Source organism: Capricornis sumatraensis, unplaced genomic scaffold (assembly GCF_032405125.1).
Source record: "Capricornis sumatraensis isolate serow.1 unplaced genomic scaffold, serow.2 scaffold10, whole genome shotgun sequence".
NCBI classification, from domain to species: Eukaryota; Metazoa; Chordata; class Mammalia; order Artiodactyla; family Bovidae; genus Capricornis; species Capricornis sumatraensis.
In genome coordinates, this window is record NW_027184621.1 from 4,927,267 (window position 1) to 5,064,462 (window position 137,196).

Here is a 137,196-nt window from a genome sequence, read left to right on the forward strand (position 1 = left end):
AGCATCTCCAAGTCTCGCGCAGCCTGCTCCTTCCTGGACTGGAAGCCTAGCCGCGAGGCAAGTCTGGGCAAGGCTCGCCCAGGGCAGAGCAGCCTCACGCCAGCAGCTCTGCCAGATCGGGTCTCTGAGCAGAGCTGGAGCTCTGCCGTACTGGAGGCGCACTCGGCTCCGCCAAAGCAGTGAATGCAGCCCCACACAGCAGGGCTCCCTTCTCTTCTCCCGAGGAGGCTCACTTCCCGCATGCTGTAAACTAGGCTTCCAGGCGGGGCCCCCTGCGCCTCCCACAGGTCTTGGCTCAGGAGCTGCTTCCCTGAGCTGGGGCTGTGGACGGGAGCCCAGACACGCAGGGGCAGGCCCCAAGCACCGGCACACGTCTCTGCTGGGGAGGAGAGCACTAGGGAAATGACGTCTCTCAGGCACCTTCTGGGCTCTCCCGGAGTTCACCTCCGGAGTGTTGGGCTGCAGACCCCAGCCAGGGGCCCTGTGAGCGTTTTGCTCTCCGTGTTGTGCTGAGTCTGGGCGGTCAAGCAACCGCTGGAGGAGCCCTGCAGTTGCCCTCCCATTGCCTCTAATAGAGCCCTCACTTCTGGAGCGCTTGGCAGTGTGCAACCCACCGGCAACTAAGCCCTCCACAAGAACGCCTGGGGACTAGGTGCAAAGGCAAGGCAGGAGTGGAGCTGAGGCCAGGAAGGCGCCAGTAGCATCTCCAGGTCTCACGCAGCCCGCTCCTTTCTGGACTGGAAGCCTAACGTGCGGCAAGTCTGGGCAAGGCTCGCCAAGGGCAGAGCAGACTCACGCCAGCAACTCTGCCAGATCGGGCCTCTGAGGAGAGCTGGAGCTCTGCCGTACTGGAGGGGCACTCGGCTCCGCCAAAGCAGTGATTGCAGCCGCACGCAGCTGTGCTGCCTCCCCTTCTCCCAAGGACGCTCGCTTCCCGCATGCTGTAACCTGGGCTTCCAGGCGGGGCCCCTGCGCCTCCCACAGGTCTTGGCTTAGGAGATGCTTCCCTGAGCTGGGGCTGTGGACGGGAGCCCAGACACGCAGGGCCAGGCCCCAACCACCTGCACATGTCTCTGCTGGGGAGGAGAGCACTAGGGAAATGACGTCTGTCAGGCACCTTCTGGGCGCTCACCGTGTCAGCCTCCCCGTGTGTTGTACTGCAGACTACAGCCAGGGGCCCTGTGAGCCTTCTGCTCTCCGGGCTGTGCTGAGTATGGGCGGTCAAGCAGCCGCTGGAGGAGCCCTGCAGTTGCCCTCCCATTGCCTCTAATAGAGCCCTCACTGCTGGAGCGCTTGGCAGTGTGCAACCCACTGGAAACTAACCCCTCCAAAAGAACGCCTGGGGAATAGGTGCAAATGCAAGGCAGGAGTGGAGCTGAGGCCAGGAAGACGCCAGTAGCATCTCCCAGTCTCGCGGAGCCTGCTCCTTTCTGGACTGGAAGCCTAACGCGAGGCAAGTCTGGTCAAGGCTCGCCCAGGGCACAGCAGCCTCACGCAAGCAACTCTGAGAGATCGGGCCTTTGAGCAGAGCTGGATCCCTGCCATACTGGAGGGGCACTCGGCTCTGCCAAAGTACTTATTGCAGCCGCACGCAGCTGGTCTGCCTTCTCTTGTACTGAGGAGGCTCGCTTCCGGTATGCTGTAAACTAGGCTTCCCGGTGGGGGCGCCCCGCGCCTCCTACAGGTCTTAGCTGAGGAGCTGCTTCCCTGAGCTGGGGCTGTGGAAGGGAGTCCAGACACTCAAGTGCAGGCCCCAACCGCCTGCACACGTCTCTGCTGGGGAGGAGAGCAGTAGGGAAATGACGTATGTCAGGCACCTTCTGGGCGCTCCCGGAGATCCCCTCCGGTGTGTGGGGCTGCAGACCCCAGCCAGGGGCCCTGTGAGCGTTGTACTTTCCGTGCTGTGCTGAGTCTGGGCCGTCAAGCAAACGCAAGAGGCGACTTGCAGTAGCCCTCCCTTTGCCTCTAATAGAGCTCTCACGGCTGGAGCGCTTGGCAGTGTGCAACCCACCGGCAACTAAGCCTTTCACAAGAACGCCTGGGGACTAGGTGCAAATGCAAGGCAGGAGTGGAGCTGAGGCCAGGAAGGCGCCAGTAGCATCTCCCAGTCTCGCGCAGCCTGCTCCTTCCTGGACTGGAAGCCTAGCCGCGAGGCAAGTCTGGGCAAAGCTCGCCCTGGGCAGAGCAGCCTCACGCCAGCAACTCTGCCAGATCGGGCCTCTGAGCAGAGCTGGAGCTCTGCCGTACTGGAGGGGCACTCGGCTCCGCCAAAGCAGTGATTGCAGCCGCACGCAGCTGGGCTGGCTCCTCTTCTCCCGAGGAGACTCGCTTCCCGCATGCTGTAAACTAGGCTTCCAGGCGGGGCCCCCTGCGCCTCCCACAGGTCTTGGCTCAGGAGCTGCTTCCCTGAGCTGGGGCTGTGGACGGGAGCTCAGACACGCAGGGGCAGGCCCCAACCACCTGCACAAGTCTCTGCCTGGGAGGAGAGCACTAGGGAAATGACAGCACTCAGGCACCTGCTGGGCGCTCCCGGAGTTCACCTCCGGTGTGTGGGGCTGCAGACCCCAGCCAGGGGCCCTGTGAGCCTTGTGCTTTCCGTGCTGTGCTGAGTCTGGGCGGTCAAGCAACCGCTGGAGGAGCGCTGCAGTTGCCCTCCAATTGCCTCTAATAGAGCCCTCACGGCTGGAGGGCTTGGCAGTGTGCAACCCACCGGCAACTAAGCCCTTCAAAAGAACGCCTGGGGACTAGGTGCAAAGGCAAGGCAGGAGTGGAGCTGAGGCCAGGAAGGCGCCAGCAGCAGCTCCCAGTCTCGCGCAGCCTGCTCCTTCCTGGACTGGAAGCCTAGCCGCGAGGCAAGTCTGGGCAAAGTTCGCCCAGGCCAGAGCAGCCTCACGCCAGCAGCTCTGCCAGATCTGGCCTTGAGCATAGCTGGAGCTCTGCCGTACTGGAGGGGCACTCGGCTCCGCCGAAGCAGTGATTGCAGCCGCTCACAGCTGGGCTGCCTCCCCTTCACCCAAGGACGCTCGCTTCCCGCATGCTGTAAACTGGGCTTCCAGGCGGGGCCCCTGCGCCTCCCACAGGTCTTGGCTGAGGAGCTGCTTCCCTGAGGTGGGGCTGTGGACCGGAGCCCAGACACGCAGGGCCAGGCCCCAACCACCTGCATATGTCTCTGCTGGGGAGGAGAGCACTAGGGAAATGACGTCTGTCAGGCACCTTCTGGGCGCTCACCGAGTCAGCCTCCGCGTGTGTTGGACTGCAGACCACAGCCAGGGGACCTGTGAGCCTTGTGCTCTCCGTGCTGTGCTGAGTCTGGGCGGTCAAGCCACCGCTGGAGGAGCCCTGAAGTTGCCCTCGCATTGCCTCTACTAGAGCCCTCACTGCTGGAGCGCTTGTCAGTGTGCAACCCACTGGCAACTAACCCCTCCACAAGAACGCCTGGGGACTAGGTGCAAAGGCAAGGCAGGAGTGGAGCTGAGGCCAGGAAGGCGCCAGTAGCATCTCCAAGTCTCGCGCAGCCTGCTCCTTCCTGGACTGGAAGCCTAGCCGCGAGGCAAGTCTGGGCAAGGTTCGCCCAGGGCAGAGTAGCCTCACGCCAGCAGCTCTGCCAGATCTGGCCTTGAGCAGAGCTGGAGCTCTGCCGTACTGGAGGGGCACTCGGCTCTGCCAAAGTAGTGATTGCAGCCGCACGCAGCTGGGCTGCCTTCTCTTGTACTGAGGAGGCTCGCTTCCGGCATGCTGTAAACTAGGCTTCCAGGCGGGGGCGCCCCACGCGTCCTACAGGTCTTAGCTGAGGAGCTGCTTCCCTGAGGTGGGGCTGTGGAAGGGAGTCCAGACACTCAAGGGCAGGCCCCAACCACCTGCACACGTCTCTGCTTGGGAGGAGAGCACTAGGGAAATGACGTCTGTCAGGCACCTTCTGGGCGCTCCCGGAGTTCCCCTCCGGTGTGTGGGGCTGCAGACCCCAAGCAGGGGCCCTGTGAGCCTTGTGCTTTCCGTGCTGTGCAGATTCTGGGCGGTCAAGCAAACGCAAGAGGCGACTTGCAGTAGCCCTCCCTTTGCCTCTAATAGAGCCCTCACGGCTGGAGGGCTTGGCAGTGTGCAACCCACCGGCAACTAAGCCTTTCACAAGAACGCCTGGGGACTAGGTGCAAAGGCAATGCAGGAGTGAAGCTGAGGCCAGGAAGGCGCCAGTAGCATCTCCCAGTCTCACGCAGCCCGCTCCTATCTGGACTGGAAGCCTAACGTGCGGCAGGTCTGGGAAAGGCTCGCCCAGGGCAGAGCAGCCTCACGCCAGCAACTCTGTCAGAGCGGGCCTCTGAGCAGAGCTGGAGCTCTGCCGTAATGGAGGGGCACTCGGATCCGCCAAAGCAGTGATTGCAGTCGCACGCAGCTGGGCTGCCTCACCTTCTCCCAAGGAGGCTCGCTTCCCGCATGCTGTAAACTAGGCTTCCAGGCGGGGCCCCCTGCGCCTCCCACAGGTCTTGGCTGAGGAGCTGCTTCCCTGAGCTGGGGCTGTGGACGGGAGCCCAGAAACGCAGGGGCAGGCCCTAACCACCTGCACACGTCTCTGCTGGGGAGGAGAGCTCTAGGGAAATGACGTCTGTCAGGCAACTTCTGGGCGCTCACCGAGTCAGCCTCCGCGTGTGTGGGGCTGCAGACCCCAGCCAGGGGTCCTGTGAGCCTTGTGCTCTCCGTGCTGTGCTGAGTCTGGGCGGTCAAGCAATCGCTTGAGGAACCCAGCAGTTGTCCTCCCTTTTCCTCTAATAGAGCCCTCACTGCTGGAGTGCTTGGCAGTGTGAAACCCACCGGCAACTAAGCACTCCACAAGAACGCCTGGGGACTAGGTGCAAAGGCAAGGCAGGAGTGGAGCTGAGGCCAGAAAGGCGCCAGTAGCATCTCCCAGTCTTGCGCAGCCCGCTCCATCCTGGACTGGAAGCCTATGTGCGAGGCAAGTCTGGGCCAGGCTCGCCCAGGACAGAGCAGCCTAACGCCAGCAACTCTGCCAGATCGGGCCTCTGAGCAGAGCTGGAGCTCTGCCGAACTGGAGGCGCACTCGGCTCCACCAAAGCAGTGAATGCAGCCGCACGCAGCCAGGCTGCCTTCTCTTCTCCCGAGGAGGCTCGCTTCCCACATGCTGTAAACTAGGATTCCAGGTGGGCCCCTCCGCGCCTCCCATAGGTCTTGACTCAGGAGCTGCTTCCCTGAGCTGAGGCTGTGGACGGGAGCCCAGACACGCAGGGGCAGGCCCCAACCACCTTCCCACGTCTCTGCAGGGAAGGAGAGCACTAGGGAAATGACGTCTGTCAGGCACCTTCTGGGCGCATCCGGAGTTCACCTCCGGTGTGTGGGGCTGCAGACCCCAGCCAGGGGCCCTGTGAGCCTTGTACTTTCCGTGCTGTGCTGAGTGTGGTCGGTCAAGAAAACGCAAGAGGCTACTTGCAGTAGCCCTCCCTTTGCCTCTACTAGAGCCCTCACTGCTGGAGCGCTTGTCAGTGTGCAACCCACTGGCAACTAACCCCTCCACAGGAACGCCTGGGGACTAGGTGCAGAGGCAAGGCAGGAGTGGAGCTGAGGCCAGGAAGGCGCCAGTAGCATCTCCCAGTCTCGCGCAGCCCGCTCCTTTCTGGACTGGAAGCCTAACGCGAGGCAAGTCAGGGCAAGGCTCGCCCAGGTCACAGCAGCCTCACGCCAGCAACTCTGAGAGATCGGGCCTTTGAGCAGAGCTGGAGCTCTGCCATACTGGAGGGGCACTCGGCTCCGTCAAAGTATTTATTGCAGCCGCACGCACCTGGGCTGCCTTCTATTGTACTGAGGAGGCTCGCTTCCGGCATGCTGTAAACTAGGCTTCCCGGCGGGGGCTCCCCGCGCCTCCTACAGGTCTTAGCTGAGGAGCTGCTTCCCTGAGCTGGGGCTGTGGAAGGGAGTCCAAACACTCAAGGGCAGGCCCCAACCACCTGCACACGTCTCTGCTGGGGAGGAGAGCACTAGGGAAATGACGTCTGTCAGGCACCTTCTGGGCGCTCCCGGAGTTCCCCTCCGGTGTGTGGGGCTGCAGACCCCAGCCAGGGGCCCTGTGAGCCTTGTACTTTCCGTGCTGTGCTGAGTCTGGGCGGTCAAGCAAACGCAAGAGGCGACTTGCAGTAGCCCTCCCTTTGCCTCTAATAGAGCCCTCACGGCTGGAGCGCTTGGCAGTGTGCAACCCACCGGCAACTAAGCCCTCCACAAGAACGCCTGGGGACTAGGTGCAAAGGAAATGCAGGAGTGGAGCTGAGGCCAGGAAGGCGCCAGTAGCATCTCCCAGTCTCGCGCAGCCTGCTCCTTCCTGGACTGGAAGCCTAGCCGCGAGGCAAGTCTGGGCAAAGCTCGCCCTGGGCAGAGCAGCCTCACGCGAGCAACTCTGCCAGATCGGGCCTCTGAGCAGAGCTGGAGCTCTGCCCTACTGGAGGGGCACTCGGCTCCGCCAAAGCAGTGATTGCAGCCGCACGCAGCTGGGCTGCTCCTCTTCTCCCGAGGAGACTCGCGTCCCTCATGCTGTAAACTAGGCTTCCAGGCGGGGCCCCCTGCACCTCCCACAGGTCTTGGCTCAGGAGCTGCTTCCCTGAGCTTGGGCTGTGGACGGGAGCCAGACACACAGGGGCAGGCCCCAACCACCTGCACACGTCTCTGCTGGGGAGGAGAGCACTAGGGAAATGACGTCTGTCAGGCACTTTCTTGGCACTCACTGAGTCAGCCTCCGCGTGTGTGGGGCTGTAGACCCCAGCCAGGGGCCCTGAGAGCCTTGGGCTCTCCGTGCTGTGCTGAGTCTGGACGTTCAAGCAACCGTAAGAATAGACTTCCAGTTGCCCTCACTTTGCCTCTAATAGAGCCCTCAAGCTGGAGCCCTTGGCAGTGTGCAACCCACCGGCAACTAAGCCCTCCACAAGAACGCCTGGGGACTAGGTGCCAAGGAAAGGCAGGAGTGGAGCTGAGGCCAGGAAGGCGCCAGTAGCATCTCCCAGTCTCGCGCAGCCTGCTCCTTCCTGGACTGGAAGCCTAGCCGCGAGGCAAATCTGGGCAAGGCTCGGGCAGGGCAGAGCAGCCTCACGCCAGCAGCTCTGCCAGATCTGGCCTTGAGCAGAGCTGGAGCTCTGCCGTACTGGAGGCGCACTCGGCTCCGCCAAAGCAGTGAATGCAGCCGCACACAGCAGGGCTGCTTTCTCTTCTCCCGAGGAGGCTCGCTTCCCGCATGCTGTAAACTAGGCTTCCTGGCGGGGCCCCCTGCGCCTCCCACAGTTCTTGGCTCAGGAGCTGCTTCCCTGAGCTGGGGCTGTGGACGGGAGCCCAGACACGCAGGGGCAGGCCCCAACCACCTGCACACGTCTCTGCTGGGGAGGAGAGCACTAGGGAAATGACGTCTGTCAGGCACCTTCTGGGCGCTCCCGGAGTTCAACTCCGGTGTGTGGGACTGCAGAACCCAGCCAGGGTCCCTGTGAGCCTTGTGCTCTCCGAGCTGTGCTGAGTCTGGGCGGTCAAGTAACCGTAAGAATAGACTTCCAGTTGCCCTCATTTTGCCTCTAATAGAGCCCTCAAGCTGGAGCGCTTGGCAGTGTGCAACCCACTTGCAACTAAGCCCTCCACAAGAACTCCTGGGGACTAGGTGCAAAGGCAAGGCAGGAGTGGAGCTGAGGCCAGGAAGGCTCCAGTAGCATCTCCCAGTCTCGCACAGCCCGCTCCTTTCTGGACTAGAAGCCTAGCCGCGAGGCAAGTCTGGGCAAGGCTCGCCCAGGGCAGAGCAGCCTCACGCCAGCACTCTGCCAGATCGGGCCTCTGAGCAGAACTGGAGCTCTGCCGTACTGGAGGTGCACTCGGCTCCACCAAAGCAGTGATTGCAGCCGCACGCATTTGGGCTGCCTCCTCTTATCCCAAGGAGGCTCTCTTCCCACATGCTGTGCACTAGGCTTCCAGGCGGGGGCGCCCCGCGCCTCCTACAGGTCTTGTCTGAGGAGCTGCTTCCCTGAGCTGGGGCTGTGGACGGGAGCCCAGACACGCAGGGTCAGGAAGAAACCACCTGCACACGTATCTGCTGGGGAGGAGAGCACGAGGGAAATGACGTCTGTCAGGCACCTTCCTGGCGCTCACCGAGTCAGTCTCCACGTGTGTGGGGCTGCAGACCCCAGCCAGTGGCCCTGTGAGCCTTGTGCTTTCCGTGCTGTGCTGAGTCTGGGCGGTCAAGCAACCGCTGGAGGAGCCCTGCAGATGCCCTCCCATTACCACTAATAGAGCCCTCACTGCTGGAGCGCTTGGCAGTTTGCAACCCAAAGGCAACTAAGCCCTCCACAAGAACGCCTGGGGACTAGGTGCAAAGGCAAGGCAGGAGTGGAGCTGAGGCCAGGAAGGCGCCAGTAGCATCTCCCAGTCTCGCGCAACCCGCTCCTTCCTGTACTGGAAACGGAGCCTCGAGGCAAGTCTGGGCAAGGCTCACCAAGGGCAGAGCAGCCTCACGCCAGCACTCTGCCAGATCGGGCCTCTTAGCAAAGCTGGAGCTCTGCCGTACTGGAGGCACAATCGGCTCCGCCAAAGCAGTGAATGCAGCCGCACACAGGAGGGCTGCCTTCTCTTCTCCCGAGGAGGCTCGCTTCCCGCATGCTGTAAACTAGGCTTCCAGGCGGGGCCCACTGCGCCTACCACAGGTCTTGGCTCAGGGGCTGTTTCCCTGAGCTGGGGCTGTGGACGGGAGCCCAGACACGCAGGGGCAGGCCCAAACCACCTGCACACGTCTCTGCTGGGGAGGAGAGCACTAGGGAAATGACGTCTCTCAGGCACCTTCTGCGCGCTCACCGAGTCAGTTTCCGTGTGTGTGGGACTTCAGACCCCAGCCAGGGGCCCTGTGAGCCTTGTGCTCTCCGTGCTGTGCTGAGTCTGGGCGGTCAAGCAACCGTAAGAATAGACTTCCAGTTACCCTCACTTTGCCTCTAATAGAGCCCTCAAGCTGGAGCGCTTGGCAGTGTGCAACCCACCGGGAACTAAGCCCTCCACAAGAACGCCTGGGGACTAGGTGCAAAGGCAAGGCAGGAGTGGAGCTGAGGCCAGGAAGGCGCCAGTAGCATCTCCCAGTCTCGCTCAGCCCACTCCTTTCTGAACTGGAAGCCTAGCCGCGAGGCAAGTCTGGGCAAGCCTCGCCCAGGGCAGAGCATCCTCACGCCAGCACTCTGCCAGATCGGGCCTCTGAGCAGAGCTGGAGCTCTGCCGTACTGGAGGCGCACTCGGCTCCGCCAAAGCAGTGAATGCAGCCGCACGCATCTGGGCTGCCTCCTCTTCTCCCAAGGAGGCTCTCTTCCCGCATGCTGTGCACCAGGCTTCCAGGCGGGGGCGCCCCACGCCTCCTACAGGTCTTGGCTGAGGAGCTGCTTCCCTGAGCTGGGGCTGTGGACGGGAGCCCAGACACGCAGGGGCAGGTCCAAACCACCTGCACACGTCTCTGCTGGGGAGGAGAGCATTAGAGAAATGACGTCTGTAAGGCACCTTCTGGGCGCTAACTGACTTAGCATCCGCGTGTGTGGGGCTGCAGACCCCAGCCAGGGGCCCTGTGAGCCTTGTGCTCTCCGTGTTGTGCTGAGTCTGGGCGGTCAAGCAACCGCTGGAGGAGCCCTGCAGTTGCCCTCCCATTGGCTCTAAGAGAGCCCTCACTGCTGGAGCGCTTGGCAGTGTGCAACCCACCGGCAACTAAGCCCTCCACAAGAACGCCTGGGGACTAGGTGCAAAGGCAAGGCAGGAGTGGAGCTGAGGCCAGGAAGGCGCCAGTAGCATCTCCCAGTCTCGCGCAGCCTGCTCCTTCCTGGACTGGAAGCCTAGCCGCGAGGCAAGTCTGGGCAAGGTTCGCCCAGGGCAGAGCAGCCTCACGCCAGCAGCTCTGCCAGATCTGGCCTTGAGCATAGCTGGAGCTCTGCCGTACTGGAGGGGCACTCGGCTCCGCCAAAGCAGTGATTGCACCGCACACAGCTGGGCTGCCTCCGCTTCTCCCAAGGACGCTCGCTTCCCGCATGCTGTAAACTGGGCTTCCAGGTGGGGCTCCCTGTGCCTCCCACAGGTCTTGGCTGAGGAGCTGCTTCAATGAGGTGGGGCTGTGGACGGGAGCCCAGACACGCAGGGTAGGCCCCAACCACCTGCACATGTCTCTGCTGGGGAGGAGAGCACTAGGGAAATGACGTCTGTCAGGCACCTTCTGGGCGCTCACCGAGTCAGCCTCTGCGTGTGTTGGACTGCAGACCCCAGCCAGGGGCCCTGTGAGCCTTGTGCTCTCCGTGCTGTGCTGAGTCTGGGCGGTCAAGCAACCGCTGGAGGAGCCCTGCAGTTGCCCTCCCATTGCCTCTATAGAGCCCTCACTGCTGGAGCGCTTGTCAGTGTGCAACCCACCGGCAACTAAGCCCTCCACAAGAACGCCTGGGGACTAGGTGCAAAGGCAAGGCAGGAGTGGAGCTGAGGCCAAGAAGGCGCCAGTAGCATCACCCAGTCTCGCGCAGCCTGCTCCTTCCTGGACTGGAAGCCTAGCCGCGAGGCAAGTCTGGGCAAGGTTCGCCCAGGGCAGAGCAGCTTCACGCCAGCAGCTCTGCCAGATCTGGCCTTGAGCAGAGCTGGAGCTCTGCCGTACTGGAGGCGCAATCGGCTCCGCCAAAGCAGTGAATGCAGCCGCACACAGCAGGGCTGTTTTCTCTTCTCCCTAGGAGGCTCGCTTCCCGCATGCTGTAAACTAGGCTTCCAGGCGGGGCCCCCTGCGCCTCACTCAGGTCTTGGCTTAGGAGCTGCTTCCCTGAGCTGGGGCTGTGGACGGAAGCCCAGACACGCAGGGGCAGGCCCCAACCACCTGCGCACGTCTCAGCTGGGGAGGAGAGCACTAGGGAAATGACGACTATCAGGCACCTTCTGGGCGCTCCCGGAGTTCGCCTCCGGTGTGTGGGGCTGCAGACCCCAGCCAGGGGCCCTGTGAGCCTTGTGCTCTCCGTGCTGTGCTGAGTCTGGGCTGTCAAGCAGCCGCTGGAGGAGCCCTGCAGTTTCCCTCCCATTGCTCTAATAGAGCCCTCACTGCTGGAGCTCTTGGCAGTGTGCAACCCACCGGCAACTAAGCCCTCCACAGGAACGCCTGGGAACTAGGTGCGAAGGCAAGGCAGGAGAGGAGCTGAGGCGAGGAAGGCGCCAGCAGCATCTCCCAGTCTCGCGCAGCCCGCTCATTCCTGGACTGGAAGCATATGTGCGAGGCAAGTCTGGGCAAGGCTCGCCCAGGAAAGAGCAGCCTAACTCAAGCAACTCTGCCAGATCCGGACTCTGAGCAGAGCTAGAGCTCTGCCGTATTTGAGGCGCACTCGGCTCCGCCAAAGCAGTGAATGCAGCCGCACACAGCAGGGCTGCCTTCTCTTCTCCCGAGGAGGCTGGCTTCCCGCATTCTGTAAACTAGGCTGCCAGGAGAGGCCCCCTGCGCCTCCCACAGGTCTTGGCTCAGGAGCTGCTTCCCTGAGCTGGGGCTGTGGACTGGAGCCCCGACATGCAGGGGCAGGCCCCAACCACCTACACACGTCTCTGCTGGGGAGGAGAGCTCTAGGGAAATGACGTCTGTCAGGCACCTTCTGGGCGCTAACTGAGTTAACCTCCGCATGTGTGGGGCTGCAGACCCCACCCAGGGGCCCTGTGAGCCTTGTGCTCTCCGTGCTGTGCTGAGTCTGGGCGGTCAAGCAACCGCTGGAGGAGCCCTGCAGTTGCCCTCCCATTGCCTCTAATAGAGCCCTCACTGCTGGAGCGCTTGGCAGTGTGCAACCCACCGGCAACTAAGCCCTCCACAAGAACGCCTGGGGACTAGGTGCAAAGGCAAGGCAGGAGTGGAGTTGAGGCCAGGATGGCGCCAGTAGAATCCCCCAGTCTCGCACAGCCTGCTCCTTCCTGGACTGGAAGCCTAGCCGCGAGGCACGTCTGGGCAAGGCTCGCCCAGGGCAGAGCAGCCTCACGCCAGCAGCTCTGCCAGATCGGGCCTCTGAGCAGAGCTGGAGCTCTGCCGTACTGGAGACGCACTCGGCTCCGCCAAAGCAGTGAATGCAGCCACACGCATCAGGGCTGCCTTCTCTTCTCCCGAGGAGGCTCGCTTCCCGTATGCTGTAAACTAGGCTTCCAGGCAGGGCCCCCTGCGCCTCTCACAGGTCTTCGCTCAGGAGCTGCTTCCCTGAGCTGGGGCTGTGGACGGGAGCCCAGACACGCACGGGCAGGCCCCAAGCACCTGCACACGTCTCTGCTGGGGAGGAGAGCACTAGCGAAATGACGTTTGTCAGGCACCTTCTGGGCGCTCACCGAGTCAGTTTCCGCGTGTGTGGGGCTGCAGACCCCAGCCAGGGGCCCTGTGAGCCTTGGGCTCTCCGTGCTGTGCTGAGTCTGGGCGGTCAAGCAACCGCAAGAGGAAACTTGCAGTTGCCCTCCCTTTGCCTCTAATAGAGCTCTCACTGCTGAAGCGCTTGGCAGTGTGCAACACACTGGCAACTAAGCCGTCCACAAGAACGCCTGGGGACTAGGTGCAAAGGCAAGGCAGGTGTGGAGCTGAGGCCAGGAAGGCGCCAGTAGCATCTCCCAGTCTCGCGCAGCCCGTTCCTTTCTGGACAGGAAGCCTACGCGAGGCAAGTCTGGGCAAGGCTCGCCCAGGGCAGAACAGCCTCACGCCAGCAACTCTGCCAGATCGGGCCTCTGAGCAGTGCTGGAGCTCTGCCATACTGGAAGCGCACTCGGCTCCGCCCAAGCAGTGAATGCAGCCGCACGCAGCTGGGCTGCCTTCTCTTCTCCCGAGGAGGCTCGCTTCCCGCATGCTGTAAACTAGGCTTCCAGGCGAGGACCCCGCGCCTCCCACAGGTCTTGGTTCAGGATCTGCTTCCCTGAGCTGGGGCTGTGGACTGGAGCCCAGACACGCAGGGGCAGGCCCCAACCACCTACACACGTCTCTGCTGGGGAGGAGAGCACTAGGGAAATGACGTCTGTCAGTCACCTTCTGGGCGTTAACTGAGTTAGCCTCCGCGTGTGTGGGGCTGCAGACCCCAGCCAGGGGCCCTGTGAGCCTTGTGCTCTCCGTGCTGTGCTGAGTCTGGGCGGTCAAGCAACCGCTGGAGGAGCCCTGCAGTTGCCCTCCCATTGCCTCTAATAGAGCCCTCACTGCTGGAGCGCTTGGCAGTGTGCAACCCACCGGCAAATAAGCCCTCCACAAGAACGCCTGGGGACTAGGTGCAAAGGAAAGGCAGGAGTGAAGCTGAGGCCAGGAAGGCGCCAGTAGCATCTCCCAGTCTCGCGCAGCCAGCTCCTTTCTGGAATGGAAGCCTATGTGCGAGGCAAGTCTGGGCAAGGCTCGCCCAGGGCAGAGCAGCCTCACGACAGCAACTCTGCCAGATCGGGCCTCTGAGCAGTGCTGGAGCTCTGCCGTACTGGAAGCGCATTCGGCTCCGCCCAAGCAGTGAATGCAGCCGCACGCAGCCGGCCTGCCTTCACTTCTCCCGAGGAGGCTCACTTCCCGCATGCCGTAAACTAGGCTTGCAGGCGGGGCCCCCTGCGCCTCCCACAGGTCTTGGCTCAGGAACTCCTTCCCTGAGCTGGGGATGTGGACGGGAGCCCAGACACGCAGGGGCAGGCCCCAACCACTTGCACACGTCTCTGCTGGGGAGGAGAGCACTAGGGAAATGACGTCTTTCAGGCACCTTCTGGGCGCTCCCGGAGTTCGCTTCCGGTGAGTGGGGCTGCAGACCCCAGCCAGGGGCCCTGTGAGCCTTGTGCTTTCCGTGCTGTGCTGATTCTGGGCGGTCAAGCAAACGAAAGAGGCGACTTGCAGTAACCCTCCCTTTGCCTCTGATAGAGCCCTCACTGCTGGAGCGCTTGGCAGTGTGCAACCCACCGGCAACTAAGCCCTCCATAAGAACGCCTGGGGACTAGGTGCAAAGGCAAGGCAGGAGTGGAGCTGAGGCCAGGAAGGCGCCAGTAGCATCTCCCAGTCTCGCGCAGCCCGCTCCTTTCTGGACTGGAAGCCTAACGCGAGGCAAGTCTGGGCAAGGCTCGCCCAGGGCACAGGAGGCTCACGCCAGCAACTATGAGAGATCGGGCCTTTGAGCAGAGCTGGAGCTCTGCCGTACTGGAGGGGCACTCGGCTCCGCCAAAGTACTGATTGCATCCGCACGCAGCTGGGCTGCCTTCTCTTGTACTGAGGAGGCTCGCTTCCGGCATGCTGTAAACTAGAGTTCCCGGCGGAGGCGCCCCGCGCCTCCTACAGGTCTTAGCTGAGGAGCTGCTTCCCTGAGCTGGGGCTGTGGAAGGGAGTTCAGACACTCAAGGGCAGGCCCCAACCACCTGCATACGTCTCTGCTGGGGAGGAGAGGACTAGGAAAATGACGTCTGTCTGGCACCTTCTGGGCGCTCCCGGAATTCCCCTCCGGTGTGTGGGGCTGCAGACCCCAGCCAGGGGCCCTGTGAGCCTTGGGCTCTCCGTTCTGTGCTGTCTGGGCGGTCAAGCAACCGCTGGAGGAGCCCTGCAGTTGCCCTCCCATTGCCTCTAATAGAGCCCTCACTGCTGGAGCGCTTGGCAGTGTGCAACCCACCGGCAACTAAGCCCTCCACAAGAAAGCCTGGGGACTAGGTGCAAAGGCAAGGCAGGAGTGGAGCTGAGGCCAGGAAGGCGCCAGTAGCATCTCCCAGTCTCACGCAGCCTGCTCCTTCCTGGACTGGAAGCCTAGCCGCGAGGCAGGTCTGGGCAAGGCTCGCCCAGGGCAGAGCAGCCTCACGCCAGCAACTCTGCCAGATCGGGCCTCTGAGCAGAGCTGGAGCACTGCCGTACTGGAGGGGCACTCGGCTCCGCGAAAGTATTGATTGCAGCCGCACGCAGCTGGGCTGGCTCCTCTTCTCCCGAGGATTCTCGCTTCCCGCCTGCTGTAAACTAGGCTTCCAGGCGGGGCCCCCTGCGCCTCCCACAGGTCTTGGCTCAGGAGCTGCTTCCCTGAGCTGGGGCTGTGGACAGGAGCCCAGACACGCAGGGGCAGGACCCAACCACCTGCACACGTCTCTGCGGGCGAGGAAAGCACTAGGGAAATGACGTCTGTCAGGCACCTTCTGCACGCTCACCGACTCGGCCTCCGCGTGTGTGGGGCTGCAGACCCCAGCCAAAGGGCCCTGTGAGCCTTGTGCTCTCCGTGCTGTGCTAAGTCTGGGCGTTCAAGCAACCGCTGGAGGAGCCCTGCAGTTGCCCTCCCATTGCCTCTAATAGAGCCCTCACTGCTGGAGCGCTTGGCAGTGTGCAACCCACCGGCAACTAAGCCCTTCACAAGAACGCCTGGGCACTAGGTGCAAAGGCAAGGCAGGGTGGAGCTTAGGCCTGGAAGGCGCCAGTAGCATCTCCCAGTCTCGCCCAGCCTGCTCCTTTCTGGACTGGAAGCCTATGTGCGAGGCAAGTCTGGGCAAGGCTCGCCCAGGGCAGAGCAGCCTCACGCCAGCAACTCTGCCAGATCGGGCCTCTGAGCAGTGCTGGAGCTCTGCCGTACTGGAAGCGCACTCGGCTCCGCCCAAGCAGTGAATGCAGCCGCATGCAGCCGGCCTGCCTTCACTTCTCCCGAGGAGGCTCGCTTCCCGCATGCTGTAAACTAGGCTTTCAGGCTGAGCCCCCTGCGCCTCCCACTGGTCTTGGCTCAGGAACTCCTTCCCTGAGCTGGGGCTTTGGACGGGAGCCCAGACACGCAGGGGCAGGCCCCAACCACCTGCACACGTCTCTGCAGGGGAGGAGAGCACTAGGGAAATGACGTCTTTCAGGCACCTTCTGGGCGCTCCCGGAGTTCGCCTCCGGTGTGTGGGGCTGCAGACCCCAGCCAGGGGCCCTGTGAGCCTTGTGCTTTCCGTGCTGTGCTGATTCTGGGCGGTAAAGCAAACGCTGGAAGAGCCCTGCAGTTGCCCTCCCATTGCCTCTAATAGAGCCCTCACTGCTGGAGCGCTTGGCAGTGTGCAACCCACCAGCAACTAAGCCCTCCACAAGAACGCCTGGGGACTAGGTGCAAAGGCAAGGCAGGAGTGGAGCTGAGGTCAGGAAGGCGCCAGTAGCATCTCCCAGTCTCACGCAGCCTGCTCCTTCTTGGACTGGAAGCCTAGCCCCGAGGCAAGTCTTGGCAAGGCTCGCCCAGGGCAAAGCAGCCTCATGCCAGCAACTCTGCCAGATCGGGCCTCTGACCGGAGCTGGAGCTCTGCCATACCGGAGGCGCTCTCGGCTCCGCCCAAGCAGTGATTGCAGCCGCACGCATCTGGGCTGCCTCCTCTTCTCCCAGGAGGGTCGCTTCCCGCATGCTGTGCACTAGGCTTCCAGGCGGGGGCGCCGCGCGCCTCCTTCAGGTCTTGGCTTAGGAGCTGCTTCCCTGAGCTGGGGCTGTGGACGGGAGCGCAGACACGCAGGGGCAGGCCCAAACCACCTGTACATTTCTCTGCTGGGGTGGGGAGCCCTAGGGAAATGACATCTGTGAGGCACCTTCTGGGGGCTCACCGAGTAAGACTTCGCGTGTGTGGGGCTGCAGACCCCAGCCAGCGGCCCTGTGAGCCTTGTGCTCTCCATGCTGTGCTGAGTCTGGGCGGTCAAGCAACCGCTGGAGGAGCCCTGCAGTTGCTCTCCCATTGCCTCTAATAGAGCCCTCACTGCTGGAGCGCTTGGCAGTGTGCAACCCACCGGCAACTAAGCCCTCCACAAGAACGCATGGGGACTAGGTGCAAAGGCAAGGCAGGAGTGGAGCTGAGGCCAGCAAGTTGCCAGTAGCATCTCCCAGTCTCGCGCAGCCTGCTCCTTCCTGGACTGGAAGACTAGCCGAGAGGCAAGTCTGGGAAATGCTCGCCCAGGGCAGAGCAGCCTCGCGCCAGCAACTCTGCCAGATCAGGCCTCTGAGCAGAGCTGGAGCTCTGCCGTACTGGAGGCGCACTCGGCTCCGCCAAAGCAGTGAATGCAGCCGCACACAGCAGGGCTGCCTTCTCTTCTCCCGAGGAGGCTCGCTTCCCGCATGCTGTAAACTAGGCTTCCAGGCGGGGCCCCCTGCGCCTCCCACATGTCTTGGCTCATGAGCTGCTTCCCTGAGCTGGGGCTGTGGACGTGAGTCCAGACCCGCAGGGGCAGGCCCAAACAACCTGCGCACGTCTCTGCTGGGGAGGAGAGCACTAGGGAAATGACGTCTGTCAGGCACCTTCTGGGCGCTCACCGAGTCAGCCTCCGCGTGTGTGGGGCTGCAGACCCCAGCCAGGGGCCCTGTGAGCCTTGTGCTCTCCGTGCTGTGCTGATTCTGGGCAGTCAAGCAACCGCTGGAGGAGCCCTGCAGTTGCCCTCCCATTGCCTCTAATAGAGCCCTCACTGCTGGAGCGCTTGTCAGTGTGCAACCCACTGGCAACTACGCCTTTCACAAGAACGGCTGGGGACGAGGTGCAAAGGCAAGGCAGGAGTGGAGGTGAGGCCAGGAAGGCTCCAGTAGCATCTCCCAGTCTCACGCAGCCCGCTCCTATCTGGACTGGAAGCCTAACGTGCGGCAAGTCTGGGCAAGGCTCGCCCAGGGCAGAGCAGCCTCACGCCAGCAACTCTGCCAGATCGGGCCTCTGAGCAGAGCTGGAGCTCTGCCGTAATGGAGGGGCACTCGGATCCGCCAAAGCAGTGATTGCAGCCGCACGCAGCTGGGCTGCCTCACCTTCTCCCAAGGAGGCTCGCTTCCCGCATGCTGTAAACTAAGCTTCCAGGCGGGGCCCCCTGCGCCTCCCACAGGTCTTGGCTCAGGAGCTGCTTCCCTGAGCTGGGGCTGTGGACGGGAGCCCAGACACGCAGGGGCAGGCCCCAACCACCTGCACACGTCTCTGCCTGGGAGGAGAGCACTAGGGAAATGACGGCACTCAGGCACCTTCTGGGCGCTCACCGAATCAGCCTCCGCGTGTGTCGGGCTGCAGACCCCAGCCAGGGGCCATGTGAGCCTTGCGCTCTTCGTGCTGTGCTGAGTCTGGGCGGTCAAGCAACCGCTGGAGGAGCCCTGCAGTTGCCCTCCCATTGCCTCTAATAGAGCCCTCACTGCTGGAGCGCTTGGCAGTGTGCAACACACCAGCAACTAAGCCCTCCACAAGAACGCCTCGGGACTAGGTGCAAAGGCAAGGCAGGAGTGGAGCTGAGGTCAGGAAGGCGCCAGTAGCATCTCCCAGTCTCACGCAGCCTGCTCCTTCTTGGACTGGAAGCCTAGCCCCGAGGCAAGTCTGGGCAAGGCTCGCCCAGGGCAAAGCAGCCTCATGCCAGCAACTCTGCCAGATCGGGCCTCTGACCGGAGCTGGAGCTCTGCCATACCGGAGGCGCTCTCGGCTCCGCCCAAGCAGTGATTGCAGCCGCACGCATCTGGGCTGCCTCCTCTTCTCCCAGGAGGGTCGCTTCCCGCATGCTGTGCACTAGGCTTCCAGGCGGGGGCGCCGCGCGCCTCCTTCAGGTCTTGGCTTAGGAGCTGCTTCCCTGAGCTGGGGCTGTGGACGGGAGCGCAGACACGCAGGGGCAGGCCCAAACCACCTGTACATTTCTCTGCTGGGGTGGGGAGCCCTAGGGAAATGACATCTGTGAGGCACCTTCTGGGGGCTCACCGAGTAAGACTTCGCGTGTGTGGGGCTGCAGACCCCAGCCAGCGGCCCTGTGAGCCTTGTGCTCTCCATGCTGTGCTGAGTCTGGGCGGTCAAGCAACCGCTGGAGGAGCCCTGCAGTTGCTCTCCCATTGCCTCTAATAGAGCCCTCACTGCTGGAGCGCTTGGCAGTGTGCAACCCACCGGCAACTAAGCCCTCCACAAGAACGCATGGGGACTAGGTGCAAAGGCAAGGCAGGAGTGGAGCTGAGGCCAGCAAGTTGCCAGTAGCATCTCCCAGTCTCGCGCAGCCTGCTCCTTCCTGGACTGGAAGACTAGCCGAGAGGCAAGTCTGGGAAATGCTCGCCCAGGGCAGAGCAGCCTCGCGCCAGCAACTCTGCCAGATCAGGCCTCTGAGCAGAGCTGGAGCTCTGCCGTACTGGAGGCGCACTCGGCTCCGCCAAAGCAGTGAATGCAGCCGCACACAGCAGGGCTGCCTTCTCTTCTCCCGAGGAGGCTCGCTTCCCGCATGCTGTAAACTAGGCTTCCAGGCGGGGCCCCCTGCGCCTCCCACATGTCTTGGCTCAGGAGCTGCTTCCCTGAGCTGGGGCTGTGGACGTGAGTCCAGACCCGCAGGGGCAGGCCCAAACAACCTGCGCACGTCTCTGCTGGGGAGGAGAGCACTAGGGAAATGACGTCTGTCAGGCACCTTCTGGGCGCTCACCGAGTCAGCCTCCGCGTGTGTGGGGCTGCAGACCCCAGCCAGGGGCCCTGTGAGCCTTGTGCTCTCCGTGCTGTGCTGATTCTGGGCAGTCAAGCAACCGCTGGAGGAGCCCTGCAGTTGCCCTCCCATTGCCTCTAATAGAGCCCTCACTGCTGGAGCGCTTGTCAGTGTGCAACCCACTGGCAACTACGCCTTTCACAAGAACGGCTGGGGACTAGGTGCAAAGGCAAGGCAGGAGTGGAGGTGAGGCCAGGAAGGCTCCAGTAGCATCTCCCAGTCTCACGCAGCCCGCTCCTATCTGGACTGGAAGCCTAACGTGCGGCAAGTCTGGGCAAGGCTCGCCCAGGGCAGAGCAGCCTCACGCCAGCAACTCTGCCAGATCGGGCCTCTGAGCAGAGCTGGAGCTCTGCTGTAATGGAGGGGCACTCGGATCCGCCAAAGCAGTGATTGCAGCCGCACGCAGCTGGGCTGCCTCACCTTCTCCCAAGGAGGCTCGCTTCCCGCATGCTGTAAACTAGGCTTCCAGGCGGGGCCCCCTGCGCCTCCAACAGGTCTTTGCTCATGAGTTGTTTTCCTGAGCTGGGGCTGTGGACGGGAGCCCAGACACGCAGGGGCAGGCCCAACCACCTGCACACGTCTCTGCTGGGGAGGAGAGCACTAGGGAAATGACGTCTGTCAGGCACCTTCTGGGCGCTCCCGGAGTTCGCCTCCGGTGTGTGGGGCTGCAGACCCCAGCCAGGGGCCCTGTGAGCCTTGTGCTCTCCGTGCTGTGCTGAGTTTGGGCGGTCAAGCAACCGCACAAGGAAACTTGAAGTTGCCCTCCCTTTGCCTCTTATAGAGCCTTCACTGCTGGAGCGCTTGGCAGTGTGCAACCCACCGGCAACTAAGCCCTTCACAAGAACGCCTGGGCACTAGGTGCAAAGGCAAGGCAGGAGTGGAGCTTAGGCCTGGAAGGCGCCAGTAGCATCTCCCAGTCTCGCCCAGCCTGCTCCTTTCTGGACTGGAAGCCTATGTGCGAGGCAAGTCTGGGCAAGGCTCGCCCAGGGCAGAGCAGCCTCACGCCAGCAACTCTGCCAGATCGGGCCTCTGAGCAGTGCTGGAGCTCTGCCGTACTGGAAGCGCACTCGGCTCTGCCCAAGCAGTGAATGCAGCCGCATGCAGCCGGCCTGCCTTCACTTCTCCCGAGGAGGCTCGCTTCCCGCATGCTGTAAACTAGGCTTTCAGGCTGAGCCCCCTGCGCCTCCCACTGGTCTTGGCTCAGGAACTCCTTCCCTGAGCTGGGGCTTTGGACGGGAGCCCAGACACGCAGGGGCATGCCCCAACCACCTGCACACGTCTCTGCAGGGGAGGAGAGCACTAGGGAAATGACGTCTTTCAGGCACCTTCTGGGCGCTCCCGGAGTTCGCCTCCGGTGTGTGGGGCTGCAGACCCCAGCCAGGGGCCCTGTGAGCCTTGTGCTTTCCGTGCTGTGCTGATTCTGGGCGGTAAAGCAAACGCTGGAAGAGCCCTGCAGTTGCCCTCCCATTGCCTCTAATAGAGCCCTCACTGCTGGAGCGCTTGGCAGTGTGCAACCCACTGGCAACTAAGCCCTCCACAAGAACGCCTGGGGACTAGGTGCAAAGGCAAGGCAGGAGTGGAGCTGAGGTCAGGAAGGCGCCAGTAGCATCTCCCAGTCTCACGCAGCCTGCTCCTTCTTGGACTGGAAGCCTAGCCCCGAGGCAAGTCTGGGCAAGGCTCGCCCAGGGCAAAGCAGCCTCATGCCAGCAACTCTGCCAGATCGGGCCTCTGACCGGAGCTGGAGCTCTGCCATACTGGAGGCGCTCTCGGCTCCGCCCAAGCAGTGATTGCAGCCGCACGCATCTGGGCTGCCTCCTCTTCTCCCAGGAGGGTCGCTTCCCGCATGCTGTGCACTAGGCTTCCAGGCGGGGGCGCCGCGCGCCTCCTTCAGGTCTTGGCTTAGGAGCTGCTTCCCTGAGCTGGGGCTGTGGACGGGAGCGCAGACACGCAGGGGCAGGCCCGAACCACCTGTACATTTCTCTGCTGGGGTGGGGAGCCCTAGGGAAATGACATCTGTGAGGCACCTTCTGGGGGCTCACCGAGTCAGACTTCGCGTGTGTGGGGCTGCAGACCCCAGCCAGCGGCCCTGTGAGCCTTGTGCTCTCCATGCTGTGCTGAGTCTGGGCGGTCAAGCAACCGCTGGAGGAGCCCTGCAGTTGCACTCCCATTGCCTCTAATAGAGCCCTCACTGCTGGAGCGCTTGGCAGTGTGCAACCCACCGGCAACTAAGCCCTCCACAAGAACGCCTGGGGACTAGGTGCAAAGGCAAGGCAGGAGTGGAGCTGAGGCCAGCAAGTTGCCAGTAGCATCTCCCAGTCTCGCGCAGCCTGCTCCTTCCTGGACTGGAAGACTAGCCGAGAGGCAAGTCTGGGAAATGCTCGCCCAGGGCAGAGCAGCCTCACGCCAGCAACTCTGCCAGATCAGGCCTCTGAGCAGAGCTGGAGCTCTGCCGTACTGGAGGCGCACTCGGCTCCGCCAAAGCAGTGAATGCAGCCGCACACAGCAGGGCTGCCTTCTCTTCTCCCGAGGAGGCTCGCTTCCCGCATGCTGTAAACTAGGCTTCCAGGCGGGGCCCCCTGCGCCTCCCACATGTCTTGGCTCATGAGCTGCTTCCCTGAGCTGGGGCTGTGGACGTGAGTCCAGACCCGCAGGGGCAGGCCCAAACAACCTGCGCACGTCTCTGCTGGGGAGGAGAGCACTAGGGAAATGACGTCTGTCAGGCACCTTCTGGGCGCTCACCGAGTCAGCCTCCGCGTGTGTGGGGCTGCAGACCCCAGCCAGGGGCCCTGTGAGCCTTGTGCTCTCCGTGCTGTGCTGATTCTGGGCAGTCAAGCAACCGCTGGAGGAGCCCTGCAGTTGCCCTCCCATTGCCTCTAATAGAGCCCTCACTGCTGGAGCGCTTGTCAGTGTGCAACCCACTGGCAACTACGCCTTTCACAAGAACGGCTGGGGACTAGGTGCAAAGGCAAGGCAGGAGTGGAGGTGAGGCCAGGAAGGCTCCAGTAGCATCTCCCAGTCTCACGCAGCCCGCTCCTATCTGGACTGGAAGCCTAACGTGCGGCAAGTCTGGGCAAGGCTCGCCCAGGGCAGAGCAGCCTCACGCCAGCAACTCTGCCAGATCGGGCCTCTGAGCAGAGCTGGAGCTCTGCCGTAATGGAGGGGCACTCGGATCCGCCAAAGCAGTGATTGCAGCCGCACGCAGCTGGGCTGCCTCACCTTCTCCCAAGGAGGCTCGCTTCCCGCATGCTGTAAACTAAGCTTCCAGGCGGGGCCCCCTGCGCCTCCCACAGGTCTTGGCTCAGGAGCTGCTTCCCTGAGCTGGGGCTGTGGACGGGAGCCCAGACACGCAGGGGCAGGCCCCAACCACCTGCACACGTCTCTGCCTGGGAGGAGAGCACTAGGGAAATGACGGCACTCAGGCACCTTCTGGGCGCTCACCGAATCAGCCTCCGCGTGTGTCGGGCTGCAGACCCCAGCCAGGGGCCATGTGAGCCTTGCGCTCTTCGTGCTGTGCTGAGTCTGGGCGGTCAAGCAACCGCTGGAGGAGCCCTGCAGTTGCCCTCCCATTGCCTCTAATAGAGCCCTCACTGCTGGAGCGCTTGGCAGTGTGCAACACACCAGCAACTAAGCCCTCCACAAGAACGCCTCGGGACTAGGTGCAAAGGCAAGGCAGGAGTGGAGCTGAGGTCAGGAAGGCGCCAGTAGCATCTCCCAGTCTCACGCAGCCTGCTCCTTCTTGGACTGGAAGCCTAGCCCCGAGGCAAGTCTGGGCAAGGCTCGCCCAGGGCAAAGCAGCCTCATGCCAGCAACTCTGCCAGATCGGGCCTCTGACCGGAGCTGGAGCTCTGCCATACCGGAGGCGCTCTCGGCTCCGCCCAAGCAGTGATTGCAGCCGCACGCATCTGGGCTGCCTCCTCTTCTCCCAGGAGGGTCGCTTCCCGCATGCTGTGCACTAGGCTTCCAGGCGGGGGCGCCGCGCGCCTCCTTCAGGTCTTGGCTTAGGAGCTGCTTCCCTGAGCTGGGGCTGTGGACGGGAGCGCAGACACGCAGGGGCAGGCCCAAACCACCTGTACATTTCTCTGCTGGGGTGGGGAGCCCTAGGGAAATGACATCTGTGAGGCACCTTCTGGGGGCTCACCGAGTAAGACTTCGCGTGTGTGGGGCTGCAGACCCCAGCCAGCGGCCCTGTGAGCCTTGTGCTCTCCATGCTGTGCTGAGTCTGGGCGGTCAAGCAACCGCTGGAGGAGCCCTGCAGTTGCTCTCCCATTGCCTCTAATAGAGCCCTCACTGCTGGAGCGCTTGGCAGTGTGCAACCCACCGGCAACTAAGCCCTCCACAAGAACGCATGGGGACTAGGTGCAAAGGCAAGGCAGGAGTGGAGCTGAGGCCAGCAAGTTGCCAGTAGCATCTCCCAGTCTCGCGCAGCCTGCTCCTTCCTGGACTGGAAGACTAGCCGAGAGGCAAGTCTGGGAAATGCTCGCCCAGGGCAGAGCAGCCTCGCGCCAGCAACTCTGCCAGATCAGGCCTCTGAGCAGAGCTGGAGCTCTGCCGTACTGGAGGCGCACTCGGCTCCGCCAAAGCAGTGAATGCAGCCGCACACAGCAGGGCTGCCTTCTCTTCTCCCGAGGAGGCTCGCTTCCCGCATGCTGTAAACTAGGCTTCCAGGCGGGGCCCCCTGCGCCTCCCACATGTCTTGGCTCAGGAGCTGCTTCCCTGAGCTGGGGCTGTGGACGTGAGTCCAGACCCGCAGGGGCAGGCCCAAACAACCTGCGCACGTCTCTGCTGGGGAGGAGAGCACTAGGGAAATGACGTCTGTCAGGCACCTTCTGGGCGCTCACCGAGTCAGCCTCCGCGTGTGTGGGGCTGCAGACCCCAGCCAGGGGCCCTGTGAGCCTTGTGCTCTCCGTGCTGTGCTGATTCTGGGCAGTCAAGCAACCGCTGGAGGAGCCCTGCAGTTGCCCTCCCATTGCCTCTAATAGAGCCCTCACTGCTGGAGCGCTTGTCAGTGTGCAACCCACTGGCAACTACGCCTTTCACAAGAACGGCTGGGGACTAGGTGCAAAGGCAAGGCAGGAGTGGAGGTGAGGCCAGGAAGGCTCCAGTAGCATCTCCCAGTCTCACGCAGCCCGCTCCTATCTGGACTGGAAGCCTAACGTGCGGCAAGTCTGGGCAAGGCTCGCCCAGGGCAGAGCAGCCTCACGCCAGCAACTCTGCCAGATCAGGCCTCTGAGCAGAGCTGGAGCTCTGCTGTAATGGAGGGGCACTCGGATCCGCCAAAGCAGTGATTGCAGCCGCACGCAGCTGGGCTGCCTCACCTTCTCCCAAGGAGGCTCGCTTCCCGCATGCTGTAAACTAGGCTTCCAGGCGGGGCCCCCTGCGCCTCCCACAGGTCTTTGCTCATGAGTTATTTTCCTGAGCTGGGGCTGTGGACGGGAGCCCAGACACGCAGGGGCAGGCCCAACCACCTGCACACGTCTCTGCTGGGGAGGAGAGCACTAGGGAAATGACGTCTGTCAGGCACCTTCTGGGCGCTCCCGGAGTTAACCTCCGGTGTGTGGGGCTGCAGACCCCAGCCAGGGGCCCTGTGAGCCTTGTGCTCTCCGTGCTGTGCTGAGTCTGGGCGGTCAAGCAACCGCACAAGGAAACTTGAAGTTGCCCTCCCTTTGCCTCTTATAGAGCCTTCACTGCTGGAGCGCTTGGCAGTGTGCAACCCACCGGCAACTAAGCCCTTCACAAGAACGCCTGGGCACTAGGTGCAAAGGCAAGGCAGGAGTGGAGCTTAGGCCTGGAAGGCGCCAGTAGCATCTCCCAGTCTCGCCCAGCCTGCTCCTTTCTGGACTGGAAGCCTATGTGCGAGGCAAGTCTGGGCAAGGCTCGCCCAGGGCAGAGCAGCCTCACTCCAGCAACTCTGCCAGATCGGGCCTCTGAGCAGTGCTGGAGCTCTGCCGTACTGGAAGCGCACTCGGCTCCGCCCAAGCAGTGAATGCAGCCGCATGCAGCCGGCCTGCCTTCACTTCTCCCGAGGAGGCTCGCTTCCCGCATGCTGTAAACTAGGCTTTCAGGCTGAGCCCCCTGCGCCTCCCACTGGTCTTGGCTCAGGAACTCCTTCCCTGAGCTGGGGCTTTGGACGGGAGCCCAGACACGCAGGGGCATGCCCCAACCACCTGCACACGTCTCTGCAGGGGAGGAGAGCACTAGGGAAATGACGTCTTTCAGGCACCTTCTGGGCGCTCCCGGAGTTCGCCTCCGGTGTGTGGGGCTGCAGACCCCAGCCAGGGGCCCTGTGAGCCTTGTGCTTTCCGTGCTGTGCTGATTCTGGGCGGTAAAGCAAACGCTGGAAGAGCCCTGCAGTTGCCCTCCCATTGCCTCTAATAGAGCCCTCACTGCTGGAGCGCTTGGCAGTGTGCAACCCACTGGCAACTAAGCCCTCCACAAGAACGCCTGGGGACTAGGTGCAAAGGCAAGGCAGGAGTGGAGCTGAGGTCAGGAAGGCGCCAGTAGCATCTCCCAGTCTCACGCAGCTTGCTCCTTCTTGGACTGGAAGCCTAGCCCCGAGGCAAGTCTGGGCAAGGCTCGCCCAGGGCAAAGCAGCCTCATGCCAGCAACTCTGCCAGATCGGGCCTCTGACCGGAGCTGGAGCTCTGCCATACTGGAGGCGCTCTCGGCTCCGCCCAAGCAGTGATTGCAGCCGCACGCATCTGGGCTGCCTCCTCTTCTCCCAGGAGGGTCGCTTCCCGCATGCTGTGCACTAGGCTTCCAGGCGGGGGCGCCGCGCGCCTCCTTCAGGTCTTGGCTTAGGAGCTGCTTCCCTGAGCTGGGGCTGTGGACGGGAGCGCAGACACGCAGGGGCAGGCCCGAACCACCTGTACATTTCTCTGCTGGGGTGGGGAGCCCTAGGGAAATGACATCTGTGAGGCACCTTCTGGGGGCTCACCGAGTCAGACTTCGCGTGTGTGGGGCTGCAGACCCCAGCCAGCGGCCCTGTGAGCCTTGTGCTCTCCATGCTGTGCTGAGTCTGGGCGGTCAAGCAACCGCTGGAGGAGCCCTGCAGTTGCACTCCCATTGCCTCTAATAGAGCCCTCACTGCTGGAGCGCTTGGCAGTGTGCAACCCACCGGCAACTAAGCCCTCCACAAGAACGCCTGGGGACTAGGTGCAAAGGCAAGGCAGGAGTGGAGCTGAGGCCAGCAAGTTGCCAGTAGCATCTCCCAGTCTCGCGCAGCCTGCTCCTTCCTGGACTGGAAGACTAGCCGAGAGGCAAGTCTGGGAAATGCTCGCCCAGGGCAGAGCAGCCTCACGCCAGCAACTCTGCCAGATCAGGCCTCTGAGCAGAGCTGGAGCTCTGCCGTACTGGAGGCGCACTCGGCTCCGCCAAAGCAGTGAATGCAGCCGCACACAGCAGGGCTGCCTTCTCTTCTCCCGAGGAGGCTCGCTTCCCGCATGCTGTAAACTAGGCTTCCAGGCGGGGCCCCCTGCGCCTCCCACATGTCTTGGCTCATGAGCTGCTTCCCTGAGCTGGGGCTGTGGACGTGAGTCCAGACCCGCAGGGGCAGGCCCAAACAACCTGCGCACGTCTCTGCTGGGGAGGAGAGCACTAGGGAAATGACGTCTGTCAGGCACCTTCTGGGCGCTCACCGAGTCAGCCTCCGCGTGTGTGGGGCTGCAGACCCCAGCCAGGGGCCCTGTGAGCCTTGTGCTCTCCGTGCTGTGCTGATTCTGGGCAGTCAAGCAACCGCTGGAGGAGCCCTGCAGTTGCCCTCCCATTGCCTCTAATAGAGCCCTCACTGCTGGAGCGCTTGTCAGTGTGCAACCCACTGGCAACTACGCCTTTCACAAGAACGGCTGGGGACTAGGTGCAAAGGCAAGGCAGGAGTGGAGGTGAGGCCAGGAAGGCTCCAGTAGCATCTCCCAGTCTCACGCAGCCCGCTCCTATCTGGACTGGAAGCCTAACGTGCGGCAAGTCTGGGCAAGGCTCGCCCAGGGCAGAGCAGCCTCACGCCAGCAACTCTGCCAGATCGGGCCTCTGAGCAGAGCTGGAGCTCTGCCGTAATGGAGGGGCACTCGGATCCGCCAAAGCAGTGATTGCAGCCGCACGCAGCTGGGCTGCCTCACCTTCTCCCAAGGAGGCTCGCTTCCCGCATGCTGTAAACTAAGCTTCCAGGCGGGGCCCCCTGCGCCTCCCACAAGTCTTGGCTCAGGAGCTGCTTCCCTGAGCTGGGGCTGTGGACGGGAGCCCAGACACGCAGGGGCAGGCCCCAACCACCTGCACACGTCTCTGCCTGGGAGGAGAGCACTAGGGAAATGACGGCACTCAGGCACCTTCTGGGCGCTCACCGAATCAGCCTCCGCGTGTGTCGGGCTGCAGACCCCAGCCAGGGGCCATGTGAGCCTTGCGCTCTTCGTGCTGTGCTGAGTCTGGGCGGTCAAGCAACCGCTGGAGGAGCCCTGCAGTTGCCCTCCCATTGCCTCTAATAGAGCCCTCACTGCTGGAGCGCTTGGCAGTGTGCAACCCACCGGCAACTAAGCCCTCCACAAGAACGCCTGGGGACTAGGTGCAAAGGCAAGGCATGAGTGGAGCTGAGGCCAGGAAGGCACCAGTAGCATCTCCCAGTCTCGCGCAGCCTGCTCCATCCTGGACTGGAAGACTAGCCGCGAGGCAAGTCTGGGCAAGGCTCGCCCAGGACACAGCAGCCTCACGCCAGCAACTCTGCCAGATCGGGCCTCTGAGCAGTGCTGGAGCTCTGCCGTACTAGAAGCGCACTCTACTCCGCCCAAGCAGGGAATGCAGCCGCACGCAGCCGGGCTGCCTTCTCTTTCCCGATGAGGCTCGCTTCCCGCATGCTGTAAACTAGGCTTCCAGGCGAGGCCCCCCACGCTTCCCAAAGGTCTTGACTCAGGAGCTGCTTCCCGGAGCTGGGGCTGTGGACGGGAGCCAAGACACGCAGGGGCAGGCCCCAACCACCTGCACACGTCTCTGCTGGGAAGGAGAGTACTAGGGAAATGACGTCTCTCAGGCACCTTCTGGGCTCTCCCGGAGTTCACCTCCGGAGTGTGGGGCTGCAGACCCCAGCCAGGGGCCCTGTGAGCCTTGTGCTCTCCGTGCTGTGCTGAGTCTGGTCGGTCAAGCAACCGCTGGAGGAGCCCTGCAGTTGCCCTCCCATTGCCTCTAATAGAGCCCTCACTGCTGGAGCGCTTGACAGTGTGCAACCCACCGGCAACTAAGCCCTCCACAAGAACGCCTGGGGACTAGCTGCAAATGCAAGGCAGGAGTGGAACTGAGGCCAGGAAGGCGCCAGTAGCATCTCCCAGTCTCGCGCAGCCCGCTCCTTTCTGGACAGGAAGCCTACGCGAGGCAAGTCTGGGCAAGGCTCGCCCAGGGCACAGGAGGCTCACGCCAGCAACTATGAGAGATCGGACCTTTGAGCAGAGCTGGAGCTCTGCCGTACTGGAGGGGCACTCGGCTCCGCCAAAGTACTGATTGCCTTCGCACGCATCTGGGCTGCCTTCTCTTGTACTGAGGAGGCTCGCTTCCGGCATGCTGTAAATTAAAGTTCCCGGCGGGGGCGCCCCGCGCCTACTACAGGTCTTAGCTGAGGAGCTGCTTCCCTGAGCTGGGGCTGTGGAAGGGAGTCCAGACACTCAAGGGCAGGCCCCAACCACCTGCACACGTCTCTGCTGGGGAGGAGAGCACTAGGAAAATGACGTCTGTCTGGCACCTTCTGGGCGCTCCCGGAATTCCCCTCCGGTGTATGGGGCGGCAGACCCCAGCCAGGGGCCCTGTGAGCCTTGGGCTCTCCGTGCTGTGCTGTCTGGGCGGTCAAGAAACCGCTGGAGGAGCCCTGCAGTTGCCCTCCCATTGCCTCTAATAGAGCCCTCACTGCTGGAGCGCTTGGCAGTGTGCAACCCACCGGCAACTAAGCCCTCCACAAGAACGCCTGGGGACTAGGTGCAAAGGCAAGGCAGGAGTGGAGCTGAAGCCAGGAAGGCGCCAGTAGCATCTCCCAGTCTCACGCAGCCTGCTCTTTCCTGGACTGGAAGCCTAGCCGCGAGGCAAGTCTGGGCAAGGCTCGCCCAGGGCAGAGCAGCCTCACGCAAGCAACTCTGCCAGATCGGGCCTCTGAGCAGAGCTGGAGCACTGCCGTACTGGAGGGGCACTCGGCTCCGCCAAAGTATTGATTGCAGCCGTACGCAGCTGGGCTGGCTCCTCTTCTCCCGAGGAGTCTCGCTTCCCTCATGCTGTAAACTAGGCTTCCAGGCGGGGCCCCCTGCGCCTCCCACAGGTCTTTGCTCAGGAGCTGCTTCCCTGAGCTGGGGCTGTGGACAGGAGCCCAGACACGCAGGGGCAGGCCCCAGCCACCTGCACACGTCTCTGCTGGGGAGGAGAGCACTAGGGAAATGACGTCTGTCAGGCACCTTCTGCGCGCTCACCGACTCGGCCTCCGCGTGTGTGGGGCTGCAGACCCCAGCCAGGGGCCCTGTGAGCCTTGTGCTCTCCGTGCTGTGCTGAGTCTGGGCGGTCAAGCAGCCGCTGGAGGAGCCCTGCAGTTGCCCTCCCATTGCCTCTATTAGAGCCCTCACTGCTGGAGCGCTTGGCAGTGTGCAACCCACCGGCAACTAAGCCCTCCACAGGAACGCCTGGGAACTAGGTGCAAAGGCAAGGCAGGAGTGGAGCTGAGGCCAGGAAGGCGCCAGCAGTATCTCCCAGCCTCGAGCAGCCCGGTCCTTCCTGGACTGGAAGCCGATGTGCGAGGCAAGTCTGGGCAAGGCTCGCCCAGGAAAGAGCAGCCTAACTCAAGCAACTCTGCCAGATCCGGACTCTGAGCAGAGCTGGAGCTCTGCCGTATTGGAGGCGCACTCGGCTCCGCCAAAGCAGTGAATGCAGCCGCACACAGCAGGGCTGCCTTCTCTTCTCCCGAGGAGGCTGGCTTCCCGCATGCTGTAAACTAGGCTGCCAGGAGGGGTCCCCTGCGCCTCCCACATGTCTTGGCTCAGGAGCTGCTTCCCTGAGCTGAGGCTGTGGACGGGAGCCCAGACACGCAGGGGCAGGCCCCAACCACCTTCCAACGTCTCTGCAGGGAAGGAGAGCACTAGGGAAATGACGTCTGTCAGGCACCTTCTGGGCGCATCCGGAGTTCACCTCCGGTGTGTGGGGCTGCAGACCCCAGCCAGGGGCCCTGTGAGCCTTGTACTTTCCGTGCTGTGCTGAGTCTGGTCGGTCAAGAAAACGCAAGAGGCTACTTGCAGTAGCCCTCCCTTTGCCTCTAATAGAACCCTCACTGTTGGAGCGCTTGGCAGTGTGCAACCCACCGGCAACTAAGCCCTCCACAAGAACGCCTGGGGACTAGGTGCAAAGGCAAGGCAGGAGTGGAGCTGAGGCCAGGAAGGCGCCAGCAGCATCTCCAAGTCTCGCACAGCCTGCTCCTTCCTGGACTGGAAGCCTAGCCGCGAGGCAAGTCTGGGCAAGGCTCGCCCAGGGCAGAGCAGCCTCACGCCAGCAGCTCTGCCAGATCGGGTCTCTGAGCAGAGCTGGAGCTCTTCCGTACTGGAGGCGCACTCGGCTCCGCCAAAGCAGTGAATGCAGCCCCACACAGCAGGGCTGCCTTCTCTTCTCCCGAGGAGGCTCACTTCCCGCATGCTGTAAACCAGGCTTCCAGGCGGGGCCCCCTGCGCCTCCCACAGGTCTTGGCTCAGGAGCTGCTTCCCTGAGCTGGGGCTGTGGACTGGAGCCCAGACACGCAGGGGCAGGCCCCAACCACCTACACACGTCTCTGCTGGGGAGGAGAGCACTAGGGAAATGACATCTGTCAGGCACCTTCTGGGCGCTAACTGAGTTAGCCTCTGCGTGTGTGGGGCTGCAGACCCCAGCCAGGGGCCCTGTGAGCCTTGTGCTCTCCGTGCTGTGCTGAGTCTGGGCGGTCAAGCAACCGCTGGAGGAGCCCTGCAGTTGCCCTCCCATTGCCTCTAATAGAGCCCTCCCTGCTGGAGGGCTTGGCAGTGTGCAACCCACCGGCAACTAAGCCCTCCAAAAGAACGCCTGGGTACTAGGTGCAAAGGCAAGGCAGGAGTGGAGCTGAGGCCAGGATGGCGCCAGTAGAATCTCCCAGTCTCGCGCAGCCTGCTCCTTCCTGGACTGGAAGCCTAGCCGCGAGGCAAGTCTGGGCAAGGCTCGTCCAGGGCAGAGCAGCCTCACGCCAGCAGCTCTGCCAGATCGGGCCTCTGAGCAGAGCTGGAGCTCTGCCGTACTGGAGGCACTCTCGTCTCCGCCAAAGCAGTGAATGCAGCCACACGCAGCAGGGCTGTCTTCTCTTCTCCCGAGGAGGCTCGCTTCCCGCATGCTGTAAACTAAGCTTCCAGGCAGGGCCCCCTGCGCCTCCCACAGGTCTTGGCTCAGGAGCTGCATCCCTGAGCTGGGGCTGTGGACGTGAGCCCAGACACGCAGGGGCAGGCCCGAAGCACCTGCACACGTCTCTGCTGGGGAGGAGAGCACTAGCGAAATGACGTCTGTCAGGCACCTTCTGGGCGCTCACCGAGTCAGTTTCCACGTGGGTGGGGCTGCAGACCCCAGCCAGGGGCCTTGTGAGCCTTGGGCTCTCCGTGCTGTGCTGAGTCTGGGCGGTCAAGCAACCGCAAGAGGAAACTTGCAGTTGCCCACACTTTGCCTGTAATAGAGCCCTCACTGCTGGAGCGCTTGGCAGTGTGCAACACACCGGCAACTAAGCCGTCCACAAGAATGCCTGGGGACTAGGTGCTAAGGCAAGGCAGGAGTGGAGCTGAGGCCAGGAAGGCGCCAGTAGCATCTCCCAGTCTCGCGCAGCCCGCTCCTTTCTGGACAGGAAGCCTACGCGAGGCAAGTCTGGGCAAGGCTCGCCCAGGGCAGAGCAGCGTCACGCCAGCAATTCTGCCAGATCGGGCCTCTGAGCAGTGCTGGAGCTCTGCCGTACTAGAAGCGCACTCGGCTCCGCCCAAGCAGTGAATGCAGCCGCACGCAGCCGGGCTGCCTTCTCTTCTCCCGAGGAGGCTCGCTTCCCGCATGCTGTAAACTAGGCTTCCAGGCGAGGCCCCCCGCGCCTCCCAAAGTCTTGACTCAGGTGCTGCTTCCCTGAGCTGGGGCTGTGGACGGGAGGCCAGACACGCAGGGGCAGGCCCCAACCACCTGCACACGTCTCTGCTGGGAAGGAGAGTACTAGGGAAATGACGTCTCTCAGGCACCTTCTGGGCTCTCCCGGAGTTCACCTCCGGAGTGTGGGGCTGCAGACCCCAGCCAGGGGCCCTGTGAGCCTTGTGCTCTCCGTGCTGTGCTGAGTCTGGGCGGTCAAGCAACCGCTGGAGGAGCCCTGCAGTTGCCCTCCCATTGCCTCTAATAGAGCCCTCACTGCTGGAGCGCTTGGCAGTGTGCAACCCACCGGCAACTAAGCCCTCCACAAGAACGCCTGGGGACTAGCTGCAAATGCAAGGCAGGAGTGGAACTGAGGCCAGGAAGGCGCCAGTAGCATCTCCCAGTCTCGCGCAGCCCGCTCCTTTCTGGACAGGAAGCCTACGCGAGGCAAGTCTGGGCAAGGCTCGCCCAGGGCACAGGAGGCTCACGCCAGCAACTATGAGAGATCGGAACTTTGAGCAGAGCTGGCGCTCTGCCGTACTGGAGGGGCACTCGGCTCCGCCAAAGTACTGATTGCCTTCGCACGCAGCTGGGCTGCCTTCTCTTGTACTGAGGAGTGCCGGGAGCCAGTGTGAGGAATCCTGCCCGTGACAAGGTCATGAGGAAGGAAGCTGACATACGCAAGGCGTGCTCAGACTTCAGGGACCCCTCTGGAAATTCCTAAGCATGTACCCCAACAAAAATCTGCCGGCTTTTGTGCTCTGCTTTTCTGCTTTTCTGGTATTCTCTGGGAAAAAGTCAATTCAGGGTTTTAGTCTTCTGCATTTGAAAGGGATGTTTCAGTTAAACCCCTCTGATAGCTCTCTAGCCTGCCTAACAGGTTCCCCAGACCTCTTACAGCTTGTGAATTGCTTACAGCCCCCCAACCACGGGAGGCACAAAGCTTAAAAGCATCTTAAAGATACAGAGCCTTTTCTAAAGAGTTAAAAATTATATTGGTAGAGGGTTTTCACTGTTGATTCAAGGATTGCTGCCAGACCTCCTTATTCTTTATCTTTTAGGCACCTGGAAGGATGTTAATGTAAGCAGGATGTAGAAAAAGATACATAGTAGTTTTGATGTTAGCAACACTAGACTTTTGAGTTAATTGCTTCTCTTTTGCTGTAAATCACTGCACTCCCTCTATTTGTTATAAGTTGCTGTATCCTTGCTGTGTAAGAATGTAACTTTATTTAGTGCTTTCCGAGAGTGGCACCAGACCTTGGGAAGATCAACACAAATAAGTCTTGTGGTTGACAAACCCTTATCAGAAAAAAGGCTGTAAAATGTTAATTGGCCCTTTTGGTTGGAAGATGATGTAAATTACCTAAGACTTGTGTATACAATTAGGTATGCAAAAAAAAAAGCCTGGTTTTGATAAGAGTCTGGACTGCTAACGCTGCATAACTTTGTGTTACCCATTGATCTCCATGTTTTATCAAAAGTATAAAAGGCCTTCTGAACAATAAAGGACGGGACCAGATTCTCGGACCAGATTCTCAGACCAGTTTCTCGGACTAGTCTCGGCCTGGTTTCTCGGGAATCTGGCTCCCGTCTCTCTCTCTCTCTCTTTTTCTCTCCCTTTTCTTCCCTCTGCTCTTTACTTTAATTTCAGGCTGAATTTCCATCTGGGGCGCGGAGGCTCGCCAGGTCTACTTATTTGCCCTGGTTATTAAGATCCGCGAGAAAGGGAGCTTAAGGCGAGGCACCCTTAGATATTCAAGCGGGCACCGGTGGCCCAACGTAGATGGTGCAAATTCCTTGTCTGGAATTTTATTGGTCTTCCGCGTAAACCAAGCTATTCAGCCCTCTTTCTCCACTTAATCTTCCTACTGCACTACAGTTTCTTAATCTAATCTTATATTAATAAATAAACAACTCTTTCCACGCCAACGCCGTCCACCCTTCGAATTCCCTGGATCCACCGGGGCTGGACCCCGGCAGAGGAGGCTCGCTTCCGGCATGCTGTAAACTAGGCTTCCCGGCGGGGGCGCCCCGCGCCTCCTACAGGTCTTAGCTGAGGAGCTGCTTCCCTGAGCTGGGGCTGTGGAAGGCAGTCCAGACACTCAAGGGCAGGCCCCAACCCCCTGCACACGTCTCTGCTGGGGAGGAGAGCACTAGGAAAATGACGTCTGTCTGGCACCTTCTGGGCGCTCCCGGAATTCCCCTCCAGTGTGTGGGGCTGCAGACCCCAGCCAGGGGCCCTGTGAGCCTTTGGCTCTCCGTGCTGTGCTGTCTGGGCGGTCAAGCAACCGCTGGAGGAGCCCTGCAGTTGCCCTCCCATTGCCTCTAATAGAGCCCTCACTGCTGGAGCGCTTGGCAGTGTGCAACCCACCGGCAACTAAGCCCTCCACAAGAACGCCTGGGGACTAGGTGCAAAGGCAAGGCAGGAGTGGTTCTGAGGCCAGAAAGGCGCCAGTAGCATCTCCCAGTCTCACGCAGCCTGCTCCTTCCTGGACTGGAAGCCTAGCCGCGAGGCAAGTCTGGGCAAGGCTCGCCCAGGGCAGAGCAGCCTCACGCCAGCAACTCTGCCAGATCGGGCCTCTGAGCAGTGCTGGAGCTCTGCCGTACTAGAAGCGCACTCTACTCCGCCCAAGCAGAGAATGCAGCCGCACGCAGCCGGGCTGCCTTCTCTTCTCCCGAGGAGGCTCGCTTCCCGCATGCTGTAAACTAGGCTTCCAGGCGAGGCCCCCCACGCTTCCCAAAGGTCTTGACTCAGGAGCTGCTTCCCGGAGCTGGGGCTGTGGACGGGAGCCAAGACACGCAGGGGCAGGCCCCAACCACCTGCACACGTCTCTGCTGGGAAGGAGAGTACTAGGGAAATGACGTCTCTCAGGCACCTTCTGGGCTCTCCCGGAGTTCACCTCCGGAGTGTGGGGCTGCAGACCCCAGCCAGGGGCCCTGTGAGCCTTGTGCTCTCCGTGCTGTGCTGAGTCTGGTCGGTCAAGCAACCGCTGGAGGAGCCCTGCAGTTGCCTTCCCATTGCCTCTAATAGAGCCCTCACTGCTGGAGCGCTTGGCAGTGTGCAACCCACCGGCAACTAAGCCCTCCACAAGAACGCCTGGGGACTAGCTGCAAATGCAAGGCAGGAGTGGAACTGAGGCCAGGAAGGCGCCAGTAGCATCTCCCAGTCTCGCGCAGCCCGCTCCTTTCTGGACAGGAAGCCTACGCGAGGCAAGTCTGGGCAAGGCTCGCCCAGGGCACAGGAGGCTCACGCCAGCAACTATGAGAGATCGGACCTTTGAGCAGAGCTGGAGCTCTGCCGTACTGGAGGGGCACTCGGCTCCGCCAAAGTACTGATTGCCTTCGCACGCATCTGGGCTGCCTTCTCTTGTACTGAGGAGGCTCGCTTCCGGCATGCTGTAAATTAAAGTTCCCGGCGGGGGCGCCCCGCGCCTCCTACAGGTCTTAGCTGAGGAGCTGCTTCCCTGAGCTGGGGCTGTGGAAGGGAGTCCAGACACTCAAGGGCAGGCCCCAACCACCTGCACACGTCTCTGCTGGGGAGGAGAGCACTAGGAAAATGACGTCTGTCTGGCACATTCTGGGCGCTCCCGGAATTCCCCTCCGGTGTATGGGGCGGCAGACCCCAGCCAGGGGCCCTGTGAGCCTTGGGCTCTCCGTGCTGTGCTGTCTGGGCGGTCAAGAAACCGCTGGAGGAGCCCTGCAGTTGCCCTCCCATTGCCTCTAATAGAGCCCTCACTGCTGGAGCGCTTGGCAGTGTGCAACCCACCGGCAACTAAGCCCTCCACAAGAACGCCTGGGGACTAGGTGCAAAGGCAAGGCAGGAGTGGAGCTGAGGCCAGGAAGGCGCCAGTAGCATCTCCCAGTCTCACGCAGCCTGCTCTTTCCTGGACTGGAAGCCTAGCCGCGAGGCAAGTCTGGGCAAGGCTCGCCCAGGGCAGAGCAGCCTCACGCAAGCAACTCTGGAAGATCGGGCCTCTGAGCAGAGCTGGAGCACTGCCGTACTGGAGGGGCACTCGGCTCTGCCAAAGTATTGATTGCAGCCGCACGCAGCTGGGCTGGCTCCTCTTCTCCCGAGGAGTCTCGCTTCCCGCCTGCTGTAAACTAGGCTTCCAGGCGGGGCCCCCTGCGCCTCCCACAGGTCTTGGCTCAGGAGCTGCTTCCCTGAGCTGGGGCTGTGGACAGGAGCCCAGACACGCAGGGGCAGGCCCCAGCCACCTGCACACTTCTCTGCTGGGGAGGAGAGCACTAGGGAAATGACGTCTGTCAGGCACCTTCTGCGCGCTCACCGACTCGGCCTCCGCGTGTGTGGGGCTGCAGACCCCAGCCAGGGGCCCTGTGAGCCTTGTGCTCTCCGTGCTGTGCTGAGTCTGGGCGGTCAAGCAGCCGCTGGAGGAGCCCTGCAGTTGCCCTCCCATTGCCTCTAATAGAGCCCTCACTGCTGGAGCGCTTGGCAGTGTGCAACCCACCGGCAACTAAGCCCTCCACAGGAACGCCTGGGAACTAGGTGCAAAGGCAAGGCAGGAGTGAAGCTGAGGCCAGGAAGGCGCCAGCAGTATCTCCCAGCCTCGAGCAGCCCGCTCCTTCCTGGACTGGAAGCCTATGTGCGAGGCAAGTCTGGGCAAGGCTCGCCCAGGAAAGAGCAGCCTAACTCAAGCAACTCTGCCAGATCCGGACTCTGAGCAGAGCTGGAGCTCTGCCGTATTGGAGGCGCACTCGGCTCTGCCAAAGCAGTGAATGCAGCCGCACACAGCAGGGCTGCCTTCTCTTCTCCCGAGGAGGCTCGCTTCCCGCATGCTGTAAACTAGGCTGCCAGGAGGGGTCCCCTGCGCCTCCCACATGTCTTGGCTCAGGAGCTGCTTCCCTGAGCTGGGGCTGTGGACTGGAGCCCAGACACGCAGGGGCAGGCCTCAACCACCTACACACGTCTCTGCTGGGGAGGAGAGCACTAGGGAAATGACATCTGTCAGGCACCTTCTGGGCGCTAACTGAGTTAGCCTCTGCGTGTGTGGGGCTGCAGACCCCAGCCAGGGGCCCTGTGAGCCTTGTGCTCTCCGTGCTGTGCTGAGTCTGGGCGGTCAAGCAACCGCTGGAGGAGCCCTGCAGTTGCCCTCCCATTGCCTCTAATAGAGCCCTCCCTGCTGGAGGGCTTGGCAGTGTGCAACCCACCGGCAACTAAGCCCTCCAAAAGAACGCCTGGGTACTAGGTGCAAAGGCAAGGCAGGAGTGGAGCTGAGGCCAGGATGGCGCCAGTAGAATCTCCCAGTCTCGCGCAGCCTGCTCCTTCCTGGACTGGAAGCCTAGCCGCGAGGCAAGTCTGGGCAAGGCTCGTCCAGGGCAGAGCAGCCTCACGCCAGCAGCTCTGCCAGATCGGGCCTCTGAGCAGAGCTGGAGCTCTGCCGTACTGGAGGCACTCTCGTCTCCGCCAAAGCAGTGAATGCAGCCACACGCAGCAGGGCTGTCTTCTCTTCTCCCGAGGAGGCTCGCTTCCCACATGCTGTAAACTAGGCTTCCAGGCAGGGCCCCCTGCGCCTCCCACAGGTCTTGGCTCAGGAGCTGCATCCCTGAGCTGGGGCTGTGGACGTGAGCCCAGACACGCAGGGGCAGGCCCGAAGCACCTGCACACGTCTCTGCTGGGGAGGAGAGCACTAGCGAAATGACGTCTGTCAGGTACCTTCTGGGCGCTCACCGAGTCAGTTTCCACGTGGGTGGGGCTGCAGACCCCAGCCAGGGGCCTTGTGAGCCTTGGGCTCTCCGTGCTGTGCTGAGTCTGGGCGGTCAAGCAACCGCAAGAGGAAACTTGCAGTTGCCCACACTTTGCCTGTAATAGAGCCCTCACTGCTGGAGCGCTTGGCAGTGTGCAACACACCGGCAACTAAGCCGTCCACAAGAATGCCTGGGGACTAGGTGCTAAGGCAAGGCAGGAGTGGAGCTGAGGCCAGGAAGGCGCCAGTAGCATCTCCCAGTCTCGCGCAGCCCGCTCCTTTCTGGACAGGAAGCCTACGCGAGGCAAGTCTGGGCAAGGCTCGCCCAGGGCAGAGCAGCCTCACGCCAGCAATTCTGCCAGATCGGGCCTCTGAGCAGTGCTGGAGCTCTGCCGTACTAGAAGCGCACTCGGCTCCGCCCAAGCAGTGAATGCAGCCGCACGCAGCCGGGCTGCCTTCTCTTCTCCCGAGGAGGCTCGCTTCCCGCATGCTGTAAACTAGGCTTCCAGGCGAGGCCCCCCGCGCCTCCCAAAGTCTTGACTCAGGTGCTGCTTCCCTGAGCTGGGGCTGTGGACGGGAGGCCAGACACGCAGGGGCAGGCCCCAACCACCTGCACACGTCTCTGCTGGGAAGGAGAGTACTAGGGAAATGACGTCTCTCAGGCACCTTCTGGGCTCTCCCGGAGTTCACCTCCGGAGTGTGGGGCTGCAGACCCCAGCCAGGGGCCCTGTGAGCCTTGTGCTCTCCGTGCTGTGCTGAGTCTGGGCGGTCAAGCAACCGCTGGAGGAGCCCTGCAGTTGCCCTCCCATTGCCTCTAATAGAGCCCTCACTGCTGGAGCGCTTGGCAGTGTGCAACCCACCAGCAACTAAGCCCTCCACAAGAACGCCTGGGGACTAGCTGCAAATGCAAGGCAGGAGTGGAACTGAGGCCAGGAAGGCGCCAGTAGCATCTCCCAGTCTCGCGCAGCCCGCTCCTTTCTGGACAGGAAGCCTACGCGAGGCAAGTCTGGGCAAGGCTCGCCCAGGGCACAGGAGGCTCACGCCAGCAACTATGAGAGATCGGAACTTTGAGCAGAGCTGGCGCTCTGCCGTACTGGAGGGGCACTCGGCTCCGCCAAAGTACTGATTGCCTTCGCACGCAGCTGGGCTGCCTTCTCTTGTACTGAGGAGTGCCGGGAGCCAGTGTGAGGAATCCTGCCCGTGACAAGGTCATGAGGAAGGAAGCTGACATACGCAAGGCGTGCTCAGACTTCAGGGACCCCTCTGGAAATTCCTAAGCATGTACCCCAACAAAAATCTGCCGGCTTTTGTGCTCTGCTTTTCTGCTTTTCTGGTATTCTCTGGGAAAAAGTCAATTCAGGGTTTTAGTCTTCTGCATTTGAAAGGGATGTTTCAGTTAAACCCCTCTGATAGCTCTCTAGCCTGCCTAACAGGTTCCCCAGACCTCTTACAGCTTGTGAATTGCTTACAGCCCCCCAACCACGGGAGGCACAAAGCTTAAAAGCATCTTAAAGATACAGAGCCTTTTCTAAAGAGTTAAAAATTATATTGGTAGAGGGTTTTCACTGTTGATTCAAGGATTGCTGCCAGACCTCCTTATTCTTTATCTTTTAGGCACCTGGAAGGATGTTAATGTAAGCAGGATGTAGAAAAAGATACATAGTAGTTTTGATGTTAGCAACACTAGACTTTTGAGTTAATTGCTTCTCTTTTGCTGTAAATCACTGCACTCCCTCTATTTGTTATAAGTTGCTGTATCCTTGCTGTGTAAGAATGTAACTTTATTTAGTGCTTTCCGAGAGTGGCACCAGACCTTGGGAAGATCAACACAAATAAGTCTTGTGGTTGACAAACCCTTATCAGAAAAAAGGCTGTAAAATGTTAATTGGCCCTTTTGGTTGGAAGATGATGTAAATTACCTAAGACTTGTGTATACAATTAGGTATGCAAAAAAAAAAGCCTGGTTTTGATAAGAGTCTGGACTGCTAACGCTGCATAACTTTGTGTTACCCATTGATCTCCATGTTTTATCAAAAGTATAAAAGGCCTTCTGAACAATAAAGGACGGGACCAGATTCTCGGACCAGATTCTCAGACCAGTTTCTCGGACTAGTCTCGGCCTGGTTTCTCGGGAATCTGGCTCCCGTCTCTCTCTCTCTCTCTTTTTCTCTCCCTTTTCTTCCCTCTGCTCTTTACTTTAATTTCAGGCTGAATTTCCATCTGGGGCGCGGAGGCTCGCCAGGTCTACTTATTTGCCCTGGTTATTAAGATCCGCGAGAAAGGGAGCTTAAGGCGAGACACCCTTAGATATTCAAGCGGGCACCGGTGGCCCAACGTAGATGGTGCAAATTCCTTGTCTGGAATTTTATTGGTCTTCCGCGTAAACCAAGCTATTCAGCCCTCTTTCTCCACTTAATCTTCCTACTGCACTACAGTTTCTTAATCTAATCTTATATTAATAAATAAACAACTCTTTCCACGCCAATGCCGTCCACCCTTCGAATTACCTGGATCCACCGGGGCTGGACCCCGGCAGAGGAGGCTCGCTTCCGGCATGCTGTAAACTAGGCTTCCCGGCGGGGGCGCCCCGCGCCTCCTACAGGTCTTAGCTGAGGAGCTGCTTCCCTGAGCTGGGGCTGTGGAAGGCAGTCCAGACACTCAAGGGCAGGCCCCAACCCCCTGCACACGTCTCTGCTGGGGAGGAGAGCACTAGGAAAATGACGTCTGTCTGGCACCTTCTGGGCGCTCCCGGAATTCCCCTCCAGTGTGTGGGGCTGCAGACCCCAGCCAGGGGCCCTGTGAGCCTTTGGCTCTCCGTGCTGTGCTGTCTGGGCGGTCAAGCAACCGCTGGAGGAGCCCTGCAGTTGCCCTCCCATTGCCTCTAATAGAGCCCTCACTGCTGGAGCGCTTGGCAGTGTGCAACCCACCGGCAACTAAGCCCTCCACAAGAACGCCTGGGGACTAGGTGCAAAGGCAAGGCAGGAGTGGTTCTGAGGCCAGAAAGGCGCCAGTAGCATCTCCCAGTCTCACGCAGCCTGCTCCTTCCTGGACTGGAAGCCTAGCCGCGAGGCAAGTCTGGGCAAGGCTCGCCCAGGGCAGAGCAGCCTCACGCCAGCAACTCTGCCAGATCGGGCCTCTGAGCAGTGCTGGAGCTCTGCCGTACTAGAAGCGCACTCTACTCCGCCCAAGCAGAGAATGCAGCCGCACGCAGCCGGGCTGCCTTCTCTTCTCCCGAGGAGGCTCGCTTCCCGCATGCTGTAAACTAGGCTTCCAGGCGAGGCCCCCCACGCTTCCCAAAGGTCTTGACTCAGGAGCTGCTTCCCGGAGCTGGGGCTGTGGACGGGAGCCAAGACACGCAGGGGCAGGCCCCAACCACCTGCACACGTCTCTGCTGGGAAGGAGAGTACTAGGGAAATGACGTCTCTCAGGCACCTTCTGGGCTCTCCCGGAGTTCACCTCCGGAGTGTGGGGCTGCAGACCCCAGCCAGGGGCCCTGTGAGCCTTGTGCTCTCCGTGCTGTGCTGAGTCTGGTCGGTCAAGCAACCGCTGGAGGAGCCCTGCAGTTGCCTTCCCATTGCCTCTAATAGAGCCCTCACTGCTGGAGCGCTTGGCAGTGTGCAACCCACCGGCAACTAAGCCCTCCACAAGAACGCCTGGGGACTAGCTGCAAATGCAAGGCAGGAGTGGAACTGAGGCCAGGAAGGCGCCAGTAGCATCTCCCAGTCTCGCGCAGCCCGCTCCTTTCTGGACAGGAAGCCTACGCGAGGCAAGTCTGGGCAAGGCTCGCCCAGGGCACAGGAGGCTCACGCCAGCAACTATGAGAGATCGGACCTTTGAGCAGAGCTGGAGCTCTGCCGTACTGGAGGGGCACTCGGCTCCGCCAAAGTACTGATTGCCTTCGCACGCATCTGGGCTGCCTTCTCTTGTACTGAGGAGGCTCGCTTCCGGCATGCTGTAAATTAAAGTTCCCGGCGGGGGCGCCCCGCGCCTCCTACAGGTCTTAGCTGAGGAGCTGCTTCCCTGAGCTGGGGCTGTGGAAGGGAGTCCAGACACTCAAGGGCAGGCCCCAACCACCTGCACACGTCTCTGCTGGGGAGGAGAGCACTAGGAAAATGACGTCTGTCTGGCACATTCTGGGCGCTCCCGGAATTCCCCTCCGGTGTATGGGGCGGCAGACCCCAGCCAGGGGCCCTGTGAGCCTTGGGCTCTCCGTGCTGTGCTGTCTGGGCGGTCAAGAAACCGCTGGAGGAGCCCTGCAGTTGCCCTCCCATTGCCTCTAATAGAGCCCTCACTGCTGGAGCGCTTGGCAGTGTGCAACCCACCGGCAACTAAGCCCTCCACAAGAACGCCTGGGGACTAGGTGCAAAGGCAAGGCAGGAGTGGAGCTGAGGCCAGGAAGGCGCCAGTAGCATCTCCCAGTCTCACGCAGCCTGCTCTTTCCTGGACTGGAAGCCTAGCCGCGAGGCAAGTCTGGGCAAGGCTCGCCCAGGGCAGAGCAGCCTCACGCAAGCAACTCTGGAAGATCGGGCCTCTGAGCAGAGCTGGAGCACTGCCGTACTGGAGGGGCACTCGGCTCTGCCAAAGTATTGATTGCAGCCGCACGCAGCTGGGCTGGCTCCTCTTCTCCCGAGGAGTCTCGCTTCCCGCCTGCTGTAAACTAGGCTTCCAGGCGGGGCCCCCTGCGCCTCCCACAGGTCTTGGCTCAGGAGCTGCTTCCCTGAGCTGGGGCTGTGGACAGGAGCCCAGACACGCAGGGGCAGGCCCCAGCCACCTGCACACTTCTCTGCTGGGGAGGAGAGCACTAGGGAAATGACGTCTGTCAGGCACCTTCTGCGCGCTCACCGACTCGGCCTCCGCGTGTGTGGGGCTGCAGACCCCAGCCAGGGGCCCTGTGAGCCTTGTGCTCTCCGTGCTGTGCTGAGTCTGGGCGGTCAAGCAGCCGCTGGAGGAGCCCTGCAGTTGCCCTCCCATTGCCTCTAATAGAGCCCTCACTGCTGGAGCGCTTGGCAGTGTGCAACCCACCGGCAACTAAGCCCTCCACAGGAACGCCTGGGAACTAGGTGCAAAGGCAAGGCAGGAGTGAAGCTGAGGCCAGGAAGGCGCCAGCAGTATCTCCCAGCCTCGAGCAGCCCGCTCCTTCCTGGACTGGAAGCCTATGTGCGAGGCAAGTCTGGGCAAGGCTCGCCCAGGAAAGAGCAGCCTAACTCAAGCAACTCTGCCAGATCCGGACTCTGAGCAGAGCTGGAGCTCTGCCGTATTGGAGGCGCACTCGGCTCTGCCAAAGCAGTGAATGCAGCCGCACACAGCAGGGCTGCCTTCTCTTCTCCCGAGGAGGCTCGCTTCCCGCATGCTGTAAACTAGGCTGCCAGGAGGGGTCCCCTGCGCCTCCCACATGTCTTGGCTCAGGAGCTGCTTCCCTGAGCTGGGGCTGTGGACTGGAGCCCAGACACGCAGGGGCAGGCCTCAACCACCTACACACGTCTCTGCTGGGGAGGAGAGCACTAGGGAAATGACATCTGTCAGGCACCTTCTGGGCGCTAACTGAGTTAGCCTCTGCGTGTGTGGGGCTGCAGACCCCAGCCAGGGGCCCTGTGAGCCTTGTGCTCTCCGTGCTGTGCTGAGTCTGGGCGGTCAAGCAACCGCTGGAGGAGCCCTGCAGTTGCCCTCCCATTGCCTCTAATAGAGCCCTCCCTGCTGGAGGGCTTGGCAGTGTGCAACCCACCGGCAACTAAGCCCTCCAAAAGAACGCCTGGGTACTAGGTGCAAAGGCAAGGCAGGAGTGGAGCTGAGGCCAGGATGGCGCCAGTAGAATCTCCCAGTCTCGCGCAGCCTGCTCCTTCCTGGACTGGAAGCCTAGCCGCGAGGCAAGTCTGGGCAAGGCTCGTCCAGGGCAGAGCAGCCTCACGCCAGCAGCTCTGCCAGATCGGGCCTCTGAGCAGAGCTGGAGCTCTGCCGTACTGGAGGCACTCTCGTCTCCGCCAAAGCAGTGAATGCAGCCACACGCAGCAGGGCTGTCTTCTCTTCTCCCGAGGAGGCTCGCTTCCCACATGCTGTAAACTAGGCTTCCAGGCAGGGCCCCCTGCGCCTCCCACAGGTCTTGGCTCAGGAGCTGCATCCCTGAGCTGGGGCTGTGGACGTGAGCCCAGACACGCAGGGGCAGGCCCGAAGCACCTGCACACGTCTCTGCTGGGGAGGAGAGCACTAGCGAAATGACGTCTGTCAGGTACCTTCTGGGCGCTCACCGAGTCAGTTTCCACGTGGGTGGGGCTGCAGACCCCAGCCAGGGGCCTTGTGAGCCTTGGGCTCTCCGTGCTGTGCTGAGTCTGGGCGGTCAAGCAACCGCAAGAGGAAACTTGCAGTTGCCCACACTTTGCCTGTAATAGAGCCCTCACTGCTGGAGCGCTTGGCAGTGTGCAACACACCGGCAACTAAGCCGTCCACAAGAATGCCTGGGGACTAGGTGCTAAGGCAAGGCAGGAGTGGAGCTGAGGCCAGGAAGGCGCCAGTAGCATCTCCCAGTCTCGCGCAGCCCGCTCCTTTCTGGACAGGAAGCCTACGCGAGGCAAGTCTGGGCAAGGCTCGCCCAGGGCAGAGCAGCCTCACGCCAGCAATTCTGCCAGATCGGGCCTCTGAGCAGTGCTGGAGCTCTGCCGTACTAGAAGCGCACTCGGCTCCGCCCAAGCAGTGAATGCAGCCGCACGCAGCCGGGCTGCCTTCTCTTCTCCCGAGGAGGCTCGCTTCCCGCATGCTGTAAACTAGGCTTCCAGGCGAGGCCCCCCGCGCCTCCCAAAGTCTTGACTCAGGTGCTGCTTCCCTGAGCTGGGGCTGTGGACGGGAGGCCAGACACGCAGGGGCAGGCCCCAACCACCTGCACACGTCTCTGCTGGGAAGGAGAGTACTAGGGAAATGACGTCTCTCAGGCACCTTCTGGGCTCTCCCGGAGTTCACCTCCGGAGTGTGGGGCTGCAGACCCCAGCCAGGGGCCCTGTGAGCCTTGTGCTCTCCGTGCTGTGCTGAGTCTGGGCGGTCAAGCAACCGCTGGAGGAGCCCTGCAGTTGCCCTCCCATTGCCTCTAATAGAGCCCTCACTGCTGGAGCGCTTGGCAGTGTGCAACCCACCGGCAACTAAGCCCTCCACAAGAACGCCTGGGGACTAGCTGCAAATGCAAGGCAGGAGTGGAACTGAGGCCAGGAAGGCGCCAGTAGCATCTCCCAGTCTCGCGCAGCCCGCTCCTTTCTGGACAGGAAGCCTACGCGAGGCAAGTCTGGGCAAGGCTCGCCCAGGGCACAGGAGGCTCACGCCAGCAACTATGAGAGATCGGAACTTTGAGCAGAGCTGGCGCTCTGCCGTACTGGAGGGGCACTCGGCTCCGCCAAAGTACTGATTGCCTTCGCACGCAGCTGGGCTGCCTTCTCTTGTACTGAGGAGTGCCGGGAGCCAGTGTGAGGAATCCTGCCCGTGACAAGGTCATGAGGAAGGAAGCTGACATACGCAAGGCGTGCTCAGACTTCAGGGACCCCTCTGGAAATTCCTAAGCATGTACCCCAACAAAAATCTGCCGGCTTTTGTGCTCTGCTTTTCTGCTTTTCTGGTATTCTCTGGGAAAAAGTCAATTCAGGGTTTTAGTCTTCTGCATTTGAAAGGGATGTTTCAGTTAAACCCCTCTGATAGCTCTCTAGCCTGCCTAACAGGTTCCCCAGACCTCTTACAGCTTGTGAATTGCTTACAGCCCCCCAACCACGGGAGGCACAAAGCTTAAAAGCATCTTAAAGATACAGAGCCTTTTCTAAAGAGTTAAAAATTATATTGGTAGAGGGTTTTCACTGTTGATTCAAGGATTGCTGCCAGACCTCCTTATTCTTTATCTTTTAGGCACCTGGAAGGATGTTAATGTAAGCAGGATGTAGAAAAAGATACATAGTAGTTTTGATGTTAGCAACACTAGACTTTTGAGTTAATTGCTTCTCTTTTGCTGTAAATCACTGCACTCCCTCTATTTGTTATAAGTTGCTGTATCCTTGCTGTGTAAGAATGTAACTTTATTTAGTGCTTTCCGAGAGTGGCACCAGACCTTGGGAAGATCAACACAAATAAGTCTTGTGGTTGACAAACCCTTATCAGAAAAAAGGCTGTAAAATGTTAATTGGCCCTTTTGGTTGGAAGATGATGTAAATTACCTAAGACTTGTGTATACAATTAGGTATGCAAAAAAAAAAGCCTGGTTTTGATAAGAGTCTGGACTGCTAACGCTGCATAACTTTGTGTTACCCATTGATCTCCATGTTTTATCAAAAGTATAAAAGGCCTTCTGAACAATAAAGGACGGGACCAGATTCTCGGACCAGATTCTCAGACCAGTTTCTCGGACTAGTCTCGGCCTGGTTTCTCGGGAATCTGGCTCCCGTCTCTCTCTCTCTCTCTTTTTCTCTCCCTTTTCTTCCCTCTGCTCTTTACTTTAATTTCAGGCTGAATTTCCATCTGGGGCGCGGAGGCTCGCCAGGTCTACTTATTTGCCCTGGTTATTAAGATCCGCGAGAAAGGGAGCTTAAGGCGAGACACCCTTAGATATTCAAGCGGGCACCGGTGGCCCAACGTAGATGGTGCAAATTCCTTGTCTGGAATTTTATTGGTCTTCCGCGTAAACCAAGCTATTCAGCCCTCTTTCTCCACTTAATCTTCCTACTGCACTACAGTTTCTTAATCTAATCTTATATTAATAAATAAACAACTCTTTCCACGCCAATGCCGTCCACCCTTCGAATTACCTGGATCCACCGGGGCTGGACCCCGGCAGAGGAGGCTCGCTTCCGGCATGCTGTAAACTAGGCTTCCCGGCGGGGGCGCCCCGCGCCTCCTACAGGTCTTAGCTGAGGAGCTGCTTCCCTGAGCTGGGGCTGTGGAAGGCAGTCCAGACACTCAAGGGCAGGCCCCAACCCCCTGCACACGTCTCTGCTGGGGAGGAGAGCACTAGGAAAATGACGTCTGTCTGGCACCTTCTGGGCGCTCCCGGAATTCCCCTCCAGTGTGTGGGGCTGCAGACCCCAGCCAGGGGCCCTGTGAGCCTTTGGCTCTCCGTGCTGTGCTGTCTGGGCGGTCAAGCAACCGCTGGAGGAGCCCTGCAGTTGCCCTCCCATTGCCTCTAATAGAGCCCTCACTGCTGGAGCGCTTGGCAGTGTGCAACCCACCGGCAACTAAGCCCTCCACAAGAACGCCTGGGGACTAGGTGCAAAGGCAAGGCAGGAGTGGTTCTGAGGCCAGAAAGGCGCCAGTAGCATCTCCCAGTCTCACGCAGCCTGCTCCTTCCTGGACTGGAAGCCTAGCCGCGAGGCAAGTCTGGGCAAGGCTCGCCCAGGGCAGAGCAGCCTCACGCCAGCAACTCTGCCAGATCGGGCCTCTGAGCAGTGCTGGAGCTCTGCCGTACTAGAAGCGCACTCTACTCCGCCCAAGCAGAGAATGCAGCCGCACGCAGCCGGGCTGCCTTCTCTTCTCCCGAGGAGGCTCGCTTCCCGCATGCTGTAAACTAGGCTTCCAGGCGAGGCCCCCCACGCTTCCCAAAGGTCTTGACTCAGGAGCTGCTTCCCGGAGCTGGGGCTGTGGACGGGAGCCAAGACACGCAGGGGCAGGCCCCAACCACCTGCACACGTCTCTGCTGGGAAGGAGAGTACTAGGGAAATGACGTCTCTCAGGCACCTTCTGGGCTCTCCCGGAGTTCACCTCCGGAGTGTGGGGCTACAGACCCCAGCCAGGGGCCCTGTGAGCCTTGTGCTCTCCGTGCTGTGCTGAGTCTGGTCGGTCAAGCAACCGCTGGAGGAGCCCTGCAGTTGCCCTCCCATTGCCTCTAATAGAGCCCTCACTGCTGGAGCTCTTGGCAGTGTGCAACCCACCGGCAACTAAGCCCTCCACAAGAACGCCTGGGGACTAGCTGCAAATGCAAGGCAGGAGTGGAACTGAGGCCAGGAAGGCGCCAGTAGCATCTCCCAGTCTCGCGCAGCCCGCTCCTTTCTGGACAGGAAGCCTACGCGAGGCAAGTCTGGGCAAGGCTCGCCCAGGGCACAGGAGGCTCACGCCAGCAACTATGAGAGATCGGACCTTTGAGCAGAGCTGGAGCTCTGCCGTACTGGAGGGGCACTCGGCTCCGCCAAAGTACTGATTGCCTTCGCACGCATCTGGGCTGCCTTCTCTTGTACTGAGGAGGCTCGCTTCCGGCATGCTGTAAATTAAAGTTCCCGGCGGGGGCGCCCCGCGCCTCCTACAGGTCTTAGCTGAGGAGCTGCTTCCCTGAGCTGGGGCTGTGGAAGGGAGTCCAGACACTCAAGGGCAGGCCCCAACCACCTGCACACGTCTCTGCTGGGGAGGAGAGCACTAGGAAAATGACGTCTGTCTGGCACCTTCTGGGCGCTCCCGGAATTCCCCTCCGGTGTATGGGGCGGCAGACCCCAGCCAGGGTCCCTGTGAGCCTTGGGCTCTCCGTGCTGTGCTGTCTGGGCGGTCAAGAAACCGCTGGAGGAGCCCTGCAGTTGCCCTCCCATTGCCTCTAATAGAGCCCTCACTGCTGGAGCGCTTGGCAGTGTGCAACCCACCGGCAACTAAGCCCTCCACAAGAACGCCTGGGGACTAGGTGCAAAGGCAAGGCAGGAGTGGAGCTGAGGCCAGGAAGGCGCCAGTAGCATCTCCCAGTCTCACGCAGCCTGCTCTTTCCTGGACTGGAAGCCTAGCCGCGAGGCAAGTCTGGGCAAGGCTCGCCCAGGGCAGAGCAGCCTCACGCAAGCAACTCTGGAAGATCGGGCCTCTGAGCAGAGCTGGAGCACTGCCGTACTGGAGGGGCACTCGGCTCCGCCAAAGTATTGATTGCAGCCGCACGCAGCTGGGCTGGCTCCTCTTCTCCCGAGGAGTCTCGCTTCCCTCATGCTGTAAACTAGGCTTCCAGGCGGGGCCCCCTGCGCCTCCCACAGGTCTTTGCTCAGGAGCTGCTTCCCTGAGCTGGGGCTGTGGACAGGAGCCCAGACACGCAGGGGCAGGCCCCAGCCACCTGCAGACGTCTCTGCTGGGGAGGAGAGCACTAGGGAAATGACGTCTGTCAGGCACCTTCTGCGCGCTCACCGACTCTGCCTCCGCGTGTGTGGGGCTGCAGACCCCAGCCAGGGGCCCTGTGAGCCTTGTGCTCTCCGTGCTGTGCTGAGTCTGGGCGGTCAAGCAGCCGCTGGAGGAGCCCTGCAGTTGCCCTCCCATTGCCTCTATTAGAGCCCTCACTGCTGGAGCGCTTGGCAGTGTGCAACCCACCGGCAACTAAGCCCTCCACAGGAACGCCTGGGAACTAGGTGCAAAGGCAAGGCAGGAGTGGAGCTGAGGCCAGGAAGGCGCCAGCAGTATCTCCCAGCCTCGAGCAGCCCGGTCCTTCCTGGACTGGAAGTCGATGTGCGAGGCAAGTCTGGGCAAGGCTCGCCCAGGAAAGAGCAGCCTAACTCAAGCAACTCTGCCAGATCCGGACTCTGAGCAGAGCTGGAGCTCTGCCGTATTGGAGGCGCACTCGGCTCCGCCAAAGCAGTGAATGCAGCCGCACACAGCAGGGCTGCCTTCTCTTCTCCCGAGGAGGCTGGCTTCCCGCATGCTGTAAACTAGGCTGCCAGGAGGGGTCCCCTGCGCCTCCCACATGTCTTGGCTCAGGAGCTGCTTCCCTGAGCTGAGGCTGTGGACGGGAGCCCAGACACGCAGGGGCAGGCCCCAACCACCTTCCAACGTCTCTGCAGGGAAGGAGAGCACTAGGGAAATGACGTCTGTCAGGCACCTTCTGGGCGCATCCGGAGTTCACCTCCGGTGTGTGGGGCTGCAGACCCCAGCCAGGGGCCCTGTGAGCCTTGTACTTTCCGTGCTGTGCTGAGTCTGGTCGGTCAAGAAAACGCAAGAGGCTACTTGCAGTAGCCCTCCCTTTGCCTCTAATAGAACCCTCACTGTTGGAGCGCTTGGCAGTGTGCAACCCACCGGCAACTAAGCCCTCCACAAGAACGCCTGGGGAATAGGTGCAAAGGCAAGGCAGGAGTGGAGCTGAGGCCAGGAAGGCGCCAGCAGCATCTCCAAGTCTCGCACAGCCTGCTCCTTCCTGGACTGGAAGCCTAGCCGAGAGGCAAGTCTGGGCAAGGCTCGCCCAGGGCAGAGCAGCCTCACGCCAGCAGCTCTGCCAGATCGGGTCTCTGAGCAGAGCTGGAGCTCTTCCGTACTGGAGGCGCACTCGGCTCCGCCAAAGCAGTGAATGCAGCCCCACACAGCAGGGCTGCCTTCTCTTCTCCCGAGGAGGCTCACTTCCCGCATGCTGTAAACTAGGCTTCCAGGCGGGGCCCCCTGCGCCTCCCACAGGTCTTGGCTCAGGAGCTGCTTCCCTGAGCTGGGGCTGTGGTCGGGAGCCCAGACACGCAGGGGCAGGCCCCAAGCACCGGCACACGTCTCTGCTGGGGAGGAGAGCACTAGGGAAATGACGTCTGTCAGGCACCTTCTGGGCTCTCCCGGAGTTCACCTCCGGAGTGTGGGGCTGCAGACCCCAGCCAGGGGCCCTGTGAGCGTTTTGCTCTCCGTGTTGTGCTGAGTCTGGGCGGTCAAGCAACCGCTGGAGGAGCCCTGCAGTTGCCCTCCCATTGCCTCTAATAGAGCCCTCACTTCTGGAGCGCTTGGCAGTGTGCAACCCACCGGCAACTAAGCCCTCCACAAGAACGCCTGGGGACTAGGTGCAAAGGAAAGGCAGGAGTGGAGCTGAGGCCAGGAAGGCGCCAGTAGCATCTCCAGGTCTCACGCAGCCCGCTCCTTTCTGGACTGGAAGCCCAACGTGCGGCAAGTCTGGGCAAGGCTCGCCAAGGGCAGAGCAGCCTCACGCCAGCAACTCTGCCAGATCGGGCCTCTGAGCAGAGCTGGAGCTCTGCCGTACTGGAGGGGCACTCGGCTCCGCCAAAGCAGTGATTGCAGCCGCACGCAGCTGTGCTGCCTCCCCTTCTCCCAAGGACGCTCGCTTCCCGCATGCTGTAAACTGGGCTTCCAGGCGGGGCCCCAGCGCCTCCCACAGGTCTTGGCTGAGGAGCTGCTTTCCTGAGGTGGGGCTGTGGACGGGAGCCCAGACACGCAGGGCCAGGCCCCAACCACCTGCACATGTCTCTGCTGGGGAGGAGAGCACTAGGGAAATGACGTCTCTCAGGCACCTTCTGGGCGCTCACCGTGTCAGCCTCCGCGTGTGTTGGACTGCAGACCACAGCCAGGGGCCCTGTGAGCCTTCTGCTCTCCGTGCTGTGCTGAGTCTGGGCGGTCAAGCAGCCGCTGGAGGAGCCCTGCAGTTGCCCTCCCATTGCCTCTAATAGAGCCCTCACTGCTGGAGCACTTGGCAGTGTGCAACCCACCGGGAACTAAGCCCTCCACAGGAACGCCTGGGAACTAGGTGCAAAGGCAAGGCAGGAGTGGAGCTGAGGCCAGGAAGGCGCCAGCAGCATCTCCCAGTCTCGCGCAGCCCGCTCCTTCCTGGACTGGAAGCCTATGTGCGAGGCAAGTCTGGGCAAGGCTCGCCCAGGACAGAGCAGCCTAACGCAAGCAACTCTGCCAGATCCGGACTCTGAGCAGAGCTGGAGCTCTGCCGTACTGGAGGCACACTCGGCTCCGCCAAAGCAGTGAATGCAGCCGCACACAGCAGGGCTGCCTTCTCTTCTCCCGAGGAGGCTGGCTTCCCGCATGCTGTAAACTAGGTTTCCAGGAGGGGCCCCCTGCGCCTCCCACAGGTCTTGGCTCAGGAGCTGCTTCCCTGAGCTGGGGCTGTGGACTGGAGCCCAGACACGCAGGGGCAGGCCCCAACCACCTACACACGTCTCTGCTGGGGAGGAAAGCACTAGTGAAATGACGACTCTCAGGCACCTTCTGGGCTCTCCCGGAGTTCACCTCCGGAGTGTGGGGCTGCAGACCCCAGCCAGGGGCCCTGTGAGCCTTGTGCTCTCCGTGCTGTGCTGAGTCTGGGCTGTCAAGCAACCGCTGGAGGAGCCCTGCAGTTGCCCTCCCATTGCCTCTAATAGAGCCCTCACTGCTGGAGCGCTTGGCAGTGTGCAACCCACCGGCAACTAAGCCCTCCACAAGAACGCCTGGGGACTAGGTGCAAAGGCAAGGCAGGAGTGGAGCTGAGGCCAGGAAGGCGCCAGTAGCATCTCCAAGTCTCGCGCAGCCTGCTCCTTCCTGGACTGGAAGCCTAGCCGCGAGGCAAGTCTGGGCAAGGTTCGCCCAGGGCAGAGTAGCCTCACGCCAGCAGCTCTGCCAGATCTGGCCTTGAGCAGAGCTGGAGCTCTGCCGTACTGGAGGGGCACTCGGCTCTGCCAAAGTAGTGATTGCAGCCGCACGCAGCTGGGCTGCCTTCTCTTGTACTGAGGAGGCTCGCTTCCGGCATGCTGTAAACTAGGCTACGAGGCGGGGGCGCCCCACGCGTCCTACAGGTCTTAGCTGAGGAGCTGCTTCCCTGAGCTGGGGCTGTGGAAGGGAGTCCAGACACTCAAGGGCAGGCCCCAACCACCTGCACACGTCTCTGCTTGGGAGGAGAGCACTAGGGAAATGACGTCTGTCAGGCACCTTCTTTGCGCTCCCGGAGTTCCCCTCCGGTGTGTGGGGCTGCAGACCCCAGGCAGGGGCCCTGTGAGCCTTGTGCTTTCCGTGCTGTGCAGATTCTGGGCGGTCAAGCAAACGCAAGAGGCGACTTGCAGTAGCCCTCCCTTTGCCTCTAATAGAGCCCTCACGGCTGGAGCGCTTGGCAGTGTGCAACCCACCGGCAACTAAGCCTTTCACAAGAACGCCTGGGGACTAGGTGCAAAGGCAATGCAGGAGTGAAGCTGAGGCCAGGAAGGCGCCAGTAGCATCTCCCAGTCTCACGCAGCCCGCTCCTATCTGGACTGGAAGCCTAACGTGCGGCAGGTCTGGGAAAGGCTCGCCCAGGGCAGAGCAGCCTCACGCCAGCAACTCTGCCAGAGCGGGCCTCTGAGCAGAGCTGGAGCTCTGCCGTAATGGAGGGGCACTCGGATCCGCCAAAGCAGTGATTGCAATCGCACGCAGCTGGGTTGCCTCACCTTCTCCCAAGGAGGCTCGCTTCCCGCATGCTGTAAACTAGGCTTCCAGGCGGGGCCCCCTGCGCCTCCCACAGGTCTTGGCTGAGGAGCTGCTTCCCTGAGCTGGGGCTGTGGACGGGAGCCCGAAACGCAGGGGCAGGCCCTAACCACCTGACCACGTCTCTGCTGGGGAGGAGAGCTCTAGGGAAATGACGTCTGTCAGGCACCTTCTGGGGGCTCACCGAGTCAGCCTCCGCGTGTGTGGGGCTGCAGACCCCAGCCAGGGGTCCTGTGAGCCTTGTGCTCTCCGTGCTGTGCTGAGTCTGGGCGGTCAAGCAATCGCTTGAGGAGCCCTGCAGTTGCCCTCCCATTGCCTCTAATAGAGCCCTCACTGCTGGAGTGCTTGGCAGTGTGCAACCCACCGGCAACTGAGCACTCCACAAGAACGCCTGGGGACTAGGTGCAAAGGCAAGGCAGGAGTGGAGCTGAGGCCAGAAAGGCGCCAGTAGCATCTCCCAGTCTCGCGCAGCCCGCTCCTTCCTGGACTGGAAGCCTATGTGCGAGGCAAGTCTGGGCCAGGCTCGCCCAGGACAGAGCAGCCTAACGCCAGCAACTCTGCCAGATCGGGCCGCTGAGCAGAGCTGGAGCTCTGCCGAACTGGAGGCGCACTCGGCTCCACCAAAGCAGTGAATGCAGCCGCACGCAGCCAGGCTGCCTTCTCTTCTCCCGAGGAGGCTCGCTTCCCACATGCTGTAAACTAGGCTTCCAGGTGGGCCCCTCCGCGCCTCCCACAGGTCTTGACTCAGGAGCTGCTTCCCTGAGCTGAGGCTGTGGACGGGAGCCCAGACACGCAGGGGCAGGCCCCAACCACCTTCCAACGTCTCTGCAGGGAAGGAGAGCACTAGGGAAATGACGTCTGTCAGGAACATTCTGGGCGCATCCGGAGTTCACCTCCGGTGTGTGGGGCTGCAGACCCCAGCCAGGGGCCCTGTGAGCCTTGTACTTTCCGTGCTGTGCTGAGTCTGGTCGGTCAAGAAAACGCAAGAGGCTACTTGCAGTAGCCCTCCCTTTGCCTCTAATAGAACCCTCACTGTTGGAGCGCTTCGCAGTGTGCAACCCACCGGCAACTAAGCCCTCCACAAGAACGCCTGGGGACTAGGTGCAAAGGCAAGGCAGGAGTGGAGCTGAGGCCAGGAAGGCGCCAGCAGCATCTCCAAGTCTCGCACAGCCTGCTCCTTCCTGGACTGGAAGCCTAGCCGCGAGGCAAGTCTGGGCAAGGCTCGCCCAGGGCAGAGCAGCCTCACGCCAGCAGCTCTGCCAGATCGGGTCTCTGAGCAGAGCTGGAGCTCTTCCGTACTGGAGGCGCACTCGGCTCCGCCAAAGCAGTGAATGCAGCCCCACACAGCAGGGCTGCCTTCTCTTCTCCCGAGGAGGCTCGCTTCCGGCATGCTGTAAACTAGGCTTCCCGGCGGGGGCTCCCCGCGCCTCCTACAGGTCTTAGCTGAGGAGCTGCTTCCCTGATCTGGGGCTGTGGAAGGGAGTCCAGACACTCAAGGGCAGGCCCCAACCACCAGCACACGTCTCTGCTGGGGAGGAGAGCACTAGGGAAATGACGTCTGTCAGGCACCTTCTGGGCGCTCCCGGAGTTCCCCTCCGGTGTGTGGGGCTGCAGACCCCAGCCAGGGGCCCTGTGAGCCTTGTACTTTCCGTGCTGTGCTGAGTCTGGGCGGTCAAGCAAACGCAAGAGGCGACTTGCAGTAGCCCTCCCTTTGCCTCTAATAGAGCCCTCACGGCTGGAGCGCTTGGCAGTGTGCAACCCACCGGCAACTAAGCCCTCCACAAGAACGCCTGGGGACTAGGTGCAAAGGAAAGGCAGGAGTGGAGCTGAGGCCAGGAAGGCGCCAGTAGCATCTCCCAGTCTCGCGCAGCCTGCTCCTTCCTGGACTGGAAGCCTAGCCGCGAGGCAAGTCTGGGCAAATCTCGCCCTGGGCAGAGCAGCCTCACGCGAGCAACTCTGCCAGATCGGGCCTCTGAGCAGAGCTGGAGCTCTGCCGTACTGGAGGGGCACTCGGCTCCGCCAAAGCATTGATTGCAGCCGCACGCAGCTGGGCTGCTCCTCTTCTCCCGAGGAGACTCGCGTCCCTCATGCTGTAAACTAGGCTTCCAGGCGGGGCCCCCTGCACCTCCCACAGGTCTTGGCTCAGGAGCTGCTTCCCTGAGCTTGGGCTGTGGACGGGAGCCAGACACACAGTGGCAGGCCCCAACCACCTGCACACGTCTCTGCTGGGGAGGAGAGCACTAGGGAAATGACGTCTGTCAGGCACTTTCTTGGCACTCACTGAGTCAGCCTCCGCGTGTGTGGGGCTGTAGACCCCAGCCAGGGGCCCTGAGAGCCTTGTGCTCTCCGTGCTGTGCTGAGTCTGGACGTTCAAGCAACCGTAAGAATAGACTTCCAGTTGCCCTCACTTTGCCTCTAATAGAGCCCTCAAGCTGGAGCCCTTGGCAGTGTGCAACCCACCGGCAACTAAGCCCTCCACAAGAACGCCTGGGGACTAGGTGCAAAGGAAAGGCAGGAGTGGAGCTGAGGCCAGGAAGGCGCCAGTAGCATCTCCCAGTCTCGCGCAGCCTGCTCCTTCCTGGACTGGAAGCCTAGCCGCGAGGCAAATCTGGGCAAGGCTCGGGCAGGGCAGAGCAGCCTCACGCCAGCAGCTCTGCCAGATCTGGCCTTGAGCAGAGCTGGAGCTCTGCCGTACTGGAGGCGCACTCGGCTCCGCCAAAGCAGTGAATGCAGCCGCACACAGCAGGGCTGCTTTCTCTTCTCCCGAGGAGGCTCGCTTCCCGCATGCTGTAAACTAGGCTTCCTGGCGGGGCCCCCTGCGCCTCCCACAGTTCTTGGCTCAGGAGCTGCTTCCCTGAGCTGGGGCTGTGGACGGGAGCCCAGACACGCAGGGGCAGGCCCCAACCACCTGCACACGTCTCTGCTGGGGAGGAGAGCACTAGGGAAATGACGTCTGTCAGGCACCTTCTGGGCGCTCCCGGAGTTCAACTCCGGTGTGTGGGGCTGCAGACCCCAGCCAGGGTCCCTGTGAGCCTTGTGCTCTCCGAGCTGTGCTGAGTCTGGGCGGTCAAGTAACCGTAAGAATAGACTTCCAGTTGCCCTCATTTTGCCTCTAATAGAGCCCTCAAGCTGGAGCGCTTGGCAGTGTGCAACCCACTTGCAACTAAGCCCTCCACAAGAACTCCTGGGGACTAGGTGCAAAGGCAAGGCAGGAGTGGAGCTGAGGCCAGGAAGGCTCCAGTAGCATCTCCCAGTCTCGCACAGCCCGCTCCTTTCTGGACTATAAGCCTAGCCGCGAGGCAAGTCTGGGCAAGGCTCGCCCAGGGCAGAGCAGCCTCACGCCAGCACTCTGCCAGATCGGGCTTCTGAGCAGAACTGGAGCTCTGCCGTACTGGAGGTGCACTCGGCTCCACCAAAGCAGTGATTGCAGCCGCACGCATTTGGGATGCCTCCTCTTATCCCAAGGAGGCTCTCTTTCCACATGCTGTGCACTAGGCTTCCAGGCGGGGGCGCCCCGCGCCTCCTACAGGTCTTGTCTGAGGAGCTGCTTCCCTGAGCTGGGGCTGTGGACGGGAGCCCAGACACGCAGGGTCAGGAAGAAACCACCTGCACACGTATCTGCTGGGGAGGAGAGCACGAGGGAAATGACGTCTGTCAGGCACCTTCCGGGCGCTCACCGAGTCAGCCTCCACGTGTGTGGGGCTGCAGACCCCAGCCAGTGGCCCTGTGAGCCTTGTGCTTTCCGTGCTGTGCTGAGTCTGGGAGGTCAAGCAACTGCTGGAGGAGCCCTGCAGTTGCCCTCCCATTACCACTAATAGAGCCCTCACTGCTGGAGCGCTTGGCAGTTTGCAACCCAAAGGCAACTAAGCCCTCCACAAGAACGCCTGGGGACTAGGTGCAAAGGCAAGGCAGGAGTGGAGCTGAGGCCAGGAAGGCGCCAGTAGCATCTCCCAGTCTCGCGCAACCCGCTCCTTCCTGGACTGGAAGCCTAACGCGAGGCAAGTCTGGGCAAGGCTCGCCCAGGTCACAGCAGCCTCACGAAAGCAACTCTGAGAGATCGGGCCTTTGAGCAGAGCTGGAGCTCTGCCGTACTGGAGGGGCACTCGGCTCCGCCAAAGTACTGATTGCAGCCGCACGCAGCTGGGCTGCCTTCTCTTGTACTGAGGAGGCTCGCTTCTGTCATGCTGTAAACTAGGCTTCCGGGCGGGGGCGCCCCGCGCCTCCTACAGGTCTTAGCTGAGGAACTGCTTCCCTGAGCTGCGGCTGTGGAAGGGAGTCCAGACACTCAAGGGCAGGCCCCAACCACCTGCACACGTCTCTGCTGGGGAGGAGAGCACTAGGGAAATGACGTCTGTCTGGCACCTTCTGGGCGCTCCTGGAATTCCCCTCCGGTGTGTGGGGCTGCAGACCCCAGAAAGGTGCCCTGTGAGCCTTGGGCTCTCCGTGCTGTGCTGTCGGGCGGTCAAGCAACCGCTGGAGGAGCCCTGCAGTTGCCCTCCCATTGCCTCTAATAGAGCCCTCACTGCTGGAGCGCTTGGCAGTGTGCAACCCACCGGCAACTAAGCCCTCCACAAGAACGCCTGGGGACTAGGTGCAAAGGCAAGGCAGGAGTGGAGCTGAGGCCAGGAAGGCGCCAGTAGCATCTCCCAGTCTCACGCAGCCTGCTCCTTCCTGGACTGGAAGCCTAGCCGGGAGGCAAGTCTGGGCAGGCTCGCCCTGGGCAGAGCAGCCTCACGCAAGCACTCTGCCAGATCGGGCCTCTCAGCAGAGCTGGAGCACTGCCGTACTGGAGGGGCACTCGGCTCCGCCAAAGTATTGATTGCAGCCGCACGCAGCTGGGCTGGCTTCTCTTCTCCCGAGGAGTCTCGCTTCCCGCATGCTGTAAACTAGGTTTCCAGGCGAGGTCCCCTGCGCCTCCCACAGGTCTTGGCTCAGGAGCTGCTTCCCTGAGCTGGGGCTAAGGACAGGAGCCCAGACACCCAGGGGCAGGCCCCAACCACCTGCACACGTCTCTGCTGGGGAGGAGAGCACTAGGGAAATGACGTCTGTCAGGCACCTTCTGGGCGCTCACCGAGTCAGCCTCCGCGTGTGTTGGACTGCAGACCACAGCCAGGGGCCCTGTGAGCCTTGTGCTCTCCGTGCTGTGCTGAGTCTGGGCGGTCAAGCCACCGCTGGAGGAGCCCTCAAGTTGCCCTCCCATTGCCTCTACTAGAGCCCTCACTGCTGGAGCGCTTGTCAGTGTGCAACCCACTGGCAACTAACCCCTCCACAAGAACGCCTGGGGACTAGGTGCAGAGGCAAGGCAGGAGTGGAGCTGAGGCCAGGAAGGCGCCAGTAGCATCTCCCAGTCTCGCGCAGCCCGCTCCTTTCTGGACTGGAAGCCTAACGCGAGGCAAGTCAAGGCAAGGCTCGCCCAGGGCACAGCAGCCTCACGCCAGCAACTCTGAGAGATTGGGCCTTTGAGCAGAGCTGGAGCTCTGCCATACTGGAGGGGCACTCGGCTCCGTCAAAGTACTTATTGCAGCCGCACGCACCTGGGCTGCCTTCTCTTGTACTGAGGAGGCTCGCTTCCGGCATGCTGTAAACTAGGCTTCCCGGCGGGGGCTCCCCGCGCCTCCTACAGGTCTTACCTGAGGAGCTGCTTCCCTGAGCTGGGGCTGTGGAAGGGAGTCCAGACACTCAAGGGCAGGCCCCAACCACCTGCACACGTCTCTGCTGGGGAGGAGAGCACTAGGGAAATGACGTCTGTCAGGCACCTTCTGGGCGCTCCCGGAGTTCCCCTCCGGTGTGTGGGGCTGCAGACCCCAGCCAGGGGCCCTGTGAGCCTTGTACTTTCCGTGCTGTGCTGAGTCTGGGCGGTCAAGCAAACGCAAGAGGCGACTTGCAGTAGCCCTCCCTTTGCCTCTAATAGAGCCCTCACGGCTGGAGCGCTTGGCAGTGTGCAACCCACCGGCAACTAAGCCCTCCACAAGAACGCCTGGGGACTAGGTGCAAAGGAAAGGCAGGAGTGGAGCTGAGGCCAGGAAGGCGCCAGTAGCATCTCCCAGTCTCGCGCAGCCTGCTCCTTCCTGGACGGGAAGCCTAGCCGCGAGGCAAGTCTGGGCAAAGCTCGCCCTGGGCAGAGCAGCCTCACGCGAGCAACTCTGCCAGATCGGGCCTCTGAGCAGAGCTGGAGCTCTGCCGTACTGGAGGGGCACTCGGCTCCGCCAAAGCAGTGATTGCAGCCGCACGCAGCTGGGCTGCTCCTCTTCTCCCGAGGAGACTCGCGTCCCTCATGCTGTAAACTAGGCTTCCAGGCGGGGCCCCCTGCACCTCCCACAGGTCTTGGCTCAGGAGCTGCTTCCCTGAGCTTGGGCTGTGGACGGGAGCCAGACACACAGGGGCAGGCCCCAACCACCTGCACACGTCTCTGCTGTGGAGGAGAGCACTAGGGCAATGACGTCTGTCAGGCACCTTCTGGGCGCTCACCGAGTCAGCCTCCGCGTGTGTGGGGCTGCAGACCCCAGCCAGGGACCCTGTGAGCCTTGTGCTCTAAGTGCTGTGCTGAGTCTGGACGGTCAAGCAACCGTAAGAATAGACTTCCAGTTGCCCTCACTTTGCCTCTAATAGAGCCCTCAAGCTGGAGCGCTTGGAAGTGTGCAACCCACCGGCAACTAAGCCCTCCACAAGAACGCCTGGGGACTAGGTGCAAAGGCAAGGCAGCAGTAGAGCTGAGGCCAGGAAGGCGCCAGTAGCATCTCCCAGTCTCGCGCAGCCCGCTCCTTTCTGGACTGGAAACGGAGCCTCGAGGCAAGTCTGGGCAAGGCTCGCCAAGGGCAGAGCAGCCTCACGCCAGCACTCTGCCAGATCGGGCCTCTTAGCAAAGCTGGAGCTCTGCCGTACTGGAGGCACACTCGGCTCCGCCAAAGCAGTGAATGCAGCCGCACACAGGAGGGCTGCCTTCTCTTCTCCCGAGGAGGCTCGCTTCCCGCATGCTGTAAACTAGGCTTCCAGGCGGGGCCCACTGCGCCTACCACAGGTCTTGGCTCAGGGGCTGTTTCCCTGAGCTGGGGCTGTGGACGGGAGCCCAGACACGCAGGGGCAGGCCCAAACCACCTGCACACGTCTCTGCTGGGGAGGAGAGCACTAGGGAAATGACGTCTCTCAGGCACCTTCTGCGCGCTCACCGAGTCAGTTTCCGTGTGTGTGGGACTTCAGACCCCAGCCAGGGGCCCTGTGAGCCTTGTGCTCTCCGTGCTGTGCTGAGTCTGGGCGGTCAAGCAACCGTAAGAATAGACTTCCAGTTACCCTCACTTTGCCTCTAATAGAGCCCTCAAGCTGGAGCGCTTGGCAGTGTGCAACCCACCGGGAACTAAGCCCTCCACAAGAACGCCTGGGGACTAGGTGCAAAGGCAAGGCAGGAGTGGAGCTGAGGCCAGGAAGGCGCCAGTAGCATCTCCCAGTCTCGCGCAGCCCACTCCTTTCTGAACTGGAAGCCTAGCCGCGAGGCAAGTCTGGGCAAGGCTCGCCCAGGGCAGAGCATCCTCACGCCAGCACTCTGCCAGATCGGGCCTCTGAGCAGAGCTGGAGCTCTGCCGTACTGGAGGGGCACTCGGCTCCGCCAAAGCAGTGATTGCACCGCACACAGCTGGGCTGCCTCCGCTTCTCCCAAGGACGCTCGCTTCCCGCATGCTGTAAACTGGGCTTCCAGGTGGGGCTCCCTGTGCCTCCCACAGGTCTTGGCTGAGGAGCTGCTTCAATGAGGTGGGGCTGTGGACTGGAGCCCAGACACGCAGGGTAGGCCCCAACCACCTGCACATGTCTCTGCTGGGGAGGAGAGCACTAGGGAAATGACGTCTGTCAGGCACCTTCTGGGCGCTCACCGAGTCAGCCTCTGCGTGTGTTGGACTGCAGACCCCAGCCAGGGGCCCTGTGAGCCTTGTGCTCTCCGTGCTGTGCTGAGTCTGGGCGGTCAAGCAACCGCTGGAGGAGCCCTGCAGTTGCCCTCCCATTGCCTCTATAGAGCCCTCACTGCTGGAGCGCTTGGCAGTGTGCAACCCACCGGCAACTAAGCCCTCCACAAGAACGCCTGGGGACTAGGTGCAAAGGCAAGGCAGGAGTGGAGCTGAGGCCAAGAAGGCGCCAGTAGCATCTCCCAGTCTCGCGCAGCCTGCTCCTTCCTGGACTGGAAGCCTAGCCGCGAGGCAAGTCTGGGCAAGGTTCGCCCAGGGCAGAGCAGCCTCACGCCAGCAGCTCTGCCAGATCTGGCCTTGAGCAGAGCTGGAGCTCTGCCGTACTGGAGGCGCAATCGGCTCCGCCAAAGCAGTGAATGCAGCCGCACACAGCAGGGCTGTTTTCTCTTCTCCCTAGGAGGCTCGCTTCCCGCATGCTGTAAACTAGGCTTCCAGGCGGGGCCCCCTGCGCCTCACTCAGGTCTTGGCTTAGGAGCTGCTTCCCTGAGCTGGGGCTGTGGACGGAAGCCCAGACACGCAGGGGCAGGCCCCAACCACCTGCGCACGTCTCAGCTGGGGAGGAGAGCACTAGGGAAATGACGTCTATCAGGCACCTTCTGGGCGCTCCCGGAGTTCGCCTCCGGTGTGTGGGGCTGCAGACCCCAGCCAGGGGCCCTGTGAGCCTTGTGCTCTCCGTGCTGTGCTGAGTCTGGGCTGTCAAGCAGCCGCTGGAGGAGCCCTGCAGTTTCCCTCCCATTGCTCTAATAGAGCCCTCACTGCTGGAGTGCTTGGCAGTGTGCAACCCACCGGCAACTAAGCCCTCCACAGGAACGCCTGGGAACTAGGTGCGAAGGCAAGGCAGGAGAGGAGCTGAGGCGAGGAAGGCGCCAGCAGCATCTCCCAGTCTCGCGCAGCCCGCTCATTCCTGGACTGGAAGCATATGTGCGAGGCAAGTCTGGGCAAGGCTCGCCCAGGAAAGAGCAGCCTAACTCAAGCAACTCTGCCAGATCCGGACTCTGAGCAGAGCTGGAGCTCTGCCGTATTTGAGGCGCACTCGGCTCCGCCAAAGCAGTGAATGCAGCCGCACACAGCAGGGCTGCCTTCTCTTCTCCCGAGGAGGCTGGCTTCCCGCATTCTGTAAACTAGGCTGCCAGGAGGGGCCCCCTGCGCCTCCCACATGGCTTGGCTCAGGAGCTGCTTCCCTGAGCTGGGGCTGTGGACTGGAGCCCCGACACGCAGGGGCAGGCCCCAACCACCTACACACGTCTCTGCTGGGGAGGAGAGCACTAGGGAAATGACGTCTGTCAGGCACCTTCTGGGCGCTAACTGAGTTAACCTCCGCATGTGTGGGGCTGCAGACCCCACCCAGGGGCCCTGTGAGCCTTGTGCTCTCCGTGCTGTGCTGAGTCTGGGCGGTCAAGCAACCGCTGGAGGAGCCCTGCAGTTGCCCTCCCATTGCCTCTAATAGAGCCCTCACTGCTGGAGCGCTTGGCAGTGTGCAACACACTGGCAACTAAGCCGTCCACAAGAACGCCTGGGGACTAGGTGCAAAGGCAAGGCAGGAGTGGAGCTGAGGCCAGGAAGGCGCCAGTAGCATCTCCCAGTCTCGCGCAGCCCGCTCCTTTCTGGACAGGAAGCCTACGCGAGGCAAGTCTGGGCAAGGCTCGCCCAGGGCAGAACAGCCTCACGCCAGCAACTCTGCCAGATCGGGCCTCTGAGCAGTGCTGGAGCTCTGCCGTACTGGAAGCGCACTCGGCTCCGCCCAAGCAGTGAATGCAGCCGCACGCAGCTGGGCTGCCTTCTCTTCTCCCGAGGAGGCTCGCTTCCCGCATGCTGTAAACTAGGCTTCCAGGCGAGGACCCCGCGCCTCCCACAGGTCTTGGTTCAGGATCTGCTTCCCTGAGCTGGGGCTGTGGACTGGAGCCCAGACACGCAGGGGCAGGCCCCAACCACCTACACACGTCTCTGCTGGGGAGGAGAGCACTAGGGAAATGACGTCTGTCAGTCACCTTCTGGGCGTTAACTGAGTTAGCCTCCGCGTGTGTGGGGCTGCAGACCCCAGCCAGGGGCCCTGTGAGCCTTGTGCTCTCCGTGCTGTGCTGAGTCTGGGCGGTCAAGCAACCGCTGGAGGAGCCCTGCAGTTGCCCTCCCATTGCCTCTAATAGAGCCCTCACTGCTGGAGCGCTTGGCAGTGTGCAACCCACCGGCAAATAAGCCCTCCACAAGAACGCCTGGGGACTAGGTGCAAAGGAAAGGCAGGAGTGAAGCTGAGGCCAGGAAGGCACCAGTAGCATCTCCCAGTCTCGCGCAGCCTGCTCCTTTCTGGACTGGAAGCCTATGAGCGAGGCAAGTCTGGGCAAGGCTCGCCCAGGGCAGAACAACCTCACGACAGCAACTCTGCCAGATCGGGCCTCTGAGCAGTGCTGGAGCTCTGCCGTACTGGAAGCGCATTCGGCTCCGCCCAAGCAGTGAATGCAGCCGCACGCAGCCGGCCTGCCTTCACTTCTCCCGAGGAGGCTCGCTTCCCGCATGCCGTAAACTAGGCTTGCAGGCGGGGCCCCCTGCGCCTCCCACAGGTCTTGGCTCAGGAACTCCTTCCCTGAGCTGGGGATGTGGACGGGAGCCCAGACACGCAGGGGCAGGCCCCAACCACCTGCACACGTCTCTGCTGGGGAGGAGAGCACTAGGGAAATGACGTCTTTCAGGCACCTTCTGGGCGCTCCCGGAGTTCACTTCCGGTGAGTGGGGCTGCAGACCCCAGCCAGGGGCCCTGTGAGCCTTGTGCTTTCCGTGCTGTGCTGATTCTGGGCGGTCAAGCAAACGAAAGAGGCGACTTGCAGTAACCCACCCTTTGCCTCTGATAGAGCCCTCACTGCTGGAGCGCTTGGCAGTGTGCAACCCACCGGCAACTAAGCCCTCCACAAGAACGCCTGGGGACTAGGTGCAAAGGCAAGGCAGGAGTGGAGCTGAGGCCAGGAAGGCGCCAGTAGCATCTCCCAGTCTCGCGCAGCCCGCTCCTTTCTGGACTGGAAGCCTAACGTGAGGCAAGTCTGGGCAAGGCTCGCCCAGGGCACAGGAGGCTCACGCCAGCAACTATGAGAGATCGGGCCTTTGAGCAGAGCTGGAGCTCTGCCGTACTGGAGGGGCACTCGGCTCCGCCAAAGTACTGATTGCATCCGCACGCAGCTGGGCTGCCTTCTCTTGTACTGAGGAGGCTCGCTTCCGGCATGCTGTAAACTAGAGTTCCCGGCGGAGGCGCCCCGCGCCTCCTACAGGTCTTAGCTGAGGAGCTGCTTCCCTGAGCTGGGGCTGTGGAAGGGAGTTCAGACACTCAAGGGCAGGCCCCAACCACCTGCATACGTCTCTGCTGGGGAGGAGAGGACTAGGAAAATGACGTCTGTCTGGCACCTTCTGGGCGCTCCCGGAATTCCCCTCCGGTGTGTGGGGCTGCAGACCCCAGCCAGGGGCCCTGTGAGCCTTGGGCTCTCCGTTCTGTGCTGTCTGGGCGGTCAAGCAACCGCTGGAGGAGCCCTGCAGTTGCCCTCCCATTGCCTCTAATAGAGCCCTCACTGCTGGAGCGCTTGGCAGTGTGCAACCCACCGGCAACTAAGCCCTCCACAAGAAAGCATGGGGACTAGGTGCAAAGGCAAGGCAGGAGTGGAGCTGAGGCCAGGAAGGCGCCAGTAGCATCTCCCAGTCTCACGCAGCCTGCTCCTTCCTGGACTGGAAGCCTAGCCGCGAGGCAGGTCTGGGCAAGGCTCGCCCAGGGCAGAGCAGCCTCACGCCAGCAACTCTGCCAGATCGGGCCTCTGAGCAGAGCTGGAGCACTGCCGTACTGGAGGGGCACTCGGCTCCGCGAAAGTATTGATTGCAGCCGCACGCAGCTGGGCTGGCTCCTCTTCTCCCGAGGATTCTCGCTTCCCGCCTGCTGTAAACTAGGCTTCCAGGCGGGGCCCCCTGCGCCTCCCACAGGTCTTGGCTCAGGAGCTGCTTCCCTGAGCTGGGGCTGTGGACAGGAGCCCAGACACGCAGGGGCAGGACCCAACCACCTGCACACGTCTCTGCGGGCGAGGAAAGCACTAGGGAAATGACGTCTGTCAGGCACCTTCTGCACGCTCACCGACTCGGCCTCCGCGTGTGTGGGGCTGCAGACCCCAGCCAAAGGGCCCTGTGAGCCTTGTGCTCTCCGTGCTGTGCTAAGTCTGGGCGTTCAAGCAACCGCTGGAGGAGCCCTGCAGTTGCCCTCCCATTGCCTCTAATAGAGCCCTCACTGCTGGAGCGCCTGGCAGTGTGCAACCCACCGGCAACTAAGCCCTTCACAAGAACGCCTGGGCACTAGGTGCAAAGGCAAGGCAGGAATGGAGCTTAGGCCTGGAAGGCGCCAGTAGCATCTCCCAGTCTCGCCCAGCCTGCTCCTTTCTGGACTGGAAGCCTATGTGCGAGGCAAGTCTGGGCAAGGCTCGCCCAGGGCAGAGCAGCCTCACGCCAGCAACTCTGCCAGATCGGGCCTCTGAGCAGTGCTGGAGCTCTGCCGTACTGGAAGCGCACTCGGCTCCGCCCAAGCAGTGAATGCAGCCGCATGCAGCCGGCCTGCCTTCACTTCTCCCGAGGAGGCTCGCTTCCCGCATGCTGTAAACTAGGCTTTCAGGTTGAGCCCCCTGCGCCTCCCACTGGTCTTGGCTCAGGAACTCCTTCCCTGAGCTGGGGCTTTGGACGGGAGCCCAGACACGCAGGGGCAGGCCCCAACCATCTGCACACGTCTCTGCTGGGGAGGAGAGCACTAGGGAAATGACGTCTTTCAGGCACCTTCTGGGCGCTCCCGGAGTTCGCCTCCGGTGTGTGGGGCTGCAGACCCCAGCCAGGGGCCCTGTGAGCCTTGTGCTTTCTGTGCTGTGCTGATTCTGGGCGGTAAAGCAAACGCTGGAAGAGCCATGCAGTTGCCCTCCCATTGCCTCTAATAGAGCCCTCACTGCTGGAGCGCTTGGCAGTGTGCAACCCACCGGCAACTAAGCCCTCCACAAGAACGCCTGGGGACTAGGTGCAAAGGAAAGGCAGGAGTGGAGCTGAGGTCAGGAAGGCGCCAGTAGCATCTCCCAGTCTCACGCAGCCTGCTCCTTCTTGGACTGGAAGCCTAGCCCCGAGGCAAGTCTGGGCAAGGCTCGCCCAGGGCAAAGCAGCCTCATGCCAGCAACTCTGCCAGATCGGGCCTCTGACCGGAGCTGGAGCTCTGCCATACTGGAGGCGCTCTCGGCTCCGCCCAAGCAGTGATTGCAGCCGCACGCATCTGGGCTGCCTCCTCTTCTCCCAGGAGGGTCGCTTCCCGCATGCTGTGCACTAGGCTTCCAGGCGGGGGCGCCGCGCGCCTCCTTCAGGTCTTGGCTTAGGAGCTGCTTCCCTGAGCTGGGGCTGTGGACGGGAGCGCAGACACGCAGGGGCAGGCCCAAACCACCTGTACATTTCTCTGCTGGTGTGGGGAGCCCTAGGGAAATGACATCTGTGAGGCACCTTCTGGGGGCTCACCGAGTCAGACTTCGCGTGTGTGGGGCTGCAGACCCCAGCCAGCGGCCCTGTGAGCCTTGTGCTCTCCATGCTGTGCTGAGTCTGGGCGGTCAAGCAACCGCTGGAGGAGCCCTGCAGTTGCCCTCCCATTGCCTCTAATAGAGCCCTCACTGCTGGAGCGCTTGGCAGTGTGCAACCCACCGGCAACTAAGCCCTCCACAAGAACGCCTGGGGACTAGGTGCAAAGGCAAGGCAGGAGTGGAGCTGAGGCCAGCAAGTTGCCAGTAGCATCTCCCAGTCTCGCGCAGCCTGCTCCTTCCTGGACTGGAAGACTAGCCGAGAGGCAAGTCTGGGAAATGCTCGCCCAGGGCAGAGCAGCCTCACGCCAGCAACTCTGCCAGATCAGGCCTCTGAGCAGAGCTGGAGCTCTGCCGTACTGGAGGCGCACTCGGCTCCGCCAAAGCAGTGAATGCAGCCGCACACAGCAGGGCTGCCTTCTCTTCTCCCGAGGAGGCTCGCTTCCCGCATGCTGTAAACTAGGCTTCCAGGCGGGGCCCCCTGCGCCTCCCACATGTCTTGGCTCAGGAGCTGCTTCCCTGAGCTGGGGCTGTGGACGTGAGTCCAGACCCGCAGGGGCAGGCCCAAACAACCTGCGCACGTCTCTGCTGGGGAGGAGAGCACTAGGGAAATGACGTCTGTCAGGCACCTTCTGGGCGCTCACCGAGTCATCCTCCGCGTGTGTTGGACTGCAGACCACAGCCAGGGGCCCTGTGAGCCTTGTGCTCTCCGTGCTGTGCTGAGTCTGGGCGGTCAAGCCACCGCTGGAGGAGCCCTCAAGTTGCCCTCCCATTGCCTCTACTAGAGCCCTCACTGCTGGAGCGCTTGTCAGTGTGCAACCCACTGGCAACTAACCCCTCCACAAGAACGCCTGGGGACTAGGTGCAGAGGCAAGGCAGGAGTGGAGCTGAGGCCAGGAAGGCGCCAGTAGCATCTCCCAGTCTCGCGCAGCCCGCTCCTTTCTGGACTGGAAGCCTAACGCGAGGCAAGTCAGGGCAAGGCTCGCCCAGGGCACAGCAGCCTCACGCCAGCAACTCTGAGAGATCGGGCCTTTGAGCAGAGCTGGAACTCTGCCATACTGGAGGGGCACTCGGCTCCGTCAAAGTACTTATTGCAGCCGCACGCACCTGGGCTGCCTTCTCTTGTACTGAGGAGGCTCGCTTCCGGCATGCTGTAAACTAGGCTTCCCGGCGGGGGCTCCCCGCGCCTCCTGCAGGTCTTAGCTGAGGAGCTGCTTCCCTGATCTGGGGCTGTGGAAGGGAGTCCAGACACTCAAGGGCAGGCCCCAACCACCTGCACACGTCTCTGCTGGGGAGGAGAGCACTAGGGAAATGACGTCTGTCAGGCACCTTCTGGGCGCTCCCGGAGTTCCCCTCCGGTGTGTGGGGCTGCAGACCCCAGCCAGGGGCCCTGTGAGCCTTGTACTTTCCGTGCTGTGCTGAGTCTGGGCGGTCAAGCAAACGCAAGAGGCGACTTGCAGTAGCCCTCCCTTTGCCTCTAATAGAGCCCTCACGGCTGGAGCGCTTGGCAGTGTGCAACCCACCGGCAACTAAGCCCTCCACAAGAACGCCTGGGGACTAGGTGCAAAGGAAAGGCAGGAGTGGAGCTGAGGCCAGGAAGGCGCCAGTAGCATCTCCCAGTCTCGCGCAGCCTGCTCCTTCCTGGACTGGAAGCCTAGCCGCGAGGCAAGTCTGGGCAAAGCTCGCCCTGGGCAGAGCAGCCTCACGCGAGCAACTCTGCCAGATCGGGCCTCTGAGCAGAGCTGGAGCTCTGCCGTACTGGAGGGGCACTCGGCTCCGCCAAAGCAGTGATTGCAGCCGCACGCAGCTGGGCTGCTCCTCTTCTCCCGAGGAGACTCGCGTCCCTCATGCTGTAAACTAGGCTTCCAGGCGGGGCCCCCTGCACCTCCCACAGGTCTTGGCTCAGGAGCTGCTTCCCTGAGCTTGGGCTGTGGACGGGAGCCAGACACACAGGGGCAGGCCCCAACCACCTGCACACGTCTCTGCTGTGGAGGAGAGCACTAGGGCAATGACGTCTGTCAGGCACCTTCTGGGCGCTCACCGAGTCAGCCTCCGCGTGTGTGGGGCTGCAGACCCCAGCCAGGGACCCTGTGAGCCTTGTGCTCTAAGGGCTGTGCTGAGTCTGGGCAGTCAAGCAACCGTAAGAATAGACTTCCAGTTGCCCTCACTTTGCCTCTAATAGAGCCCTCAAGCTGGAGCGCTTGGAAGTGTGCAACCCACCGGCAACTAAGCCCTCCACAAGAACGCCTGGGGACTAGGTGCAAATGCAAGGCAGCAGTGGAGCTGAGGCCAGGAAGGCGCCAGTAGCATCTCCCAGTCTCGCGCAGCCCGCTCCTTTCTGGACTGGAAACGGAGCCTCGAGGCAAGTCTGGGCAAGGCTCGCCAAGGGCAGAGCAGCCTCACGCCAGCACTCTGCCAGATCGGGCCTCTTAGCAAAGCTGGAGCTCTGCCGTACTGGAGGCACACTCGGCTCCGCCAAAGCAGTGAATGCAGCCGCACACAGGAGGGCTGCCTTCTCTTCTCCCGAGGAGGCTCGCTTCCCGCATGCTGTAAACTAGGCTTCCAGGCGGGGCCCACTGCGCCTCCCACAGGTCTTGGCTCAGGGGCTGTTTCCCTGAGCTGGGGCTGTGGACGGGAGCCCAGACACGCAGGGGCAGGCCCAAACCACCTGCACACGTCTCTGCTGGGGAGGAGAGCACTAGGGAAATGACGTCTCTCAGGCACCTTCTGCGCGCTCACCGAGTCAGTTTCCGTGTGTGTGGGACTTCAGACCCCAGCCAGGGGCCCTGTGAGCCTTGTGCTCTCCGTGCTGTGCTGAGTCTGGGCGGTCAAGCAACCGTAAGAATAGACTTCCAGTTACCCTCACTTTGCCTCTAATAGAGCCCTCAAGCTGGAGCGCTTGGCAGTGTGCAACCCACCGGGAACTAAGCCCTCCACAAGAACGCCTGGGGACTAGGTGCAAAGGCAAGGCAGGAGTGGAGCTGAGGCCAGGAAGGCGCCAGTAGCATCTCTCAGTCTCGCGCAGCCCGCTCCTTTCTGAACTGGAAGCCTAGCCGCGAGGCAAGTCTGGGCAATGCTCGCCCAGGGCAGAGCATCCTCACGCCAGCACTCTGCCAGATCGGGCCTCTGAGCAGAGCTGGAGCTCTGCCGTACTGGAGGCGCACTCGGCTCCGCCAAAGCAGTGAATGCAGCCGCACGCATCTGGGCTGCCTCCTCTTCTCCCAAGGAGGCTCTCTTCCCGCATGCTGTGCACCAGGCTTCCAGGCGGGGGCGCCCCACGCCTCCTACAGGTCTTGGCTGAGGAGCTGCATCCCTGAGCTGGGGCTGTGGACGGGAGCCCAGACACGCAGGGGCAGGTCCAAACCACCTGCACACGTCTCTGCTGGGGAGGAGAGCATTAGGGAAATGACGTCTGTAAGGCACCTTCTGGGCGCTAACTGACTTAGCATCCGCGTGTGTGGGGCTGCAGACCACAGCCAGGGGCCCTGTGAGCCTTGTGCTCTCCGTGTTGTGCTGAGTCTGGGCGGTCAAGCAACCGCTGGAGGAGCCCTGCAGTTGCCCTCCCATTGGCTCTAAGAGAGCCCTCACTGCTGGAGCGCTTGGCAGTGTGCAACCCACCGGCAACTAAGCCCTCCACAAGAACGCCTGGGGACTAGGTGCAAAGGCAAGGCAGGAGTGGAGCTGAGGCCAGGAAGGCGCCAGTAGCATCTCCCAGTCTCGCGCAGCCTGCTCCTTCCTGGACTGGAAGCCTAGCCGCGAGGCAAGTCTGGGCAAGGTTCGCCCAGGGCAGAGCAGCCTCACGCCAGCAGCTCTGCCAGATGTGGCCTTGAGCAGAGCTGGAGCTCTGCCGTACTGGAGGGGCACTCGGCTCCGCCAAAGCAGTGATTGCACCGCACACAGCTGGGCTGCCTCCGCTTCTCCCAAGGACGCTCGCTTCCCGCATGCTGTAAACTGGGCTTCCAGGTGGGGCTCCCTGTGCCTCCCACAGGTCTTGGCTGAGGAGCTGCTTCAATGAGGTGGGGCTGTGGACGGGAGCCCAGACACGCAGGGTAGGCCCCAACCACCTGCACATGTCTCTGCTGGGGAGGAGAGCACTAGGGAAATGACGTCTGTCAGGCACCTTCTGGGCGCTCACCGAGTCAGCCTCTGCGTGTGTTGGACTGCAGACCCCAGCCAGGGGCCCTGTGAGCCTTGTGCTCTCCGTGCTGTGCTGAGTCTGGGCGGTCAAGCAACCGCTGGAGGAGCCCTGCAGTTGCCCTCCCATTGCCTCTATAGAGCCCTCACTGCTGGAGCGCTTGTCAGTGTGCAACCCACCGGCAACTAAGCCCTCCACAAGAACGCCTGGGGACTAGGTGCAAAGGCAAGGCAGGAGTGGAGCTGAGGCCAAGAAGGCGCCAGTAGCATCTCCCAGTCTCGCGCAGCCTGCTCCTTCCTGGACTGGAAGCCTAGCCGCGAGGCAAGTCTGGGCAAGGTTCGCCCAGGGCAGAGCAGCCTCACGCCAGCAGCTCTGCCAGATCTGGCCTTGAGCAGAGCTGGAGCTCTGCCGTACTGGAGGCGCAATCGGCTCCGCCAAAGCAGTGAATGCAGCCGCACACAGCAGGGCTGTTTTCTCTTCTCCCTAGGAGGCTCGCTTCCCGCATGCTGTAAACTAGGCTTCCAGGCGGGGCCCCCTGCGCCTCACTCAGGTCTTGGCTTAGGAGCTGCTTCCCTGAGCTGGGGCTGTGGACGGAAGCCCAGACACGCAGGGGCAGGCCCCAACCACCTGTGCACGTCTCAGCTGGGGAGGAGAGCACTAGGGAAATGACGTCTATCAGGCACCTTCTGGGCGCTCCCGGAGTTCGCCTCCGGTGTGTGGGGCTGCAGACCCCAGCCAGGGGCCCTGTGAGCCTTGTGCTCTCCGTGCTGTGCTGAGTCTGGGCTGTCAAGCAGCCGCTGGAGGAGCCCTGCAGTTTCCCTCCCATTGCTCTAATAGAGCCCTCACTGCTGGAGCGCTTGGCAGTGTGCAACCCACCGGCAACTATGCCCTCCACAGGAACGCCTGGGAACTAGGTGCGAAGGCAAGGCAGAAGAGGAGCTGAGGCGAGGAAGGCGCCAGCAGCATCTCCCAGTCTCGCGCAGCCCGCTCATTCCTGGACTGGAAGCATATGTGCGAGGCAAGTCTGGGCAAGGCTCGCCCAGGAAAGAGCAGCCTAACTCAAGCAACTCTGCCAGATCCGGACTCTGAGCAGAGCTGGAGCTCTGCCGTATTTGAGGCGCACTCGGCTCCGCCAAAGCAGTGAATGCAGCCGCACACAGCAGGGCTGCCTTCTCTTCTCCCGAGGAGGCTGGCTTCCCGCATTCTGTAAACTAGGCTGCCAGGAGGGGCCCCCTGCGCCTCCCACATGGCTTGGCTCAGGAGCTGCTTCCCTGAGCTGGGGCTGTGGACTGGAGCCCCGACACGCAGGGGCAGGCCCCAACCACCTACACTCGTCTCTGCTGGGGAGGAGAGCACTAGGGAAATGACGTCTGTCAGGCACCTTCTGGGCGCTAACTGAGTTAACCTCCGCATGTGTGGGGCTGCAGACCCCACCCAGGGGCCCTGTGAGCCTTGTGCTCTCCGTGCTGTGCTGAGTCTGGGCGGTCAAGCAACCGCTGGAGGAGACCTGCAGTTGCCCTCCCATTGCCTCTAATAGAGCCCTCACTGCTGGAGCGCTTGGCAGTGTGCCACCCACCGGCAACTAAGCCCTCCACAAGAACGCCTGGGGACTAGGTGCAAAGGCAAGGCAGGAGTGGAGTTGAGGCCAGGATGGCGCCAGTAGAATCTCCCAGTCTCGCACAGCCTGCTCCTTCCTGGACTGGAAGCCTAGCCGCGAGGCACGTCTGGGCAAGGCTCGCCCAGGGCAGAGCAGCCTCACGCCAGCAGCTCTGCCAGATCGGGCCTCTGAGCAGAGCTGGAGCTCTGCCGTACTGGAGGCGCACTCGGCTCCGCCAAAGCAGTGAATGCAGCCACACGCATCAGGGCTGCCTTCTCTTCTCCCGAGGAGGCTCGCTTCCCGTATGCTGTAAACTAGGCTTCCAGGCAGGGCCCCCTGCGCCTCCCACAGGTCTTCGCTCAGGAGCTGCTTCCCTGAGCTGGGGCTGTGGACGGGAGCCCAGACACGCAGGGGCAGGCCCCAAGCACCTGCACACGTCTCTGCTGGGGAGGAGAGCACTAGCGAAATGACGTTTGTCAGGCACCTTCTGGGCGCTCACCGAGTCAGTTTCCGCGTGTGTGGGGCTGCAGACCCCAGCCAGGGGCCCTGTGAGCCTTGGGCTCTCCGTGCTGTGCTGAGTCTGGGCGGTCAAGCAACCGCAAGAGGAAACTTGCAGTTGCCCTCCCTTTGCCTCTAATGGAGCTCTCACTGCTGAATCGCTTGGCAGTGTGCAACACACTGGCAACTAAGCCGTCCACAAGAACGCCTGGGGACTAGGTGCAAAGGCAAGGCAGGTGTGGAGCTGAGGCCAGGAAGGCGCCAGTAGCATCTCCCAGTCTCGCGCAGCCCGCTCCTTTCTGGACAGGAAGCCTACGCGAGGCAAGTCTGGGCAAGGCTCGCCCAGGGCAGAACAGCCTCACGCCAGCAACTCTGCCAGATCGGGCCTCTGAGCAGTGCTGGAGCTCTGCCGTACTGGAAGCGCACTCGTCTCCGCCCAAGCAGTGAATGCAGCCGCACGCAGCTGGGCTGCCTTCTCTTCTCCCGAGGAGGCTCGCTTCCCGCATGCTGTAAACTAGGCTTCCAGGCGAGGACCCCGCGCCTCCCACAGGTCTTGGCTCAGGATCTGCTTCCCTGAGCTGGGGCTGTGGACTGGAGCCCAGACACGCAGGGGCAGGCCCCAACCACCTACACACGTCTCTGCTGGGGAGGAGAGCACTAGGGAAATGACGTCTGTCAGTCACCTTCTGGGCGTTAACTGAGTTAGCCTCCGCGTGTGTGGGGCTGCAGACCCCAGCCAGGGGCCCTGTGAGCCTTGTGCTCTCCGTGCTGTGCTGAGTCTGGGCGGTCAAGCAACCGCTGGAGGAGCCCTGCAGTTGCCCTCCCATTGCCTCTAATAGAGCCCTCACTGCTGGAGCGCTTGGCAGTGTGCAACCCACCGGCAAATAAGCCCTCCACAAGAACGCCTGGGGACTAGGTGCAAAGGAAAGGCAGGAGTGAAGCTGAGGCCAGGAAGGCGCCAGTATCATCTCCCAGTCTCGCGCAGCCTGCTCCTTTCTGGACTGGAAGCCTATGTGCGAGGCAAGTCTGGGCAAGGCTCGCCCAGGGCAGAGCAGCCTCACGACAGCAACTCTGCCAGATCGGGCCTCTGAGCAGTGCTGGAGCTCTGCCGTACTGGAAGCGCATTCGGCTCCGCCCAAGCAGTGAATGCAGCCGCACGCAGCCGGCCTGCCTTCACTTCTCCCGAGGAGGCTCGCTTCCCGCATGCCGTAAACTAGGCTTGCAGGCGGGGCCCCCTGCGCCTCCCACAGGTCTTGGCTCAGGAACTCCTTCCCTGAGCTGGGGATGTGGACGGGAGCCCAGACACGCAGGGGCAGGCCCCAACCACCTGCACACGTCTCTGCTGGGGAGGAGAGCACTAGGGAAATGACGTCTTTCAGGCACCTTCTGGGCGCTCCCGGAGTTCGCTTCCGGTGAGTGGGGCTGCAGACCCCAGCCAGGGGCCCTGTGAGCCTTGTGCTTTCCGTGCTGTGCTGATTCTGGGCGGTCAAGCAAACGAAAGAGGCGACTTGCAGTAACCCTCCCTTTGCCTCTGATAGAGCCCTCACTGCTGGAGCGCTTGGCAGTGTGCAACCCACCGGCAACTAAGCCCTCCACAAGAACGCCTGGGGACTAGGTGCAAAGGCAAGGCAGGAGTGGAGCTGAGGCCAGGAAGGCGCCAGTAGCATCTCCCAGTCTCGCGCAGCCCGCTCCTTTCTGGACTGGAAGCCTAACGCGAGGCAAGTCTGGGCAAGGCTCGCCCAGGGCACAGGAGGCTCACGCCAGCAACTATGAGAGATCGGGCCTTTGAGCAGAGCTGGAGCTCTGCCGTACTGGAGGGGCACTCGGCTCCGCCAAAGTACTGATTGCATCCGTACGCAGCTGGGCTGCCTTCTCTTGTACTGAGGAGGCTCGCTTCCGGCATGCTGTAAACTAGAGTTCCCGGCGGAGGCGCCCCGCGCCTCCTACAGGTCTTAGCTGAGGAGCTGCTTCCCTGAGCTGGGGCTGTGGAAGGGAGTTCAGACACTCAAGGGCAGGCCCCAACCACCTGCATACGTCTCTGCTGGGGAGGAGAGGACTAGGAAAATGACGTCTGTCTGGCACCTTCTGGGCGCTCCCGGAATTCCCCTCCGGTGTGTGGGGCTGCAGACCCCAGCCAGGGGCCCTGTGAGCCTTGGGCTCTCCGTTCTGTGCTGTCTGGGCGGTCAAGCAACCGCTGGAGGAGCCCTGCAGTTGCCCTCCCATTGCCTCTAATAGAGCCCTCACTGCTGGAGCGCTTGGCAGTGTGCAACCCACCGGCAACTAAGCCCTCCACAAGAAAGCCTGGGGACTAGGTGCAAAGGCAAGGCAGGAGTGGAGCTGAGGCCAGGAAGGCGCCAGTAGCATCTCCCAGTCTCACGCAGCCTGCTCCTTCCTGGACTGGAAGCCTAGCCGCGAGGCAGGTCTGGGCAAGGCTCGCCCAGGGCAGAGCAGCCTCACGCCAGCAACTCTGCCAGATCGGGCCTCTGAGCAGAGCTGGAGCACTGCCGTACTGGAGGGGCACTCGGCTCCGCGAAAGTATTGATTGCAGCCGCACGCAGCTGGGCTGGCTCCTCTTCTCCCGAGGATTCTCGCTTCCCGCCTGCTGTAAACTAGGCTTCCAGGCGGGGCCCCCTGCGCCTCCCACAGGTCTTGGCTCAGGAGCTGCTTCCCTGAGCTGGGGCTGTGGACAGGAGCCCAGACACGCAGGGGCAGGACCCAACCACCTGCACACGTCTCTGCGGGCGAGGAAAGCACTAGGGAAATGACGTCTGTCAGGCACCTTCTGCACGCTCACCGACTCGGCCTCCGCGTGTGTGGGGTTGCAGACCCCAGCCAAAGGGCCATGTGAGCCTTGTGCTCTCCGTGCTGTGCTAAGTCTGGGCGTTCAAGCAACCGCTGGAGGAGCCCTGCAGTTGCCCTCCCATTGCCTCTAATAGAGCCCTCACTGCTGGAGCGCTTGGCAGTGTGCAACCCACCGGCAACTAAGCCCTTCACAAGAACGCCTGGGCACTAGGTGCAAAGGCAAGGCAGGAGTGGAGCTTAGGCCTGGAAGGCGCCAGTAGCATCTCCCAGTCTCGCCCAGCCTGCTCCTTTCTGGACTGGAAGCCTATGTGCGAGGCAAGTCTGGGCAAGGCTCGCCCAGGGCAGAGCGGCCTCACGCCAGCAACTCTGCCAGATCGGGCCTCTGAGCAGTGCTGGAGCTCTGCCGTACTGGAAGCGCACTTTGCTCCGCCCAAGCAGTGAATGCAGCCGCATGCAGCCGGCCTGCCTTCACTTCTCCCGAGGAGGCTCGCTTCCCGCATGCTGTAAACTAGGCTTTCAGGCTGAGCCCCCTGCGCCTCCCACTGGTCTTGGCTCAGGAACTCCTTCCCTGAGCTGGGGCTTTGGACGGGAGCCCAGACACGCAGGGGCAGGCCCCAACCACCTGCACACGTCTCTGCAGGGGAGGAGAGCACTAGGGAAATGACGTCTTTCAGGCACCTTCTGGGCGCTCCCGGAGTTCGCCTCCGGTGTGTGGGGCTGCAGACCCCAGCCAGGGGCCCTGTGAGCCTTGTGCTTTCCGTGCTGTGCTGATTCTGGGCGGTAAAGCAAACGCTGGAAGAGCCCTGCAGTTGCCCTCCCATTGCCTCTAATAGAGCCCTCACTGCTGGAGCGCTTGGCAGTGTGCAACCCACCGGCAACTAAGCCCTCCACAAGAACGCCTGGGGACTAGGTGCAAAGGCAAGGCAGGAGTGGAGCTGAGGTCAGGAAGGCGCCAGTAGCATCTCCCAGTCTCACGCAGCCTGCTCCTTCTTGGACTGGAAGCCTAGCCCCGAGGCAAGTCTGGGCAAGGCTCGCCCAGGGCAAAGCAGCCTCATGCCAGCAACTCTGCCAGATCGGGCCTCTGACCGGAGCTGGAGCTCTGCCATACTGGAGGCGCTCTCGGCTCCGCCCAAGCAGTGATTGCAGCCGCACGCATCTGGGCTGCCTCCTCTTCTCCCAGGAGGGTCGCTTCCCGCATGCTGTGCACTAGGCTTCCAGGCGGGGGCGCCGCGCGCCTCCTTCAGGTCTTGGCTTAGGAGCTGCTTCCCTGAGCTGGGGCTGTGGACGGGAGCGCAGACACGCAGGGGCAGGCCCAAACCACCTGTACATTTCTCTGCTGGGGTGGGGAGCCCTAGGGAAATGACATCTGTGAGGCACCTTCTGGGGGCTCACCAAGTCAGACTTCGCGTGTGTGGGGCTGCAGACCCCAGCCAGCGGCCCTGTGAGCCTTGTGCTCTCCATGCTGTGCTGAGTCTGGGCGGTCAAGCAACCGCTGGAGGAGCCCTGCAGTTGCACTCCCATTGCCTCTAATAGAGCCCTCACTGCTGGAGCGCTTGGCAGTGTGCAACCCACCGGCAACTAAGCCCTCCACAAGAACGCCTGGGGACTAGGTGCAAAGGCAAGGCAGGAGTGGAGCTGAGGCCAGCAAGTTGCCAGTAGCATCTCCCAGTCTCGCGCAGCCTGCTCCTTCCTGGACTGGAAGACTAGCCGAGAGGCAAGTCTGGGAAATGCTCGCCCAGGGCAGAGCAGCCTCACGCCAGCAACTCTGCCAGATCAGGCCTCTGAGCAGAGCTGGAGCTCTGCCGTACTGGAGGCGCACTCGGCTCCGCCAAAGCAGTGAATGCAGCCGCACACAGCAGGGCTGCCTTCTCTTCTCCCGAGGAGGCTCGCTTCCCGCATGCTGTAAATTAGGCTTCCAGGCGGGGCCCCCTGCGCCTCCCACATGTCTTGGCTCAGGAGCTGCTTCCCTGAGCTGGGGCTGTGGACGTGAGTCCAGACCCGCAGGGGCAGGCCCAAACAACCTGCGCACGTCTCTGCTGGGGAGGAGAGCACTAGGGAAATGACGTCTGTCAGGCACCTTCTGGGCGCTCACCGAGTCAGCCTCCGCGTGTGTGGGGCTGCAGACCCCAGCCAGGGGCCCTGTGAGCCTTGTGCTCTCCGTGCTGTGCTGATTCTGGGCAGTCAAGCAACCGCTGGAGGAGCCCTGCAGTTGCCCTCCCATTGCCTCTAATAGAGCCCTCACTGCTGGAGCGCTTGTCAGTGTGCAACCCACTGGCAACTACGCCTTTCACAAGAACGGCTGGGGACTAGGTGCAAAGGCAAGGCAGGAGTGGAGGTGAGGCCAGGAAGGCTCCAGTAGCATCTCCCAGTCTCACGCAGCCCGCTCCTATCTGGACTGGAAGCCTAACGTGCGGCAAGTCTGGGCAAGGCTCGCCCAGGGCAGAGCAGCCTCACGCCAGCAACTCTGCCAGATCGGGCCTCTGAGCAGAGCTGGAGCTCTGCCGTAATGGAGGGGCACTCGGATCCGCCAAAGCAGTGATTGCAGCCGCACGCAGCTGGGCTGCCTCACCTTCTCCCAAGGAGGCTCGCTTCCCGCATGCTGTAAACTAGGCTTCCAGGCGGGGCCCCCTGCGCCTCCCACAGGTCTTGGCTCAGGAGCTGCTTCCCTGAGCTGGGGCTGTGGACGGGAGCCCAGACACGCAGGGGCAGGCCCCAACCACCTGCACACGTCTCTGCCTGGGAGGAGAGCACTAGGGAAATGACGGCACTCAGACACCTTCTGGGCGCTCACCGAATCAGCCTCCGCGTGTGTCGGGCTGCAGACCCCAGCCAGGGGCCATGTGAGCCTTGCGCTCTCCGTGCTGTGCTGAGTCTGGGCGGTCAAGCAACCGCTGGAGGAGCCCTGCAGTTGCCCTCCCATTGCCTCTAATAGAGCCCTCACTGCTGGAGCGCTTGGCAGTGTGCAACCCACCGGCAACTAAGCCCTCCACAAGAACGCCTGCGGACTAGGTGCAAAGGCAAGGCGGGAGTGGAGCTGAGGCCAGGAAGGCACCAGTAGCATCTCCCAGTCTCGCGCAGCCTGCTCCATCCTGGACTGGAAGACTAGCCGCGAGGCAAGTCTGGGCAAGGCTCGCCCAGGACACAGCAGCCTCACGCCAGCAACTCTGCCAGATCGGGCCTCTGAGCAGTGCTGGAGCTCTGCCGTACTAGAAGCGCACTCTACTCCGCCCAAGGAGGGAATGCAGCCGCACGCAGCCGGGCTGCCTTCTCTTCTCCCGAGGAGGCTCGCTTCCCGCATGCTGTAAACTAGGCTTCCAGGCGAGGCCCCCCACGCTTCCCAAAGGTCTTGACTCAGGAGCTGCTTCCCGGAGCTGGGGCTGTGGACGGGAGCCAAGACACGCAGGGGCAGGCCCCAACCACCTGCACACGTCTCTGCTGGGAAGGAGAGTACTAGGGAAATGACGTCTCTCAGGCACCTTCTGGGCTCTCCTGGAGTTCACCTCCGGAGTGTGGGGCTGCAGACCCCAGCCAGGGGCCCTGTGAGCCTTGTGCTCTCCGTGCTGTGCTGAGTCTGGTCGGTCAAGCAACCGCTGGAGGAGCCCTGCAGTTGCCCTCCCATTGCCTCTAATAGAGCCCTCACTGCTGGAGCGCTTGGCAGTGTGCAACCCACCGGCAACTAAGCCCTCCACAAGAACGCCTGGGGACTAGCTGCAAATGCAAGGCAGGAGTGGAACTGAGGCCAGGAAGGCGCCAGTAGCATCTCCCAGTCTCGCGCAGCCCGCTCCTTTCTGGACAGGAAGCCTACGCGAGGCAAGTCTGGGCAAGGCTCGCCCAGGGCACAGGAGGCTCACGCCAGCAACTATGAGAGATCGGACCTTTAGGCAGAGCTGGAGCTCTGCCGTACTGGAGGGGCACTCGGCTCCGCCAAAGTACTGATTGCCTTCGCACGCATCTGGGTTGCCTTCTCTTGTACTGAGGAGGCTCGCTTCCGGCATGCTGTAAATTAAAGTTCCCGGCGGGGGCGCCCCGCGCCTCCTACAGGTCTTAGCTGAGGAGCTGCTTCCCTGAGCTGGGGCTGTGGAAGGGAGTCCAGACACTCAAGGGCAGGCCCCAACCACCTGCACACGTCTCTGCTGGGGAGGAGAGCACTAGGAAAATGACGTCTGTCTGGCACCTTCTGGGCGCTCCCGGAATTCCCCTCCGGTGTATGGGGCGGCAGACCCCAGCCAGGGGCCCTGTGAGCCTTGGGCTCTCCGTGCTGTGCTGTCTGGGCGGTCAAGAAACCGCTGGAGGAGCCCTGCAGTTGCCCTCCCATTGCCTCTAATAGAGCCCTCACTGCTGGAGCGCTTGGCAGTGTGCAACCCACCGGCAACTAAGCCCTCCACAAGAACGCCTGGGGACTAGGTGCAAAGGCAAGGCAGGAGTGGAGCTGAGGCCAGGAAGGCGCCAGTAGCATCTCCCAGTCTCACGCAGCCTGCTCTTTCCTGGACTGGAAGCCTAGCCGCGAGGCAAGTCTGGGCAAGGCTCGCCCAGGGCAGAGCAGCCTCACGCAAGCAACTCTGGAAGATCGGGCCTCTGAGCAGAGCTGGAGCACTGCCGTACTGGAGGGGCACTCGGCTCCGCCAAAGTATTGATTGCAGCCGCACGCAGCTGGGCTGGCTCCTCTTCTCCCGAGGAGTCTCGCTTCCCGCATGCTGTAAACTAGGCTTCCAGGCGGGGCCCCCTGCGCCTCCCACAGGTCTTGGCTCAGGAGCTGCTTCCCTGAGCTGGGGCTGTGGACAGGAGCCCAGACACGCAGGGGCAGGCCCCAGCCACCTGCACACGTCTCTGCTGGGGAGGAGAGCACTAGGGAAATGACGTCTGTCAGGCACCTTCTGCGCGCTCACCGACTCGGCCTCCGCGTGTGTGGGGCTGCAGACCCCAGCCAGGGGCCCTGTGAGCCTTGTGCTCTCCGTGCTGTGCTGAGTCTGGGCGGTCAAGCAGCCGCTGGAGGAGCCCTGCAGTTGCCCTCCCATTGCCTCTAATAGAGCCCTCACTGCTGGAGCGCTTGGCAGTGTGCAACCCACCGGCAACTAAGCCCTCCACAGGAACGCCTGGGAACTAGGTGCAAAGGCAAGGCAGGAGTGGAGCTGAGGCCAGGAAGGCGCCAGCAGTATCTCCCAGCCTCGAGCAGCCCGCTCCTTCCTGGACTGGAAGCCTATGTGCGAGGCAAGTCTGGGCAAGGCTCGCCCAGGAAAGAGCAGCCTAACTCATGCAACTCTGCCAGATCCGGACTCTGAGCAGAGCTGGAGCTCTGCCGTATTGGAGGCGCACTCGGCTCTGCCAAAGCAGTGAATGCAGCCGCACACAGCAGGGCTGCCTTCTCTTCTCCCGAGGAGGCTGGCTTCCCGCATGCTGTAAACTAGGCTGCCAGGAGGGGTCCCCTGCGCCTCCCACATGTCTTGGCTCAGGAGCTGCTTCCCTGAGCTGGGGCTGTGGACTGGAGCCCAGACACGCAGGGGCAGGCCCCAACCACCTACACACGTCTCTGCTGGGGAGGAGAGCACTAGGGAAATGACATCTGTCAGGCACCTTCTGGGCGCTAACTGAGTTAGCCTCTGCGTGTGTGGGGCTGCAGACCCCAGCCAGGGGCCCTGTGAGCCTTGTGCTCTCCGTGCTGTGCTGAGTCTGGGCGGTCAAGCAACCGCTGGAGGAGCCCTGCAGTTGCCCTCCCATTGCCTCTAATAGAGCCCTCCCTGCTGGAGTGCTTGGCAGTGTGCAACCCACCGGCAACTAAGCCCTCCAAAAGAACGCCTGGGTACTAGGTGCAAAGGCAAGGCAGGAGTGGAGCTGAGGCCAGGATGGCGCCAGTAGAATCTCCCAGTCTCGCGCAGCCTGCTCCTTCCTGGACTGGAAGCCTAGCCGCGAGGCAAGTCTGGGCAAGGCTCGTCCAGGGCAGAGCAGCCTCACGCCAGCAGCTCTGCCAGATCGGGCCTCTGAGCAGAGCTGGAGCTCTGCCGTACTGGAGGCACACTCGTCTCCGCCAAAGCAGTGAATGCAGCCACACGCAGCAGGGCTGTCTTCTCTTCTCCCGAGGAGGCTCGCTTCCTGCATGCTGTAAACTAGGCTTCCAGGCAGGGCCCCCTGCGCCTCCCACAGGTCTTGGCTCAGGAGCTGCATCCCTGAGCTGGGGCTGTGGACGTGAGCCCAGACACGCAGGGGCAGGCCCGAAGCACCTGCACACGTCTCTGCTGGGGAGGAGAGCACTAGCGAAATGACGTCTGTCAGGCACCTTCTGGGCGCTCACCGAGTCAGTTTCCACGTGGGTGGGGCTGCAGACCCCAGCCAGGGGCCTTGTGAGCCTTGGGCTCTCCGTGCTGTGCTGAGTCTGGGCGGTCAAGCAACCGCAAGAGGAAACTTGCAGTTGCCCACACTTTGCCTGTAATAGAGCCCTCACTGCTGGAGCGCTTGGCAGTGTGCAACACACCGGCAACTAAGCCGTCCACAAGAATGCCTGGGGACTAGGTGCTAAGGCAAGGCAGGAGTGGAGCTGAGGCCAGGAAGGCGCCAGTAGCATCTCCCAGTCTCGCGCAGCCCGCTCCTTTCTGGACAGGAAGCCTACGCGAGGCAAGTCTGGGCAAGGCTCGCCCAGGGCAGAGCAGCCTCACGCCAGCAATTCTGCCAGATCGGGCCTCTGAGCAGTGCTGGAGCTCTGCCGTACTAGAAGCGCACTCGGCTCCGCCCAAGCAGTGAATGCAGCCGCACGCAGCCGGGCTGCCTTCTCTTCTCCCGAGGAGGCTCGCTTCCCGCATGCTGTAAACTAGGCTTCCAGGCGAGGCCCCCCGCGCCTCCCAAAGTCTTGACTCAGGTGCTGCTTCCCTGAGCTGGGGCTGTGGACGGGAGGCCAGACACGCAGGGGCAGGCCCCAACCACCTGCACACGTCTCTGCTGGGAAGGAGAGTACTAGGGAAATGACGTCTCTCAGGCACCTTCTGGGCTCTCCCGGAGTTCACCTCCGGAGTGTGGGGCTGCAGACCCCAGCCAGGGGCCCTGTGAGCCTTGTGCTCTCCGTGCTGTGCTGAGTCTGGGCGGTCAAGCAACCGCTGGAGGAGCCCTGCAGTTGCCCTCCCATTGCCTCTAATAGAGCCCTCACTGCTGGAGCGCTTGGCAGTGTGCAACCCACCGGCAACTAAGCCCTCCACAAGAACGCCTGGGGACTAGCTGCAAATGCAAGGCAGGAGTGGAACTGAGGCCAGGAAGGCGCCAGTAGCATCTCCCAGTCTCGCGCAGCCCGCTCCTTTCTGGACAGGAAGCCTACGCGAGGCAAGTCTGGGCAAGGCTCGCCCAGGGCACAGGAGGCTCACGCCAGCAACTATGAGAGATCGGAACTTTGAGCAGAGCTGGACCTCTGCCGTACTGGAGGGGCACTCGGCTCCGCCAAAGTACTGATTGCCTTCGCACGCAGCTGGGCTGCCTTCTCTTGTACTGAGGAGTGCCGGGAGCCAGTGTGAGGAATCCCGCCCGTGACAAGGTCATGAGGAAGGAAGCTGACATACGCAAGGCGTGCTCAGACTTCAGGGACCCCTCTGGAAATTCCTAAGCATGTACCCCAACAAAAATCTGCCGGCTTTTGTGCTCTGCTTTTCTGCTTTTCTGGTATTCTCTGGGAAAAAGTCAATTCAGGGTTTTAGTCTTCTGCATTTGAAAGGGATGTTTCAGTTAAACCCCTCTGATAGCTCTCTAGCCTGCCTAACAGGTTCCCCAGACCTCTTACAGCTTGTGAATTGCTTACAGCCCCCCAACCACGGGAGGCACAAAGCTTAAAAGCATCTTAAAGATACAGAGCCTTTTCTAAAGAGTTAAAAATTATATTGGTAGAGGGTTTTCACTGTTGATTCAAGGATTGCTGCCAGACCTCCTTATTCTTTATCTTTTAGGCACCTGGAAGGATGTTAATGTAAGCAGGATGTAGAAAAAGATACATAGTAGTTTTGATGTTAGCAACACTAGACTTTTGAGTTAATTGCTTCTCTTTTGCTGTAAATCACTGCACTCCCTCTATTTGTTATAAGTTGCTGTATCCTTGCTGTGTAAGAATGTAACTTTATTTAGTGCTTTCCGAGAGTGGCACCAGACCTTGGGAAGATCAACACAAATAAGTCTTGTGGTTGACAAACCCTTATCAGAAAAAAGGCTGTAAAATGTTAATTGGCCCTTTTGGTTGGAAGATGATGTAAATTACCTAAGACTTGTGTATACAATTAGGTATGCAAAAAAAAAAGCCTGGTTTTGATAAGAGTCTGGACTGCTAACGCTGCATAACTTTGTGTTACCCATTGATCTCCATGTTTTATCAAAAGTATAAAAGGCCTTCTGAACAATAAAGGACGGGACCAGATTCTCGGACCAGATTCTCAGACCAGTTTCTCGGACTAGTCTCGGCCTGGTTTCTCGGGAATCTGGCTCCCGTGTCTCTCTCTCTCTCTCTTTTTCTCTCCCTTTTCTTCCCTCTGCTCTTTACTTTAATTTCAGGCTGAATTTCCATCTGGGGCGCGGAGGCTCGCCAGGTCTACTTATTTGCCCTGGTTATTAAGATCCGCGAGAAAGGGAGCTTAAGGCGAGGCACCCTTAGATATTCAAGCGGGCACCGGTGGCCCAACGTAGATGGTGCAAATTCCTTGTCTGGAATTTTATTGGTCTTCCGCGTAAACCAAGCTATTCAGCCCTCTTTCTCCACTTAATCTTCCTACTGCACTACAGTTTCTTAATCTAATCTTATATTAATAAATAAACAAGTCTTTCCACGCCAACGCCGTCCACCCTTCGAATTCCCTGGATCCACCGGGGCTGGACCCCGGCAGAGGAGGCTCGCTTCCGGCATGCTGTAAACTAGGCTTCCCGGCGGGGGCGCCCCGCGCCTCCTACAGGTCTTAGCTGAGGAGCTGCTTCCCTGAGCTGGGGCTGTGGAAGGCAGTCCAGACACTCAAGGGCAGGCCCCAACCCCCTGCACACGTCTCTGCTGGGGAGGAGAGCACTAGGAAAATGACGTCTGTCTGGCACCTTCTGGGCGCTCCCGGAATTCCCCTCCAGTGTGTGGGGCTGCAGACCCCAGCCAGGGGCCCTGTGAGCCTTTGGCTCTCCGTGCCGTGCTGTCTGGGCGGTCAAGCAACCGCTGGAGGAGCCCTGCAGTTGCCCTCCCATTGCCTCTAATAGAGCCCTCACTGCTGGAGCGCTTGGCAGTGTGCAACCCACCGGCAACTAAGCCCTCCACAAGAACGCCTGGGGACTAGGTGCAAAGGCAAGGCAGGAGTGGTTCTGAGGCCAGGAAGGCGCCAGTAGCATCTCCCAGTCTCACGCAGCCTGCTCCTTCCTGGACTGGAAGCCTAGCCGCGAGGCAAGTCTGGGCAAGGCTCGCCCAGGGCAGAGCAGCCTCACGCAAGCAACTCTGCCAGATCGGGCCTCTGAGCAGAGCTGGAACACTGCCGTACTGGAGGGGCACTCGGCTCCGCCAAAGTATTGATTGCAGCCGCACGCAGCTGGGCTGGCTCCTCTTCTCCCGAGGAGTCTCGCTTCCCGCAGGATGTAAACTAGGCTTCCAGGCGTTGCCCCCTGCGCCTCCCACAGGTCTTGGCTCAGGAGCTGCTTCCCTGAGCTGGGGCTGTGGACTGGAGCCCAGACACGCAGGGGCAGGCCCCAACCACCTACACACGTCTCTGCTGGGGAGGAGAGCACTAGGGAAATGACGTCTGTCAGGCACCTTCTGGGCGCTAACTGAGTTAGCCTCCGCGTGTGTGGGGCTGCAGACCCCAGCCAGGGGCCCTGTGAACCTTATGCTCTCCGTGCTGTGCTGAGTCTGGGCGGTCAAGCAACCGCTGGAGGAGCCCTGCAGTTGCCCTCCCATTGCCTCTAATAGAGCCCTCACTGCTGGAGCGTTTGGCAGTGTGCAACCCACCGGCAACTAAGCCCTCCACAAGAACGCCTGGGGACTAGGTGCAAAGGCAAGGCAGGAGTGGAGCTGAGGCCAGGATGGCGCCAGTAGAATCTCCCAGTCTCGCGCAGCCTGCTCCTTCCTGGACTGGAAGCCTAGCCGCGAGTCAAGTCTGGGCAAGGCTCGCCCAGGGCAGAGCAGCCTCACGCCAGCAGCTCTGCCAGATCGGGCCTCTGAGCAGAGCTGGAGCTCTGCCGTACTGGAGGCGCACTCGGCTCCGCCAAAGCAGTGAATGCAGCCACACGCAGCAGGGCTGCCTTCTTTTCTCCCGAGTAGGCTCGCTTCCCGCATGCTGTAAACTAGGCTTCCAGTTAGGGCCCCCTGTGCCTCCCACAGGTCTTGGCTCAGGAGCAGGTTCCCTGAGCTGGGGCTGTGGACGGGAGCCCAGACACGCAGGGGTAGGCCCCAAGCACCTGCACACGTCTCTGCTGGGGAGGAGAGCACTAGGGAAATGACGTCTGTCAGGCACCTTCTGGGCGCTCCCGGAGTTCGCCTCCGGTGTGTGGGGCTGCAGACCCCAGCCAGGGGCCCTGTGAGCCTTGTGCTTTCCGTGCTGTGCTGAGTCTGGGCGGTCAAGCAAACGAAAGAGGCGACTTGCAGTAGCCCTCCCTTTGCCTCTGATAGAGCCCTCACTGATGGAGCGCTTGGCAGTGTGCAACCCACCGGCAACTAAGCCCTCCACAAGAACCCATGGGAACTAGGTGCAAAGGCAAGGCAAGAGTGGAGCTGAGGCCAGGAAGGCGCCAGTAGCATCTCCCAGTCTCGCGCAGCCTGCTTCTTCCTGGACTGGAAGCCTAGCCGCGAGGCAAGATTCGGCAAAGCTCGCCCTGGGCAGAGCAGCCTCACGCCAGCAACTCTGCCAGATAGGGCCTCTTAGCAGAGCTGGAGCTCTGCCGTACTGGAGGGGCACTCGGCTCCGCCAAAGCAGTGATTGCAGCCACAAGCAGCTGGGCTGACTCCTCTTCTCCCGAGGAGACTCGCTTCCTGCATGCTGTAAACTAGGCTTCCAGGCGGGGCCCCCTGCACCTCCCCCAGGTCTTGGCTGAGGAGCTGCTTCCCTGAGGTGGGGCTGTGGACGGGTTCCCAGACACGCAGGGGCAGGCCCCAACCACTTGCACACGTCTCTGCTGTGGAGGAGAGCACTAGGGAAATGACGTCTGTCAGGCACATTCTGGGCGCTCACCGAGTCAGCCTCCGCGTGTGTGGGGCTGCAGACCCCAGCCAGGGACCCTGTGAGCCTTGTGCTCTAAGTGCTGTGCTGAGTCTGGGCGGTCAAGCAACCGTAAGAATAGACTTCCAGTTGCCCTCACTTTGCCTCTAATAGAGCCCTCACTGCTGGAGCGCTTGGCAGTGTGCAACCCACCGGCAACTAAGCCCTCCACAAGAACGCCTGGGGACTAGGTGCAAAGGCAAGGCAGGAGTGGAGCTGAGGCCAGGAAGGCACCAGTTGCATCTCCCAGTCTCGCGCAGCCTGCTCCATCCTGGACTGGAAGACTAGCCGCGAGGCAAGTCTGGGCAAGGCTCGCCCAGGACACAGCAGCCTCACGCCAGCAACTCTGCCAGATCGGGCCTCTGAGCAGTGCTGGAGCTCTGCCGTACTAGAAGCGCACTCTACTCCGCCCAAGCAGAGAATGCAGCCGCACGCAGCCGGGCTGCCTTCTCTTCTCCCGAGGAGGCTCGCTTCCCGCATGCTGTAAACTAGGCTTCCAGGCGAGGCCCCCCACGCTTCCCAAAGGTCTTGACTCAGGAGCTGCTTCCCGGAGCTGGGGCTGTGGACGGGAGCCAAGACACGCAGGGGCAGGCCCCAACCACCTGCACACGTCTCTGCTGGGAAGGAGAGTACTAGGGAAATGACGTCTCTCAGGCACCTTCTGGGCTCTCCCTGAGTTCACCTCCGGAGTGTGGGGCTGCAGACCCCAGCCAGGGGCCCTGTGAGCCTTGTGCTCTCCGTGCTGTGCTGAGTCTGGTCGGTCAAGCAACCGCTGGAGGAGCCCTGCAGTTGCCCTCCCATTGCCTCTAATAGAGCCCTCACTGCTGGAGCTCTTGGCAGTGTGCAACCCACCGGCAACTAAGCCCTCCACAAGAACGCCTGGGGACTAGCTGCAAATGCAAGGCAGGAGTGGAACTGAGGCCAGGAAGGCGCCAGTAGCATCTCCCAGTCTCGCGCAGCCCGCTCCTTTCTGGACAGGAAGCCTACGCGAGGCAAGTCTGGGCAAGGCTCGCCCAGGGCACAGGAGGCTCACGCCAGCAACTATGAGAGATCGGACCTTTGAGCAGAGCTGGAGCTCTGCCGTACTGGAGGGGCACTCGGCTCCGCCAAAGTACTGATTGCCTTCGCACGCATCTGGGCTGCCTTCTCTTGTACTGAGGAGGCTCACTTCCGGCATGCTGTAAATTAAAGTTCCCGGCGGGGGCGCCCCGCGCCTCCTACAGGTCTTAGCTGAGGAGCTGCTTCCCTGAGCTGGGGCTGTGGAAGGGAGTCCAGACACTCAAGGGCAGGCCCCAACCACCTGCACACGTCTCTGCTGGGGAGGAGAGCACTAGGAAAATGACGTCTGTCTGGCACCTTCTGGGCGCTCCCGGAATTCCCCTCCGGTGTATGGGGCGGCAGACCCCAGCCAGGGGCCCTGTGAGCCTTGGGCTCTCCGTGCTGTGCTGTCTGGGCGGTCAAGAAACCGCTGGAGAAGCCCTGCAGTTGCCCTCCCATTGCCTCTAATAGAGCCCTCACTGCTGGAGCGCTTGGCAGTGTGCAACCCACCGGCAACTAAGCCCTCCACAAGAACGCCTGGGGACTAGGTGCAAAGGCAAGGCAGGAGTGGAGCTGAGGCCAGGAAGGCGCCAGTAGCATCTCCCAGTCTCGCGCAGCCTGCTCTTTCCTGGACTGGAAGCCTAGCCGCGAGGCAAGTCTGGGCAAGGCTCGCCCAGGGCAGAGCAGCCTCACGCAAGCAACTCTGGAAGATCGGGCCTCTGAGCAGAGCTGGAGCACTGCCGTACTGGAGGGGCAGTCGGCTCCGCCAAAGTATTGATTGCAGCCGCACGCAGCTGGGCTGGCTCCTCTTCTCCCGAGGAGTCTCGCTTCCCTCATGCTGTAAACTAGGCTTCCAGGCGGGGCCCCCTGCGCCTCCCACAGGTCTTTGCTCAGGAGCTGCTTCCCTGAGCTGGGGCTGTGGACAGGAGCCCAGACACGCAGGGGCAGGCCCCAGCCACCTGCACACGTCTCTGCTGGGGAGGAGAGCACTAGGGAAATGACCTCTGTCAGGCACCTTCTGCGCGCTCACCGACTCGGCATCCGCGTGTGTGGGGCTGCAGACCCCAGCCAGGGGCCCTGTGAGCCTTGTGCTCTCCGTGCTGTGCTGAGTCTGGGCGGTCAAGCAGCCGCTGGAGGAGCCCTGCAGTTGCCCTCCCATTGCCTCTAATAGAGCCCTCACTGCTGGAGCGCTTGGCAGTGTGCAACCCACCGGCAACTAAGCCCTCCACAGGAACGCCTGGGAACTAGGTGCAAAGGCAAGGCAGGAGTGGAGCTGAGGCCAGGAAGGCGCCAGCAGTATCTCCCAGCCTCGAGCAGCCCGGTCCTTCCTGGACTGGAAGCCTATGTGCGAGGCAAGTCTGGGCAAGGCTCGCCCAGGAAAGAGCAGCCTAACTCAAGCAACTCTGCCAGATCCGGACTCTGAGCAGAGCTGGAGCTCTGCCGTATTGGAGGCGCACTCGGCTCCGCCAAAGCAGTGAATGCAGCCGCACACAGCAGGGCTGCCTTCTCTTCTCCCGAGGAGGCTGGCTTCCCGCATGCTGTAAACTAGGCTGCCAGGAGGGGTCCCCTGCGCCTCCCACATGTCTTGGCTCAGGAGCTGCTTCCCTGAGCTGGGGCTGTGGACTGGAGCCCAGACACGCAGGGGCAGGCCCCAACCACCTACACACGTCTCTGCTGGGGAGGAGAGCACTAGGGAAATGACATCTGTCAGGCACCTTCTGGGCGCTAACTGAGTTAGCCTCTGCGTGTGTGGGGCTGCAGACCCCAGCCAGGGGCCCTGTGAGCCTTGTGCTCTCCGTGCTGTGCTGAGTCTGGGCGGTCAAGCAACCGCTGGAGGAGCCCTGCAGTTGCCCTCCCTTTGCCTCTGATAGAGCCCTCACTGCTGGAGCGCTTGGCAGTGTGCAACCCACCGACAACTAAGCCCTCCACAAGAACGCCTGGGAACTAGGTGCAAAGGCAAGGCAAGAGTGGAGCTGAGGCCAGGAAGGCGCCAGTAGCATCTCCCAGTCTCGCGCAGCCAGCTTCTTCCTGGACTGGAAGCCTAGCCGCGAGGCAAGATTGGGCGAAGCTCGCCCTGGGCAGAGCAGCCTCACGCCAGCAACTCTGCCAGATAGGGCCTCTGAGCAGAGCTGGAGCTCTGCCGTACTGGAGGGGCACTTGGCTCCGCCAAAGCAGTGATTGCAGCCACAAGCAGCTGGGTTGACTCCTCTTCTCCCGAGGAGACTCGCTTCCTGCATGCTGTAAACTATGCTTCCAGGCGGGGCCCCCTGCACCTCCCACAGGTCTTGGCTGAGGAGCTGCTTCCGTGAGGTGGGGCTGTGGACGGGTTCCCAGACACGCAGGGGCAGGCCCAAACCACCTGCACACGTCTCTGCTGTGGAGGAGAGCACTAGGGAAATGACGTCTGTCAGGCACATTCTGGGCGCTCACCGAGTCAACCTCCGCGTGTGTGGGGCTGCAGACCCCAACCAGGGACCCTGTGAGGCTTGTGCTCTCCGTGCTGTGCTGAGTCTGTGCGTTCAAGCAACCGCTGGAGGAGCCCTGCAGTTGCCCTCCCATTGCCTCTAATAGAGCCCTCACTGCTGGAGCGCTTGGCAGTGTGCAACCCACCGGCAACTAAGCCCTTCACAAGAACGCCTGGGGACTAGGTGCAAAGGCAAGGCAGGAGTCGAGCTTAGGCCTGGAAGGTGCCAGTAGCATCTCCCAGTCTCGCTGAGCCTGCTCCTTTCTGGACTGGAAGCCTATGTGCGAGGCAAGTCTGGGCAAGGCTCGCCCAGGGCAGAGCAGCCTCACGCCAGCAACTCTGCCAGATCGGGCCTCTGAGCAGTGCTGGAGCTCTGCCGTACTGGAAGCGCACTCGGCTCCTCCCAAGCAGTGAATGCAGCCGCATGCAGCCGGCCTGCCTTTCTTCTCCTGAGGAGGCTCGCTTCCCGCATGCTGTAAACTAGGCTTCAAGGTGGAGCCCCATGCGCCTCCCACAGGTCTTGGCTCAGGAACTCCTTCCCTGAGCTGGGGCTTTGGACGGGAGCCCAGACACGCAGGGGCAGGCCCCAACCACCTGCACACGTCTCTGCAGGGGAGGAGAGCACTAGGGAAATGACGTCTTTCAGGCACCTTCTGGGCGCTCCCGGAGTTCGCCTCCGGTGTGTGGGGCTGCAGACCCCAGCCAGGGGCCCTGTGAGCCTTGTGCTTTCCGTGCTGTGCTGATTCTGGGCGGTAAAGCAAACGCTGGAAGAGCCCTGCAGTTGCCGTCCCATTGCCTCTAATAGAGCCCTCACTGCTGGAGCGCTTGGCAGTGTGCAACCCACCGTCAACTAAGCCCTCCACAAGAACGCCTGGGGACTAGGTGCAAAGGCAAGGCAGGAGTGGAGCTGAGGTCAGGAACGCGCCAGTAGCATCTCCCAGTCTCGCGCAGCCTGCTCCTTCCTGGACTGGAAGCCTAGCCGCGAGGCAAGTCTGGGCAAGGCTCGCCCACGGCAGAGCAACCTCTCGCCAGCAACTCTGCCAGATCGGGCCTCTGAGCAGAGCTGGAACTCTGCCGTAGTGGAAGCGCACTCGGCTCCGCCCAAGCAGTGATTGCAGCCTCACTGGTCTGGGATGCCTCCACCTCTCCCAAGGAGGCTCGCTTCCCGCATGATGTGCACTAGGCTTCCAGGCGGGGGCGCCCCGCGCCTCCTACAGGTCTTGGCTGAGGAGCTGCTTCCCTGAGCTGGGGCTGTGGACGGGAGCCCAGACAGGCAGGGGCAGGTACAAACCACCTGCACACGTCTCTGCTGGGGAGGAGAGCACTAGGGAAATGACGTCTGTCAGGCACCTTCTGGGCGCTCCCGAAGTTCGCCTCTGGTGTGTGGGGCTGCAGGCCCCAGCCAGGGGCCCTGTGAGCCTTGTGCTTTCCGTGCTGTGCTGAGTCTGGGGGGTCAAGCAAACGCAAGAGGCGACTTGCAGTAGCCTTCCCTTTGCCTCTGATAGAGCCCTCACTGCTGGAGCGCTTGGCAGTGTGCAACCCACCGGCAACTAAGCCCTCCACAAGAACGCCTGGGGACTAGGTGCAAAGGCAAGTCAGGAGTGGAACTGAGGCCAGGAAGGCGCCAGTAGCATCTCCCAGTCTCGCGCAGCCCGCTACTTTCTGGACTGGAAGCCTAACGCGAGGCAAGTCTGGGCAAGGCTCGCCCAGGGAACAGGAGGCTCACGCCAGCAACTATGAGAGATAGGTCCTTTGAGCAGAGCTGGAGCTCTGCCGTACTGGAGGGGCACTCGGCTCCCCAAAGTACTGATTGCATCCGCACGCAGCTGGGCTGCATTCTTTTGTACTGAGGAGGCTCGCTTCCGGCATGCTGTAAACTAGGCTTCCCGGCGGGGGCGCCCCGCGCCTCCTACAGGTCTTAGCTGAGGAGCTGCTTCCCTGAGCTGGGGCTGTGGAAGGGAGTCCAGACACTCAAGGGCAGGCCCCAACCACCTGCACACGTCTCTGCTGAGGAGGAGAGCCCTAGGAAAATGACGTCTGTCTGGCACCTTCTGGGCGCTCCCGGAATTGCCCTCCGGTGTGTGGGGATGCAGACCACAGCCAGGGGCCCTGTGAGCCTTGGGCTCTCCGTGCTGTGCTGTCTGGGCGGTCAAGAAACCGCTGGAGGAGCCCTGCAGTTACCCTCCCATTGCCTCTAATAGAGCCCTCACTGCTGGAGCGCTTGGCAGTGTGCAACCCACCGGCAACTAAGCCCTCCACAAGAACGCCTGGGGACTAGGTGCAAAGGCAAGGCAGGAGTGGAGCTGAGGCCAGGAAGGAGCCAGTAGCATCTCCTAGTCTCACGCAGCCTGCTCCTTCCTGGACTGGAAGCCTAGCCGCGAGGCAAGTCTGGGCAAGGCTCGCCCAGGGCAGAGCAGCCCCACGCCAGCAACTCTGCCAGATCGGGCCTCTGAGCAGAGCTGGAGCACGGCCGTACTGGAGGGGCACTCGGCTCCGCCAAAGTATTGATTGCAGCCGCACGCAGCTGGGCTGGCTCCTCTTCTCCCGAGGAGTCTCGCTTCCCGCATGCTGTAAACTAGGCTTCCAGGCGGGGCCCCATGCGCCTCCCACAGGTCTTGGCTCAGGAGCTGCTTCCCTGAGCTGGGGCTGTGGACAGGAGCCCAGACACGCAGGGGTAGGCCCCAACCACCTGCACACGTCTCTGCTGGGGAGGAGAGCACTATGGAAATGACGTCTGTCAGGCACCTTCTGCGCGCTCACCGACTCGGCCTCCGCGTGTGTGGGGCTGCAGACCCCAGCCAGGGGCCCTGTGAGCCTTGTGCTCTCCGTGCTGTGCTGAGTCTGGGCTGTCAAGCAGCCGCTGGAGGAGCCCTGCAGTTTCCCTCCCATTGCTCTAATAGAGCCCTCACTGCTGGAGCGCTTGGCAGTGTGCAACCCACCGGCAACTAAGCCCTCCACAGGAACGCCTGGGAACTAGGTGCGAAGGCAAGGCAGGAGAGGAGCTGAGGCGAGGAAGGCGCCAGCAGCATCTCCCAGTCTCGCGCAGCCCGCTCATTCCTGGACTGGAAGCCTATGTGCGAGGCAAGTCTGGGCAAGGCTCGCCCAGGAAAGAGCAGCCTAACTCAAGCAACTCTGCCAGATCCGGACTCTGAGCAGAGCTGGTGCTCTGCCGTATTTGAGGCGCACTCGGCTCCGCCAAAGCAGTGAATGCAGCCGCACACAGCAGGGCTGCCTTCTCTTCTCCCGAGGAGGCTGGCTTCCCGCATTCTGTAAACTAGGCTGCCAGGAGGGGCCCCCTGCGCCTCCCACATGGCTTGGCTCAGGAGCTGCTTCCCTGAGCTGGGGCTGTGGACTGGAGCCCCGACACGCAGGGGCAGGCCCCAATCACCTACACACGTCTCTGCTGGGGAGGAGAGCACTAGGGAAATGACGTCTGTCAGGCACCTTCTGGGCGCTAACTGAGTTAACCTCCGCATGTGTGGGGCTGCAGACCCCACCCAGGGGCCCTGTGAGCCTTGTGCTCTCCGTGCTGTGCTGAGTCTGGGCGGTCAAGCAACCGCTGGAGGAGCCCTGCAGTTGCCCTCCCATTGCCTCTAATAGAGCCCTCACTGCTGGAGCGCTTGGCAGTGTGCAACCCACCGGCAAATAAGCCCTCCACAAGAACGCCTGGGGACTAGGTGCAAAGGAAAGGCAGGAGTGAAGCTGAGGCCAGGAAGGCGCCAGTAGCATCTCCCAGTCTCGCGCAGCCTGCTCCTTTCTGGACTGGAAGCCTATGTGCTAGGCAAGTCTGGGCAAGGCTCGCGCAGGGCAGAGCAGCCTCACGACAGCAACTCTGCCAGATCGGGCCTCTGAGCAGTGCTGGAGCTCTGCCGTACTGGAAGCGCACTCGGCTCCGCCCAAGCAGTGAATGCAGCCGCACGCAGCCGGCCTGCCTTCACTTCTCCCGAGGAGGCTCGCTTCCCGCCTGCCGTAAACTAGGCTTGCAGGCGGGGCCCCCTGCGCCTCCCACAGGTCTTGGCTCAGGAACTCCTTCCCTGAGCTGGGGATGTGGACGGGAGCCCAGACACGCAGGGGCAGGCCCCAACCACCTGCACACGTCTCTGCTGGGGAGGAGAGCACTAGGGAAATGACGTCTTTCAGGCACCTTCTGGGCGCTCCCGGAGTTCGCTTCCGGTGTGTGGGGCTGCAGACCCCAGCCAGGGGCCCTGTGAGCCTTGTGCTTTCCGTGCTGTGCTGATTCTGGGCGGTCAAGCAAACGAAAGAGCCGACTTGCAGTAACCCTCCCTTTGCCTCTGATAGAGCCCTCACTGCTGGAGCGCTTGGCAGTGTGCAACCCACCGGCAACTAAGCCCTCCACAAGAACGCCTGGGCACTAGGTGCAAAGGCAAGGCAGGAGTGGAGCTGAGGCCAGGAAGGCGCCAGTAGCATCTCCCAGTCTCGCGCAGCCCGCTCCTTTCTGGACTGGAAGCCTAAGGCGAGGCAAGTCTGGGCAAGGCTCGCCCAGGGCACAGGAGGCTCACGCCAGCAACTATGAGAGATCGGGCCTTTGAGCAGAGCTGGAGCTCTGCCGTACTGGAGGGGCACTCGGCTCCGCCAAAGTATTGATTGCAGTCGCACGCAGCTGGGCTGGCTCCTCTTCTCCCGAGGATTCTCGCTTCCCGCCTGCTGTAAACTAGGCTTCCAGGCGGGGCCCCCTGCGCCTCCCACAGGTCTTGGCTCAGGAACTCCTTCCCTGAGCTGGGGCTTTGGACGGGAGCCCAGACACGCAGGGGCAGGCCCCAACCACCTGCACACGTCTCTGCAGGGGAGGAGAGCACTAGGGAAATGACGTCTTTCAGGCACCTTCTGGGCGCTCCCGGAGTTCGCCTCCGGTGTGTGGGGCTGCAGACCCCAGCCAGGGGCCCTGTGAGCCTTGTGCTTTCCGTGCTGTGCTGATTCTGGGCGGTAAAGCAATCGCTGGAAGAGCCCTGCAGTTGCCGTCCCATTGCCTCTAATAGAGCCCTCACTGCTGGAGCGCTTGGCAGTGTGCAACCCACCGTCAACTAAGCCCTCCACAAGAACGCCTGGGGACTAGGTGCAAAGGCAAGGCAGGAGTGGAGCTGAGGTCAGGAACGCGCCAGTAGCATCTCCCAGTCTCGCGCAGCCTGCTCCTTCCTGGACTGGAAGCCTAGCCGCGAGGCAAGTCTGGGCAAGGCTCGCCCACGGCAGAGCAACCTCTCGCCAGCAACTCTGCCAGATCGGGCCTCTGAGCAGAGCTGGAACTCTGCCGTAGTGGAAGCGCACTCGGCTCCGCCCAAGCAGTGATTGCAGCCTCACTGGTCTGGGATGCCTCCACCTCTCCCAAGGAGGCTCGCTTCCCGCATGATGTGCACTAGGCTTCCAGGCGGGGGCGCCCCGCGCCTCCTACAGGTCTTGGCTGAGGAGCTGCTTCCCTGAGCTGGGGCTGTGGACGGGAGCCCAGACAGGCAGGGGCAGGTACAAACCACCTGCACACGTCTCTGCTGGGGAGGAGAGCACTAGGGAAATGACGTCTGTCAGGCACCTTCTGGGCGCTCCCGAAGTTCGCCTCTGGTGTGTGGGGCTGCAGGCCCCAGCCAGGGGCCCTGTGAGCCTTGTGCTTTCCGTGCTGTGCTGAGTCTGGGGGGTCAAGCAAACGCAAGAGGCGACTTGCAGTAGCCTTCCCTTTGCCTCTGATAGAGCCCTCACTGCTGGAGCGCTTGGCAGTGTGCAACCCACCGGCAACTAAGCCCTCCACAAGAACGCCTGGGGACTAGGTGCAAAGGCAAGTCAGGAGTGGAACTGAGGCCAGGAAGGCGCCAGTAGCATCTCCCAGTCTCGCGCAGCCCGCTACTTTCTGGACTGGAAGCCTAACGCGAGGCAAGTCTGGGCAAGGCTCGCCCAGGGAACAGGAGGCTCACGCCAGCAACTATGAGAGATAGGTCCTTTGAGCAGAGCTGGAGCTCTGCCGTACTGGAGGGGCACTCGGCTCCCCAAAGTACTGATTGCATCCGCACGCAGCTGGGCTGCATTCTTTTGTACTGAGGAGGCTCGCTTCCGGCATGCTGTAAACTAGGCTTCCCGGCGGGGGCGCCCCGCGCCTCCTACAGGTCTTAGCTGAGGAGCTGCTTCCCTGAGCTGGGGCTGTGGAAGGGAGTCCAGACACTCAAGGGCAGGCCCCAACCACCTGCACACGTCTCTGCTGAGGAGGAGAGCCCTAGGAAAATGACGTCTTTCAGGCACCTTCTGGGCGCTCCCGGAGTTCGCTTCCGGTGTGTGGGGCTGCAGACCCCAGCCAGGGGCCCTGTGAGCCTTGTGCTTTCCGTGCTGTGCTGATTCTGGGCGGTCAAGCAAACGAAAGAGCCGACTTGCAGTAACCCTCCCTTTGCCTCTGATAGAGCCCTCACTGCTGGAGCGCTTGGCAGTGTGCAACCCACCGGCAACTAAGCCCTCCACAAGAACGCCTGGGGACTAGGTGCAAAGGCAAGGCAGGAGTGGAGCTGAGGCCAGGAAGGCGCCAGTAGCATCTCCCAGTCTCGCGCAGCCCGCTCCTTTCTGGACTGGAAGCCTAACGCGAGGCAAGTCTGGGCAAGGCTCGCCCAGGGCACAGGAGGCTCACGCCAGCAACTATGAGAGATCGGGCCTTTGAGCAGAGCTGGAGCTCTGCCGTACTGGAGGGGCACTCGGCTCCGCCAAAGTATTGATTGCAGTCGCACGCAGCTGGGCTGGCTCCTCTTCTCCCGAGGATTCTCGCTTCCCGCCTGCTGTAAACTAGGCTTCCAGGCGGGGCCCCCTGCGCCTCCCACAGGTCCTGGCTCAGGAGCTGCTTCCCTGAGCTGGGGATGTGGACAGGAGCCCAGACACGCAGGGGCAGGACCCAACCACCTGCACACGTCTCTGCGGGGGAGGAGAGCACTAGGGAAATGACGTCTGTCAGGCACCTTCTGCACGCTCACCGACTCGGCCTCCGCGTGTGTGGGGCTGCAGACCCCAGCCAAAGGGCCCTGTGAGCCTTGTGCTCTCCGTGCTGTGCTAAGTCTGGGCGTTCAAGCAACCGCTGGAGGAGCCCTGCAGTTGCCCTCCCATTGCCTCTAATAGAGCCCTCACTGCTGGAGCGCTTGGCAGTGTGCAACCCACCGGCAACTAAGCCCTCCACAAGAACGCCTGGGGACTAGGTGCAAAGGAAAGGCAGGAGTGAAGCTGAGGCCAGGAAGGCGCCAGTAGCATCTCCCAGTCTCGCGCAGCCTGCTCCTTCCTGGACTGGAAGCCTATGTGCAGGGCAAGTCTGGGCAAGGCTCGCCCAGGGCAGAGCAGCCTCACGCCAGCAACTCTGCCAGATCGGGCCTCTGAGCAGTGCTGGAGCTCTGCCGTACTGGAAGCGCACTCGGCTCCGCCCAAGCAGTGAATGCAGCCGCACGCAGCCGGCCTGCCTTCACTTCTCCCGAGGAGGCTCGCTTCCCGCATGCCGTAAACTAGGCTTCCAGGCGGGGCCCCCTGCGCCTCCCACAGGTCTTGGCTCAGGAACTCCTTGCATGAGCTGGGGATGTGGACGGGAGCCCAGACACGCAGGGGCAGGCCCCAACCACCTGCACACGTCTCTGCTGGGCAGGAGAGCACTAGGGAAATGACGTCTTTCAGGCACCTTCTGGGCGCTCCCGGAGTTCGCCTCCGGTGTGTGGGGCTGCAGACCCCAGCCAGGGGCCCTGTGAGCCTTGTGCTTTCCGTGCTGTGCTGATTCTGGGCGGTAAATCAAACGCTGGAAGAGCCCTGCAGTTGCCGTCCCATTGCCTCTAATAGAGCCCTCACTGCTGGAGCGCTTGGCAGTGTGCAACCCACCGGCAACTAAGCCCTCCACAAGAACGCCTGGGGACTAGGTGCAAAGGCAAGGCAGGAGTGGAGCTGAGGTCAGGAACGCGCCAGTAGCATCTCCCAGTCTCGCGCAGCCTGCTCCTTCCTGGACTGGAAGCCTAGCCGCGAGGCAAGTCTGGGCAAGGCTCGCCCACGGCAGAGCAACCTCTCGCCAGCAACTCTGCCAGATCGGGCCTCTGAGCAGAGCTGGAACTCTGCCGTAGTGGAAGCGCACTCGGCTCCGCCCAAGCAGTGATTGCAGCCTCACTGGTCTGGGATGCCTCCACCTCTCCCAAGGAGGCTCGCTTCCCGCATGATGTGCACTAGGCTTCCAGGCGAGGGCGCCCCGTGCCTCCTACAGGTCTTGGCTGAGGAGCTGCTTCCCTGAGCTGGGGCTGTGGACGGGAGCCCAGACAGGCAGGGGCAGGTCCAAACCACCTGCACACGTCTCTGCTGGGGAGGAGAGCACTAGGGAAATGGCGTCTGTCAGGCACCTTCTGGGCGCTCCCGAAGTTCGCCTCTGGTGTGTGGGGCTGCAGGCCCCAGCCAGGGGCCCTGTGAGCCTTGTGCTTTCCGTGCTGTGCTGAGTCTGGGCGGTCAAGCAAACGCAAGAGGCGACTTGCAGTAGCCTTCCCTTTGCCTCTGATAGAGCCCTCACTGCTGGAGCGCTTGGCAGTGTGCAACCCACCGGCAACTAAGCCCTCCACAAGAACGCCTGGGGACTAGGTGCAAAGGCAAGTCAGGAGTGGAACTGAGGCCAGGAAGGCGCCAGTAGCATCTCCCAGTCTCGCGCAGCCCGCTCCTTTCTGGACTGGAAGCCTAACGCGAGGCAAGTCTGGGCAAGGCTCGCCCAGGGAACAGGAGGCTCACGCCAGCAACTATGAGAGATAGGTCCTTTGAGCAGAGCTGGAGCTCTGCCGTACTGGAGGGGCACTCGGCTCCCCAAAGTACTGATTGCATCCGCACGCAGCTGGGCTGCCTTCTTTTGTACTGAGGAGGCTCGCTTCCGGCATGCTGTAAACTAGGCTTCCCGGCGGGGGCGCCCCGCGCCTCCTACAGGTCTTAGCTGAGGAGCTGCTTCCCTGAGCTGGGGCTGTGGAAGGGAGTCCAGACACTCAAGGGCAGGCCCCAACCACCTGCACACGTCTCTGCTGAGGAGGAGAGCCCTAGGAAAATGACGTCTGTCTGGCACCTTCTGGGCGCTCCCGGAATTGCCCTCCGGTGTGTGGGGCTGCAGACCCCAGCCAGGGGCCCTGTGAGCCTTGGGCTCTCCGTGCTGTGCTGTCTGGGCGGTCAAGAAACCGCTGGAGGAGCCCTGCAGTTACCCTCCCATTGCCTCTAATAGAGCCCTCACTGCTGGAGCGCTTGGCAGTGTGCAACCCACCGGCAACTAAGCCCTCCACAGGAACGCCTGGGAACTAGGTGCGAAGGCAAGGCAGGAGAGGAGCTGAGGCGAGGAAGGCGCCATCAGCATCTCCCAGTCTCGCGCAGCCCGCTCATTCCTGGACTGGAAGCCTATGTGCGAGGCAAGTCTGGGCAAGGCTCGCCCAGGAAAGAGCAGCCTAACTCAAGCAACTCTGCCAGATCCGGACTCTGAGCAGAGCTGGTGCTCTGCCGTATTTGAGGCGCACTCGGCTCCGCCAAAGCAGTGAATGCAGCCGCACACAGCAGGGCTGCCTTCTCTTCTCCCGAGGAGGCTGGCTTCCCGCATTCTGTAAACTAGGCTGCCAGGAGGGACCCCCTGCAACTCCCACATGGCTTGGCTCAGGAGCTGCTTCCCTGAGCTGGGGCTGTGGACTGGAGCCCCGACACGCAGTGGCAGGCCCCAACCACCTACACACGTCTCTGCTGGGGAGGAGAGCACTAGGGAAATGACGTCTGTCAGGCACCTTCTGGGCGCTAACTGAGTTAACCTGCGCATGTGTGGGGCTGCAGACCCCACCCAGGGGCCCTGTGAGCCTTGTGCTCTCCGTGCTGTGCTGAGTCTTGGCGGTCAAGCAACCGCTGGAGGAGCCCTGCAGTTGCCCTCCCATTGCCTCTAATAGAGCCCTCACTGCTGGAGCGCTTGGCAGTGTGCAACCCACCGGCAACTAAGCCCTCCACAAGAACGCCTGGGGACTAGGTGCAAAGGCAAGGCAGGAGTGGAGCTGAGGCCAGGATGGCGCCAGTAGAATCTCCCAGTCTCGCACAGCCTGCTCCTTCCTGAACTGGAAGCCTAGCCGCGAGGCAAGTCTGGGCAAGGCTCGCCCAGAGCAGAGCAGCCTCACGCCAGCAGCTCTGCCAGATCGGGCCTCTGAGCAGAGCTGGAGCTCTGCCGTACTGGAGGCGCACTCGGCTCCGCCAAAGCAGTGAATGCAGCCACACGCATCAGGGCTGCCTTCTCTTCTCCCGAGGAGGCTCGCTTCCCGTATGCTGTAAACTAGGCTTCCAGGCAGGGCCCCCTGCGCCTCCCACAGGTCTTCGCTCAGGAGCTGTTTCCCTGAGCTGGGGCTGTGGACGGGAGCCCAGACACGCAGGGGCAGGCCCCAAGCACCTGCACACGTCTCTGCTGGGGAGGAGAGTACTAGCGAAATGACGTTTGTCAGGCACCTTCTGGGCGCTCACCGAGTCAGTTTCCGCGTGTGTGGGGCTGCAGACCCCAGCCAGGGGCCCTGTGAGCCTTGGGCTCTCCGTGCTGTGCTGAGTCTGGGCGGTCAAGCAACCGCAAGAGGAAACTTGCAGTTGCCCTCCCTTTGCCTCTAATAGAGCTCTCACTGCTGGAGCGCTTGGCAGTGTGCAACACACTGGCAACTAAGCCGTCCACAAGAACGCCTGGGGACTAGGTGCAAAGGCAAGGCAGGTGTGGAGCTGAGGCCAGGAAGGCGCCAGTAGCATCTCCCAGTCTCGCGCAGCCCGCTCCTTTCTGGACAGGAAGCCTACGCGAGGCAAGTCTGGGCAAGGCTCGCCCAGGGCAGAACAGCCTCACGCCAGCAACTCTGCCAGATCGGGCCTCTGAGCAGTGCTGGAGCTCTGCCGTACTGGAAGCGCACTCGGCTCCGCCCAAGCAGTGAATGCAGCCACACGCAGCTGGGCTGCCTTCTCTTCTCCCGAGGAGGCTCGCTTCCCGCATGCTGTAAACTAGGCTTCCAGGCGAGGACCCCGCGCCTCCCACAGGTCTTGGTTCAGGAGCTGCTTCCCTGAGCTGGGGCTGTGGACTGGAGCCCAGACACGCAGGGGCAGGCCCCAACCACCTACACACGTCTCTGCTGGGGAGGAGAGCACTAGGGAAATGACGTCTGTCAGTCACCTTCTGGGCGTTAACTGAGTTAGCCTCCGCGTGTGTGGGGCTGCAGACCCCAGCCAGGGGCCCTGTGAGCCTTGTGCTCTCCGTGCTGTGCTGAGTCTGGGCGGTCAAGCAACCGCTGGAGGAGCCCTGCAGTTGCCCTCCCATTGCCTCTAATAGAGCCCTCACTGCTGGAGCGCTTGGCAGTGTGCAACCCACCGGCAAATAAGCCCTCCACAACAACGCCTGGGGACTAGGTGCAAAGGAAAGGCAGGAGTGAAGCTGAGGCCAGGAAGGCGCCAGTAGCATCTCCCAGTCTCGCGCAGCCTGCTCCTTTCTGGACTGGAAGCCTATGTGCGAGGCAAGTCTGGGCAAGGCTCGCGCAGGGCAGAGCAGCCTCACGACAGCAACTCTGCCAGATCGGGCCTCTGAGCAGTGCTGGAGCTCTGCCGTACTGGAAGCACACTCGGCTCCGCCCAAGCAGTGAATGCAGCCGCACGCAGCCGGCCTGCCTTCACTTCTCCCGAGGAGGCTCGCTTCCCGCATGCCGTAAACTAGGCTTGCAGGCGGGGACCCCTGCGCCTCCCACAGGTCTTGGCTCAGGAACTCCTTCCCTGAGCTGGGGATGTGGACGGGAGCCCAGACACGCAGGGGCAGGCCCCAACCACCTGCACACGTCTCTGCTGGGGAGGAGAGCACTAGGGAAATGACGTCTTTCAGGCACCTTCTGGGCGCTCCCGGAGTTCGCTTCCGGTGTGTGGGGCTGCAGACCCCAGCCAGGGGCCCTGTGAGCCTTGTGCTTTCCGTGCTGTGCTGATTCTGGGCGGTCAAGCAAACGAAAGAGCCGACTTGCAGTAACCCTCCCTTTGCCTCTGATAGAGCCCTCACTGCTGGAGCGCTTGGCAGTGTGCAACCCACCGGCAACTAAGCCCTTCACAAGAACGCCTGGGGACTAGGTGCAAAGGCAAGGCAGGAGTGGAGCTGAGGCCAGGAAGGCGCCAGTAGCATCTCCCAGTCTCGCGCAGCCCGCTCCTTTCTGGACTGGAAGCCTAACGCGAGGCAAGTCTGGGCAAGGCTCGCCCAGGGCACAGGAGGCTCACGCCAGCAACTATGAGAGATCGGGCCTTTGAGCAGAGCTGTAGCTCTGCCGTACTGGAGGGGCACTCGGCTCCGCCAAAGTATTGATTGCAGTCGCACGCAGCTGGGCTGGCTCCTCTTCTCCCGAGGATTCTCGCTTCCCGCCTGCTGTAAACTAGGCTTCCAGGGGGGCCCCCTGCGCCTCCCACAGGTCCTGGCTCAGGAGCTGCTTCCCTGAGCTGGGGATGTGGACAGGAGCCCAGACACGCAGGGCCAGGACCCAACCACCTGCACACGTCTCTGCGGGGGAGGAGAGCACTAGGGAAATGACGTCTGTCAGGCACCTTCTGCACGCTCACCGACTCGGCCTCCGCATGTGTGGGGCTGCAGACCCCAGCCAAAGGGCCCTGTGAGCCTTGTGCTCTCCGTGCTGTGCTAAGTCTGGGCGTTCAAGCAACCGCTGGAGGAGCCCTGCAGTTGCCCTCCCATTGCCTCTAATAGAGCCCTCACTGCTGGAGCGCTTGGCAGTGTGCAACTCACCGGAAACTAAGCCCTCCACAAGAACGCCTGGGGACTAGGTGCAAAGGAAAGGCAGGAGTGAAGCTGAGGCCAGGAAGGCGCCAGTAGCATCTCCCAGTCTCGCGCAGCCTGCTCCTTCCTGGACTGGAAGCTTATGTGCAGGGCAAGTCTGGGCAAGGCTCGCCCAGGGCAGAGCAGCCTCACGCCAGCAACTCTGCCAGATCGGGCCTCTGAGCAGTGCTGGAGCTCTGCCGTACTGGAAGCGCACTCGGCTCCGCCCAAGCAGTGAATGCAGCCGCACGCAGCCGGCCTGCCTTCACTTCTCCCGAGGAGGCTCGCTTCCCGCATGCCGTAAACTAGGCTTCCAGGCGGGGCCCCCTGCGCCTCCCACAGGTCTTGGCTCAGGAACTCCTTGCATGAGCTGGGGATGTGGACGGGAGCCCAGACACGCAGGGGCAGGCCCCAACCACCTGCACACGTCTCTGCTGGGCAGGAGAGCACTAGGGAAATGACGTCTTTCAGGCACCTTCTGGGCGCTCCCGGAGTTCGCCTCCGGTGTGTGGGGCTGCAGACCCCAGCCAGGGGCCCTGTGAGCCTTGTGCTTTCCGTGCTGTGCTGATTCTGGGCGGTAAAGCAAACGCTGGAAGAGCCCTGCAGTTGCCGTCCCATTGCCTCTAATAGAGCCCTCACTGCTGGAGCGCTTGGCAGTGTGCAACCCACCGGCAACTAAGCCCTCCACAAGAACGCCTGGGGACTAGGTGCAAAGGCAAGGCAGGAGTGGAGCTGAGGTCAGGAACGCGCCAGTAGCATCTCCCAGTCTCGCACAGCCTGCTCCTTCCTGGACTGGAAGCCTAGCCGCGAGGCAAGTCTGGGCAAGGCTCGCCCACGGCAGAGCAACCTCTCGCCAGCAACTCTGCCAGATCGGGCCTCTGAGCAGAGCTGGAACTCTGCCGTAGTGGAAGCGCACTCGGCTCCGCCCAAGCAGTGATTGCAGCCTCACTGGTCTGGGATGCCTCCACCTCTCCCAAGGAGGCTCGCTTCCCGCATGATGTGCACTAGGCTTCCAGGCGGGGGCGCCCCGCGCCTCCTATAGGTCTTGGCTGAGGAGCTGCTTCCCTGAGCTGCGGCTGTGGACGGGAGCCCAGACAGGCAGGGGCAGGTCCAAACCACCTGCACACGTCTCTGCTGGGGAGGAGAGCACTAGGGAAATGACGTCTGTCAGGCACCTTCTGGGCGCTCCCGAAGTTCGCCTCTGGTGTGTGGGGCTGCAGGCCCCAGCCAGGGGCCCTGTGAGCCTTGTGCTTTCCGTGCTGTGCTGAGTCTGGGCGGTCAAGCAAACGCAAGAGGCGACTTGCAGTAGCCTTCCCTTTGCCTCTGATAGAGCCCTCACTGCTGGAGCGCTTGGCAGTGTGCAACCCACCGGCAACTAAGCCCTCCACAAGAACGCCTGGGGACTAGGTGCAAAGGCAAGGCAGGAGTGGAGCTGAGGCCAGGAAGGAGCCAGTAGCATCTCTAGTCTCACGCAGCCTGCTCCTTCCTGGACTGGAAGCCTAGCCGCGTGGCAAGTCTGGGCAAGGCTCGCCCAGGGCAGAGCAGCCCCACGCCAGCAACTCTGCGAGATCGGGCCTCTGAGCAGTGCTGGAGCTCTGCCGTACTGGAAGCGCACTCGGCTCCGCCCAAGCAGTGAATGCAGCCGCATGCAGCCGGCCTGCCTTTCTTCTCCCGAGGAGGCTCGCTTCCCGCATGCTGTAAACTAGGCTTCAAGGCGGAGCCCCATGCGCCTCCCACAGGTCTTGTCTCAGGAACTCCTTCCCTGAGCTGGGGCTTTGGACGGGAGCCCAGACACGCAGGGGCAGGCCCCAACCACCTGCACACGTCTCTGCAGGGGAGGAGAGCACTAGGGAAATGACGTCTTTCAGGCACCTTCTGGGCGCTCCCGGAGATCGCCTCCGGTGTGTGGGGCTGCAGACCCCAGCCAGGGGCCCTGTGAGCCTTGTGCTTTCCGTGCTGTGCTGATTCTGGGCGGTAAAGCAAACGCTGGAAGAGCCCTGCAGTTGCCCTCCCATTGCCTCTAATAGAGCCCTCACTGCTGGAGCGCTTGGCAGTGTGCAACCCACTGGCAACTAAGCCCTCCACAAGAACGCCTGGGGACTAGGTGCAAAGGCAAGGCAGGAGTGGAGCTGAGGCCAGGAAGGAGCCAGTAGCATCTCCAGTCTCACGCAGCCTGCTCCTTCCTGGACTGGAAGCCTAGCCGCGAGGCAAGTCTGGGCAAGGCTGGCCCAGGGCACAGGTGGCTCACGCCAGCAACTATGAGAGATCGGGCCTTTGAGCAGAGCTGGAGCTCTGCCGTACTGGAGGGACACTCGGCTCCGCCAAAGTACTGATTGCATCCGAACGCAGCTGGGCTGCCTTCTCTTGTACTGAGGAGGCTCGCTTCCGGCATGCTGTAAACTAGAGTACCCGGCGGGGGCGCCCCGCGCCTCCTACAGGTCTTAGCTGAGGAGCTGCTTCCCTGAGCTGGGGCTGTGGAAGGGAGTTCAGACACTCAAGGGCAGGCCCCAACCACCTGCATACGTCTCTGCTGGGGAGGAGAGGACTAGGAAAATGACGTCTGTCTGGCACCTTCTGGGCGCTCCCGGGATTCCCCTCCGGTGTGTGGGGCTGCAGACCCCAGCCAGGGGCCCTGTGAGCTTTGGGCTCTCCGTTCTGTGCTGTCTGGGCGGTCAAGCAACCTCTGGAGGAGCCCTGCAGTTGCCCTCCCATTGCCTCTAATAGAGCCCTCACTGCTGGAGCGCTTGGCAGTGTGCAACCCACCGGCAACTAAGCCCTCCACAAGAAAGCCTGGGGACTAGGTGCAAAGGCAAGGCAGGAGTGGAGCTGAGGCCAGGAAGGCGCCAGTAGCATCTCCCATTCTCACGCAGCCTGCTCCTTCCTGGACTGGAAGCCTAGCCGTGAGGCAGGTCTGGGCAAGGCTCGCCCAGGGCAGAGCAGCCTCACGCCAGCAACTCTGCCAGATCGGGCCTCTGAGCAGATCTGGAGCACTGCCGTACTGGAGGGGCATTCACCTCTGCCAAAGTATTGATTGCAGCCGCACGCATCTGGGCTGGCTCCTATTCTCCCGAGGAGTCTCGTTTCCCCCTGCTGTAAACTAGGCTTCCAGGCGGGGCCCCCTGCGCCTCCCACAGGTCTTGGCTCAGGAGCTGCTTCCCTGAGCAGGGGCTGTGGACAGGAGCCCAGACACGCAGGGGCAGGCCCCAAGCACCTGCACACGTCTCTGCTGGGGAGGAGAGCACTAGGGAAATGACGTCTGTCAGGCACCTTCTGGGCGCTCCCGGAGTTCGCCTCCGGTGTTTGGGGCTGCAGACCCCAGCCAGGGGCCCTGTGAGCCTTGTGCTTTCCGTGCTGTGCTGAGTCTGGGCGGTCAAGCAAACGAAAGAGGCGACTTGCAGTAGCCCTCCCTTTGCCTCTGATAGAGCCCTCACTGCTGGAGCGCTTGGCAGTGTGCAACCCACCCGCAACTAAGCCCTCCACAGGAACGCCTGGGGACTAGGTGCAAAGGCAAGGCAGGAGTGGAGCTGAGGCCAGGAAGGCGCCAGCAGCATCTCCCAGTCTCGCGCAGCCTGTTCCTTCCTGGACTGGAAGCCTAGGTGCGAGGCAAGTCTGTGCAAGGCTCAGCCAGGACAGAGCAGCCTAACGCCAGCAACTCTGCGATTTCCGGACTCTGAGCAGAGCTGGAGCTCTGCTGTACTGGAGGCGCACTCGGCTCCGCAAAAGCAGTGAATGCAGCCGCACACAGCAGGGCTGCTTCTCTTCTCCCGAGGAGGCTCGCTTCCCGCATGCTGTAAACTAGGGTTCCAGGAGGGGCCCCCTGCGCCTCCCGCAGGTCTTGGCTCAGGAGCTGCTTCCCTGAGGTGGGGCTGTGCACGGGAGACCAGACAAGCAGGGACAGGGCCCAACCACCTGCACATGTCTCTGCTGGGGAGGAGAGCACTAGGGAAATGACGTCTGTCAGGCACCTTCTGGGCGCTCACCGAGTCAGTTTCCGCGTGTGTTTGGCTGCAGACCCCAGCCAGGGGCCCTGTGAGCCTTGGGCTCTCCGTGCTGTGTTGAGTCTGGGCGGTCAAGCAACCGCAAGAGGAAACTTGCAGTTGCCCTCCCTTTGCCTCTAATAGAGCCCTCACTGCTGGAGCGCTTGTCAGTGTGCAACACACCGGCAACTAAGCCGTCCACAAGAACGCCTGGGGACTAGGTGCAAAGGCAAGGCAGGAGTGGAGCTGAGGCCAGGAAGACGCCAGTAGCATCACCCAGTCTCGCGCAGCCCGCTCCTTTCTGGACTGGAAGCCTAAAGCGAGGCAAGTCTGGGCAAGGCTCGCCCAGGGCACAGCAGCCTCACGCTAGCAACTCTGAGAGATCGGGCCTTTGAGCAGAGCTGGAGCTCTGCCGTACTGGAGGGGCACTCGGCTCCGCCAAAGTACTGATTGCAGCCGCACGCAGCTCGGCTGCCTTCTCTTGTACTGAGGAGGCTCGCTTCCGGCATGCTGTAAACTAGGCTTCCCGGCGGGGGTGCCCCGCCCCTCCTACAGGTCTTAGCTGAGGAGCTGCTTCCCTGAGCTGGGGCTGTGGAAGGGAGTCCAGACACTCAAGGGCAGGCCCCAACCACCTGCACACGTCTCTGCTGGGGAGGAGAGCACTAGGGAAATGACGTCTGTCAGGCACCTTCTGGGCGTTCCCGGAGTTCCCCTCCGGTGTGTGGGGCTGCAGACCCCAGCAAGGGGCCCTGTGGGCCTTGTACTTTCCGTGCTGTGCTGAGTCTGGGCGGTCAAGCAAACGCAAGAGGCGACTTGCAGAAGCCCTCCCTTTGCCTCTAATAGAGTCCTCACGGCTGGAGCCCTTGGCAGTGTGCAACCCACCTGCAACTAAGCCTTTCACAAGAACGCCTGGGGACTAGGTGCAAAGGCAAGGCAGGAGTGGAGCTGAGGCCAGGATGGCGCCAGTAGCATCTCCCAGTCTCGCGCAGCCTGCTCCTTCCTGGACTGGAAGCCTAGCCGCGAGGCAAGTCTGGGCAAAGCTCGCCCAGGGCAGAGCAGCCTCACGCCAGCAACTCTGCCAGATAGGGCCTCTGAGCAGGGCTGGAGCTCTGCTGTACTGGAGGGGCACTCGGCTCCGCCAAAGCAGTGATTGCAGCCGCACGCAGCTGGGCTGGCTCCTCTTCTCCCGAGGAGACTCGCTTTCCTGCATGCTGTAAACTAGGCTTCCAGGCGGGGCCCCCTGCACCTCCCACAGGTCTTGGCTGAGGAGCTGCTTCGCTGAGGTGGGGCTGTGGACGGAAGCCCAGACACGCAGGGGCAGGCCCCAACCACCTGCACACGTCTCTGCTGGGGAGGAGAGCACTAGGGAAATGACGTCTGTCAGGCACCTTCTGGGCGCTCACCGAGTCAGCCTCCGCGTGTGTGGGGCTGCAGACCCCAGCCAGGGGCCCTGTGAGCCTTGTGCTCTCCATGCTGTGCTGAGTCTGGGCGGTCAAACAACAGCTGGAGGAGCCCTGCAGTTGCCATCTAATTGCCTCTAATAGAGCCCTCACTGCTGGAGCGCTTGGAAGTGTGCAACCCACCGGCAACTAAGCCCTCCACAAGAACGCCTGGGGACTAGCTGAAAAGGCAAGGCAGGAGTGGAGCTGAAGCCAGGAAGGCGCCAGTATCATCTCCCAGTCTCGCGCAGCCCGCTCCTTTCTGGACAGGAAGCCTACGAGAGGCAAGTCTGGGCAAGGCTCGCCCAGGGCACAGGAGGCTCACGCCAGCAACTATGAGAGATCGGACCTTTGAGCAGAGCTGGAGCTCTGCCGTACTGGAGGGGCACTCGGCTCCGCCAAAGTACTGATTGCAATCGCACGCAGCTGGGCTGCCTTCTCTTGTACTGAGGAGGCTCGCTTCCGGCATGCTGTAAACTAGGCTTCCCGGCGGGGGCGCCCCGCGCCTCCTACAGGTCTTAGCTGAGGAACTGCTTCCCTGAGCTGGGGCTGTGGAAGGGAGTCCAGACACTCAAGGGCAGGCCCCAACCACCTGCACACGTCTCTGCTGGGGAGGAGAGCACTAGGAAAATGACGTCTGTCTGGCACCTTCTGGGCGCTCCCGGAATTCCCCTCCGGTGTGTGGGGCTGCAGACCCCAGCCAGGGGCCCTGTGAGCCTTGGGATCTCCGTGCTGTGCTGTCTGGGCGGTCAAGCAACCGCTGGAGGAGCCCTGAAGTTGCCCTCCCATTGCCTCTAATAGAGCCCTCACTGCTGGAGCGCTTGGCAGTGTGCAACCCACCGGCAACTAAGCCCTCCACAAGAACGTCTGGGGACTAGGTGCAAAGGCAAGGAAGGAGTGGAGCTGAGGCCAGGAAGGCGCCAGTAGCATCTCCCAGTCTCACGCAGCCTGCTCCTTCCTGGACTGGAAGCCTAGCCGCGAGGCAAGTGTGGGCAAGGCTCGCCCAGGGCAGAGCAGCCTCACGCAAGCAACTCTGCCAGATCGGGCCTCTGAGCAGAGCTGGAGCACTGCCGTACTGGAGGGGCACTCGGCTCGACCAAAGTATTGATTGAAGCCGCACGCAGCTGGGCTGGCTCCTCTTCTCCCGAGGAGTCTCGCTTCCCGCATGCTGTAAACTAGGCTTCCAGGCGGGGCCCCCTGCGCCTCCCACAGGTCTTGGCTCAGGAGCTGCTTCCCTGAGCTGGGACTGTGGACAGGAGCCCAGACACGCAGGGGCAGGCCCCAGCCACCTGCACACTTCTCTGCTGGGGAGGAGAGCACTAGGGAAATGACGTCTGTCAGGCACCTTCTGCGCGCTCACCGACTCGGCCTCCGCGTGTGTGGGGCTGCAGACCCCAGCCAGGGGCCCTGTGAGCCTTGTGCTCTCCGTGCTGTGCTGAGTCTGGGCGGTCAAGCAGCCGCTGGAGGAGCCCTGCAGTTGCCCTCCCATTTCCTCTAATAGAGCCCTCACTGCTGGAGCGCTTGGCAGTGTGCAACCCACCGGCAACTAAGCCCTCCACAGGAACGCCTGGGAACTAGGTGCAAAGGCAAGGCAGGAGTGGAGCTGAGGCCAGGAAGGCGCCAGCAGCATATCCCAGTCTCGCGCAGCCCGCTCCTTCCTGGACTGGAAGCCTATGTGCGAGGCAAGTCTGGGCAAGGCTCGCCCAGGACAGAGCAGCCTAACGCAAGCAACTCTGCCAGATCCGGACTCTGAGCAGAGCTGGAGCTCTGCCGTACTAGAGGCGCACTCGGCTCAGCCAAAGCAGTGAATGCAGCCGCACACAGCAGGGTTGCCTTCTCTTCTCCCGAGGAGGCTGGCTTCCCGCATGCTGTAAACTAGGCTTCCAGGAGGGGCCCCCTGCGCCTCCCACAGGTCTTGGCTCAGGAGCTACTTCCCTGAGCTGGGGCTGTGGACTGGAGCCCAGACACGCAGTGGCAGGCCCCAACCACCTACACACGTCTCTGCTGGGGAGCAGAGCACTAGGGAAATGACGTCTGTCAGGCACCTTCTGGGTGCTCCCGGAGTTCGCCTCCGGTGTGTGGGGCTGCAGAACCCAGCCAGGGGCCCTGTGAGCCTTGTGCTTTCCGTGCTGTGCTGAGTCTGGACAGTCAAGCAAACGGAAGAGGCGACTTACAGTAGCCCTCCCTTTACCTCTGATAGAGCCCTCACTGCTGGAGCGCTTGGCAGTGTGCAACCCACAGGCAACTAAGCCCTCCACAAGAACGCCTGGGGACTAGGTGCAAAGGCAAGGCAGGAGTGGAGCTGAGGCCAGGAAGGCGCCAGTAGCATCTCCCAGTCTCGCGCAGCCTGCTCCTTTCTGTACTGGAAGCCTAACGCGAGGCAAGTCTGGGCAAGGCTCGCCCAGGGCACAGGAGGCTCACGCCAGCAACTATGAGAGATCGGGCCTTTGAGCAGAGCTGGAGCTCTGCCCTACTGGAGGGGCACTCGGCTCCGCCAAAGTACTGATTGCATCCGCACGCAGCTGGGCTGCCTTCTCTTGTACTGAGGAGGCTCGCTTCCGGCATGCTGTAAACTAGGCTTCCCGGCGGGAGCGCCCCGCGCCTCCTACAGGTCTTAGCTGAGGAGCTGCTTCCCTGAGCTGGGGCTGTGGAAGGGAGTCCAGACACTCAAGGGCAGGCCCCAACCACCTGCACACGTCTCTGCTGGGGAGGAGAGCACTAGGGAAATGACGTCTGTCAGGCACCTTCTGGGCGCTCACCGAGTCAGCCTCCGCGTGTGTGGGGCTGCAGACCCCAGCCAGGGGCCCTGTGAGCCTTGTGCTCTCCGTGCTGTGCTGAGTCTGGGCGGTCAAGCAACCATAAGAATAGACTTCCAGTTGCCCTCACTTTGCCTCTAATAGAGCCCTCAAGCTGGAGCGCTTGGCAGTGTGCAACCCACCGGCAACTAAGCCCTCCACAAGAACGCCTGGGGACTAGGTGCAAAGGCAAGGCAGGAGTGGAGCTGAGGCCAGGAAGGCGCCAGTAGCATCTCCCAGTCTCGCGCAGCCTGCTCCTTCCTGGACTGGAAGCCTATCCGCGAGGCAAGTCTGGGAAAGGCTCGCCCAGGGTAGAGCAACGTCACGCCAGCAACTCTGCCAGATCGGGCCTCTGAGCAGAGCTGGAGCTCTGCAGTACTGGAGGCGCACTTGGCTCCGCCAAAGCAGTGAATGCCGCCACACAGAGCAGGGCTGCCTTCTCTTCTCCCGAGGAGGCTCGCTCCCCGCATGCTGTAAACTAGGATCCAGGCGGGGCCCCGTGCGCATCCCACATGTCTTGGCTTAGGAGCTGCTTCCCTAAGCTGGGGCTGTGGACGGGAGCCCAGACACGCAGGGGCAGGCCCCAACCACCTGCACACGTCTCTGCTGGGGAGGAGAGCACTAGGGAAATGACGTCTGTCAGGCACCTTCTGGGCGCTCACCGAGTCAGCCTCCGCGTGTGTGGGGCTGCAGACCCCAGCCAGGGGCCCTGTGAGCCTTGTGCTCTCCGTGCTGTGCTGAGTCTGGGCGGTCAAGCAACCGTAAGAATAGACTTCCAGTTGCCCTCACTTTGCCTCTAATAGAGCCCTCAAGCTGGAGCGCTTGGCAGTGTGCAACCCACCGGCAACTAAGCCCTCCACAAGAATGCCTAGGGACTAGGTGCAAAGGCAAGGCAGGAGTGGAGCTGAGGCCAGGAAGGCGCCAGTAGCATCTCCCAGTCTCACGCAGCCTGCTCTTTCCTGGACTGGAAGCCTAGCCGCGAGGCAAGTCTGGGCAAGGCTCGCCCAGGGCAGAGCAGCCTCAGGCCAGCAACTCTGCCAGATCGGGCCTCTGAGCAGAGCTGGAGCTCTCTCGTACTGGAGGCGCACTCCGTTCCGCCCAAGCAGTGAATGCAGCCGCACGCATCTGGGCTGCCTCCTCTTCTCCCAAGGAGGCTCGCTTCCCGCATGCTGTGCACTAGGCTTCCAGGCGGGGGCGCCCCACGCCTCCTACAGGTCTTGGCTGAGGAGCTGCTTCCCTGAGCTGGGGCTGTGGTCGGGAGCCCAGACACGCAGGGGCAGGCCCAAACCACCTGCACACGTCTCTGCTGGGGAGGAGAGCACTAGGGAAATGACGTCTGTCAGGCACCTTTTCGGCGCTCACCGAGTCAGCCTCCGCGTGTGTGGGGCTGCAGACCCCAGCCAGGGGCCCTGTGAACCTTGTGCTCTCCGTGCTGTACTGAGTCTGGTCGGTCAAGCAACCGCTGGAGGAGCCCTGAAGTTGCCCTCCCATTACCTCTAATAGAGCCCTCACTGCTGGAGCGCTTGGCAGTGTGCAACCCACCGGCAACTAAGCCCTCCACAGGAACGCCTGGGGACTAGGTGCAAAGGCAAGGCAGGAGTGGAGCTGAGGCCAGGAAGGCGCCAGTAGCATTTCCCAGTCTCGCGCAGCCTGCTCCTTCCTGGACTGGAAGCCTACCGCGAGCCAAGTCTGGGCAAGGCTCGCCCAGGGCAGAGCAGCCTCAGGCCAGCAACTCTGCCAGATCGGGTCTCTGAGCAGAGCTGGAGCTCGGCCGTCTTGGAGGCGCACTCGGCTCCGCCAAAGCAGTGAATGCAGCCGCACACAGCAGGGCTGCCTCCTCTTCTCCAGAGGAGGCTCGCTTCCCGCATGCTGTAAACTAGGCTTCCAGGCGGCGCTCCCTGCGCCTCACACAGGTCTTGGCTCAGGAGCTGCTTCCCTGAGCTGGGGCTGTGGACGGGAGCCCAGACACGCAGGGGCAGGCCCCAACCACCTGCACACGTCTCTGCTGGGGAGGAGAGCACTAGGGAAATGACGTCTGTCAGGCACCTTCTGGGCACTCACCGAGTCAGCCTCCGCGTGTGTGGGGCTGCAGACCCCAGCCAGGGGCCCTGTGAGCCTTGTGCTCTCCGTGCTGTGCTGAGTCTGGGCGGTCAAGCAACCGCTGGATGAGCCCTGCAGTTGCCCTCCCATTGCCTCTAATAGAGACCTCACTGCTGGAGCGCTTGTCAGTGTGCAACCCCCGGGCAATTAAGCCCTCCACAAGAACGCCTGGGGACTAGGTGCAAAGGCAAGGCAGGAGTGGATCTGAGGCCAGGAAGGCGCCAGTAGCATCTCCCAGTCTCGCGCATCCCCCTCCTTTCTGGACTGGAAGCCTAGCCGCGAGGCAAGTCTGGGCAAGTCTCGCCAAGGGCAGACAGCCTCACATCAGCCCTCTGCCAGATCGGGCCTCTGAGCAGAGCTGGAGCTCTCTCGTACTGGAGGCGCACTCCGCTCCTCCCAAGCAGTGATTGCAGCCGCACGCATCTGGGCTGCCTCCTCTTCTCCCAAGGATGCTCGCTTCCCGCATGCTGTGCACTAGGCTTCCAGGCGGGGGCGCCCCACGCCTCCTAAAAGTCTTGGCTGAGGAGCTGTTCCCTGAGCTGGGGCTGTGTTCGGAAGCCCAGACACGCAGGGGCAGGCCCAAACCACCTGCACACGTTTATGCTGGGGAGGAGAGCACTAGGGAAATGACGTCGGTCAGGCACCTTCTGGGCGCTCACTGAGTCAGCCTCCGCGTGTGTGGGGCTGCAGACCGCAGACAGGGGCCCTGTGAGCCTTGAGCTCTCCATGCTGTGCTGAGTCTGGGCGGTCAAGCAACCGCTGGAGGAGCCCTGCAGTTGCCCTCCCATTGCCTCTAATAGAGCCTTCACTGCTGGAGCGCTTGGCAGTGTGCAACCCACCGGCAACTAAGCCCTCCACAAGAACGCCTGGGGACTAGCTGCAAAGGCAAGGCAGGAGTGGAGCTGAGGCCAGGAAGGCGCCAGTAGCATCTCCCAGTCTCGCGCAGACCGCTCCTTCCTGGAATGGAAGCCTAGCCGCAGCAAGTCTGGGCAAGGCTCGCCCAGGGCACAGCAGCCTCACGAAAGCAACTTTGAGAGATCGGGCCTTTGAGCAGAGCTGGAGCTCTGCCGTACTCAAGGGGGACTCGGCTACGCCAAAGTACTGATTGCAGCCGCACGCAGCAGGGCTGCCTTCTCTTCTCCCGAGGAGGCTCGCTTCCGGCATGCTGTAAACTAGGCTTCCGGGCGGGGGCGCCCCGCGCCTCCTACAGGTCTTAGCTGAGGAGCTGCTTCCCTGAGCTGGGGCTGTGGAAGGGAGTCCAGACACTCAAGGGCAGGCCCCAACCACCTGCATACGTCTCTGCCTGGGAGGAGAGCACTAGGGAAATGCCGGCATTCAGGCACCTTCTGGGCGCTCCCGGAGTTCACCTCAGGTGTGTGGGGCTGCAGACCACAGCCAGGGGTCCTGTGAGCCTTGTGCTCTCCGTGCTGTGCTGAGTCTGGGCGGTCAAGCAACTGCTGGAGGAGCCCTGCAGTTGCCCTCCCATTGCCTCTAATAGAGCCCACACTGCTGGAGCGCTTGGCAGTGTGCAACCCACCGGCAACTAAGCCCTCCACAAGAACACCTAGGGACTAGGTGCAAAGGCAAGGCAGGAGTGGAGCTGAGGCCAGGAAGGCGCCAGTAGCATCTCCCAGTCTCACGCAGCCCGCTCCTTTCGGGACTGGAAGCCTATGTGCGAGGCAAGTCTGGGCAAGACTCGCCCAGGGCAGAGCAGCCTCACGCCAGCAACTCTGCCATATCAGGCCTCTGAGCAGAGCTGGTGCTCTGCCGTACTGGATGGGCACTCGGCTCCGCCAAAGCAGTGAATGTAGCCGCAAACAGCAGGGCTGCCTTCTCTTCTCTCGAGTAGGCTCGCTTCCCGCATGCTGTGCACTAGGCTTCCAGGCGGGGGCGCCCCGCGCCTCTTACAGGTCTTGGCTGAGGAGCTGCTTCCCTGAGCTGGGGCTGTGGACGGGAGCCCAGACACGCAGGGGCAAGCCACAACCACCTGCACACGTCTCTGCTGGGGAGGAGAGCACTAGGGAAATGACGTCTGTCAGGCACCTTCTGGGCACTCACCGAGTCAGCCTCCGCGTGTGTGGGGCTGCAGACCCCAGCCAGGGGCCCTGTGAGCCTTGTGCTCTCCATGCTGTGATGAGTCTGGGCGGTCAAGCAACAGCTGGAGGAGCCCTGCAGTTGCCATCTAATTGCCTCTAATAGAGCCCTCACTGCTGGAGCGCTTGGAAGTGTGCAACCCTCTGGCAAATAAGCCCTCCAGAAGAACGCCTGGGGACTAGGTGCAAAGGCAAGGCAGGAGTGGAACTGAGGCCAGGAAGGCGCCAGTAGCATCTCCCAGTCTCGCGCATCCTGCTCCTTCCTGGCCTGGAAACCTAGACGCGAGGCAAGTCTGGGCATGGCTCGCCCAGGGCAGAGCAGCTTCACGCCAGCAACTCTGCCAGATTGGGACTCAGAGTAGAGCTGGAGCTCTGCCGTACTGAAGGCGCACTCGGCTCCGCCAAAGCAGTGAATGCAGCCGCACACAGCAGGGCTGCCTTCTCTTCTCCTGTGGAGGCTCGCTTCCCGCATGCTGTAAACTAGGCTTCCAGGCGGTGCCCCCTGCGCCTACCACAGGTCTTGGCTGAGGAGCTGCTTCCCTGAGCTGGGGCTGTGGACGGGAGCCCAGACACGCAGGGGCAGGCCCAAACCACCTGCACACGTCTCTGCTGGGGAGAAGAGCACTAGAGAAATGACGTCTGTCAGGCACCTTCTGGTCGCTCACCGAGGCAGCCTTCGTGTGTGTGGGGCTGCAGACCCCATCCAGGGACCCTGTGAGCCTTGTGCTCTCCGTGCTGTGCTGAGTCTGGGCGGTTAAGCAACCGTAAGAATAGACTTCCACTTGCCCTCACTTTGCCTCTAATAGAGCCCTCAAGCTGGAGCTCTTGGAAGTGTGCAACCCACCGGCAACTAAGCCCACCACAAGAACGCCTGGGGTCTAGGTGCAAAGGCAAGGCAGGAGTGGAGCTGAGGCCAGGAAGGCGCCAGTAGCATCTCCCAGTCTCACGCAGCCCGCTCCTTTCGGGACTGGAAGCCTAACGTGCGGCAAGTCTGGGCAAGGCTCGCCCAGGGCAGAGCAGCCTCACGCCAGCAACTCTGCCATATCAGGCCTCTGAGCAGAGCTGGAGCTCTGCCGTAATGGAGGGGCACTCGACTCCGCCAAAGCAGTGATTGCAGCCGCACGCAGCTGGGCTGGCTCCCCTTCTCCCAAGGAGGCTCGCTTCCCGCATGCTGTGAACTAGGCTTCCAGGCGGGGCCCCCTGCGCCTCCCACAGGTCTTGGCTCAGGAGCTGCTTCCCTGAGCTGGGGCTTTGGACGGGAGCCCAGAAACGCAGGGGCAGGCCCTAACCACCTGCACACGTCTCTGCTGGGGAGGAGAGCACTAGGAAAATGACGTCTGTCAGGCACCTTCTGGGCGCTCACCGAGTCAGCCTCCGCGTGTGTGGGGCTGCAGACCCCAGCCAGTGGCCCTGTGATCCTTGTGCTCTCCGTGCTGTGGTGAGTCTCGGCGTTCAAGCAACCGTAAGAATTGACTTCCAGTTGCCCTCCCATTGCCTCTAATAGAGCCGTCACTGCTGGAGCGCTTGGCAGTGTGCAACCCACCGGCAACTAAGCCCTCCACAAGAACGCCTGGGGTCTAGGTGCAAAGGCAAGGCAGGAGTGGAGCTTAGGCCAGGAAGGCGCCAGTAGCATCTCCCAGTCTCGCGCAGCCTGCTCCTTCCTGGACTGGAAGCCTAGCCGAGAGGCAAGTCTGGGAAATGCTCGCCCAGGGCAGAGCAGCCTCACGCCAGCAACTCTGCCAGATCAGGCCTCTGAGCAGAGCTGGAGCTCTGCCGTACTGGAGGCACACTCGGCTCTGCCAAAGCAGTGATTGCAGCCGCACACAGCAGGGCTGCCTTCTCTTCTCCCGAGGAGGCTCGCTTCCCGCATGCTGTAAACTAGGCTTCCAGGCGGGGCCACCTGCGCCTCCCACATGTCTTGGCTCAGGAGCTGCTTCCCTGAGCTGGGGCTGTGGACGTGAGTCCAGACCCGCAGGGGCAGGCCCAAACAACCTGCCCACGTCTCTGCTGGGGAGGAGAGCAATAGGGAAATGACGTCTGTCATGCACCTTCTGGGCGCTCACCGAGTCAGCTTTCGCGTGTGTGGGGCTGCAGACCCCAGCCAGGGGCCCTGTGAGCCTTGTGCTCTCCGTGCTGTCCTGAGTCTGGGCGGTCAAGCAACCGCTGGAGGAGCCCTGCAGTTGCCCTCCCATTGCCTCTAATAGAGGCCTCACTGCTGGAGCGCTTGGCAGTGTGCAACCCACCGGCAACTAAGCCCTCCACAAGAACGCCTGGGGACTAGCTGCAAAGGCAAGGCAGGAGTGGAGCTGAAGCCAGGAAGGCGCCAGTAGCATCTCCCAGTCTCGCGCAGCCCGCTCCTTTCTGGACAGGAAGCCTACGCGAGGCAAGTCTGGGCAAGGCTCGCCCAGGGCACAGGAGGCTCACGCCAGCAACTATGAGAGATCGGACCTTTGAGCAGAGCTGGAGCTCTGCCATACTGGAGGGGCACTCGGCTCTGCCAAAGTACTGATTGCAGCCGCACGCAGCTGGGCTGCCTTCTCTTGTACTGAGGAGGCTCGCTTCCGGTATGCTGTAAACTGGGCTTCCCGGTGGGGGCGCCCCGCGCCTCCTACAGGTCTTAGCTGAGGAGCTGCTTCCCTGAGCTGGGGCTGTGGAAGGGAGTCCAGACACTCAAGGGCAGGCCCCAACCGCCTGCACACGTCTCTGCTGGGGAGGAGAGCACTAGGGAAATGACGTATGTCAGGCACCTTCTGGGCGCTCCCGGAGTTCCCCTCCGGTGTGTGGGGCTGCAGACCCCAGCCAGGGGCCCTGTGAGCCTTGTACTTTCCGTGCTGTGCTGAGTCTGGGCGGTCAAGCAATCGCTTGAGGAGCCCTGCAGTTGCCCTCCATTTGCCTCTAATAGAGCCCTCACTGCTGGAGTGCTTGGCAGTGTGCAACCCACCGGCAATTAAGCACTCCACCAGAACGCCTGGGGACTAGGTGCAAAGGCAAGGCAGGAGTGGAGCTGAGGCCAGAAAGGCGCCAGTAGCATCTTCCAGTCTCGCGCAGCCCGCTCCTTCCTGGACTGGAAGCCTATGTGCGAGGCAAGTCTGGGCCAGGCCCGCCCAGGACAGAGCAGCCTAACGCCAGCAACTCTGCCAGATCGGGCCTCTGAGCAGAGCTGGAGCTCTGCCGAACTGGAGGCGCACTCGGGTCCACCAAAGCAGTGAATGCAGCCGCACGCCGCCGGGCTGCCTTCTCTTCTCCCGAGGAGGCTCGCTTCCCACATGCTGTAAACTAGGCTTCCAGGTGGGCCCCTCCGCGCCTCCCACAGGTCTTGACTCAGGAGCTGCTTCCCTGAGCTGAGGCTGTGGACGGGAGCCCAGACACGGAGGGGCAGGCCCCAACCACCTTCCCACGTCTCTGCAGGGAAGGAGAGCACTAGGGAAATGACGTCTGTCAGGCACCTTCTGGGCGCATCCGGAGTTCACCTCCGGTGTGTGGGGCTGCAGACCCCAGCCAGGGGCCCTGTGAGCCTTGTACTTTCCGTGCTGTGCTGAGTCTGGTCGGTCAAGAAAACGCAAGAGGCTACTTGCAGTAGCCCTCCCTTTGCCTCTAATAGGACCCTCACTGTTGGAGCGCTTGGCAGTGTGCAACCCACCGGCAACTAAGCCCTCCACAAGAACGCCTGGGGACTAGGTGCAAAGGCAAGGCAGGAGTGGAGCTGAGGCCAGGAAGGCGCCAGCAGCATCTCCAAGTCTCGCGCAGCCTGCTCCTTCCTGGACTGGAAGCCTATCCGCGAGGCAAGTCTGGGCAAGGCTCGCCCAGTGCAGAGCAGCCTCACGCCAGCAGCTCTGCCAGATCGGGTCTCTGAGCAGAGCTGGAGCTCTGCCGTACTGGAGGCGCACTCGGCTCCGCCAAAGCAGTGAATGCAGCCCCACACAGCAGGGCTGCCTTCTCTTCTCCCGAGGAGGCTCACTTCCCGCATGCTGTAAACTAGGCTTCCAGGCGGGGCCCCCTGCGCCTCCCACAGGTCTTGGCTCAGGAGCTGCTTCCCTGAGCTGGGGCTGTGGACGGGAGCCCAGACACGCAGGGGCAGGCCCCAAGCACCGGCACACGTCTCTGCTGGGGAGGAGAGCACTAGGGAAATGACGTCTCTCAGGCACCTTCTGGGCTCTCCCGGAGTTCACCTCCGGAGTGTGGGGCTGCAGACCCCAGCCAGGGTCCCTGTGAGCGTTTTGCTCTCCGTGTTGTGCTGAGTCTGGGCGGTCAAGCAACCGCTGGAGGAGCCCTGCAGTTTCCCTCCCATTGCCTCTAATAGAGCCCTCACTGCTGGAGCGCTTGGCAGTGTGCAACCCACCGGCAACTAAGCCCTCCACAAGAACGCCTGGGGACTAGGTGCAAAGGCAAGGCAGGAGTGGAGCTGAGGTCAGGAAGGCGCCAGTAGCATCTCCAGGTCTCACGCAGCCCGCTCCTTTCTGGACTGGAAGCCTAACGTGCGGCAAGTCTGGGCAAGGCTCGCCAAGGGCAGAGCAGCCTCACGCCAGCAACTCTGCCAGATCGGGCCTCTGAGCAGAGCTGGAGCTCTGCCGTACTGGAGGGGCACTCGGCTCCGCCAAAGCAGTGATTGCAGCCGCACGCAGCTGTGCGGCCTCCCCTTCTCCCAAGGACGTTCGCTTCCCGCATGCTGTAAACTGGGCTTTCAGGCGGGGCCCCTGCGCCTCCCACAGGTCTTGGCTGAGGAGCTGCTTCCCTGAGGTGGGGCTGTGGACGGGAGCCCAGACACGCAGGGCCAGGCCCCAACCACCTGCACATGTCTCTGCTGGGGAGGAGAGCACTAGGGAAATGACGTCTGTCGGGCACCTTCTTGGCGCTCACCGTGTCAGCCTCCGCGTGTGTTGGACTGCAGACCACAGCCAGGGGCCCTGTGAGCCTTCTGCTCTCCGTGCTGTGCTGAGTCTGGGCGGTCAAGCAGCCGCTGGAGGAGCCCTGCAGTTGCCCTCCCATTGCCTCTAATAGAGCCCTCACTGCTGGAGCGCTTGGCAGTGTGCAACACACTGGCAACTAACCCCTCCAAAAGAACGCCTGGGGACTAGGTGCAAATGCAAGGCAGGAGTGGAGCTGAGGCCAGGAAGGCGCCAGTAGCATCTCCCAGTCTCGCGGAGCCTGCTCCTTTCTGGACTGGAAGCCTAACACGAGGCAAGTCTGGTCAAGGCTCGCCCAGGGCACAGCAGCCTCACGCAAGCAACTCTGAGAGATCGGGCCTTTGAGCAGAGCTGGAGCTCTGCCATACTGGAGGGGCACTCGGCTCTGCCAAAGTACTGATTGCAGCCGCACGCAGCTGGGCTGCCTTCTCTTGTACTGAGGAGGCTCGCTTCCGGTATGCTGTAAACTAGGCTTCCCGGTGGGGGCGCCCCGCGCCTCCTACAGGTCTTAGCTGAGGAGCTGCTTCCCTGAGCTGGGGCTGTGGAAGGGAGTCCAGACACTCAAGGGCAGGCCCCAACCGCCTGCACACATCTCTGCTGGGGAGGAGAGCACTAGGGAAATGACGTATGTCAGGCAACTTCTGGGCGCTCCCGGAATTCCCCTCCGGTGTGTGGGGCTGCAGACCCCAGCCAGGGGATCTGTGAGCCTTGTACTTTCCGTGCTGTGCTTAGTCTGGGCGGTCAAGCAAACGCAAGAGGCGACTTGCAGTAGCCCTCCCTTTGCCTCTAATAGAGCTCTCACGGCTGGAGCGCTTGGCAGTGTGCAACCCACCGGCAACTAAGCCTTTCACAAGAACGCCTGGGGACTAGGTGCAAATGCAAGGCAGGAGTGGAGCTGAGGCCAGGAAGGCGCCAGTAGCATCTCCCAGTCTCGCGCAGCCTGCTCCTTCCTGGACTGGAAGCCTAGCCGCGAGGCAAGTCTGGGCAAAGCTCGCCCTGGGCAGAGCAGCCTCACGCCAGCAACTCTGCCAGATCGGGCCTCTGAGCAGAGCTGGAGCTCTGCCGTACTGGAGGGGCACTCGGCTCCACCAAAGCAGTGATTGCAGCCGCACGCAGCTGGGCTGGCTCCTCTTCTCCCGAGGAGACTCGCTTCCCGCATGCTGTAAACTAGGCTTCCAGGCGGGGCCCCCTGCGCCTCCCACAGGTCTTGGCTCAGGAGCTGCTTCCCTGAGCTGGGGCTGTGGACGGGAGCTCAGACACGCAGGGGCAGGCCCCAACCACCTGCACAAGTCTCTGCCTGGGAGGAGAGCACTAGGGAAATGACAGCACTCAGGCACCTTCTGGGCCCTCCCGGAGTTCACCTCCGGTGTGTGGGGCTGCAGACCCCAGCCAGGGGCCCTGTGAGCCTTGTGCTCTCCGTGCTGTGCTGAGTCTGGGCGGTCAAGCAACCGCTGGAGGAGCCCTGCAGTTGCCCTCCCATTGCCTCTAATAGAGCCCTCACTGCTGGAGCGCTTGGCAGTGTGCAACCCACTGGCAACTAAGCCCTCCACAAGAACGCCTGGGGACTAGGTGCAAATGAAAGGCAGGAGTGGAGCTGAGGCCAGGAAGGCGCCAGTAGCATCTCCCAGGCTCGCGGAGCCTGCTCCTTTCTGGACTGGAAGCCTAACGCGAGGCAAGTCTGGTCAAGGCTCGCCCAGGGCACAGCAGCCTCACGCCAGCAACTCTGAGAGATCGGGCCTTTGAGCAGAGCTGGAGCTCTGCCATACTGGAGGGGCACTCGGCTCCGCCAAAGTACTGATTGCAGCCGCACGCACCTGGGCTGCCTTCTCTTGTACTGAGGAGGCTCGCATCCGGCATGCTGTAAACTAGGCTTACCGGCGGGGGCGCCCCGCGCCTCCTACAGGTCTTAGCTGAGGAGCTGCTTCCCTGAGCTGGGGCTGTGGAAGGGAGTCCAGACACTCAAGGGCAGGCCCCAACCACCTGCACACGTCTCTGCTGGGGAGGAGAGCACTAGGGAAATGACGTATGTCAGGCACCTTCTGGGCGCTCTCGGAGTTCCCCTCCGGTGTGTGGGGCTGCAGACCCCAGCCAGGTGCCCTGTGAGCCTTGTACTTTCCGTGCTGTGCTGAGTCTGGGCGGTCAAGCAAACGCAAGAGGGAATTGCAGTAGCCCTCCCTTTGCCTCTAATAGAGCCCTCACGGCTGGAGCGCTTGGCAGTGTGCAACCCACCGGCAACTAAGCCTTTCACAAGAACGCCTGGGGTATAGGTGCAAAGGCAAGGCAGGAGTGGACCTAAGGCCAGGAAGGTTCCAGTAGCATCTCCCAGTCTCGCGCAGCCTGCTCCTTCCTGGACTGGAAGCCTAGCTGCGAGGCAAGTCTGGGCAAAGCTCGCCCTGGGCAGAGCAGCCTCACGCCAGCAACTCTGCCAGATCGGGCCTCTGAGCAGAGCTGGAGCTCTGCCGTACTGGAGGGGCACTCGGCTCCGCCAAAGCAGTGATTGTAGCCGCACGCAGCTGGGCTGGCTCCTCTTCTCCCGAGGAGACTCGCTTCCCGCTGCTGTAAACTAGGCTTCCATGCGGGCCCCCTGCGCCTCCCACAGGTCTTGGCTCAGGAGCTGCTTCCCTGAGCTGGGGCAGTGGACGGGAGCTCAGACACGCAGGGGCAGGCCCTAACCACCTGCACACATCTCTGCCTGGGAGGAGAGCACTAGGGAAATGACGGCAATCAGGCACCTTCTGGGCGCTCCAGGAGTTCACCTCCGGTGTGTGGGGCTGCAGACCCCAGCCAGGGGCCCTGTGATCCTTGTGCTCTCCGTGCTGTGCTGAGTTCGGCGTTCAAGCAACCGTAAGAATTGACTTCCAGTTGCCCTCCCATTGCCTCTAATAGAGCCGTCACTGCTGGAGCGCTTGGCAGTGTACAACCCACCGGCAACTAAGCCCTCCACAAGAACGCTTGGGGACTAGGTGCAAAGGCAAGGCAGGAGTGGAGCTGAGGCAAGGAAGGCGCCAGTAGCATCTCCCAGTCTCGCCCAGGCCGCTCCTTTCTGGACTGGAAACCTAACGTGCGGCAAGTCTGGGCAAGGCTCGCCCAGGGCACAGCAGCCTCACGCCAGCAACTCTGAGAGATCGGGCCTTTGAGCAGAGCTGGAGCTCTGCCGTACTGGAGGGGCACTCGGCTCTGCCAAAGTAGTGATTGCCGCCGCACGCAGCTGGGCTGCCTGCTCTTGTACTGAGGAGGCTCGCTTCTGGCATGCTGTAAACTAGGCTTCCAGGCGGGGGCGCCCCGCGCATCCTACAGGTCTTAGCTGAGGAGCTGCTTCCCTGAGCTGGGGCTGTGGAAGGGAGTCCAGACACTCAAGGGCAGGCCCCAACCACCTGCACACGTCTCTGCTGGGGAGGAGAGCACTAGGGAAATGACGTCTGTCAGGCACCTTCTGGGCGCTCCCGGAGTTCCCCACCGGTGTGTGGGGCTGCAGACCCCAGCCAGGGGCCCTGTGAGCCTTGTGCTTTCCGTGCTGTGCAGATTTTGGGCGGTCAAGCAAACGCAAGAGGCGACTTGCAGTAGCCCTCCCTTTGCCTCTAATAGAGCCCTCACGGCTGGAGCGCTTGGCAGTGTGCAACCCACCGGCAACTAAGCCTTTCACAAGAACGCCTGGGGACTAGGTGCAAAGGCATTGCAGGAGTGAAGCTGAGGCCAGGAAGGCGCCAGTAGCATCTCCCAGTCTCACGCAGCCCGCTCCTACCTGGACTGGAAGCCTAACGTGCGGCAAGCCTGGACAAGGCTCGCCCAGGGCAGAGCAGACTCATGCAAGCAACTCTGCCAGAGCGGGCCTCTGAACAGAGCTGGAGCTCTGCCGTAATTGAGGGGCACTCGTATCCGCAAAAGCAGTGATTGCAGCCGCACGCAGCTGGGCTGCCTCACCTTCTCCCAAGGAGGCTCGCTTCCCGCATGCTGTAAACTAGGCTTCCAGGCGGGGCCCCCTTCGCCTCCCACAGGTCTTGGCTCAGGAGCTGCTTCCCTGAGCTGGAGCTGTGTACGGGAGCCCAGACACGCAGGATCAGGCCCCAACCACCTGCATTCGTCTCTGCTGGGAAGAAGAGCACTAGGGAAATGACGTCTCTCAGGCACCTTCTGGGCGCTCCCGGAGTTCACATCCGGTGTGTGGGGCTGAAGACCCCAGCCAGGGGCCCTGTGAGCCTTGTGTTCTCCGTGCTGTGCTGAGTCTGGGCAGTCAAGCAACCGCTGGAGGAGCCCTGCAGTTGCCCTCCCATTGCCTCTAATAGAGCCCTCACTGCTGGAGCGCTTGGCAGTGTGCAACCCACCGGCAACTAAGCCCTCCACAAGAACGCCTGGGGACTAGGTGCAAAGGCAAAGCAGGAGTGGAGCTGAAGCCAGGAAGGCGCCAGTAGCATCTCCCAGTCTCGCGCAGCCCGCTCCATCCTGGACTGGAAGCCTATGTGTGAGGCAAGTCTGGGCAAGGCTCGCCCAGGACAGAGCAGCCTAACGCCAGCAACTCTGTCAGATCGGGACTCTGAGCAGAGCTGGAGCTCTGCCGTACTGGAGGCGCACTCGGCTCCGCCAAAGCAGTGAATGCAGCCGCACACAGCAATGCTGCCTTCTCTTCTCCGTAGGAGGCTCGCTTCCTGCATGCTGTAAACTAGGCTTCCAGACTGGGCCCCCTGCGCCTCCCACAGGTCTTGGCTCAGGAGGTGCTTCCCTGAGCTGAGGCTGTGGACGGGAGATCAGACACGCAGGGGCAGGCCCCAACCACCTGCACACGTCTTTGCCTGGGAGGAGAACACTAGGGAAATGCCGGCACTCAGGCACCTTCTGGGCGATCCCGGAGTTCACCTCCGGTGTGTGGGGCTGCAGACCACAGCCAGGGGCCCTGTGAGCCTTGTGCTCTCCGTGCTGTGCTGAGTCTGGGCGGCAAGCAACCGTAAGAATAGACTTCCACTTGCCCTCACTTTGCCTCTAATAGAGCCCTCAAGATGGAGCTCTTGGAAGTGTGCAACCCACCGGCAACTAAGCCCACCACAAGAACGCCTGGGGTCTAGGTGCAAAGGCAAGGCAGGAGTGGATCTTAGGCCAGGAAGGCGCCAGTAGCATCTCCCAGTCTCGCGCAGCCTGCTCCTTCCTGGACTGGAAGCCTAGCCGAGAGGCAAGTCTGGGCAATACTCGCCCAGGGCAGAGCAGCCTCACGCCAGCAACTCTGCCAGATCGGGCCTCTGAGCAGAGCTGGAGCTCTGCCGTAATGGAGGGGCACTCGACTCCGCCAAAGCAGTGATTGCAGCCGCACGCAGCTGGGCTGGCTCCCCTTCTCCCAAGTAGGCTCGGTTCCTGCATGCTGTAAACTAGGCTTCCAGGTGGGGCCACCTGCGAAATCCACAGGTCTTGGCTGAGGAGCTGCTTCCCTGAGCTGGGGCTTCGGACGGGAGCCCAGAAACGCAGGGGCAGGCCCTAACCACCTGCACACGTCTCTGCCGGGGAGGAGAGCACTAGGGAAATGACGCCTGTCAGGCACCTTCTGGGCGCTCACCGAGTCAGCATCCGCGTGTGTGGGGCTGCAGACCCCAGCCAGTGGCCCTGTGATCCTTGTGCTCTCCGTGCTGTGCTGAGTCTGGGCGGTCAATCAACCGCTGGAGGAGCCCTGCAGTTGCCCTCCCATTGCCTCTAATAGAGCCCTCACTGCTGGAGCGCTTGGCAGTGTGCATCCCACCGGCAACTAAGCCCTCCACAAGAACGCCTGGGGACTAGGTGCAAAGGCAAGGCAGGAGTGGAGCTGAGGCCAGGTAGGCGCCAGTAGCATCTCCCAGTCTCGCGCAGCCTGCTCCTTCCTGTACTGGAAGCCTAGCCGCGAGGCAAGTCTGGGCAAGGTTCGCCCAGGGCAGAGAAGCCTCACGCCAGCAGCTCTGCCAGATCTGGCCTTGAGCATAGCTGGAGCTCTGCCGTACTGGAAGGGCACTCGGCTCCGCCAAAGCAGTGATTGCAGCCGCACACAGCTGGGCTGCCTCCCCTTCTCCCAAGGAGGCTCGCATCCCACATGCTGTAAACTGGGCTTCCAGGCGGGGCCCCCTGTGCCTCCCAGAGGTCTTGGCTCAGGAGCTGCTTCCCTGAGCTGGGGCTGTGGACGGGAGCCCAGACACGCAGGGGCAGGCCCCAACCACCTGCACACGTCTCTGCTGGGGAGGAGAGAAATACGGAAATGACGTCTGTCAGGCACCTTCTGGGCGCTCCCGGAGTTCACCTCCGGTGTGTGGGGCTGCAGACCCCAGCCAGGGGCCCTGTGAGCCTTGTACTTTCCGTGCTGTGCTGAGTCTGGGCGGTCAAGCAAACCCAAGAGGCGACTTGCAGTAGCCCTCCCTTTGCCTCTAATAGAGCCCTCACGGCAGGAGCGCTTGGCAGTGTGCAACCCACCGGTAACTCAGCCTTTCACAAGAACACCTGGGGACTAGGTGCAAAGGCAAGGCAGGAGAGGAGCTGAGGCCAGGAAGGCGCCAGTATCATCTCCTAGTCTCGCGCAGCCTGCTCCTTCCTGGACTGGAAGCCTAGCCGCGAGGCAAGTCTGGGCAAAGCTCGCCCTGGGCAGAGCAGCCTCAAGCCAGCAACTCTGCCAGATCGGGCCTCTGAGCAGAGCTGGACCTCTGCCGCACTGGAGGGGCACTCGACTCCGCCAAAGCAGTGATTGCAGCCTCACGCAGCTGGACTGGCTCCTCTTCTCCCGAGGAGACTCTCTTCCCGCATGCTGTAAACTAGGCTTCCAGGCGGGGCCACCTGCGCCTCCCACAGGTCTTGGCTCAGGAGCTGCTTCCCTGAGCTGGGGCTGTGGACGGGAGCCCAGACACGCAGGGGCAGGCCCCAACCACCTGCACACGTCTCTGCTGGGGAGGAGAGCACTAGGGAAATGACGTCTGTCAGGCATCTTCTGGCCGCTCATCGAGGCAGCCTCCGAGTGTGTGGGGCTGCAGACCCCAGCCAGGGGCCCTGTGAGCCTTGTGCTCTCCGTGCTGTGCTGAGTCTTGGCGGTCAAGCAACCGCTGGAGGAGCCCTGCAGTTGCCCTCCCATTGCCTCTAATAGAGCCCTCACTGCTGGAGCGCTTGGCAGTGTGCAACCCACCGGCAACAAGCCCTCCACAAGAACGCCAGGGGACTAGGTGCAAAGGCAAGGCAGGAGTGGAGCTGAGGCCAGGAAGACGCCAGTAGCATCTCCAAATCTCGCGCAGCCTGCTCCTTCCTGCACTGGAAGCCTAGCCGAGAGGCAAGTCTGGGCAAGGCTCGCCCAGGGCAAAGCAGCCTCACGCCAGCAACTCTGCCAGATCGGGCCTCTGAGCAGAGCTGGAGCTTTGCCGTACAGGAGGCACTCTCGGCTCCGCCCAAGCAGTGATTGCAGCCGCAGGCATCTGGGCTGCCTCCTCTTCTCCCAAGGAGGGTCGCTTCCCGCATGCTGTGCACTAGGATTCCAGGCGGGAGCGCCGCGCGCCTCCTTCAGTTCTTGGTTGAGGAGCTGTTTCCCTGAGCTGGGGCTGTGGACGGGAGCCCAGACACGCAGGGGCAGGCCCAAACCACCTGCACATTTCTCTGCTGGGGTGGGGAGCCCTAGGGAAATGACGTCTGTCAGGCACCTTCTGGGCGCTCACCGAGTCAGCCTCCGCCTGTGTGGGGCTGCAGACCCCAGTCAGGGGCCCTGTGAGCCTTGTGCTCTCCGTGCTGTGCTGAGTCTGGGCGGTCAAGCAACCGCTGAAGGAGCCCTGCAGTTGCCCTCCCATTGCCTCTAATAGAGCCCTCACTTCTGGAGCGCTTGGCAGTGTGCAACCCACAGGCAACTAAGCCCTCCACAAGAACGCCTGGGGACTAGGTGCAAAGGCAAGGCAGGAGTGGAGCTGAGGCCAGGAAGGCGCCAGTAGTATGTCCCAGTCTTGCACAGCCTGCTCCTTCCTGGACTGGAAGCCTAGCCGAGAGGCAAGTCTGGGCAAGGTTCGCCCAGGGCAGAGCAGCCTCACGCCAGCAACTCTGCCATATCAGGCCTCTGAGCAGAGCTGGAGCTCTACCGTAATGGAGGGGCACTCGACTCCGACAAAGCAGTGATTGCAGCCGCACGCAGCTGGGCTGGCTCCCCTTCTCCCAAGGAGGCTCGCTTCCCGCATGCTGTAAACTAGGCCTCCAGGCGGGGCCCCCTGCGCCTCCCACAGGTCTTGGCTCAGGAGCTGCTTCCCTGAGCTGGGGCTTTGGACGGGAGCCCTGAAACGCAGGGGCAGGCCCTAACCACCTGCACACGTCTCTGCTCGGGAGGAGAGCACTAGGAAAATGACGTCTGTCAGGCACCTTCTAGGCGCTCACCGAGTCAGCCTCCGCGTGTGTGGGGCTGCAGACCCCAGCCAGTGGCCCTGTGATCCTTGTGCTCTCCGTGCTGTGCTGAGTTCGGCGTTCAAGCAACCGTAAGAATTGACTTCCAGTTGCCCTCCCATTGGCTCTAATGGAGCCGTCACTGCTGGAGCGCTTGGCAGTGTGCAACCCAACGGCAACTAAGCCCTCCACAAGAACGCTTGGGGACTAGGTGCAAAGGCAAGGCAGGAGTGGAGCTGAGGCCAGGAAGGCGCCAGTAGCATCTCCCAGTCTCGCCCAGGCCGCTCCTTTCTGGACTGGAAACCTAACGTGCGGCAAGTCTGGGCAAGGCTCGCCCAGGGCACAGCAGCCTCACGCCAGCAACTCTGAGAGATCGGGCCTTTGAGCAGAGCTGGAGCTCTGCCGTACTGGAGGGGCACTCGGCGCTGCCAAAGTTGTGATTGCCGCCGCACGCAGCTGGGCTGCCTGCTCTTGTACTGAGGAGGCTCGCTTCCGGCATGCTGTGAACTAGGCTTCCAGGCGGGGGCGCCCCGCGCATCCTACAGGTCTTAGCTGAGGAGCTGCTTCCCTGAGCTGGGGCTGTGGAAGGGAGTCCAGACACTCAAGGGCAGGCCCCAACCACCTGCACACGTCTCTGCTGGGGAGGAGAGCACTAGGGAAATGACGTCTGTCAGGCACCTTCTGGGCGCTCCAGGAGTTCCCCACCGGTGTGTGGGGCTGCAGACCCCAGCCAGGGGCCCTGTGAGCCTTCTGTTCTCCGTGCTGTGCTGAGTCTGGGCAGTAAAGCAACCGCTGGAGGAGCCCTGCAGTTGCCCTCCCATTGCCTCTAATAGAGCCCTCACTGTTGGAGCGCTTGGCAGTGTGCAACCCACCGGCAACTAAGCCCTCCACAAGAACGCCTGGGGAATAGGTGCAAAGGCAAAGCAGGAGTGGAGCTGAGGCCAGGATGGCGCCAGTAGCATCTCCCAGTCTCGCGCAACCCGCTCCATCCTGGACTGGAAGCCTATGTGTGAGGCAAGTCTGGGCAAGGCTCGCCCAGGACAGAGCAGCCTAACGCCAGCAACTCTGTCAGATCGGGACTCTGAGCAGAGCTGGAGCTCTGCCGTACTGGAGGCGCACTCGGCTCCGCCAAAGCAGTGAATGCAGCCGCACACAGCAGTGCTGCCTTCTCTTCTCCGGAGGAGGCTCGCTTCCTGCATGCTGTAAACTAGGCTTCCAGACTGGGCCCCCTGCGCCTCCCACAGGTCTTGGCTCAGGAGCTGCTTCCCTGAGCTGAGGCTGTGGACGGGAGATCAGACACGCAGGGGCAGGCCCCAACCACCTGCACACGTCTCTGCCTGGGAGGAGAGCACTAGGGAAATGCCGGCACTCAGGAACCTTCTGGGCGCTCCCGGAGTTCACCTCCGGTGTGTGGGGCTGCAGACCACAGCCAGGGGCCCTGTGAGCCTTGTGCTCTCCGTGCTGTGCTGAGTCTGGGCGGCAAGCAACCGTAAGAATAGACTTCCACTTGCCCTCACTTTGCCTCTAATAGAGCCCTCAAGATGGAGCTCTTGGAAGTGTGCAACCCACCGGCAACTAAGCCCACCACAAGAACGACTGGGGTCTAGGTGCAAAGGCAAGGCAGGAGTGGAGCTTAGGCCAGGAAGGCGCCAGTAGCATCTCCCAGTCTCGCGCAGCCTGCTCCTTCCTGGACTGGAAGCCTAGCCGAGATGCAAGCCTGGGCAATGCTCGCCCAGGGCAGAGCAGCCTCACGCCAGCAACTCTGCCAGATCTGGCCTCTGAGCAGAGCTGGAGCTCTGCCGTACTGGAGGCGCACTCGTCTCTGCCAAAGCAGTGATTGCAGCCGCACACAGCAGGGCTGCCTTCTCTTATCCCGAGGAGGCTCGCTTCCCGCATGCTGTAAACTAGGCTTCCAGGCGGGGCCACCTGCGCCTCCCACATGTCTTGGCTCAGGAGCTGCTTCCCTGAGCTGGGGCTATGGACGGGAGCCCAGACACGCAGGGGCAGGCCCCAACCACCTGCACACGTCTCTGCTGGGGAGGAGAGCAGTAGGGAAATGACGTCTGTCAGGTACCTTCAGGGCACTCACCGAGTCAGCCTCCGCGTGTTTGGGGCTGCAGACCCCAGCCAGGGGCCCTGTGTGCCTTGTGTTCTCCGTGCTGTGCTGAGTCTGGGCGGTCAAGTAACCGTAAGAATACATTTCCAGTTGCCCTCCCTTTGCCTCTAATAGAGCCCTCAAGCTGGTGCGCTTGGCAGTGTGCAACCCACGGGCAACTAAGCCCTCCACAAGAAATCCTGGGGACTAGGTGCAAAGGCAAGGCAGGAGTGGAGCTGAGGCCAGGAAGGCGCCAGTAGCATCTCCCAGTCTCACACAGCCCGCTCCTTTCTGGACTAGAAGCCTAGCCGCGAGGCAAGTCTGGGCAAGGCTCGCCCAGGGCAGAGCAGCCTCACGCCAGCACACTGCCAGATCGGGCCTCTGAGCAGAGCTGGAGCTCTGCCCTACTGGAGGTGCACTCGGCTCCACCAAAGCAGTGATTGCAGCCGCACGCATCTGGGCTTCCTCCTCTTCTCCCAAGGAGGCTCGCTTCCCGCATGCTGTGCACTAGGCTTCCAGGCGGGGGCGCTCCGCGCCTCCTACAGGTCTTGGCTGAGGAGCTGCTTCCCTGAGCTGGGGCTGTGAACGGGAGCCCAGACACGCAGGGTCAGGAACAAACCACCTGCACACGTCTCTGCTGGGGAGGAGAGCACTAGGGAAATGACGTCTGTCAGTCACCTTCTGGGCGCTCACCGAGTCAGCCTCCGCGTGTGTGGGGCTGCAGACCCCAGCCAGTGGCCTGTGAGCCTTGTGCTTTCCGTGCTGTGCTGAGTATGGGCGGTCAAGCAACCGATGGAGGAGCCCTGCAGTTGCCCTCCCATTACCACTAATAGAGCCCTCACTGCTGGAGCGCTTGGCAGTGTGCAACCGAAAGGCAACTAAGCCCTCCACAAGAACGCCTGGGGACTAGGTGCAAAGGCAAGGCAGGAGTGGAGCTGAGGCCAGGAAGGCGCCAGTAGCATCACCCAGTCTCGCGCAGCCCCCTCCTTTCTGGACTGGAAGCCTAACGCGAGGAAAGTCTGGGCAAGGCTCGCCCAGGGCACAGCAGCCTCACGAAAGCAACTTTGAGAGATGGGCCTTTGAGCAGAGCTGGAGCTCTGCCGTACTCAAGGGGGACTCGGCTACGCCAAAGTACTGATTGCAGCCGCACGCAGCAGGGCTGCCTTCTCTTCTCCCGAGGAGGCTCGCTTCCGGCATGCTGTAAACTAGGCTTCCGGGCGGGGGCGCCCCGCGCTTCCTACAGGTCTTAGCTGAGGAGCTGCTTCCCTGAGCTGGGGCTGTGGAAGGGAGTCCAGACACTCAAGGGCAGGCCCCAACCACCTGCATACGTCTCTGCCTGGGAGGAGAGCACTAGGGAAATGCCGGCATTCAGGCACCTTCTGGGCGCTCCCGGAGTTCGCCTCCGGTGTGTGGGGCTGCAGACCCCAGGCAGGGGCCCTGTGAGCCTTGGGCTCTCCGTGCTGTGCTGAGTCTGGGCGGTCAAGCAACCGCAAGAGGAAACTTGCACTTGCCCTCCCTTTGCCTCTGATAGAGCCCTCACTGCTGGAGCGCTTGGCAGTGTGCAACCCACCGGCAACTAAGCCCTCCACAAGAACGCCTGGGGACTAGGTGCAAAGGCAAGGCAGGAGTGGAGCTGAGGCCAGGAAGGCGCCAGTAGCATCTCCCAGTCTCGCGCAGCCCGCTCCTTTCTGGACTGGAAGCCTAACGCGAGGCAAGTCTGGGCAAGGCTCGCCCAGGGCACAGGAGGCTCACGCCAGCAACTATGAGAGATCGGGCCTTTGAGCAGAGCTGGAGCTCTGCCGTACTGGAGGGGCACTCGGCTCCGCCAAAGTACTGATTGCAGCCGCACGCAGCTCGGCTGCCTTCTCTTGTACTGAGGAGGCTCGCTTCCGGCATGCTGTAAACTAGGCTTCCCGGCGGGGGCGCCCCGCGCCTCCTACAGGTCTTAGCTGAGGAGCTGCTTCCCTGAGCTGGGGCTGTGGAAGGGAGTCCAGACACTCAAGGGCAGGCACCAACCACCTACACACGTCTCTGCTGGGGAGGAGAGCACTAGGGAAATGACGTCTGTCAGGCACCTTCTGCGCGCTCACCGACTCGGCCTCCGCGTGTGTGGGGCTGCAGACCCCAGCCAGGGGCCTTGTGAGTCTTGTGCTCTCCGTGCTGTGCTGAGTCTGGGCGGTCAAGCAGCCGCTGGAGGAGCCCTGCAGTTGCCCTCCCATTGCCTCTAATAGAGCCCTCACTGCTGGAGCGCTTGGCAGTGTGCAACCCACCGGCAACTAAGCCCTCCACAGGAACGCCTGGGAACTAGGTGCAAAGGCAAGGCAGGAGTGGAACTGAGGCCAGGAAGGCGCCAACAGCATCTCCCAGTCTTGCGCAGCCCGCTCCTTCCTGGACTGGAAGCCTTTGTGCGAGGCAAGTCTGGGCAAGGCTCGCCCAGGACAGAGCAGCCTAACGCAAGCAACTCTGCCAAATCCGGACTCTGAGCAGAGCTGGAGCTCTGCCGTACTGGAGGCACACTCGGCTGCGCCAAAGCAGTGAATGCAGCCGCACACAGCAGGGCTGCCTTCTCTTCTCCCGAGGAGGCTCGCTTCCCGCATGCTGTAAACTAGGCTTCAAGGCAGGGCCCCCTGCGCCTCCCACCGGTCTTGGCTCAGGAGCTCCTTCCCTGAGCTGGGGCTGTGGACGGGAGCCCAGACACGCAGGGGCAGGCCCCAAGTACCTGCACACGTCTCTGCTGGGGAGGAGCGCACTAGGGAAATGACGTCTGTCAGGCACCTTCTGGGCACTCACCTAGTCAGTTTCCGCGTATGTGGGGCTGCAGACCCCAGCCAGGGGCCCTGTGAACCTTGTGCTCTCCGTGCTCTGCTGAGTCTGGGCGGTCAAGCAACCGCTGGAGGAGCCCTGCAGTTGCCCTCCCATTGCCTCTAATAGAGCCCTCACTGCTGGAGCGCTTGGCAGTGTGCAACCCACCGGCAAATAAGCCCTCCACAAGAACGCCTGGGGACTAGGTGCAAAGGCAAGGTAGGAGTGGAGCTGAGGCCAGGAAGGCGCCAGGAGCATCTCCCAGTCTCGCGCAGCCCGCTCCTTCCTGGACTGGAAGCCTATGTGTGAAGCAAGTCTGGGAAAGGCTCGCCCAGGACAGAGCAGCCTCACGCCAGCAACTCTGCCAGATCGGGCCTCTGAGCAGAGATGGAGCACTGCCGTACTGGAGGGGCACTCGGCTCCGCCAAAGTATTGATTGCAGCCGCTCGCAGCTGGGCTGGCTCCTCTTCTCCCGAGGAGTCTCGCTTCCCGCATGCTGTTACCTAGGCTTCCAGGAGGGGCCCCTTGCGCGTCCCACAGGTCTTGGCTCAGGAGCTGCTTCCCTGAGCTGGGGCTGTGGACTGGAGCCCAGACACGCAGGGGCAGGCCCCAACCACCTACACACGTCTCTGCTGGGGAGGAGAGCACTAGGGAAATGACGTCTGTCAGGCACCTTCTGGGCGCTAACTGAGTTAGCCTCCGCGTGTGTGGGGCTGCAGACCCCAGCCAGGGGCCCTGTGAGCCTTGTGCTCTCTGTGCTGTGCTGAGTCTGGGCGGTCAAGCAACCTCTGGAGGAGCCCTGCAGTTGCCCTCACATTGCCTCTAATAGAGCCCTCACTGCTGGAGCGCTTGGCAGTGTGCCACCCACCGGCAACTAAGCGCTCCACAAGAACGCCTGGGGACTAGGTGCAAAGGCAAGGCAGGAGTGGAGCTGAGGCCAGGAAGGCGCCAGTAGCATCTCCCAGTCTCGCGCAGCCTGCTCCTTTCTGGAGTGGAAGCCTATGTGCGAGGCAAGTCTGGGCAAGGCTCCCCCAGGGCAGAGCAGCCTCACGCCAGCAACTCTGCCAAATCGGGGCTCTGAGCAGTCCTGGAGCTCTGCCGTACTGGAAGCGCACTCGGCTCCGCCCAAGCAGTGAATGCAGCCGCACACAGCCGGCTTGCCTTCTCTTCTCCTGAGGAGGCTCGCTTCCCGCATTCTGTTAACTAGGCTTCCAGGCGGGGCCCCCTGCGCCTCCCACAGGTCTTGGCTCAGGAACTCCTTCCCTGAGCTGGTGCTGTGGACGGGAGCCCAGACACGCAGGGGCAGGCTCCAACCACCTGCACACGTCTCTGCTGGGGAGGAGAGCACTAGGGAAATGACGTCTGTCAGGCACCTTCTGGGCGCTCACCGAGTCAGCCTCCGCGTGTGTGGGGCTGCAGACCCCAGCCAGGGGTCCTGTGAGCCTTGTGCTCTCCGTGCTGTGCTGAGTCTGGGCGGTCAAGCAACCGCTGGAGGAGCCCTGCAGTTGCCCTCCCATTGCCTCTAATAGAGCCCTCACTGCTGGAGCGCTTGGCAGTGTGCAACCCACCGGCAACTAAGCCCTCCACAAGAACGCCTGGGGACTAGGTGCAAAGGAAAGGCAGGAGTGGAGCTGAGGCCAGGAAGGCGCCAGGAGCATCTCCCAGTCTCGCGCAGCCCGCTCCTTCCTGGACTGGAAGCCTATGTGTGAAGCAAGTCTGGTAAAGGCTCGCCCAGGACAGAGCAGCCTAACGCCAGCAACTCTGCCAGATCGGGCCTCTGAGCAGAGCTGGAGCACTGCCGTACTGGAGGGGCACTCGGCTCCGCCAAAGTATTGATTGCAGCCGCTCGCAGCTGGGCTGGCTCCTCTTCTCCCGAGGAGTCTCGCTTCCCGCATGCTGTTACCTAGGCTTCCAGGAGGGGCCCCTTGCGCGTCCCACAGGTCTTGGCTCAGGAGCTGCTTCCCTGAGCTGGGGCTGTGGACAGGAGCCCAGACATGCAGGGGCAGGCCCCAACCACCTGCACACGTCTCTGCTGGGGAGGAGAGCACTAGGTAATGACGTCTGTCAGGCACCTTCTGCGCGCTCACCGACTCGGCCTCCGCGTGTGTGGGGCTGCAGACCCCAGCCAGTGGCCCTGTGAGCCTTGTGCTCTTCGTGCTGTGCTGAGTCTGGGCGGTCAAGCAGCCGCTGAAGGAGCCCTGCAGTTACCCTCCCATTGCCTCTAATAGAGCCCTCACTGCTGGAGCGCTTGGCAGTGTGCAACCCACCGGCAACTAAGCCCTCCACAAGAACGCCTGGGAACTAGGTGCAAAGGCAAGGCAGGAGTGGAGCTGAGGCCAGGAAGGCGCCAGCAGCATCTCCCAGTCTCGCGCAGCCCGCTCCTTCCTGGACTGGAAGCCTATGTGCGAGGCAAGTCTGGGCAAGGCTCGCCCAGGACAGAGCAGCCTAACGCAAGCAACTCTGCCAAATCCGGACTCTGAGCAGAGCTGGAGCTCTGCCGTACTGGAGGTGCACTCGGCTCCGCCAAAGCAGTGAATGCAGCCGCACACAGCAGGGCTGCCTTCTCTTCTCCCGAGGAGGCTGGCTTCCCGCATGCTGTAAACTAGGCTTCCAGGAGGGACCCCGTGCGCCTCCCACAGGTCTTGGCTCAGGAGCTGCTTCCCTGAGCTGGGGCTGTGGACGGGAGCCCAGACACGCAGGGGCAGGCCCCAACCACCTACACACGTCTCTGCTGGGGAGGAGAGCACTAGGGAAATGACGTCTGTCAGGCACCTTCTGGGCGCTAACTGAGTTAGCCTCCGCGTGTGTGGGGCTGCAGACCCCAGCCAGGGGCCCTGTGAGCCTTGTGCTCTCTGTGCTGTGCTGAGTCTGGGCGGTCAAGCAACCTCTGGAGGAGCCCTGCAGTTGCCCTCACATTGCCTCTAATAGAGCCCTCACGGCTGGAGCGCTTGGCAGTGTGCCACCCACCGGCAACTAAGCGCTCCACAAGAACGCCTGGGGACTAGGTGCAAAGGCAAGGCAGGAGTGGAGCTGAGGCCAGGAAGGCGCCAGTAGCATCTCCCAGTCTCGCGCAGCCTGCTCCTTTCTGGAGTGGAAGCCTATGTGCGAGGCAAGTCTGGGCAAGGCTCCCCCAGGGCAGAGCAGCCTCACGCCAGCAACTCTGCCAAATCGGGGCTCTGAGCAGTCCTGGAGCTCTGCCGTACTGGAAGCGCACTCGGCTCCGCCCAAGCAGTGAATGCAGCCGCACGCAGCCGGCTTGCCTTCTCTTCTCCTGAGGAGGCTCGCTTCCCACATTCTGTTAACTAGGCTTCCAGGCGGGGCCCCCTGCGCCTCCCACAGGTCTTGGCTCAGGAACTCCTTCCCTGAGCTGGTGCTGTGGACGGGAGCCCAGACACGCAGGGGCAGGCTCCA